At 34.1% G+C, this 144179-nt stretch overlaps 7 protein-coding genes and 1 long non-coding RNA gene across 13 annotated transcripts; 4 read left to right on the top strand and 4 right to left on the bottom strand.

Annotated features, from left to right (window-relative positions):
- Nucleotides 1-3690: 3690 nt before the first annotated feature.
- Nucleotides 3691-12703, bottom strand: LOC145585588 (putative plastid-lipid-associated protein 11, chloroplastic). Its single transcript, XM_081642290.1, has 3 exons — nucleotides 12165-12703; nucleotides 11623-11736; nucleotides 3691-4036 (listed from the first exon to the last, which is right to left on the bottom strand). The coding sequence occupies exons 1-3, from the start codon at nucleotides 12671-12673 to the stop codon at nucleotides 3937-3939; spliced, it is 723 nt and encodes a 240-aa protein (XP_081498416.1). The 5' UTR covers nucleotides 12674-12703; the 3' UTR covers nucleotides 3691-3936.
- Nucleotides 12704-13321: 618 nt separating this feature from the next.
- On the bottom strand, nucleotides 13322-19078 carry LOC145585589 (RGS1-HXK1-interacting protein 1-like). The gene is made up of 9 exons (XM_081642291.1): nucleotides 18734-19078; nucleotides 18587-18653; nucleotides 18385-18462; nucleotides 15139-15191; nucleotides 14546-14629; nucleotides 14005-14057; nucleotides 13851-13915; nucleotides 13709-13767; nucleotides 13322-13611 (listed from the first exon to the last, which is right to left on the bottom strand). Exons 1-9 carry the CDS (start codon nucleotides 18992-18994, stop codon nucleotides 13522-13524), a joined length of 810 nt encoding a protein of 269 aa, XP_081498417.1. The 5' UTR covers nucleotides 18995-19078; the 3' UTR covers nucleotides 13322-13521.
- A 5250-nt stretch (nucleotides 19079-24328) lies between these two features.
- Nucleotides 24329-46639, top strand: LOC145586709 (uncharacterized). Of its 4 annotated transcripts, none has more exons than XM_081643609.1 (51): nucleotides 24329-24726; nucleotides 25604-25901; nucleotides 26001-26229; nucleotides 26314-26662; nucleotides 28385-28498; nucleotides 28594-28722; nucleotides 28803-28994; nucleotides 29395-29589; nucleotides 30013-30150; nucleotides 30275-30397; nucleotides 30523-30773; nucleotides 31757-31860; nucleotides 31947-32041; nucleotides 32137-32352; nucleotides 33097-33288; nucleotides 33366-33444; nucleotides 33566-33633; nucleotides 34312-34457; nucleotides 34563-34671; nucleotides 34758-34904; nucleotides 35070-35117; nucleotides 35197-35325; nucleotides 35436-35645; nucleotides 35750-35863; nucleotides 36180-36265; nucleotides 36359-36464; nucleotides 36554-36649; nucleotides 36810-36962; nucleotides 37502-37684; nucleotides 37844-38082; nucleotides 39035-39170; nucleotides 39270-39389; nucleotides 39793-39837; nucleotides 39945-40022; nucleotides 40117-40233; nucleotides 40402-40528; nucleotides 40611-40711; nucleotides 40796-40936; nucleotides 41030-41110; nucleotides 42175-42321; nucleotides 42408-42515; nucleotides 42592-42639; nucleotides 42752-42898; nucleotides 43050-43111; nucleotides 44037-44190; nucleotides 44276-44467; nucleotides 44539-44643; nucleotides 44729-44863; nucleotides 45457-45684; nucleotides 46081-46182; nucleotides 46272-46639. In XM_081643609.1, exons 1-51 carry the CDS (start codon nucleotides 24628-24630, stop codon nucleotides 46422-46424), a joined length of 7164 nt encoding a protein of 2387 aa, XP_081499735.1. In that variant the 5' UTR covers nucleotides 24329-24627; the 3' UTR covers nucleotides 46425-46639. The 4 variants fall into 4 exon arrangements, with proteins under 4 accessions (XP_081499735.1, XP_081499737.1, XP_081499736.1 ...); XM_081643611.1 differs by having other exon boundaries at nucleotides 26323-26662; XM_081643610.1 differs by having other exon boundaries at nucleotides 24330-24726; nucleotides 40799-40936.
- Nucleotides 46640-50548: 3909 nt separating this feature from the next.
- On the bottom strand, nucleotides 50549-52654 carry LOC145585590 (protein transport protein Sec61 subunit beta-like). The gene is made up of 2 exons (XM_081642292.1): nucleotides 52509-52654; nucleotides 50549-50969 (listed from the first exon to the last, which is right to left on the bottom strand). The coding sequence occupies exon 2, from the start codon at nucleotides 50965-50967 to the stop codon at nucleotides 50722-50724; it is 246 nt and encodes an 81-aa protein (XP_081498418.1). The 5' UTR covers nucleotides 50968-50969; nucleotides 52509-52654; the 3' UTR covers nucleotides 50549-50721.
- Nucleotides 52655-54557: 1903 nt separating this feature from the next.
- LOC145586710 (F-box protein At5g51380-like) lies at nucleotides 54558-59600 on the bottom strand. 3 transcript variants are annotated; one of them, XR_014101009.1, is made up of 3 exons: nucleotides 58318-59600; nucleotides 56366-56908; nucleotides 54558-56257 (listed from the first exon to the last, which is right to left on the bottom strand). XR_014101009.1 is itself a non-coding variant. In XM_081643613.1 (3 exons), the coding sequence occupies exons 1-3, from the start codon at nucleotides 59493-59495 to the stop codon at nucleotides 56228-56230; spliced, it is 1470 nt and encodes a 489-aa protein (XP_081499739.1). In that variant the 5' UTR covers nucleotides 59496-59600; the 3' UTR covers nucleotides 54560-56227. The 3 variants fall into 3 exon arrangements, 1 of the variants encoding a protein (XP_081499739.1); XR_014101008.1 differs by having other exon boundaries at nucleotides 54560-56257; nucleotides 56562-56908; XM_081643613.1 differs by having other exon boundaries at nucleotides 54560-56257; nucleotides 56647-56908.
- Nucleotides 59601-97201: 37601 nt separating this feature from the next.
- Nucleotides 97202-105163, top strand: LOC145585591 (transcription factor UNE10-like). The gene is made up of 6 exons (XM_081642293.1): nucleotides 97202-97482; nucleotides 98082-98658; nucleotides 101276-101380; nucleotides 101789-101854; nucleotides 104235-104648; nucleotides 104753-105163. Exons 1-6 carry the CDS (start codon nucleotides 97313-97315, stop codon nucleotides 104867-104869), a joined length of 1449 nt encoding a protein of 482 aa, XP_081498419.1. The 5' UTR covers nucleotides 97202-97312; the 3' UTR covers nucleotides 104870-105163.
- Nucleotides 105164-115742: 10579 nt separating this feature from the next.
- LOC145585592 (uncharacterized) lies at nucleotides 115743-116903 on the top strand. Its single transcript, XR_014100688.1, has 2 exons — nucleotides 115743-116047; nucleotides 116641-116903. It is a non-coding gene; the product is annotated as an uncharacterized LOC145585592 (long non-coding RNA).
- Nucleotides 116904-129358: 12455 nt separating this feature from the next.
- Nucleotides 129359-130331, top strand: LOC145585593 (cyclin-U2-1-like). Its single transcript, XM_081642295.1, has 2 exons — nucleotides 129359-129833; nucleotides 129956-130331. The coding sequence occupies exons 1-2, from the start codon at nucleotides 129442-129444 to the stop codon at nucleotides 130218-130220; spliced, it is 657 nt and encodes a 218-aa protein (XP_081498421.1). The 5' UTR covers nucleotides 129359-129441; the 3' UTR covers nucleotides 130221-130331.
- The last annotated feature ends 13848 nt before the right edge of the window (nucleotides 130332-144179 follow it).

The raw sequence follows: 144179 nt of genomic DNA on the forward strand, positions 1-144179 counted from the left end.
TATGTCAAATCGTTGTAAATAATATGAAACGGAGGTAGTATATGACTTTACAAACACCTATTATAAGCATTATTACTTAACTTATATTGTGTCAATTACAGATTAATTTTGGCCGGTTTATATTGTTCAAGGCTAAGGTCATGTTCTTTTGAGATTCTGAGCAAAACACAACAACTTATTTATACTAAACAGAGTAGGGCTTAGCAGAGCATAGCAGACCACAACGACTTAAAAAGTCATAATAACAGGGCCTAACTTGCTTTTGGTCAAGTAAAATCATTCACTCTTGAGATTTACTACTATTTGGAATCATCTAAATTATAATTAGTTTTTAGCACGTATGTACAATGAGCTGAGCAAACTCAAGACGACCAAAGCAAAGTCTTAATCAACGATTGTACCCTTGATGAAGCGACGACATAATAGTACCCTTTACTACTATACTCTAAAGGTTGGATTCCTAAGAAGAGGCTACAACAAAAGACACAACCTTTTAAATCTAAGAGATTTGTGTATCCATAACTATGTACATGTCGAACAAAACAAGCAAATTGTCTCCTCAGTTTTCACCAATTCTGCTAAAAATTAATTAACATGCTTAATTGTACATGACATAAACACATAGATATACTATATAGTTTGTATATGTGATAAATATAAGTCAGAGACAGAACAACATGATGCTATGGATCTCTGCAGCATGATTATAGGAATCTGTATCTCATATTCCTATCAAATTAAACATATGTTGTGGAAGTAAACTAATAACGCAACAATTAAATCATGCTATTATGATGATTCCAGATCTGAGTTTACAATTAAAGATGCATCGTTATTTGAACATTAATTAAGTCAACAATCATATGGTAATGATGCAAACTGTTCTTAGATCAGGAAGTTTTTCTGACAAATTAATTAAGTTTAGAAATACACTGAGAATCTTTAGTTGTTATTTTGATAAGTTAAGGTACAGAAGTTGTTCTTTCATTTGGAAGATGATTATAATAATTTGATAGTGTTAATCAATAAACTAATCTTAGTATAGTAAACATCAGATGAATGAAAAAAGACGGGTGAATTCTGTTAAAAATGTATTCTTAAGCCACAAATCAAGAACTTAAAATAGATCTAGATCAGACAATAGTAACAAGATTCAAATAAATGAACTAAAATGTGCCTAAACTCTGTGACAAGCATATCCAAATAATTTCCTAGACTCCATTTGACTAACAATGGTCAGATTCCATGATAAACCAATTTATTATTTACTTAAATATGAGAATATGACTAATTTTAAGTCATTTTTTATCCGACTTAAACTAAATGACTTATCATCCAAACACAACCGCAGTTAAAGCAGAATCTTATTTGAATAATTCGCTTAGCTCGCTCTCTCCCCAATAGACACAATGGTCGCGAGTGGAGAAAGAGGAGGATCTATGTAGGCCAAAGTCTATGACAAAAGCATTAAGACAGTAAGACACCCCCACTAAGATTAATCAATCTAGTAGTAGAACACGACTAATAGTAGTACAACTTTGTCATGCATAGTCAAACCCACTTAAAAATATGGTTGGAGCAGATCATATATAATTAGTACGATTGAAATTATGAATGATGATTTCATTTCATAATAAGCAGTAAAAATACTACCTCCGTTACATATTATTTATAATGATTAGACATTTTTCCTCTCTACTTTATGTTAAATCGTTGCAAATAATGTGTAACATATGTAATAAGAATATTAAAAAGTCTATGATCATATAAATGCAAAATTTAATGACCTCACATCATCATCGCAAAGAAAAAACAGTACCCTATCACTATACACTATACTAGTAATAGTTACACGACAACATGTATCATTTCTTGGTGAATTGACATCTGTCATTTTATGCATTCATAGTTGTTCTTCTTTATGTTTCTTAGCTTTTTTTTAATTATTATTTGTCAACTTTATTCTTTCTTGCTTTTTTTTTTTTTTTTTTTTTTTTTTTTTTTTTTTTTTGTTGACCCATCATAGAAGGAAAAAAAAAATTAAATAAATAAAAAAAAAATCAAGAATTAATGATGTGCTTGGAGATTTTAACTAAAACTCAAGCCACCTAAGCTTGGATCAACTAAAACTACTTCCTTTGTTCTTTTACAACCGTATCCTAAAATAAAGTTTATCTTTTTGGTAAAATGTTCTCACATAAGGTTGTAAACTTGTAATTTACGAGTATAATGAAGTAAATTTCAAGAAACACCAAAGAGGGACGAAGGTTTTGTAGTATTTATTACTCTTTCATCACATAGTCTAATGGGTAGTAATTCATTAGACCGGTAGATGATACTCGTCAAACAAAACACCATAAAAAAAAAAATTAAATAGGTAAATGTAAATGTAAATTTTATAAATAAGTCAAGCAAAATTTTTTGTAGTTAAAACTTAAAATGTTACACAAAGATAAAAGTTGAGCAAAATATGTTAAAAGATAACTCATGCGAATAGCTAGTATTTCTCTTGATTATCTACCTATATATGCTATGAAGATTGTATTTTTATACAAGGCTTGATTAGAAGCTTGGTGCTGGAGGCCTGGAGCCGAGGTTGCCACTTAAGCTTGAGTGAACCAAACAAAAGTTCTACCTTAATCTTTCTATCGAGTTTTGATAGACTTTTGGTTGGCTTTTCTCATTTTAGCAAATAATCGATATTATCTAATACTTCGCTTATAAATGAGATCTAATAAATTCATACTTGTTGAAAAATAAACACATTACATAAATGTTCTTTAAATCCGCTATATTTAGATATTATATATACATTATTACTCGCCACTTGTAAATACCAATGCAATAGTGCAGTACACGTACCTACAAACAAACATAACCTTAAAAGGACAGTAAACAAACCAAACAAGATTGACAACCACGTAAGATCCCTGGCCCCAAATGCCCGGTCAATCAGCATGACTCCCACAGCACATGCACACTAAAACATAGGCATTAAGCAACTCCCCAATAGCTTTGGGAGTGGTGGGGAAATGATTTATACTGCAGGCCATATTACACCAGAAAAAAAAAAAAAAAAAAAAAAAAAAAAAAAAAAAAAAAAAAAAAATTAAGAATGCTTCTTCTTGTTGTTGTCTGGGTCCTTATTTCCCCACACCTTTTTCATGCAAATATGACTAACCACCAAAGCATATACTAACTATACAAATAATGTCACCATAACCATGACATTGTAGATTGTCTGAATAGCGTTATACTGTAGAGGTTCTATCAGGATGCTGACAGTAACTCGAGGAGGGACCGTAGAATCAGATCTGACAAGCGATATCTCAGGAAAATTCACTTATAACCTGTATAAATTGCACATTTGGCTACCGACGGACTAGGGTTCCACCACAACCTGATTAGAACTTTTTTCTCAAGTCTAAGTGTCCACAAATTTAACACAAACATCCATCTTATGGTCCCCTCTTCCCCACCCCACCAGAATTCGAGAGCTAAGTGAGGTCGATTTTTATGTTAAAGGATGCCTTATCCGATCCCATTCTGTTTACCATCATCATCATCATTACATTTCAAAGAGTATGAGCATAATGAAGCCGTCATAATGCGTTATCAGTACTTGAATATTTTAACTAGCCAACATGACCAAAGGAAAAGAATTGAGATATGATGGTAAACAGAATGGAATTAAAGGATCTCTGCTAGACCTGTGACACCTCAGTTGAAAGTGAAATCTAGCTCAAGTGAAGCTCCAGCTGATATGCTGACCATTTCATCAGTACTTGAAATAATTAAATTTACATTATTTACAGAATTCCTTTCCTAGAAGAATTACAAACTTACAGTAAAGCAGAGTACGTAGTAAGGATTACAAGAAGTCATGCAGCATGGAATGAAACCACGCCAAGTCGACAATTTAGTGTTTTTGGACCTCTATTCTTTCCACTCATAAGGAGCTCGATCAACAACTAAGTAATCTCCTCGTATATCCTTGGCAACTCGGATGTCATCATCCAAATAAACGGATTCAAACCTGGAAGACATATTGATACAAGTGTAAAACCAATTATGACTTTATACTCCAAAAGGTAAAACAAAAATTCTCTGATAGTAGTTCTTGTAAATTAAACATACCTTTAGGACTTTATCTTTAATTTGCATTAAAACATACAGTGAAGGCTTAAAGAGTTAAAGATAAAATAACATGTAAGAAGGAAAATTGGTAAAAGTCACTTCAAAAAGTCCTAGAAGATAAAAGATACTCTGTAGCTTATAAACTAAGACAAAATTGTCTGGTTGGAGAATCAACAGACCAGGTTATCCATCTTTCTAAGAGCATATTAGTCACTTTAAAACTATTTAATATATGTTTAGATGAGGGAATCTTAATGAAGGCTTAAAGATACCATAAGACGTAAGAAGGAAAAATTGGTGAAGTCGCTCCAAAATGTCCTAGAAGATAAAAGGTACTTTGTGACTTACTAACCTAAGACAATATTGTCTGGTTGGACAATCTACAGACCTAGTTATCCATCTTTCTAAGAAAATTTTAGTCACTTCAAATAACTATATTCAGATGAGGAATCTGAACAAAAGAACATTAAAACACCCATTTTTCCCTTGTTTGGAAGTTAGGTCAGGAAAAGGGAGTGGAGGGAAGGGAATGGAACAATATAACATTTCCTTTCCTTCTAATGAAATAAACCAAAACCTTCCAAAGTCGAAAAGATTTGGACAGAAGGTACATTCCTACCCTTCATGTTAATCATCTTTTGTGTCTTTTAAGTAGAAGAGTAAAATCTTCTCTTCCTTCTGCAACACACCCCATATTATTCTCCCTTTCCTCCCCCTTCTCTTTCATCTATAATTGTAATCTAAACATAGTCTCAGTATTCAACTGACTTCTGAAATCTGTGTCGTCTTGTTTTCTTAAAGATCATTCAAAGTGTTTAAGAGCTTTCAGCAAAATCATCTCAGAACTACAAATTAGCTTCAGGCTGTCAGTGAAGCACTTACACATCACTAGTTGTATAACAGAATCTACTGCCAGCAGAAAAGAAATGATCTCGAGATACAGTAATTTCCAGTATTCCTTATTTTAATAAAAAAAAAAAAATCTGACCTTTCTCACTATGATAAGATTCCTCGTTACAGTTTATACACCCACTTGAAGAAGTCTATATGAGTATACTTTCCCTATTCCTAGTTCAAAAAAAAAACACTGTAGAAATCCTACGTAGGTGTTATTCATGAGTAAAGAAAATGCAATATCTTAGAGAAAAGGAACCAAAAAAAAAAAAAAAATGCAAACAGATAGACAAATTTCCTCCTCAAAATCTGTTGTCAACAGATCCAATTAATCAACCGTACATCCATCAACCTATCTCTCTCTCCCCCACTCTGTATGAAAAAAGGGTGATGAGGAAGCCTGCCAATACAAATCTTGAAGCGCTCTAAACAGTAGTACGGAGTACATCACTAAGGCAATTAACAGTGGGATGCCAGAGAACAAAAAAACAAGAAGAATTTATAGGTGGGAACAGAACCTCACTAAATTAAAGCCACTTTGCAGATACTTTTCCCGATTAATTTAGGACCTTACAAAGTTACCAAACAGTGCCATCGCAACTCATCGATCACATTTGTTGTAATCCTAAAGGGTGAAGCCTATTTCAATTTAAATAAAGCGGCACTGGTATAGTGATATTTGAAGACACATAAGTATATCTGATCTATAGCTTTAATTCATTCAGAAATCATACAAGATGTAAGAATAGAAACTGGTATATCATTGGCCAAGACATCAAAATGGAGGACAACTTTTGTAACTTGTTTAAATAGGATGAACAAGGGCAATGTGTTGCCTGAAAAGAGTGAAAACAAAAGGCTTCTTGGTTGAGAAATGCAGCCATTGAGCCATACAATAGTATCAGAAAGTAATTGTAAATAATCTAGGTAATGAAGAAAGTAGCTTGAATCAACAACTCTAGACAGACTCAACTATAGATGATTGATGACAGCCTCGAATCCCAATATAATTTCCTTCAAACAGTTGAAATCCAACACTCAACAAAATCTTACTGTATTACAAAAGGTATGACTGTATGAGCATCATGCACATACAATGGAATGCTACAATTCATATCATAAAAATTCTAATAAGCATCCCCTGAAAATGTGAATGCTCAACAGCTATATATAAGTTCATCATGTGCAAAAGTTACACTTACCATCCCTGCCCAAATGGTGGTAAAGGATGTTAGAAAAATAATACTACTAATCTAATACAAATGAAAGAAATCAATTGAAACTAGAAAAGGACGAGATTATCTCTGTCCTTATGATAATATTAGCCCCCACTGTAATTGGGATTAAGGAACTAATTTACCCCCAGGATCCATCCTAATCTCATTGAATGTATTTTTGTTTTTCTAGAAGTTTATTTTTGTTAAGGGAAGAAGAAAACAGAATTTTTCTTTTTATCAATTGAACGTTTTCTGCCTCTTTGGAACTTATAAATAATAGTTCCCCTAAGATAACTGTCAATTGATATTATCCAAATTAAAATAAAAATAATAATAATAATAAAAATATAATAATAAAATAATAATAATAATTTGTACAAACTTATCTTCTTCTTTCCTTGGCAGTGGTACTGTCCACTCACAAACTTCACCATTGAAGACTATATTTAACAATCCCCCACTTAGTCTTCAATCAAACAGAATTGTGTATACATGAAAGTATCTTTCGATTTGAACTCTCACTTAGTGTAAGCTCTTCAAGATCCTAACGAAATTTTATGGCAGTTTATAAACTTTTGAGCCAAAATTCCATATGCTAGAATCGGAAAAACACACGCACAAAACGTTTACATACATTCATAACAAGGTAGCACTATTATGGCCATGTGCTCTACCTAGATTCATAGACATTTACAAAAGTTTGTCCCAAACTTATGTTAGAAGCGGCACCACCTCTTATGCCTATATAAGTGAAATTCTTTATTCACAAAAATTTCATTAAGAGTATTTTACTCATCCTAAAAACATACACTAGTATAATCTCAACACTAGCTAGTATGACCTAGTCAGTTATCAACAACTTGTTATTACCACATTGAACCTTTTAATTATGGGTATTCATAAAGAAAAGGTTGGGTTTCCATTGTTGCTGACTAATCAAACGGGTCTCAATCCCATTTCTTGGCTTGTTCCATAAACCATTTCCCTTGGAAGACCTTTGGTAAAAGGATCTGCCAAGTTGTTACAAGACCTTATATAAGTTACAGCTATAATCCCGTCGGATATTAATTGTCTCACATATGCATGTCTTAAACTTATATGTCTAGATTTACCATTGTAAATTTTATTATAAGCTCTAGACAAGGTTGCCTCACTATCACAGTGCAAAGAGATGGCTGGCATCGGTTGTGGCCACAACTTTATATCTAGCAACATATTTCTCAGCCATTCTGCTTCTTTGCCTGCGGCACTCAAAGCTAAAAATTCAGTTTCCATAGTGGAATGTGTAATACATGTCTGTTTCTTTGAAGCCCAAGAAACAGCACCACCACCGAGCATAAAAATCCAACCACTTGTGGATTTATTATCTCCATCACTAGTTATCCAACTAGCATCCGTGTATCCCTCAAGTACAGCAGGGAAATTACTATAATGTAAAGCGTAGTTTTTAGTTCTTTTCAAATACCCAAAAACTCTTCCAATTGCTTCCCAATGCTTTGTACTAGGATTACTAGTAAACCTTGCAAGTTTGCTAACCGCAAATGCAATGTCAGGCCTAGTACAATAAGTAGCATACATCAAACTACCTATTGCACTAGCATACTCTAGTTGAGCAACAGCTCTCCCATCATTCTTACTAAGTTTACACGATGTATCATATGGAGTGTTAACTTCTTTGATCTTCAAATGCTCAAATTTCTTAAGTATCTTCTCAATATAATGTGATTGACTCAAAGAAAAACCCCCATTGTTTCTTTTAACTTTGATACCCAAAATAGTATCAACCTCATTTAAGTCTTTCATATTGAAACATGAACTCAAATAAGCCTTGGTTTCATTTATGCCTTTCATGTTTGTCCCAATGATTAACATATCATCAACATAAAGACATAAAATGACACCATAATCCTTTGTAAACTTAGTATATATACATTTATCTGATGAATTATGGACAAATCCATTCGATAGAATAGCATAGTCAAACTTTTCATGCCATTGTTTAGGAGCTTGCTTTAAACCATATAATGATTTAAGAAGCTTACACACCTTCTGCTCTTGACCAGGAAGTACAAAGCCCTCAGGTTGCTTCATGTACACTTCTTCATCTAAATCACCATTTAGAAAAGCAGTCTTTACATCCATTTGATGTACATGAAAATCATAGATGGAAGCCAAAGCCAACAATACTCTAATAGATGTAATTCTTGCAACTGGAGCATATGTGTCAAAATAATCTATTCCCTCTCTTTGGCTAAATCCTTGTCCTACAAGTCTAGCTTTGAAAATCAGTACTGATCCATCATCAACATTACGTTTTACTCTAAAAATCCATTTACATCCAATTGCCTTGGAACCAGGAGACAAATCCGACAAGACCCAAGTCTTATTAGCCATTAAAGACTCCATCTCGTCATTTATTGCTTCTTTCCAAAAAGCAGAATTTCTAGAAGCCATAGCTTCTTGATATGTCTTTGGATCATCTTCAGTTTCAACATTGAAGATTATAGGAATTTTATGAGTAACACTTTCTCTATTTCCTTCAACAAGAAAAGAAATTGCTTGAGAATTAATAAAATCTGGACCAAAGTTCTTTTCCTTTCTAGCTCTTACACTTCTTCTTGGTTCACTAGTTGTACTAGGACTTGTTCTTATGTTGCTAGAAGAAGGATTAGAAACTGATACTTTTTGTGGTTCTTGCAATGGTGACTTATAAATAATATTGGAATCACTTCGAAAATTATTTTCAAAAAATTCTACATCTCGTGATTCCACAATAACATTTGAATCTAAATCCAAAAGTTTATAAGCCTTTGAATTTTCTGCATATCCCACGAAAACACTTTTCAAAGCTCGTACTCCTAACTTAGTCTTCTTAGGGTCTGGCACCTTGTAAAATGCTAAACAACCCCAAACTCTAAAATAACTAATGTTAGGTTTTCTTCCTCTCCAAATTTCATATGGAGATATTTTTAACTTCTTTGAGGGAACTCTATTATGTACATGACAAGCTGTTAACAAGGCCTCACCCCATAAATTCATGGGTAAATTAGAGTTTACTATCATGGCATTGACCATATCACCTAAGACTCCATTTTTTCTTTCTGCCACCCCATTTTGTTGGGGTCTATAAGGAGCACTAACTTGATGTACAATGCCATTATCCTCACAAAATGATGTGAATTCAGTAGGAAAGTATTCCCCACCTCTATCACTTCGCAAGATTTTTATTTTCTTGCCCTTTTGTGTTTCTACTAAGGCTTTGTAAACTTTAAAAATATTGAATGCCTGATCTTTAGATCTCATTAAGTAAACATAGGTAAATTTAAAACAATCATCAATGAATGTTATAAAGTACCTATTTCACCTCTAGTTAAAACACCATTTAACTCACAAATATCAGAATGCACAAGTTCTAAAATTTCAGAAACTCTATCAACCTTTGGAAAAGGTTTTCTTTTCATTTTCGCTTGCACACAAACCACACATTTATCTTTATGTTCATTGCTGTAAGAAATAATGCCATTTTTACTCATTAGTTTCATGGTTTGATAATTAACATGTCCCAAGCGATTATGCCAAAGATTAAAAGAAGAGCATTCTATATTAAAACTGAAATCAAAAGAAGACAAACAATAGTAAGCAGAATTTTCATTTTTATTAATACTTAGTTTGAACATGCCATCAGTTACATATCCTTTGCCTACAAAGGAACCAGCCTTAGACAATATAACCTTGTCAGACTCAATCACAGCTTTGAGTCCCTTTTTACATAACACAACACCAGAGACTAAATTCTTCCTTACTTGAGGAACATAAAGTACATTAGTTAATACAATTTTCTTTCCAAAAGAGAATTGGAGTTCCACACTTCCAGTACCAAGAACCTTATTAGTGTGATGATCTCCCAGGAGAATTTCATGGCCTTCTTCAGCCTCCTTATAATCCTTGAAGAGTGAGCGATTGTTGCATACATGAGTGGTTGCTCCCGAATCATACCACCAATCATCACTTAAAGTTACAGCAGCCATGTGCATCTCTTGGATCATACCAATGTGCAAATCAAAAATCATGGCAATAATTTCATTTTCCTTTTCTTCAACAACATTAGCGCTCACTTCATCATCATTCTTCTGATTTTTCTTCTGGTTCTGGTTCTGATTGTTATGTCCCTTTTTTGGGTTCCTGCAAAACCGCTTGATATGGCCTTTCATGCCACATTTGTAGCACAAAACATCAGAAAAATCTTTCTTACCCTTTTTGGCAGAATTATCATTGTTAGAGTCATTAGCCTTTCTTTTCTTGCCCTTTTGTTTCTTCTGACTAACATAATTCACTTTAGAACTAGAAGCAACATTCAAATCCTTTTCAAGATTTCGAGTTTCCTCTTCAATACGTAAGTGTTTCTGAATCTGTTCTAAAGTTAATTCCTCAGAAGTATGCAATAATTTCTTTCTATAATCATTCCATGATGGTGGCAATTTGGCTATTATTCCTCCAACAATTAACTTTTCTGGAATTGCTATTTTCAAATCTTTGAACTTGGAAATTATAATCAGAAATTCATGCACTTGATCTAGTATAGAAGTGCCATCAATCATTGTGAATTCAAAGAATTTAAAAGTAACAAACTTATCTGCCCCTTGACGTTCTGCATCGTATTTGTACTCAAAGGATTTCCACATCTCTTTTGCTGATTGTATAGGGGTGTAAAGATCATACAGACGATCGGATAAAGAATTCAGTATGTAGCCTCTGCATAATGTTTCATCTTCAGTGCGCTTCTTGCGTTCTGCAATTATTTCTTCAGTGTCTTTGTCTGAAGGTTCTGGAATAGCCTCCAATTTAGGATCCAGGATGTAGAATATCTTCAGTGCAGTGAGTAAAAACGACATCTTTTCCTTCCAACGCAAAAAGTTGGTTCCGTCAAAGCGATCTAGTTTCACAGTATCCTGACTAAACATCTTCATAGTGTTTTGAACAGACTCCATAATATTATCCTAAGATTGTTAGAAAAATAATACTACTAATCTAATACAAATGAAAGAAATCAATTGAAACTAGAAAAGGACGAGATTATCTCTGTCCTTATGATAATATTAGCCCCCACTGTAATTGGGATTAAGGAACTAATTTACCCCCAGGATCCATCCTAATCTCATTGAATGTATTTTTGTTTTTCTAGAAGTTTATTTTTGTTAAGGGAAGAAGAAAACAGAATTTTTCTTTTTATCAATTGAACGTTTTCTGCCTCTTTGGAACTTATAAATAATAGTTCCCCTAAGATAACTGTCAATTGATATTATCCAAATTAAAATAAAAATAATAATAATAATAAAAATATAATAATAAAATAATAATAATAATTTGTACAAACTTATCTTCTTCTTTCCTTGGCAGTGGTACTGTCCACTCACAAACTTCACCATTGAAGACTATATTTAACAAAGGAAACTCCCAATCCTTTCCTCGCAATACTGCACTTGTAAATCTGAGAAAAACCCATGTCACACAAACATTACAAAAGTGTATAATTTCTATAATGTATATTGCACAGTACTGGTTAGGAATACAAAATTAACAAGAAAGACTACTCATAGATCTCCCCCCCCCCCCCCCCCCCCCCTCCTTCTCAATTCAGGATGGGAAGATAGTTAAGGCCGACTAATTTAGTTGATTAAAGTCTTACGGGTTCATATCGTACATCAGTGCTCTTTGCGGCTCCCTTTATAAATTTTAATATTTTATGACTCCTACAGTCCTACTAATATCCTTCTTTTTCTTTCTTTTAAACTGTAGTCATCTTTTAAAAAACAATTACAAAACATGAAACAGCTAACAAACTAAAGTAAGGGAAATGTGCTTTAAAGCAATATTAGAAAACCCAAACAAAATTAGGAGGTAAGACCATGAAATTACCTAAAATTAGCTCTTTGAGTGGAAGCAACCTCCATACTCGATCGAACAAAGAAAACCCCAGATGGGGGAAAAGTAATTACATTATTGAGCTTAAGATTATCAACATCAATAACTTGAAGAACATCCCCAACTTGGGTACCAAAAAAACTGGCATTTTTTATGATAAAAAGTTGTTCTTTTTCTGTAGTCCAAAGCATTCGCCAAGTCCCAGAAAGGGAATCATCAGTTGTGATCAAATCTTTACCCAGAATAGCGAGGGAATCGATAGCGGCAATAATTTGGGATCGGAGATTAGGGTTTTGCTGGGTTTTGAGACCGCGATCTTGATCGGAAATTAGGTTGAGAAGGTGGGTTTTGGCGGAGAGAGATTGTGATGAGGAGAGAGAGAATTTAGGGGATTTGAAGGGAATTGAGGAATTCGATTGATTAGGGTTTAAGAAGGGTTTTAGGGAGGAAGAAGGGTGAAAATTGGCGGGAAAATGGAGTATTGTGGCCATTGTTGAGGCCATAAGATGATAAGAGGGATAACTGAACGGAGGGAAGAGAAGTTATGGCCGTTAAAACTTGTGGTTGAGCACTTTGAGCTTAAGCCCCGCGAATGTACTCACTCCGTTCCAAATAACACGGAGCACCAATGTTAGTGTTCAGTAATTGCGCGGGATAAACTGATAAATGATACGAATTACAAAATATTAAACTCTCTCTGTTACAAATAATACAGAGTGTACAAATAATACGAATTACAAAATACTAAACGATTAATGCTATAAGTGATTATACTCTTGAATTAACTAAAGTATAAAAATATTGGCACTCATGGTCAAATAGTGGGGTTTTTTAGGTTATTTGCTTAGTTATAGAATTCAACGATAATTTTTTTAGGAACTTTGCTACCCATTACAGAGTAGCAATATTCTTCTTCAATTTTAGTAAATATTGATGTGGGATCATTAGTGAAAGAAAAACTTGCCTTTTGATAATTTTATAAGGTGTTAGAAAACATGTTATCTAAATAGCTTAGTCTTCAAAGAAGTTTGGAAACTTATATGCACCATGTAAGCACACAGGAATTTCTGGCAGGAACAAAATGTCAATGCATAATCTTTTGAATGCACATTATCGAGGAGAACAAAAGAATATATCTGATGTAAGAAATATTTCTAAGCAAATCCTGATCTTCAGATGTACGATTGGTACAATATTCTGTGAGACAAAATTTCGGTAATCAACTGAGTTTACTTTCCAAGTATAGGGCGAAAGAAGCAGGAAACTGGAGGTTTTAATCTCTCTCTGTCACTCGAATCCTGCCATCAAATTATTCACAAGCAGTCAGATACACAGCCCAAGAAGGGCTCTTTCATATTGAGATCCCGTAATTGCTTATCTTTGTCACTTCCTTCGTGAGTACTTTTCGCTCCTGTTTTGCCTCAGCAACTAGGTTTTTGATCTGCAAAATTTACACAGTTGAACGACCGAATAAGTGATATACTTAGATTTATGATTACACCAACTATTGCTGATGTGTTTGAAATTATAAAACAAACCTGTGAATTAAATCGAGATGATTCCCTGCCAGGAAGGTCTGCAAGGATATCCTTCAAGCCTGGTAGAGCCATACAAAAATATATCAGACTCGAAAAAAAGCTGATAAAAATATTCAGGTGAGACGGAAATATTCTCCCATACCGCGTGCTTGTTTCTCGATCTTATCAGCAGAATTAACAGCTTTTCTAATCTGATTTCCTGCATTTCTGTCATAAGGTTTGCAATTACAATTTACAATATATAATAAGGTGATCACGCAAAACCACATCACTCAAGTAGCAACACAATAACAAACCTCAGTTTAGTTCTTCCTCTTTTCATCTCCTCCTCTGCCTGTGATGCTCTTTTCTGAAAATACACACGCTATACTGAGAAACTTAACAAAAAAATAAACATTGAACGGAGATAAGCAATGCTTTTCCCATGTCAGTTTTCGTCAAAGAAGGTAGTCACAGATTTGACACCTTTAATATCCAGTTTTCTAAAACACATAATCTGCCCCAATATACACATGCGTAAATGGTTCAGACTATCAGAGTGACCTGCACAGCAAACCCCCAAAGGAAAATTTTCTTACAAATGAAAAAGTTTGTGATGCACCCATTCTTGGAAGGCAAGAAAGATAAAGCTTCAACTCAACTTAACAACCCAGAATTTTAACTATCAGTGGAAAGAGTTTCGGGAGGTCTACAGGTGTGCAATTTCACCCCTAACTAGTCATATAAAAAGCATCTTCAGCTTGGTTGTTGTTTATAACACCTTCAGCTTTCCCAAAGTTAGTTTCTTTTACGAGACCACAACCCAAACAAAAAATAAAAGAAAACACAAAATGTTACCTCTAGCTTTTCAGTTGCAGCTTTCAAGCGTTCAAATGATTGCTTCAGCTCTTTCACTTTTTCATCAGCACGAGATATCAAGGCCTGCACACAATTACAGTGTGCAAATGCATCAAGAGTCCTTCCCTCTCGCAGGACAAAATAATCTAAGGATGCTAAAGTGCTTATAAAGCTTCCTAGAGTGCCTACCCCATGAGTAGCCAACACCCAGCACCCAGCAAACAAATGTACAAATAAAACAAAAGATATGCCACTTGAATTTTAGCCGTGACATTTAATTACGCCACTAGTTTTAATGTTCATTAAGAACTAAAATTTTGGTTTATACAATTAACAAAGCCATGGAAAGAAACATAATGATGCAAGCACTTTTTGGGAGCTATAATCCCTCCATGTGAAGAAATCAATGTTTGCACAAAGTAACATTGGGCAAACATTGTTCATCAGGGAATGAAGTAAAAGTCTGCAGTGACTACCTGAGCAAAAAATTCACCTGAGCAACATTAATAAAATTGATGAACATAGAACCTATGCAAACTATGAAGTAGTAGTAAAATTTCAGTAAACAAATCCTACTTTATACAAACGCTCACCTCTTCAGTAGAAAATAGCCGCAAGGTTTTATAGTACAAAAAACGCCTTGGAGCTGCAAGAAGCATGCTCAAAGTTATATTGGCCAGAAATAAACAAGAAGAAAACCCTTTATCTGAAAACATATCTAAATATGTAATGTAGCTTAGGTACAAGCAGCCATATGTATAGACGTAGCAAATTATGGGAATACATTGCAACTACCTGGACCTCAGAACATGTGTAGTTCACTAGTTAGATTACTTAGATACATTGTATTATGGAACACTACCAGTCCAGGTCTTGCTATTATTTGATTCAAGCAATGTATGAATTAATACAAAAAAATTCAGTCAGGACTAAATCATGCCATATATAATGTGAAAGAATTCACAAAAAGTTTATAAAATCATTAATGCTTGAAAAACATACAAGTGTACATCATATACAATTTTATTTGGATCAAAAGAATAAATTTCACATAAGTTCACTTCTAGTAGTTATAAATTCTATCTCAAGAGGAACTATTATGTTAATTAGACTATCTTCATCAGCTTAACAGTCAGAACTAACATAACAAAAACTTTGCAGTAAAGGATCAAGTGGTTCCTTCTCCCCAAGAATCTCAAAGTACTAATTCACTCTAAAAGCATCAAACCAGCTCCTAAAGGCTTGTTCAATATCGTTTTGAGTACTGAATGTTCAGATATTTGACTAGAAGAAAGTTTTATACATTAGTAAACATAGATTTTGTTGTCAACTTTCAAAATTAACATAACTAGTTCAGGTACCAAAGATGGTAGTCCAAACTCAAAATTTTGCAGTGATGCCAAGCAGTCCCTAAGCTGCCAATAATCAAGCCTAAAAACAAGTAGCATATTGCAAATCTTTACCCACCTAATCAATCTAGCCACAAGACCTTGTCACTTCCCAAGATTCCCAAGTGTTTCAAATTTAAATTTTAAACAATGCCCTAATGCCTCTTTTTTTTTCATCAGCGTTAACACCTCATTACATGCTATAAAAATCAAGCAAGATCAGTATCCTTTCCACCAAGTACTTCGAACAGTTCTGATTAAAAAATAAATAGTATCCAGAGTTTATTGTCTTATCCATCATTTCAGTTTAACATTAATTAATCCCTGAGAACATACCATAGACTAACCATCAGCTTAATAGTATATATATCATTATATCCCACTCTAAGGATAACATCTCAAATACCCTCTTCAAGTACAATCAGCATTCTTCTCCATGTATGGATAATGGGTAAATATAAGAACAGGTATCACAGTATCATACTAACATTTATCATCTTGCTACCTCACAATGACCTCTTATCCTCCATTGCCATAATTCTTTTTAGTTTTCCTTTCAATGGGCAATTGGGCATTACCTAGTGAATTTGACGATGTTTTGGTGATAGATATATCTGGACTAGCCTTCTATCTTGAAAGTCACTGGGTAATGCCCATGGGAAGTAAAACAAGTCCATCTAAACCCAAAGATGACTGCCACCCAATTAGCTCCTCTTTTACTATTTTGCTCACACAACCTAAAATCACATATTGGCATTACCCCTCCATCAAGAACTCACTAAAAAACCTTTGCACTCTCTGCCCTGAATTACCCGATGAATTTGAAAACAGAAGTGCCTTGCTAGGTAATGTCTGGAATTCATGGTCATTATATCAATTTGCTATTAAATCACATAATGCCATAACCTCTCCATCAAGCACTCACTCAAACACTTGGGCACTCTGCTATGAAATAATGTCTGTAATTCTTGATTATAGTCTTGAGGGATTACAACCAATGTCAAACTGCTGGCCATGACATTCACCGCTGTAAATTCTATCTTCTGCATAATTTCATAAAATTCATCATGCAGCCACCTCTATCCCCCACCAAAAATAATAGGTAAAACATTAAAGCCATTAAAATTCAAGCCAATATATATCCCTCTTCTCACAAGTCACAACCACCATATATGGACTCCCAATAGACTGAACCTGCCTTCACCTATATGTCAACCATTTATCTTCTGTGGAATCGGGAGGGGAGCTCTAACCACTTGAGCTATCTAGGGGTGTAAATGAGCCGAGCCAAGTATCACCTTATTCATGTTCAAGTTCATTTAACTTAGGCGAGTTCGAGCACCATCCCGAGCTTTCAAGCAAGCTCAAATTTCTGTTCAAGCTCGGCTCATTTAGTACACTATATGTTCACGAACGGTTCGTGAACAACTCGTTTATTTAACGAGTCTTTCATGAACAAACTTAATAATAATTGAGCTTCTCCTATAAATGAGCTTTGTACTTTTGATATTTGAAAATTTCAAAATAAGCATAATAATTGAATCTAATTATAAATTTAATAACTAAATTAACAATTGTAAATAAATCAATAATTCATGAACATATAAATAAATGAGTAGTTCATGAACATAAATAAACGAGTTGTTCATGAACTTATCTGAACGAGCATATTAATGTTCGTGTTCAATCTCATTTATTAAACGAGCTTTAAAATTTGTTGAAACTCGGCTCATTTATTAAATAAACGTACATGAACGAGCTTCAACCGAGCCCGAACACGAATAGTTTATTGATCGGCTTGGTTCATTTACACCCCTAGAGCTATCCCTCACTCTCCTTAAACCTAAGAAGATAAAGACACAAAGTGAACAATAAGAGGGCTAAGTCCTCTACAATACAAGCAGACCACATGTTTAAAATTCCCCAGAACCTCAAATTCTAACATAGAAACAAATTCATAAAATAGTCTCCCCTATGAAACTATTAAGAAATAAAGCTAAAAGCATAATACTTCGTATTCGCCACTGATTAATGCTAGTCCATCTGAAAATCCTATATTGTCTTCTTTGTTTTACTCGTATTCCACATATGTCAAAGAAGTTTGATGCAATTTATATTATAGTGTAATATCAGAACACTAGAGCATCTCTGATTCACAACATTGGTTCAGGAAAGGAGTAAGTAAAGCATCCTTTATCGGCATTTGCATTTTGACCACGTAATAACTATCATATCAACAGTCATAATAACATAGCCATCAGACAAAACATAAAATCTGTCCCATGATTCAATATCCTAGCCATGAAAACAACTGAAAGAGTACCAAACATAACAATCACATTCCAAATCCAAACGAGCTTACAAAAAACCACGGCAATACAAACAATGGTCCGTCAAAACACCAATAATCACACATAGAACTCGATTATCCAGCATCAAACTTTGGCATACCTGGCAGTGCCAACAAACCTAGCCCAGTAACAGCTCCAGTAGCAATAAATGGATGTGAAGCCGCAACCAATGCACCCTCTGCATTCAAACCCATAAAACAAACAAATTAAGCAACTAAAAATTGAACTAAACAACCAAAACTTTATTAACCCTAAGCACAAATTAAACCCATCAACAAAACTTCAATTACAAAAACTCAAACCTTTGACTTTGCCAAATAATTTAGCTTCATAAGCATCATATTCCGCCTTCAAATCCTTAACTGACTCCTGCATTCAAACCCTAATCTCATTACAAAACCTAATCACAAAATTACACATAAATTTAAAATTCGAGAGATAAGACTAACCAGAGTTTGATGGAAATGAGCAGATGAGGTAGAACGGATTTGAGAGAGACGAGAACGAGTAGCAGCAATGGTGGAATCGAAGGACTGTTCGACGGTCTCCTGAAGAAGAAAAGCTTGTTGAATAGCTTGTTGAATCCATGGATTGCTTTGCTCCAAGCTTTTCAATGCTTTCTCTACTGAATAAATCTCAGTGCTCGTTAATGGCGGATTTTCAATTGGTAGTGATGAAGAAGATGAAGATGATCCTTCTTCCGATTCCATTTTCGCTGATTTCAGTTTAATCTTGCTTTCGCATTTGTTTACCACTTCTTCATTAGTCTTTTTCTTTTCTTTTCTTTTTTTTTTTTTTTTTTTTTAATACGAAGTTAAAAAAAAAAACTACCCTATACTATGAGACTATGTGAGAGGCATGAACAGTAGAGTAACTATAGCCCACTACCAGGTATATGGGCTATAGCTGTCCATACCACAATATAAAATTATTTTTTAGCCTTTTTTTTTTTTCTTAAACCTTTTTCCCCACCTCTATGGATAGCTTTCATTGTCGGCTGAAAATCAATTATTAGAGTAGAATCAGCAGAATTTAGCAAACACCCACAAAAATTAAACCAAAAAGAAAGGAACCCAACTCAAAAAAAATTAGCATAAAAGCAAAGCAAGCAACAAAGTTCATAGCACAAATTCAATATAAAGATTAAATTCTTTTCTTCAAATTTTTACAGGCAGAGTAGAATATCAAGAAACCTAAAAGATTCTGGAGAGAAAAAGCAGAGAAGAGAATATAGATTGAATGAGAGAGAAAGAGGGGTCGATGCTCAGTTATTATTAATTTGCATACTGTTATTCTTGATTTGTATATTGTTATTCTTAATTTGTTTACTGTTATTAAGTGGAGAGAGACTAGTTTTTTACAATCATGATAAGTAATACGCAAAATTACATTTTTGCCTCCGGTATGGGACCAACGAGCCCATACTTGGTGGTGGCCTATCACTACTCGTGAACAACATATGTCATGGAAGTAACATATTTTTCAACTTCATAATTGAAATTATTTTTGCTGAATTTAGATTACTTTTACAAGTTGAAATTAATTTTATAAATGGTTATTATTTCTCTATTGTGTTAAACTTATTGATTTTATTTGATTAAAAAGTATTTTTACTAAACTGAAATAATTTTAATTAAAATGAAATTATTGAGCATGCCCCATTTAATATATTTATAAACGTTTTTCGTTTATTATGTGGTTCTTTTGTAAATAAGTCAAAACATTATTAATTGCCAACTCATGAGTATGCTGTCATTTATTGTTTGCGTGGCAAGGTATATCATTTAACCGAGCCAACAATGAAATAACTTTGTGATAAAGCTTGATTCATTCATCAATGGAGGCCACAAAACCACCACCACCCGAGCCAAACATGAATCGCTCCGCGAAGACCATCTCAACCCCACCCACCGACAACATCACCATTATCAGCGGCGAAATTAAACAAAAACCTATGAATAAAGGGTTAAAATAAGGGCATGGTCAATCCCAAAGGGTAGGGGTTACCATGTCCTCCACAGAAACGGTTTTCTTTGCTTGATTTCTGGTGATGCTGTTGAAAATCGTGGAAATTGGGGAAAAATTGTAAGGAAGAGGAAGGAGGAAGAAGTACTTTAATGGAGCAAACAAATGTTATGTTGTAACTCTGTTTGGTAGGTAAGCATTAAGTGAAATTCATGACATGGCACTGTATCCATGTCTGTCATGGGAAAAGTACAATCTTACCCCCTTCATAGTGGAAAAATTGTCCAAAATACCCCTTGATATGTTTTTTTTGTTGATCAAATTGATCAACTTGTATTTTCTCGAAATTATTTTCATTGAATATAATCTTTTTATGGTGAAGATAACATATATAATATATATTATGACAGGTTAAAGTCGTATTACCTAATCAAAAGTAATTCCTAAAACCACTAACTAAAATATATAGGGAAGTAGAGTCGAATCAACAGGGAAACAATGTTCTTTTATTCCTAATAAATTATTATAATCTAAATTATTAAGAAAAAGGGGGAATTGTGGGAATTATAGTACGACAATAATTAAACTAAGGGAATAAGCAATAATAAGAAGATCTAGGGTCACAGGTTCACCAATAATTAATATTCCGGGATAAAACACAACAATCAATTATCAATGAATAATTAACCAGATTATAAAGGGCTTTCGTTATGTATTATAATCACAGAATTAATCTATCGGTATTAAATCGCATCTCTCAAATCTTGACTTAACCATTTATAAATTAGTTCTACCTATTGAAATTAAGCCATAATATTAACTCTCATCTCTCGAATCTCGAATCAATATTGCGTAACTCATACAATTAAACCAGCGCTAATCTAATTGCATAGAATTATAACAATCAATAAGAAATTAATCCAACACATTAACAATCAACAATAATAAATCATCCCTTCATATTAATCATGGATCCCCACAACCCTAGAATTAAACTAGTAGTACATAATTAAATCTAAACTAATCAAAACAATTAAATAAAGCATAATTAAGACAATAATATGATATTAAAGAAAACAATTAAATAAAAACTAAGAAAAAGCAATAACCATTGAAAACGTAAAAATTGTAATTATGTAAACACGAACAAGCAACCGTAAAAGAATTAAAAGGAAGTCTTAATTTCTAACTAAAGAATAAAACCAAAAAGCAAACTAAAAGAAAACGTATATCAAATAAAGCTTAACAAAACTAATACCAATGTTAAAGAAAGTTGACACTAAACACAAAACTAGGAAAACAAAGAACGAAAAAGCTGCGGGAAAAAACTAAACTAAAACTAAAGTCTAAGGACTTGTTTGGCATTGTTTTTTGTTTTCAGTTTTCAGTTTTTTTGAAAACAAAAAACCAAAAACAGGAAACAAGAAAAAGGTGTTTCCACTTTTTTGTTGTCAGTTTTCATAATTATCATGGTTTTAATAAGTTTGACTAATTTTTTATTCATTATGTCACATATATCATATGATTTTAAAAAACAAAAAACTAAAAAACAGAAAACCACAGTGATGCCAAACGAACCCTAAATAATTAATCTAACTAACCTCCTCCAATCCTACGAACTACTTCTCCTATTTATAAGAAAAAGCCCACAAATCCCACTAACTATAAAACTCTCAATCAAAGCCGACATAACACCTTGCAGCTTACTCATCCAATCGGGCATTGGGCCGTCCGATTGGGCCCGGTCAAAAATCAAGCCCAGCAGCTCCATTTTCTTGTGCGGGTTTTGAACATCTTCACTTGGGCTTTGCACCTCCTTGTATTTGGACCTTTTTTAATGAGTTCAATTTCCCAATAGTAGTTTGGTCGTATTTCTTGCAAGAACTTTGAACCCTTCTCTTCTTTAATCGAGCCTTTAATCACTAAACCAAATTTAATTAGCTTGACCTTGGGTTTTAAATATACGGTCATAAAATATGATCAAACTCCAATGTCTTTGAAGTGGTTTAATAAGCTCGTGAATTATCTTATTTCTGCACATTCCTACAAAATAATACCAACTCTACAAAAACACTAAAAAAACATATATTATTAATAAAAATAGCTACGCATAGCTCAAATAAGCACAAATATGACCATGGGACGGGGAATAAAAATATATATAAAATAGACTCATTATATTACCAATGACAACTATTAATCTTCGGTCTTAGATTTTTGCATACACTTATATATACCTATAAGACTATACATCAATAAATGTGTAACATTTCAAGTCAATCCACCACGTGTTAGTGATAGTACCTCTTATCATACACTACATGATAAAAATTATATTACCAAATACGGAGTGGAACATTAAAGTGACCTTTTATACCATCATCAAATGAAAATAATAAAAATATACAGATTAACGTCCAAGCAAACAACTAATCTAACAATTAAAAATTATAAATTTATTGAAATATTTATAAATCATAGGATAGGAAGAAACAAATCTACGGAGTATTCTATCAAATGATTTGTTACATAATAAATTTACAAGTATCAGACAGTATACCCTAATTTTCTTGAGCAATTTAGATAATCTTGGCCCCAAATCGTAAATGTAAATCTACTCTGTAAAAAAATACATTCAAATTTTGGACAAATAAAGATTAAATTTAGCAATCTATGCAGTATATGTAAACTTGCAGAGTGCCTGTCCAAAAAAAAAAAAAGTTTGAATTTGTACTCCATTCTGTTTCTTTTTTCTTCTTCTTCTTTTTTTTTTTTTTAAAAAAAATATTTGTACTCCATTCTTCTTACTCTAATACGAAGTAATTGATAAAAAAAAATTACAAAACATCGGATAGATTTTAAGTTCAACTAAATCAATTTTTCATCGGATTTCATATAAAAAGTAACACGAATATAACAATCGTAATATTTTTAAATTAAAAGAATGGAAAAATTTTAAAGCAAAAGATTATGATACATGCCCTCGTTGGGTTTTCTTAAAAAAAAAAAAACTTCATAAATTTAAACTCAATTATTTTCAAAGGTATACCTTTTTTTCATAAAAAAAAAAAAACAATTACTTAGTAAAAAGGATTAAATTTATTTGATTACTGTGGCAATATAATTTAATTAGAAAAGCATCTTAATCGACGAGTATGCTACAGTGGCGATAAAGATTGCATTCTCTACCTTGCATTTGCATTACATTTGTAATTAAAATAGCCGGTAATTTTTTATTATTGTGGGAGGGTTTGCTTAATGATGGAATTAAATAAGGGAATAGTTAATGGGTTCTTAAAAAAAAAAGTAGAAGTTAAGGGAAAATTTAAAAATTTTGAGTGGGAGCAGTTGTGGTATGAAACCGGTAAATAATATAAATGTAATTTTTTAAGTAAAAAAAAAAAAAAAAAGAAAACTAAATGTACTTCTGCAATTTAAGAAGGGTAGTTTTTTTTTTTGAGGGAATTTAAGAAGGTAGTTTATTTTTTCTAAAATAATTTTTTTTTAAAAAAAACTAAGAAAAGTAATTTTTGTAAATTGAGAAGGGCATTTTGGAAAAAGACAAATTTATCAACCAAAATGTCCTTTCTGTTTATATATTATTATAGATAGATGTTACCTTTGACTTAATTTTTTTTTACTACTATATAATTTATAAATATGGTCATGTAATATAAGGGGTTTTTTAACTCTACCCTACCCCGTAAAATCCCATACCTACCTGCCAAAAAAAAAAAAAAAATATAAAAAATCCCTTACCTACTTCACCCCCTTATATTCACCTTCCATCTCATTAGTGAGGTCTAGAAACCATTACAACAATAAACCAAACAATTTCAAACTAATACTACATATTAAATTTTGATTTCATATTTGTTTGGTATAAGATTCCACACTAATTCATTCTAATTTAGTGATCTAGACACCTCTTGAAATCAAATTTTCATTCCCAAATGTATAAACCGAAGTCAAATTCATTAAATTCTCACCAAAATAAAAATCGAGTTTCCAAGTATAAACTTATAAAAACCCGCGACCGCGGGGCCAGCAAGACGATAAAAAGCGGAATGACATGACCATCGCCAAATCGCCATCCCTAAAATACTCCATTAAACCCACTCTCGAGCCCTCTTTAAAACCACCCCACAATCCTTCCCTCAAACCTTATACACCTTCATTCATACATTCATTCATTCATTCATTCATACTCTCTCTTCTTTAGCGTTGTTGATCCAACAAAAACTGAAGAAAACACCCCAGCACTCGAAACTCGAGACTCTCCCTCAGTTCTGCTTTCTCTCTCCCGCAATTCCACCCCCCAATCTCTCTCCTCCCGAAACCCTAGAACTCCGCTTGATTTCTCCTTCAATCTACTGCGATGCAGGAATTTTCGGCCACGGTTGCCAGCCATGTCCGATTCCTTCTGCAAAGCTTGAATGGATCCAACTCTGATTCTGTGCTTCAAGAGCTTTGTCAGGTCTTTTTTTACTCTATCTTTGTAAATTCGCTGTTTTTTAATTTTGGGTTTGTTTTTTTTTTTTTTTTTTTTTTTTTTTTTTTTTTTTGTGTGCTGATTGATACCGAGAAAACCCTAGATGGTTTAATTTGATTGACTTTGATGCTTGTCTTTGAATTTATTAACTCTTGATGATAGATTTGAGTTTGTTACTGTGGTTTCTGCATTTAGGGATTGTGTACATTTTTGGGTTTTAGTTTTTTGCGATGAATTGAGCTTCAGTGGGAGTTTGGGTTTATCTGAATTAGTGGAGTATATATATATTTTTCATTTAATTTTTTTTGTATGTAGATTGAAAATTGTCAAGATGGCGGTTGAATTCTGTAGTTATATAGAAAAGTAAGTTGGTTTATGGTTCAGCTCAACTTTTATCTATTGAGGTTAGAGCTAGACATTTCAGAGTAGTTTTTGCGGTAAATTAGTATTGACTTTTGGGCATTGGTTATTAAAGTCGATTAAAGATGATTCATGGTTTTTAGGGATGTTTTTTCTCTTTGCGCTTTCATACTAGAATTCTACATCGAAATTCATGTTGATAGTGTTGCCGCCCTCTGTGTGAGGGTGGAGGACTGGAGGGTGATGGGGACAACATTATTCAAAGATCCAATGTTACAACTATTGTGAGATTGGTTCATTAAACCCGTGAGTGATATATTGCCCTCAAAACTATTGGGTTGTTTCTCTATATTTTTATTATTTCCCCACACATTTACCAACATCATGGTTCATTGTTAGGTTAAATAGCTGAAGGCAAGTTAGTGTATTTGGATGTTTTTTGCTGATATTGTATCTCGTACTTTTTGAACTGAAATGCAATTTTTTTTTTTTGGGGGGACAGTTCACCGAACAAGGCTTAGAAGGAAGCCTATTGATTCTGCAGAGCTTGTTAGAATTTATGAATATACGTGGGACAGATGCAAAGAAAGTTCATCTGCACCCAGTTATTTCCTCAGTTTTTAGATTTATTTTGGATAAACCAAATTTCAGTACTGTTCTCTGTCAGTCTCTCCGAATGTTTACAATCAGAGATGGATTCCTCGATGATTTATCAAATGCTTTAGGTCTCTCACTTTCTGAAAAAATCGCAATTGGTCTTGCATTCTCGGAGTCCGAAAATCCTGATGCCAGATTGATTGGTATGCTGTCATTTTCTGTTGATAAATTTAGTTGTTTCATTTTTTTTTTTTTTGGTTATATTATTTTCAAATGCTTAAAGCAACTATTGTTGCATGCAGGGACAAATTTCTGCATGACTCAGATTGAGGGATTGTTTGCCAATCCCAGCACCATTGAATCAACTGAAAAAATTCAGAATATTTTCATGTTCCTTCATCGATGTGAGGGCCTCTCAAAGCATGTAGATACTTTTACGCAGATGTTAAGCCTAATGCAGCTGAAAGAGGGTGTACCATTTATTTTGGCTCCCCTGGTCCCAGATGACCTGAACGATACCAAGTTCCTCAGGTCATTATCTTAAATTATTTTCGTCTTGATTTTTTCATATGTATCTACTTGGAGGGCAATTTATGAATTTCTTTATGGTGATAGTGACTGCAGGAGCATGGATTTGTTCTATGATTCTAATGTAGATGACTTTGATACCATTGTTGCTGAAATGGAGAAGGAGATTAGTATGGCAGATGTCATGAAAGAATTAGGTTATGGATGCACGATCAGTGCCTCAAAATGCAAGGAAATATTGTCTCTTTTTATGCCCCTAACTGAAGCTAGCATTGCTAGGATACTGGGCATCGTTGTCCGTTCTCATGCTGGTCTTGAGGATAACACAACTACATTTTCATCATTCCTATCGGCAATTGGCAGCAATCCTTTGTCTGATCTCCCATATCTCAGTTCCTGGGATGTCAATATCCTTGTCGAGACAATTAAACAGCTTGTGAGTTATTCATAATGCCTTCATATCTTTTTTTGATTCATGCATGACCTTTGATGAAATTTCATTCATATAATATTTTGTTTACTTATATTTTGTGGGTCATAGTTTATTGCTTATGTAAATGTATAGTTTGCTTAATCATAGGATCCATTTCCAGGATGCATTTTGTAGTCTTTGTTTTAACTTTTAAGACTCCCGTTATCATGAAGATTGGCGTAGGGAGAATTATTTGAAAAATTTCCATTAAGGGCTTGGTTAAAAAGATTGCTTGGAAAAGTGCTTTATTATAATTATAACAAAACAGAGAGCCTGCCAACAGTCGTATGGATGCTGTATAGAATAAATTTGAATATCATACACTCCCTTCAGATGTGGATTGAGCATACTGAAAAAGTATTTTCACTGTCCAATTTGGAGAAAGATTCTGGTCTGCTGTTTTGGCTATTTGGCGAGTTTATTTTCTGTTCTAAGGAGTATGAGGGCACTCTAGGTCGAGTATAATGGTTCTACTGCTTATGCGGAAATTATGTATGAATTTGGTTGTGGTACTTTACTTTGGCCTTTTACCAAATATCAAAATTAGTGCAGACTGTGCACTGAATGAGATTCAAGCCACAATCCCCTTTTCATTAATCTATAAGATATCTATTCCTTCTATAGAAATAAAATACAACAAGATTTTTTGCAAACATAATGATCTATGACTAAATTATAAGTATCCCTCACTAATAAAAGGCATATAAATTCATGTGGTGCTGTTGCTGGTATATATATATATTAAAAACCGAGTAATATGCATTGTGATAACTGAATGTTTCATGCAGTAACACTAGCTTGCAAAAAAATTCTTTGTTGTTTGGCGGTGGGGTTACAGGTTATCACATCGTTCCTTGGGTCTAAGGCTATTACTTACTTTACATCTGATTAGGTAAGCAATAATAATGTGAACTAAATTTAACCTATTGAAAATATCATTGTAATACAATCAAATTGTATTGAAAATATTATTGTATTACAATCAAACTGTCTAACGTATTGAAAATATTATTGTAATACAATCAAATTGTATATTGAACTTTTACTAGAAAGGAGGGGTGGGGATTGTAAATTTCTCAATTCTAGTGAAAAGGGTTGTGTTATCTGACCTATCACAGATATTTCAATATTCTTATGAAATCTTGTCACTCAAGTTATACTTTTCTGTAATGTTTGGAATTGTGATGTTGGGAATCAAGTTTTGACCGACTACTTTTTGCATGGTCTTTGGGAAAATCATTCACGTTTTTAATTCCATTGGAAGGGGCAAATATGGGAGTTATGATTATTATGAAAGCATATTAATGAATAGCAAAGCTTCCATGTCCAATGACAAATAGCTTCTTGAATATAGCAAACCTGCAGTTCATTTTTATTCAGCTTCTCTTTCCAAACTACCAGAACATACTTAACTATATTGGGTTGAATTTAGCAAACCTGTGGTCCTATATATATGATGAGGTGCGGATAAATGGTTTGATGCTCGTATCCCAGACTCATGATGCAGGTCTGAGGTCTTAACCCCCTCCCCCCCACTTGAGTTCTCATCTTGTCGATTCCAACTGCATAGATCCGTAAAAGGAGGGCCCGGTCTAGGAAGTCTATGTTATCATGAAATTTTTGTGGTACAAAATTGCCCATCATGTTCTAATGCGACTCTTGTATTGCATGTATGTTATTGTACAGGCACCTGAAACCAACTGGGCTGGTGTTATGGAGAATCTAGACCATGAAGAATTCTATATTCCTAATGAGAACGCCTTCACATTTTTCATGACCATTTACAAGCATGCTTGTCAGGTAAGTCATGTTATGGAGAGGAAGTTCGTGAAATTGGCTTGAGTATATAACCTTCACGGCTAGTGGTGTTATAACTCATAGATATTATTTTTCAGGATTCTTTCCCTCTCCATGCTATTTGCGGATCAGTTTGGAAGAATTCGGAGGGGCAACTTTCCTTTCTTAAGTATGCAGTATCTGCGCCACCTGAAGTATTTACCTTTGCACATTCTATTCGGCAACTGGTGAGATAAACTGTGCTACACTGGAAATTATTGCTTTATGCAGGTCATTCTGCAGTTTTTGACATGGTACTCTCTTGTAGGTGTATGTTGATTCAGTCCACGGTCTACAATCTCAACCTGGACAGTCCAATTATGCGTGGTTGTGTCTTGATCTTGTGGATGTATTGTGCCAATTGGCTGAGAGGGGTCATGCTGCTACAATTCAAGCAATGCTTGAATACCCTCTGAAACACTGCCCTGAAGTACTACTTCTTGGGGTAGCACAAATCCATGTAATGCCCTCTTCTTTTCTACATGTATGCTTTAACTATTAGTGCTCATCTATTTAAAGATTTAATGATTAACTTTGCTTTAAAAGCTATATCATCAGTCATGAGTCATGACAAGACATCTTTTGACCAAAGATACTGCCTTTGAGTGTGATAGACATTTAGTTCTAAGTTTCAGATTTCTTTTTGATAGGATCTATTGAATTGCTGCTAAGATTGTTTGTATTCGTGTTCCTGATTTTGTGAGTCTGATAGCCTCTATGCTATTGTGATGCTGAATTTGGCTTGTTTCCAACTATTTTCTTGTGTTATTGGTGGCAGATTTAGATGTCTGAACTCTGAAGCCTCCTACGGATACCTTTGCATGTCCTTATCTTAGTTTTTTTATTCTCTTATATTGCAGACAACTTATAACCTTCTTCAGCATGAAGTTGCTTCTACTGTTTTACCGATGATAATTGCTAATGCTGGCAGAAAAGGAGTTATCCTTCACCTCTGGCACATCAACCATTATTTGGTTTTGCGTGGATTTGTTCATGTTCTAGCTAGTGAATCAGACGGCATTCACAGGGTTTTAGATGTTTTCCAGGAAACCAAGGTATACTCGTGAAAAGATTTTATCTAGCATTTCATAACTTTTAAAGGTGCTTGAGAATTCTGAACATTTGAATATTGTTTTTATTTTTTTATTATTGTTTTTTTTTATATCCTTGTGTTCTCTTTGTATTGTGTGTTATTCACATCCACTGGATGCTGATTTTATGTTGCAGAAAGAAGTCTACGAGTATGTTAAATTTAATAAACTTCACTTTCTCCTTCAACATGGTACTGGATAATCATGTCAGTGAATTGAGAAGGATCAAAGCTGAGCAATATTGTATTTTCTTTGGAGAAATAATATAGCAAAGTGATATTTCCATCAATTCCTTTCATGGATTTCAGAGTGTGGTTGTTATCGAGAGGCCTGTACGGGAATTTTTAGGTTGTCTATTGCTCATTTATCTTTTTGTTGCTTTTATAGATTCTCAGCCAAGTCTTGGAGCGGATTCCGTTTTCTTTTGCTATCAAACTTGCGGCAGTTGCTTCTCAAAAAGAGCTTTTGGATCTTGAGAGATGGTTGAATGATAACTTAATGACAAGTAAAGACACTTTTTTTAAGGTACTTCATGCTTAATTCTTTTTATTTAATGATTCTAATGTGAGATTAGCCTTATGTTACTGTTCTCGAATTAGTTCAAGATGTTCAAATACTCTTGAGTTATATTTACAATGGTGCCTTGCAGGAGTGCTTCAAGTATGTTAAAGAGGTTCAGAGCCAAACAATATCTGAAGAGAATGCTGACAAGCTGCATGAAACTGTTTTGTCTGCTAACCCTGGCTCCCGTAGTGCTCTGGTTATCCTGAAGGTTATGCTTGGTTAATTTTTTTAATTAGTCTACTGTTATATGGTCTTTGCTTGTGTTTGTGTTTGTGTTTGTTTTTGTGTGTGTGTGTCAATAGTAGTGAAAGACTAAAAGTGGTCATTTTGCAGGTCCTTCAAGCCAATGCCCACGTAGTGACCTCCAAAAGTCTGTGTGATGAAATTGAAAAAATGCATGTATCTCTGATGAATGGCAGTTTGGCTCCACAGAATGAAGGAGTTGCTGATTCACCCTCCTCAAATACGCCTTCTGACATTGACGCAGAGGCAAATTCCTATTTCCAGCACATGTTTTCTGAAAAGATATCTGTTGGTGATATGGTCATAATGCTTACACGTTTCAAAGAATCCTCTGACAAAAGGTACTACCTAGATGTATCTTAATATGCATCTTTTTCTTTATATGATTAGTGCATTCTTTATGTGAAATTGGTAAGGGATTTTATTTGTTTGTATTTCGTCATCTTTTCTTTGTTGTTGTCCTTTGTTTTTTCATGAGGGTTTGTTTTTCTTGGTATTACCTGTGAGCATTTTCCTTGTTTATAATTGCTTCCTGGTTTTCCTTGATCGTACAATGCTTGATATCTGGAGTTAGGTTTGTTTGGGTCTAGATATATTTACCTTCTCTCATCGATTGGTAATTTTATGTAGTTAATGATTTGGAGAAATATTGGTTACACACTTGTGAGAGTTATCCTTCGAGGCAATTTTCTGGTTTTTAGAAATCTTTAATAGCATTCGCGGGTCTAGTTATTTTTCTGATTTTTAAACTTGCTCTTTTGCAAACTTTGTAATTGGAAATTGGCTTTTTTTTTTGTTTTGTTTTGTTTTTTTTGTTGTATTCAGATTTTTTAAAAAAGACATGATTTTTGTAGATTAGATTTCTAATTTGTTTCCCTTTTCTACTTTGTATGTTTCTGCTTTATTTTGTTACTCTTATAATCTCTTAATGTAAATTGGAGTATATGCTGAGAAGGAAACACTTCTATTGGGTATTTTGGAGTTTACACTTTATTGGAGTTGAAGTCTGCTTTTGTCTTTGCAACTATCTTATCCCTCATTTGTCCAGAGGAGGTGATACTTCTGAGGATAACACTAGCATCTTGTATCCCCCACCTCCACCCCCCCCCCCCCCCCCTCCTTTTTCTTGCATACATCTCGCGTGTTGGATCTAACTTTTCTTGTTTCTTTGCTTATGAAGCTATTTTTGGTTTTTGAAAGATATTTATATACTGTAGAGTGTAAGGTTGCTTATAAGTGTAATGATGATGTGGTTAGTCTTGCTACCTACCGATTATAGATGCTCGACCATAATCTTTAACAAACATCATGTATGGAGTTGCAGGGAACTGTCTATTTTCGAATGCATGATTGCCAATCTGTTTGAAGAGTATAGATTTTTCCCAAAATACCCCGAGAGACAGCTTGGAATTGCTGCTGTATTATTTGGTAAGACTTTATCCATGGTATGGGCTTCTAATTTTTAATTTTTACTCAATTGGTTTGAAGATACTGATGCAGTGGCTTTGTTGTAGGCTCTATCATCAAGCATCAGCTAGTAACACATCTGACACTTGGTATTGCACTCCGTTGTGTTTTGGATGCTTTACGAAAACCTGCAGATTCAAAGGTTTTTTTTTTTTTTTAAATTTTCTTTTTAGGCCAGTCTTTCCTATGCTTCCCTGTGCTGGTGTCGGAAATTTTAAGTCTGATTTTGTGCAACAGATGTTTACGTTTGGTGCAAAAGCATTGGAGCAGTTTGTCAATCGTTTGGATGAGTGGCCCCAATATTGCAATCATATCTTGCAGATATCCCATCTTCGTGGTACTAATCAAGACCTAGTTGTATTTATTGAAGGAATTCTTTCCCGGCAATCTCATGGTGGAAATGGTCCTGTTGACCAACTTAATATTACTTCTCTGGGAACGACAGGCAACGAGGTAATAGTGAACCGAGTCATGTTGTGGTTTGTGTCATCCTTTGTTGGCTTTTTCAATTTGTATGAGAATTTACTTCAAATTCAATGGTGGTAGCTGATTAGGAGTTGACTGCACTTGATTTATATGGTGGGCTATTTAAAACATTGAATGTCATAGTTAATAAGTTATTATGCATTGACACTAACCCTAAATATTTGGCTCTACAGTGAGTGCATCTAAGGTTTAGTGTTATGAAGCTGATTTAAAAAGTGCATTGTAATTTTAATGACTATATTTAGTTACCGATGTAAGATAATATTGCCTTTTGAGTGTGCGTGCTTTAATTTTTTTCCCTCCGGCTTTCTTCCAATGAAGATATTAAAAATTTAAATGCTATTATAGTCTTCCTCGACAGAGGGGAATCTCTTAGTTTCAGTTTTACACCTTCCAAGTAGTATTGTTATGGTTAATTTAGCTGGATTTGAGCATCTCAATTCTTAAATTTTTTTTGGTCAACAACTGCACCCATTGTTATTCTTGCTGAGGCAGGGTCTGGGGCTGGCCCCACTGCAGCTGCTTTACCCATACCAGTCCAAAATTGTTAAATAGGATATTTTCAAAACACTCATGTGACCTTTTTTTGGGTACTAAAGAAAGTCATATTCTGTAAAGTAGTCAAACTTATGTTTCTTATTACGGGATGAAGCTCGATTAGATTTTCCTTTTTGCTTGAAAAGCACAGTAATAATCATGGTCAATTTGCAGATTACTGGATTGACTACTACACAGCTGGGGCAGCCACTTTCCTCTCCTCCACACATCCAACCTAGGCCCCCAGTGCAGTTAGATGATGGAAATAAAGCTTCCTTAAGTATGAATAGCTTCACAAAGCCATTAGTAGCTGCTTCAGCTCAGTCTACTGCAATGACTTTAGCGGATGCAGTAAGCATTCCAAAGGTACATATGTTTCAGATAATAGTAGTGAATATGTTATCAAGATAAGACATAGTTTAATTTTTTTCTTACTTTTACAGATTCCGAGTCCACTGACTACACCTGGAATGCTGTCATCCTCTCAAGGCTATGCTCGTACCCGAGGAGTTACTAATGCCAGTAATGTCATTTTATCAAATATATATTTTATAGTGATGTGTGTGGATAATCTTGCATATGTTGTTTTATTCGTGGAAAAAATTGCTATATCTGTTTATTTTGCTAATTTTCTTATATTCAGGGTTTGGTTCGGCATTAAATATAGAGACCCTCCTTGCTGCTTCAGAACGAAGAGAAACACCAATAGAGGTACTGAAATTATATCTGTGCTCTTCGGGAGTTGTGGCTGGCCTGGTTGGTTGGTTTAGGACTTTGTATATCTGACCCTGCAGACGGTTGTTGAAAAAAAAGAATGTTTCTTAGAAAAGAGCTGCTTTCTTCGTGTCCTTGTTCTGGTCTTTATAAGTAGCTGAACAATGGGCTATTTGGCTTATGCTCTTTCCTCAAGTTTTCCTTCTAATCTAGGTTGCACCTTCCTTGCTGCATAGTTTTCTCTGTCGTGCTGCATTATTGTGGGCTATATTTCTCAAAAGGAAAACCTCCACACCGCACCCCCCCCCCCCCCTTTTGGGTGTTTGAGTTATTCACTGTATCAGTTAATCAATTAGATGTTTACTGGATTTTCTTGGTGGTGCTATTTATACGGGGAAGCTATCTCTGACCGTCCTTGGTAAAATTCCTTTAGTTGAGCTTATTTTCTTGCCTTTGTTTTCATCAGGAACACTTCGTCCAACTATCACTGTGATTTCCAATTAATCTTAAGAATTCAGCTGGTGATGGAAAGGGAAAATGTGCTTAATTAGTTCATTTTCATGCTATTTCTTTTTGCACCACCTACACACCTCATTACATGCTTTTTATTATTTTATTGTAATTATTATTATATTAGAAAGTATTGTTTCATCTGATTATTGTATATTCAATCAGGCTCCATCATCTGAGGCTCAGGACAAAATTTCATTCATTTTCAACAATATTTCTGCTTCTACTATGGATGCAAAGGCCAAAGAATTTTCAGAAATTCTGAAGGAGGAATGCTATCCCTGGTTTGCACAATATATGGTTATGAAAAGGTTGCAAATCTTCTTCCTTGTACGTCTGGGTGCTTATTCATTTTAATTTTTTATAATGCAGATCCTCTAGAATTATATTTTTATTTTTGTGTTATGATTTTGCAGAGCTAGCATTGAACCGAACTTTCATGAAATGTATCTGAAGTTTCTGGACAAGATTAATTCAAAAGCTCTGTATAAGGAAATTGTTCAGGAAACATATGAGAATTGCAAGGTTAACAGTTGGAGTTAATGTTTGATTGGTATTACTCGAGTGCATCTTATGAAAATAAAATTGAAGTTTCCTGTTTGTTCTTTCAGGTTCTTTTAGGCTCTGAGCTTATAAAATCAAGTTCTGAAGAGCGCTCTTTGCTAAAAAATTTGGGAAGCTGGCTTGGGAAACTTACAATTGGTCGAAATCAAGTTCTTAGGGCTCGTGATATAGATCCTAAATCTTTGATTATAGAGGTAAGTTGGCTTTATAAGAATTATAACTTACATATACTGTCTTTCTGTTGGATGGGTATCGGTAGATCTTGTTGGCTTTCAATCATCCATGGTTTCTCTCTTTGTAAACTTCCGTATTGTATTTGGCTTTTGATATTTGTTGGGATGTGATTTTTTTTATTCCAGGCGTATGAGAAAGGATTGATGATTGCTGTGATTCCTTTTACGTCTAAGGTATATTATCTCCCTAGTTCTGTTTGATTATTTTTGTCTGTAAATTTACTGAATGATTGAATCCAATCAATTGTATTAGATTTTGGAACCATGTCAAAGCAGTCTAGCTTATCAACCTCCAAATCCTTGGACAATGGGTATTCTTGCCTTGCTTGCTGAGATCTATGCGATGCCAAACCTAAAGATGAATCTTAAATTTGACATTGAGGTTCAAGCCTGCTCTCTGCTCTCATTTGTTATTATAAAGCTATTGCTATTCTAATGCAATTATGCAGTTACTGATGTGTTTATCTTGTTGGCTGCTGCTGTCATTTTTAGGTGCTGTTTAAAAATCTTGGTGTTCAGATAAAAGAAGTGACCCCTACTTCTCTTTTAAGAGATCGTGTGCGAGTAGTTGAAGGAAATCCTGATTTTTCAAACAAAGAGTTTGTAGCACCACAACAGCCAATATCTTCTGAAGATCAAGTGGCAATACCAGAGCCCATGGAACCGCCTCCTAAACCTCAGCTTCCTGTTCCAATTTCTCCGGTCTGTGCATGAATACTTTTAACTTCTTTTTTTCCCTCTCTCTCACAATTTGTTCATGCTGATAGTCTGTTTGTCAGTCTAATATTTTGTGTACCATGACTCAGTATGTTCCTGCTGAGGATGATAAGGGTGGTAGTATGGGATTTTCTGACCAGCTTCCTTCAGCTCAAGGATTGCTCCAATCTACTGGTTCTCAATCTCAATATAGCATGACTCAGGTTTGGAGACACTTTATTGCTTTCAACATTACTAATGATATTTGGACTCACTGATATTAGTTTGGCTTATGCAATCTATGTAATTCAATAAGAATTGCGTCTAACAGAAATGAACCTCAAAGTCGGTCTGGCTGTCTGGCTTGAGTTCCAATCTCTTTAAATGATAAATAGGTTAGGGAATGGGCTGGAAATATCTAAATTTTTTTGGAGAAAAATTACAACCTAACTACAATTTGTTAGCAACTGAAATGTGCAACATCTTACCTTTTTTTCACATAGCTGCGTGCTATTAACTGTGTCTTGTTTGATGTTACAGTTACCCCCTTCAATTCCTAGCCTTGGAGCACATGTCGTCGTGAATTCAAAGCTGAATAATATGGGCTTACATGTGCACTTCCAGAGGTCTGGTTTCCCTTCTCTCAGGCTTTTGTCATTTCTAGAACTACCTTGTTTTATTTGATACTGACTTACTGAGGTGATTTGACTTCACTGCAGAGTTCTTCCACTTGCTATGGATAGAGCTATCAAAGAAATTGTGCCTGGTATAGTGCAGCGTAGTGTTTCCATCGCTACTCAAACTACTAAGGAGCTTGTTATTAAGGTTCTGTATACTACCTAGTTGATATTTGTCACTAAGGTCTATTTGGTAAACTGTTCTTTACTAATTAATTTAGACAAATGTTATTTCAGGATTATGCTTTGGAGTCAGATGAGAGTCGCATATATAATGCTGCGCATCTGATGGTTGCTAGTCTTTCTGGAAGTCTAGCTCATGTGACTTGCAAGGTGAGATGTCCTGTTATGCTCTTTGTAATTTGTGTGAATATGGTGTCAAGCTTATTAATGTAGCTTGTTTGAGAGATCTTCATCATTAGCTATATATATATATATATATATATATATGCTGTGAAGAACCTGATTTCCAAGAGTTTGGTCACTGCTGCAGGAACCTCTGCGTGGCTCGATAACTAGTCAGCTGCGTAATATGCTTCAAGGAGTAAATGTTGGAAGTGAAGTTTTAGAACAGTATGTGCAGCTCGTGACCAATGACAACCTTGATTTGGGTTGTGCAATGATTGAACAAGCAGCACAAGAGAAGGTTAAGATTTTAGCTTCTTGAATGTGATTTCTCTCCTTTATTGGATAATAATGTTGAATGGTGGAGAACTTGTTGATTAACATTAACCTTTATGTTTGAGGGTTTCCTGTAATACTTTCTTTGATTACTTTGTTCGTCGCTATCCAGAGTGACAATTTGTTGTGAGATGGAGTATCCAGCAGTAGTGAAGTTTAGGATTTTTTTTTTAATTTTGCTGATAAGAGGCCCCCCAATAGTCTTTTGTTATCAGTGATGCTCTAATTTATATCCTGCCACATTTTTTTTATCCCTCTTGACTGGGGATGATTACATCTGGAAAAGGCAAGTTTGGTTTTTCTTTTTTCTTTTCTTTTTTTTTTTTTGTTGGGGGATTTTGGGGGGGGGGGGGGGGGGGGGGGGGGCTGTCTTGGGGGATGATTTGGTGATCGGATCTGGAATTTGAGCTTTCCTCATATTCATGGGAATTTTATTTGCTTTATATGGATTTGGTCTTTAGAACATTGTGCATCTTACCAAGGTGTCTGCATTTGTTGCTATAGGCTGTACAAACAATTGATGCAGAAATCTCACAACAACTTTCCTTGAGAAGGAAGCACAGAGAAAGTCTTGGCTCCTCAATATATGATGCTAATATATATGCACAAGGTGCAATGGGTATCTTGCCAGAAACTCTTCGTCCTACCCCTGGGCGCTTGTCTGTTTCCCAGCAACGTGTTTATGAGGTAAGGCACTGAGTTTGATCACTCTTCACATTCTACTGTGATAAGTTTGTATCAGCTGCTGCTGGTATTTGGATATGTTTGTACTTTTTGTTTATAAACTTTATATGACATTTAAGTGTATTGTGGATAGGTTTTTAACTGGCTCTCTATTTTTGGCAGGATTTTGTGCGGCTTCCCTGGCAGAACCAACAGTCGAGTCAAAGCGCTAATGCTACGCTTGCTGCTCATTCCCCTTCTCCTTCCCCTGCTGGCGGAAGCTTCCCGCGCACATTCAGTGCATCTTCAGGACAGCTTAGTTCAAATATCTATTCTGGACTCGGGAATACTAGTTTTGGTGTGGGTGCTCAGCCTATTGATCTTGTTTCTGATGAGATGGAACCATCTTCACAGATACTTAGGTATTTTATCTATATTCTTGTTCAAATGCAGGACATGAGCATGCTTAAGATCATTGCAAGTTATACTGCTTGTCTCGGTACTTGTTTAAAGCTTTTCAAGATGTGAAAATGTATATGTGCGTTGCAATTTAGAGTCCAGGAGGTAGTGGGATGTTTAAATTGTGTGTGTGTGTGTGTGTGGGTTTTTTTTTTTTTTTTTGGGTCATGCTTCATATTGTGATGAATCTCTGTTTGGATATCAGCTTTTCAAAAGGCAAACAAATCTCGATCTCTGTTAAAATGAAGGGAATTGTTGTGGACAATAATATGAAGCTACCTTTGCTTCCTTTTATGAGAAAATATGCATGGGTTGGGAAAGATGGGAAGTCGGGAGCCAAATGAGCTAGAAATGGATTTCTGAATCATACGTTAGGTTGTTGAATATTGTGGAAATTTAGGAAATTAATTTAAATAGGTATGTAGCAGTTGTGATGGTGGTGCTGGAATTAAGGAGTGGGCAGTTGGTGGTTACAATAATTAGTCTGTCTGGAAGAGTTTGTGAGCTGGGTAGTGGGTGTGCTTATTTCGTCATTGCCTTTCCATGTCATTCCTCCTTAATTTGCGTGCGGAATTAAAGTGTCATCTAATTTGGAACGGAGGAAGTACATACTATTGCTTGCTAGGCGAATATTTGTTTAATTTCTTTGGGTTCTAATTTCTGAAGGTGGTGATTAATACTTCTATGTCATCTATGATTGTGTATAAAATAACATTTTGAGCCCTAAATTTTAGTCCATGATTTTATTTACTAAATATCTAAGATAAGCTCTTGACACGGCCAAATTGATGATGGCTAATAGACCAGCTGTTAATTTCGTAGCATCTGCTATTGTTGACCTGCAATTTTTTACATTGTTTCTGCCTCTTGTAGCTATGCTTGATATTCATTTATGCTTCTTTCCTTGCATGGCAGTACTGCTGCTCCTAGCCAGATAAGAACTTCTGAAAGTGTTGGCTCTCAGCGCCCTGAGAATGATTCAACCCCAGTGTCTTCTTCTGGTGTGTCAGCCGTGGAACCACTACCAGTTGAATCAGCAGCAAGTATGAAGGTTGGTGATGCTAATTTTTTTTAATTTTTTGTAAAATTTTCTTGGTTTTTGTGCTGTTGTGAGAACAATATTCTCGACTGACCATTTTTGTGCTATCAGGAGCCTGGAGTAACCTCTCAATCACAACCACAAGGATCTGTGCCTATAGGAACTGGTCTCTTAGAACCTTCATTGACTATTGGAGATGTGCTGGACAAATACCAGTTAGTTGCATTAAAGGTCATATTTATTACCCATGCAGTAGTCAATCTTATCTAATTCCTGTTATATCTATTTTTATATAGCTCATGGGAGGATGATGTTCGTGTGATCTTTATGTGCGTATGTGCATTCATTACTTAAGGCATAGCTTACATGGCTCTAGTTTGTAAAGTCTAAAGACCGAGTGTTACATACATCTGATTATAAATTGCGTTTACTGTTTTTTGTTGGTCTTGATGTGCAATTGGGCAGAAGTAAAGGCATGGTTTGTCGGACTTTGCTTTCCATGCTGATCTATTGGTCTTGGTCTTGGTCTTGATTGTGCCTTCACTAGTACTCTGTTTGATGCTTTTTATAATAACTTTGCCGCATTGAACTTGCATCTGAGGTGCTCTTTTCAATTTCTCATTTTTGAATACAGTTGGAAACTGCCCTTGCTAGTGATGGTAGAGAAGCAGAAATTCAGGTATTTATGCCATATGTGTACATTTAACTTTATTGAACTTTAAGTCATGCTTTTTTACTTGCATGACACTCATCTTTGATTTTCTTTTTCCCATCAATTTCTTCCAGCCTATTGTTTCAGAGATTCCACAGATCATACTAAGATGTGGCAACCGAGATGAAGCTGCTTTAGCTGTTGCACAAAAGGTGGTCTATGATGGCATATCTATCTTCCTTTCTTTGTTGTTTATGTTTGTATTGCACATTGATTTTTTTATTATATATATATGTTCTGGTGCAGGTTTTCAAATCTTTGTATGAGAATTCAGGCAATGGTTTGCACATTGCCGCTCATCTTGCAATTTTAGCTGCAATTCGTGATGTGTGCAAACTTGTGGTGAAGGAGCTTACTAGCTGGGTATGTTTATATAACTGTAATATGATTCTGATTTTCATGCAAATTATCAAAAATTCTTATTGTGATTCTTTTTCATAGGTCAAGCAGTTTAATTGCTCTCTTATTTTAGTTTTCTTTGAATTGGAGGGTGCTTTTAATTTGATTTTGGATTTGCTATCTTCTTTGCAGTTGATTTATTCAGATGAGGAAAGGAAGTTCAATAAGGATATTACCGTTGGCCTGATAAGAAGGGAGTTGTTGAACTTGGCCGAATATAATATTCATATGGCAAAGCTTCTTGATGCAGGAAGAAACAGTAAGTATTTGATATACTCCTATTTTTCATGGCTGAAGATCTATATCTCATAATGTTTTTTTTTTAATTTTTTATTATACAGAAATTGCAACTGAGTTTGCTGTTTCTCTTCTCCAAACATTGGTGAAAGAAGAACCTAAGGTCATTTCAGAGCTTCAGAATTTAGTTGAAAACTTGGCAAAGGTTAGTGTCTAGGCCTTTATCATTAGTAAGATTACTTGACTTAGATGATCAGATGTGCATTTAATTATGTTTTCATTGTAATAGCAGCTTGCTGCGAGGCCGGGGTCGCCTGAGTTGTTGCAGCAGTTAGTTGAAACGGTGAAAAATCCAGCTGCTACTGTTGGTGGCCTCACCAGTCCTAGTACAGGGAAGGATGATAAGAACAGACAAACTAGAGACCAAAAGGTTTGGGTGAACCTATGACCCTCATTTTAGGTGGCTTGTGATTTTTTTTTTTCCCTTTTTATGTCAGATAAAGCTAACTTTTATTTTGCACAGGTTTCTCAATCTGTGGCAAGTAAGGGTGAGTACAACAGTGTAGAAGTAATGGAGCCAGATGCCTCTAGTTTCCAGAAGCAGGTGCTTGAATTTCCGTATTCTAGGCTAATGAGTGTTGCAATAATTAGTTTAATTTTAGTCGCTGTCCTAGCTTGTTGTAGATTTCTTGTCGCCTATCGGCCACGGTACAATGGTCACCAGCTTGTGCAAAGAAAGTGGTTACTGATAGCAGAGAGCCAGTTTAAAACCACTCATAATAAGGTTTTTTTTTTTTTTTTTTTTTTTTTTTTTTTTTTTTTTTTTTTGTTGGGGGGGGGGGGGTTACTGGAAGAAGTGGGTGTGTGGGTAACACTAATGAAAGAGATAATTTATTGGCTGACCAATAGCCAAGTCAAATGGTTGAATTTAACCTGAGTGGCATTTTTATACGAGGCTAAGCATCATATACTTTTGCTTCAAAGCTGGTTGTTTTTTAGCTGACCATTAATTTTCATTAAAACCACTTTAGGAGGAAGATATGTTATGTGGATGGCTGAGGAAGCTTGCGTAGATGATTGCTGGATCTAAGTGCATCTTCTATCAATAGTTACTCTATTTATTCATTCTGAGCCAGATGAATGGAGATGCTTGTTTAGTTGTTCAGTGCCACTGAGTCTTTAGTTTTCTTTGTTATTTGTGTATACTGTATTGGCATATTATAATTTATGGTATTCTGTGAGGTTGTGCTGAGTAGACCTGGTTATTGGGCGGGTTGGGTCTGATCCATGCGGGTCTGTAGCAGGTTAGGTCATATGTGGCTTGCCATGTAATGGCTCAAAATAGGTTAGGCTGAAGCGGGTCACAAATCAGTTGTGGGTTGATGTTGGCGAGCCAATAAACAAGCAAAGAAAAAGGCAAAAGAAGTCTAGAAGAGAAAACTAAGCACATGTGAATACTAAAATATACATATAATCTTTTTTATTGCAACTGTTTTCTTTTACAAAATTATCGGGCAATGAAGAAGCCACAGTTGACCCTGACCACGAGGCCCAATCCAATAAAAGCCCTATTAACTTGAACCTAAACATTTACCCATTTGTTTACCCTGTCGAATGACCTGGTCTAGTGCTGAGATGTTTCATAATCAGTAATTTTCTGTTGTGCAGGTTTCTCTACTATTTGCAGAATGGTACCGGTTATCTGAACTTCCTTCTGGAACTGATGCTCCATGCATAAGATTTGTTATACAGCTACATCAAAATGGTTTACTTAGAGGAGATGACATAACAGAGAGCTTCTTCCGGGTTCTTTTGGTGATTGTTTTCCCAATCTTGATTGTATTTTTTTTTTTTTTTTAGTGATATTCAATCCCATATCTATAAATGATCTTTTGTTCCAGGAAATATCTGTATCACATTTTGGTGAGGTGATGCAGTCATCTCAACAAGTGCAGTCTTCTTTTCTGGCAATTGACATTTATGCTAAATTAGTATATTCAATCTTAAAGGTAATTTCATTCTAATCTCCATTCTTTTCTTATTGTATAGCATTGGTTCTAACTTAAGATTTTTCTATATTTGTAGCATTGCCCGGTGGATCAGGGATCAAGCAAACTCTTTCTTTTACCAAAGGTTGGATTCTAACTTTTAAGTTTTAGGTTTGCTGTTATCTTGTATTTCTTCACCCTAATTTTGGATTGTTATCTTGTTATGAATTGTTATATTGCATCATTTTTCTCTGTAGATTTTAGCTGTAACTGTAAGATCAATTCAAAAAGATGCTGATGAAAAGAAAGAAGACTTTAATCCAAGGCCATATTATAGGCTCTTCATTAATTGGCTGTTAGACTTTGGTTCGTTAGACCCTGTGCACGATGGTATTAATTTCCAGGTATAACATGGTTGCCATTGTATTCATCCCCCCCCCCCCCCTCTTCTTCCTAAACTAGATGTAATTGGATGGTTTTTGTAATAATAATAATATTGTTATTATTATTATTTATCTATCTTTTGTTGTTACTAATAGTGGTTACTTTACCCAGGTTTTGTCAGCTTTTGCGAATGCATTCCATGCTTTGCAGCCCCTTAAAGTACCTGCTTTCAGGTTAGAAAAGGCTTAACTTTTGGTTATTAGGAAACCTTGTTTGTCTTTTTGTCCTTTTATTGCTATAGTATTTAATCGTTTGAGAATTAGATCTATAAGATTACTTAAATGCGAAATCTTTTCATTCTTGCTGCCTTTATGGCAATCTATGACGTCATTGTGTTCAATTTATTTCTTGACATCGGCTGATTAAGGCTAGCTATGCATAACTGTTTTGAACCTAATTTTAGTCTAAATTAATTTTCAGAGTTACATAATCTATGTAGAATATGCTTGTCTGCCTGTGAAGTTTTTATTAGGGGTTTGATCAATGTAAGGTTTTGATTTCCTTGAAAGGAGAGTTCCACCTCCCTCTCTTTCCCCTTATTGTCCCATTGGGATATAGATTTTTGATTGGGGAAAGTTGAGGAGAGAAAATTAGCGGGACACCAAACATAATGAATGTGAAAGTAAAGTGATGGACCTATATTATTACTTATAGTATGGGACAAACTCAAAGGGACTATTTAAAAAAGAATTTTGGGTAATTTTAAGAACAGAGGGAGTACAATGTTTAACTTCATGAAATGGGTTTGAAATCTGAAACAATTTTCTGTTGCTAAATTTTCTGACTGTAAACATAAATGCTTAGAACATTGTTGACTTGTAGGTAATAGGTAGTGGAGTCTTTCCTTGCACATGATGATTGGATTATGATTGTGATGAAGATTTAGCATAGCTTAGTACTGAATGTGGTTGGGTGTTGACTCCCATGAAAATCTGGACCTTTTCTTTTATTTTTTTTTTAAATATATTCTTTACCCTTTGGACCAATACATATTTCTATATGCAAGTCATCTAGAATTTTTTTTTGTGGTTGACTATTGAAGTTCTGACTACTTATTCATCATATTTTGCTGTCTCACACTTTCATAAATTTCTTCAGCTTTGCATGGCTAGAACTAGTTAGTCACAGAACTTTCATGCCTAAGTTGCTTGCCGGCAACTCTCAGAAGGGGTGGCCCTTTCTTCATCGCTTGTTGGTTGACTTATTTCAGTTCATGGAGCCTTTCTTGAGGAATGCAGAAATGGGAGAATTGGTTTGCTTCTTTTACATCCCTTAATAGTTCTTTTTTATTTTTGTCTCAGCATCATTTTAATTAAAATTCCATGTTTTGTTTGAAGATACGCTTTCTGTACCAAGGAACTCTGAGAGTGCTGTTGGTGCTGCTGCATGATTTTCCAGAATTCTTGTGCGACTTTCATTTTAGTTTTTGTGATGTCATCCCTCCCAGCTGCATACAGATGCGAAATATAATCCTCAGTGCTTTTCCTCGCAACATGAGACTTCCAGATCCTTCAACTCCAAATTTGAAGGTTTGTCTTCCACCACTTCAATTTTTTCTTGAACAATAATTTGTTACAACTTCTAAAAATCTTTTTTTTAGATTGATTTGCTAGATGAGATGAGCCAAGCACCTCGTATATTGTCCGAAGTTGATGCAGCTTTGAAGGCAAAGCAGATGAAAGCTGACGTTGATGAGTTTCTCAGGGTAATTTTTTTTTTTTTTCTTTCATTAAATTGATTTTCTGATGTGCAGTAATCTAATTTTTGTTCTATTTCTTTTTTCATTGCAGACAAGGCAACAATCATCCCCATTTCTGAGTGATCTGAAGCAGAGATTACTACTTCCACCTAGTGAGGCTTCCCATGCTGGGACCTGTTACAATGTACCTCTGATCAATTCACTTGTGTTGTATGTTGGAATGCAGGTAAATATTGTATGCTATGTTTATTTTATAGTTATGGTACAAAATGATAGGTAATGCCGGGACCTGTTACAACTTACCTTTAAAATTTTGCGATATTTTTGTAGTTAATCTCACATTCTGGCAAGTATGCGAATTCTTTTTTGTTCCTAATTACAGTGCTTTTCATTTGATAAATTAGGAGTTTTTTGACACATTGGTAAATTTTAAAGAGATGCTATTTCTTTGGATATAGAGGGGCCTGTTTGTTCCAGCTAAGTTGTTTTTAAAAATCTTCAATGTAACAAGTCGCAAGTTTCTAATTTTATGACTGAAAGACTCCGGAGTCTATTTAACTGAAACCCAACAAATTGGTAGTTTTCTTCTGGCGTGAGACCTCAACAATTCAGCTGTCTAGATATGCATCATTAGAAGACTATTTTAAAACAGTGTAATGTGGATTGTCAAGAATCTCTTTCAAGTCTTTGAATGTAGTTTGCATGCAACTTGTCATTGTAGAATTCTGCTTATGGTAGGGTCAAAGTCCTGTGACGTAATTATTGTTATATGTAGTGGTGTTGTGGTGCTACTTAAGGTTACCTCTGATTTTGCTACAGGCAATTCAGCTGCTTCAGGCTCGGAACCGGTCACAACCTCAGTCAGTCAGCAGTGATCCATTGGCAGCTAAAGCAGCATTGGATATATTCCAAACTTTAATGAGGGATTTGGATACTGAAGGCCGCTATCTATTTCTAAATGCAATTGCTAATCAGTTGCGTTATCCAAACACTCACACACATTACTTCTCCGTCATCCTTCTGTACTTATTTTCTGATGCGCACCAGGTATTATTTTTACTAACCTTTAAAATGTTGCTCTGTAATTGATCTAATTTGCATTTGTTTGGTACCCCATATTATTTATTAAGAGTACCGAGAAGAATTGAGTTGTTTTTTGCCAGAAAATTTGAAAAGTCCTAAGCCTAAGTTGGACCCATATCCAATGTACTTTTGGATGTCAAAACAATATGTTCTGTCATAAATTCCACATTCATGTCTTATTTGTTCTCTAAACTCATCTTTGCTGATGTGTAACTGGTTGAATGATATGTATTTTTGTTGGTCTGTGAATTCTAATAGGACAATGTTATGCTATTTGAATTGTCCTACACTTGCAAAATAACTGATAAAATTAGCTCCCTGTTTATTTCCTGATGATGGCACATGTACCAACTTCTGCAGGAGATCATTCAGGAACAAATTACCAGAGTACTGTTAGAAAGGCTAATTGTTAACAGGCCACATCCGTGGGGACTATTGATTACATTTATTGAACTAATCAAGGTGAATATGGAGTATTACTTTTTAGTATGAATATGCCATAAATGTGATATTTACTTGGCTAATTAATATGTGTTTTGCTTTTTATACAGAATCCTGATTATAATTTCTGGAACCGTACCTTCACTCGGTGTGCACCTGAAATTGAAAAATTGTTCGAGTCCGTTTCGACCTCGTGTGGGGGGCCAAAGCCTGTTAGTGAAAGCATGGTTTGCTCAGGAGGATTGTCAGATAACGCTCATTGAAGTAATCTTTCTTTGTAAATGTGTAGAAGTAGATTAGTCTTCTAACATTGCTAGAAGACTGTAAATGTACCAATACTGTGAATATGCATATTCTAAATACATTCAAATACCAATGTTAGTAGTAACATTTTTCTAATGCTAGTTTAGGCAGGCTTAATCCTTTCTGTACACAAAGTTTTTTGCTTCAATTGTCACTTACAAATGATTTGTTTCTACATTGACCTTGGAATTCTAAAAATGAAAAGCTAAATTTCCAGGAGGAAATTATTGTGCTAATTCTGTTGTTTTCCTGAAGCAAATCCTTCAGAATTCGGGTGGTAAAGCCTTGTTAATGTCAATTTACTTGTGAACAATGTTTGGCCATTTTCTTCAATGCCGACCTCCTTGCTTTCGCTTTTTTCTGCTGAGCTTCTAGCTGTGTCTCTGCAAGTTTTTTCTGCACCTTTCGCACTGCTTCTATCCGTTTCTGCTCCAGCTTCCTCTGTTTAACCCCAGAAACACACCCATTAGCAGTAGTATATTTGAATGTGCCATGTAAACAGGAAAAACCTGTTGTTAGACTGAGCTTAAGAAAAACACACTTAACCTTTTTTGACACAAACGAAGGTTAGCATTTTATTAAGTAATCAATTAGCAAGATCATTACATATAGCCTCTTGAATTTCAAGAGAATACTCTTCTAACCAAATACGACATTCATTAAACTTGCTGCTAATATTTGCTAAGCTATGGGCTAACTTTAATCAACCAAGAGTATGCAAAACAATAAAATCTGTATCTAATACAGGCCACATTTGATTCATGGGGATACAACTTTCCATGCTGTGGTATTTCAAAATATAGTCACCAGTTTCATTAGAGGTAAAGTGACTAAAGTCGAAATATGAGCTTAAAAATGTAAACTAGGGATGGTCTCAACTCTCAAATAAAGACATGACTACTAATTTGGGACAAAGAAAGTATATTGCTATATTTTACACGAAGAATTTTCTTATTTTAAGTTGTATGTTATGTTTCAGTTTCCAATATAATTAGCTAAAACTCTGATTATGGTTTAATTGAGATCTGGTTCAAGGTTATACCTGAAGCTTTTCTAGCTGTAACTCTGCTTTCTTCCTACGATTCGACTCCCACTCATCAATGGCTTCTTCCTTCTTTGTCAACCTGACCAATCATTTACATACTTTCAGTGTTCATACTGCATACCATACAACAGTAAACAGAAGAAAGAGAGTGACAGACTGACTTTCTGAGAAGATAAGTATATGAAGCCTTCCTCATTGCATCAATTTCAGCCTTCTGCTTGTGGCTCCGAGTTTCATCCAAGAAATCCTGATAGGACTTAGGCCGGTAGCTCTGCCTACGCTCCCCTCGTACCTCATCAACCACCGGTATCGCCTCTCCGAACTCCTCAGGGTTTGCAGAACCAGTTCCCCTCTTGTGTAGATAACTAGAACACTCTTCAGAAACAGTGGGAGGAACAGAGAATATTACTTGACAATTATCATCATTAACACCAACTGAAGATTCATAGTCAAATGAGTTATCAGCTTCATTTCCTTCAACAAATCCAATGTTTTTTGCTGATTCAAATTGCTTCTTCAGATTTGTGAAACTGTTGGAACTTATCATGCCCTAAATTCACAATTTAATACCATCATTTTTTATTTTGATAATCAGAAATTAACGAATTAAAACATAATTGCAGAATCAATCGAAAACTCAAGAACCCAGATGAAGAACATACTAATTTCCTTACAAATAAACATATAATTCAATTATTTGTATATAAATTCTTGAGAAAACTGAACCAAAATTGAACTAAAAGAAAAACCCAGATGAAAAATTCACCAAAAAAAAAAATTATATTATCATCATTTTAATTTGTGCTTTCTACTGATTTTCAATAGGGAAAAGAAAAAAGAGGAAAAAATAAATTAGTACAATAATTATAAAAAACCCGCATAAATTGATGATCATAAATCATCTAATGAATAAAAAGCAACATCAAATAAAAAACAAAAAACCCAGAGCACAGAAGTTGGTAAATATATTCAGAATATTATGAAAATCGGTGAATTCTACAAATTTACAAACGAAAAACAGAGTAAATTGGGAGTATAGTTAATATAGGGAAACAAAAACAGACCTGAAATCTTGAAGGAGAGTAAAAGACAGTAGAAGGACGACAAGAATCGCAAGGAATTGTAGGTGAATCGGCATTAAAGGAGGAAGGAGAAGGGGGGAGTTCCGCCATTAAAGAAGCCATACTCCAACCTTTGTTGCTTAAACTTGAAGATTTGTTCATCATTTTGAGAGCTGAAATATCATCTCCATCAACTTGAGATTGATGGGTATTTCTGGGTTGATGATTGATCTTATTCTTGGATGCAGAAATCAGTTCCTCTGTTTTAGGTTTCAACTTCATCTTCTTGTTTTCCATGGATTTCTGAGAATTTCAGAGTTTTTTTCTTGAAACAGAGTTTTTTGGTGTGATTTTTTATTGTGGTTGATTCAAGTGATGTGTAACAGAATTCTTCGCGGGAATTTATACACTTTTTTGAGAAGAGAAAAGGAGGTGTTTTTTTTTTGTTTTGTTTTTTTTTTTTTTTTTTTTTTGAAGAAAGGAGGTTCTAACACTTTTAGTCTTAAAATGTAATTTTAAAAAATGTATTCTTAAGTAAATTTTGGTACGAAGTTTTAGAAAAACAATAGTAAAACTGTTTTTTTTTTTTTTTTTTTCTTTTGAAAAATATACAAGAAATTATAATTCATTTAGCAAAGAAGAATTAATGGTTTACTGTCATTTTCTTTTACATTTATATATGATTCAGTTAGAGAAAATACAAGTTTACACCTTGATAAATAAATTTATCAAATGACAAAATTATAAATAAAAAATCAACAAGTTTTGATGTCAAGTATTACCAAAATCTTATGATTGAATTATAAGCTTGATTTCTTTTGGTAATCAAGGAGTCATAAAGGGCAATAATTCAAACCAATTTTTATCTCTAATTTTTTGAAGAAATGACAAATGTAATAATTGTTTAAATTAGTATCTTTGATGTTTTATCTAAGCTTTGAATTGTGGTATATTTAGGCCTTGTTCTATTTCACCTTATTTTCACTTATTTCAGAAAAAATAACTTTAGATAAATTCATATTTAAATAAAGGTTAATAAGTTCAAATAAGATAAGTTTAGGAAAAATAAGTTGTGATAAGGGTTGCCAAGTTCATTTTATAACTAAAATATGTTCTATAGGGCTAATAAGTTCAAATAAGTAAAAAAAAACAAATATTCCCGCTAACGGCAATTAGGTCACAATCACAAACAAAACACAATGCATTAGGCCCTGTTCTGTTAACCTTATTTCCACTTATTTCAGAGCTAATAAATTCAGATAAGATAAGTTCAAGAAAAATAAGTTCAAATAAGTTGTGATAAATAAGTTCTAATAAGGGTTAATAAGTTCATATAAGTAAAAATCAGGTGAATAGAACGCATCTCATGGGTAATCTAAAATTTGGTCTTGTTTTTATTTTTATTTTTTTTGGAATGATGGTGCAATGGTGCTAATGCTCTTAGTTTTAGATTGTATGGACTAACGTGAAAGCCTAGTGTCCCCTGCATTATGGATCGGTACCACCATGTTGAGCCGTGTTTATATGTATTTGAACTAGATATGTGACAAGCTAATCTGCACACGATGAGCGTTTATATGCATTTAAACTAGATACATGACAATCTAACCAACACCATATGGCCTTTACCAGTGGGAAAGTAGTATCAAAAAGCTCACGCAAAATTACATAATTACATGCAAGACTAATTTTCAAATAACAGAATAAGTACATTGTTGAGTGATTAATAAATACTTAAAAGATAATATTGAACAATCTAAAATCAAACGTCGTTTCAAACACCAATAGATTGATATTACTATCATTAAACAGTCATAAGATGGACGGATATCAGGCTGCTGATACGGATATTGTGAATTCTGCAAACATGTATCAAATGAAGTTCAATCCGAGCGATTCGTTATAGAAATTTCTGAAAGACGCAACTATAAATTTGAAAGGTTGGGATTTAAACAGACAAGGCAAAAAGATTAACAGGTTTCAAATGCCGAGATATTAAACACTAATCTCTGTTTCGTAATAGTAGAACATCATTGCTCATAAATTTTAGCACCATAGTACTAATATGGTTGTCGAAGCTGATTACAAAACAAAAAAACTGCAAAGGTGCCTAAGTACGAGCGAACCAACACTTTTCTAGTAAGGCTTGCTTCACTCTTTCCTCACCAACCAGAGCTTGCCCACAACATGAAGCATAGCAACGAAGGCAATGAAACCAATGCTCATCATAAGTACAACATTTGGGGAGATTTTCAAACCCGGAGCATCATCAGTGTAAAATTGCAGCATAGTTCCCGAAGCCCCTCCTGCAGCATTTCCACCACTAGTAGTCCTCCTTCGGCGAAGGCTAGCAGTGGCAGCTGCACTTCCTCTTGGGGGAGCTGTTCCAGTTGCCATATCTGCAAAGAACATATCGCACATTAGAACTCAGTTGCATAATATTTAGACATACAGCAAGGGAGAATTACACTTGATTAACATTTAACAGTAACAGGAATACAGGATGAACAGACCATACAATCATGAATCTGTGATGCACACAGTTGAAAAAGATTCTATTGGACACATTGTTAAGTCAATTCCTTTCTGAACAGGCTGAAAGATTAAAAGCAATTAGTGTTATATCGATGAGCATTGAGCAAGCTGATGAATTCAGCACTACAAATCTTTGAACAGATAAACACACTTGCATAATTCAAGCATAATGAATATTAGTGTGAAGTGGGTATCCCCTACTCCCCTAGTACCCCTTCCTAAGACCGTAAACCTCTGACAGCTATTGAAATAAAGAAAGAGAAAAAGGAAATTTTTGCAATGCCATTTACAGCCACCAATCTTATTGATGCATGGTCTTGTCTCAAAGGTAAAACAAGATTAAGGGAAAAACAATGCAACACCAACATGAAAATAAAAATAAAAAACAGATTCGTTGTCAACACAGACAAAAATACAATGCAACTTCACCAAGATCAATACAATTCGCAGGAAGAAAGAATCAACCGAAACAAAAGATATATGATACTTTATTTACGACGGAGGAAGTACAAGATTCATCCTAATCATATCCTACCTAATTCCCCGGATACATATACACTAGAAACTTCATACCAAGGCCTAATCACACCACCAAATACAAAACCCACCCATTCAATGAAAATAACCCAAATATACAACTCATATACAAGCTTCAAAGCCTCCAGATCCTACGAAAAAGCGATAAGTGTTGGCATCACCGCAGCATTACTGCAGTGATTTAAGTATAATCCAATTCAAGCTTCAAATTCCCTAACTCAACGATAAAACAGCAAGTTTTGGCAATAACCACGGCTTAAGTATAATCTCTTTCATTATGGATCGAAAATCCCAACAAAAGTAATAACAATCAATTCCACCTTGTAATTACCCTATCTTATCTTCTCCTAAATAACCCATCAACAAGTAATACCCATCTCATCAAGAATTACCAATCCCATCTTCTAATCAACCCATCAATAATTCACCTCAATTTTACCCCCCAATTGTCCAAAACTAAATACCCTAATAAACACAATTCAATATTTTACACAATTTAAGATCGAGGGTGCATCAAATCCAAGCAATTAACAGCTAAAACCCTAAATCAAACAACAATAAAATACCTAATTTTGATGGGTCCACCACTCAACATCTATGATTCAACAAGAAATTCACGAACTTTGAAAAACAAATCAAGGTTTAGTGCCAGAGATAGATCAAATTCAACAATAATCACAGAATTAACAGTGCATGTCACATAGATCTAAATCGTAAATCCCAAAATACTAAATTTGAAGAACAATGAATTGGGTTTTCAGATAACAAGTTTCTAGATCAAATACAAGAAAATTCTCAATCAGATCTGATTCATGCAATTGATTTTAAATACAAAAAACAATTGAAAAAGAGAGAGAAAAACCAACCTGATTCTGATTTTTTTGTGTGAAGAAATTTAGAACAAGGGCGGAGAAATTTTAGATGCAAAGAGAGAAAAGCTTCGACTTTTTTTTCACAAAATTATGAAAATTCTGGGTTTATTTTGTTATTTATATAAGGAAGTTGTAAAGGAGTATTGGAGTAACCGAGTTCTAATTGACTTTGGAAAGCTTCCACATAGACACAACCAATAGTTTAGTGCCACATAGCAAGGCTGCAAGGTAGAGTCATTATGTACAAAATTCATTTGGGAAGGAGTAATATTCTCCTATGAATGCATGATTATCAAACGGTTGTACATAGAGTGTTTTTTTCCATGTTTTTTTCCAAAACATAAAAAAAATAAAAATAAAAATAAAAAATAAGAGTGGTTTTTATTTGAATACTCTCTTTGTATTTTTTTTTGAGTGAAATGTTTCTTCTATGAACGTATGTCGATGTAAAATTTTAACTAATAATAATTTAATTACCAATAAGTAAAAAATTATAAAAATTAAATATTAATAATTTATTCAATGAGACGATTTCAACAAATACCTACAAGATTATATTTTTGCTTATACTACATATTAGTCACTAAATTGAATATTAATAATCTATTTATTGAAACAATTCCAATAAATACATACAAAAAAAATTACGGAATACTTTTATTATGAAATACATACAAAAAATATTATGAAATACTCCCTCTGTTTTTTTTTTTATTTGCATCAGTTTGACCAGTACATTTGCCGAGATACAACTTTGACCATTATTATTTTTAATTATTAATTAGTAAAATTTATAACAAAATTATATTTTAAAACTAGACATTATGACGAATCTAATGATATATTATATAATAACATTTATTTATTTTATAGAGGTAAAAAAAATTAAGTCAACCATGGTATGTGAATAGTGCAAAAATCAAAGTGATGCATTTTAAAAAAAGGAGGGAGTATTATTATTTATATTTTAATCACTAATAATAGTCAAAGTGGGTAATGTGAATAGTGCAAAAGGTCAAAATGTTTCAATTTAAAATGTACGAAGAAATAAAATCTATACGAATTACTAGTGTCATTTTTTTTTTTTTTTTTGAAACCGATTTTGATTATTTTAAAACAATTGATATGAACATTATTCAGTTTTATTTTGAGCATATGTGTTTTTTTTTTTCTATTGATTATATTTTGCATGTATAAAATCATTATTGAAATTACATCAAGCTCGAATTTAAATGCTTTGTTGCTATCCCGGCCCTAATTGAAATCAACCCGACTCATAAATCGAACCATTATTAAAAACTCAAGAACTATTTCCTTATAAGGACAATTCATAACATTATTGTATCAGATTTATGCAATTTAAAACATAAATGTAGTATTTATATACTTTGTTTTAGAAAAAGATTTAAACCTAATTAGATAATGATTCAATGCAAGAATTTACAAGGGCTCGTAAATCATTCATACTTTGTACTTATTATCTTGGCCTTCGAGTCTCAAGAGACCATTTTTGAATAGAAGGGAGTCACTCGGGTATTAAAAATGCTACTCCGTATTGTAGATTATTTCTATCGAATACTTCATATGGGTTTAAAGTCTTCCTTGGTACTTTATGCATCATTTCTAACAAGTTCATCATTATTATAGAGAATAATTTTGAATAATTTCTAACCAGAACATGATACGTGTCATTACTAGTGTGTTTTTTAATATATTGTTATATTTAGTATATTGTTATTGATTGATGGCTCAACATGAAAAAAAGAAAGATATTAAGAACAAGACAACCATGTTTAGAGCTGAGATATTACTTAATTACGTATATCTATTCAGTTCACCGGTTCAAATCTTAATTTGGTCCAATCCGATTTCATAATTTGACTAAAGGTTTACCTTATTTAAACATAGACTCGGTAAATCATTTGATGAGAGAGCGAGAGAAGAGAGATGAAAAGGTGTGATTGAGCGTAGGTTGCACTCTCTTTAACTTATTAGATACAGTATAGATACAACAAAATTAAGTTAAATTCAGCAACAACGTATAATTTGGTTTGCTTGACTAAGCTTTGCTTCACATCAACTATGCTGTTACATGATCACGTTTAAATGTCTTTTATTCATGCTGCCAAGCAGCAACTCGTTTTCAATTATGAGACATGAACTAATTGCAAGAGCTTCAACTGAAGATATCTGGTAAAACCTATTCCTCCATATAAAAACGGCGACTTTTCATGCAGTGCACGTAGCCTGAACTATGAGATTATCCCATGGACCGTCGCTGTTTACATTAGGATAAAGTACTTCATGCCTGTGGAACAGTTGTGCCAGCAGAAAGAAGAGCAGAACAAAATCTGTTACAAGAAGTGCTGAACCATCAGAAACCATCTCCATGGACCACCCAAAACTTAACAATATATGGACTAAAAGCTTTCTTTCAACCTTACTCGTGCTTTTCTACAAGAGTCCACAAACTGCAAATCTACTAGAACTGGTCCATCATTCTGTGCACTACTATGTTTCTTCCTCTAAATAGTTGATAAAGTTAACAATGCAGTCATAAAAGTCCAACAGTGTGAGAAATGCAAGGTTACTTATAACAGAACACAATGCCAATCCTAATGGTTAAACTTCATCTTTTTTCCTACAAAGTTTCATACTGATGAACGGAAATTTCAGTTTGAAGTTTTGAACTATGATACAGCTGAATTCCCATCTCATGAACAAACAGCCACATAGAATGAATCAAGTCGGAATTTCTACAAATGCAAAGCGATGAAAGTTCCAAATTTGCTTTCAAACAAGTACTACTGCAACAATCAAGTCAGTAATAAAGATAGTAGAACACACATTGCTCGATAATCAAATAGTAGCAGACACACATCAAGCTATCAGCCCCAATAAGCAATTCTCCACAAGTTTAAAAATACCTTCTCAATCTGCAACAAACAGAATATTGCAAAGTAAGTTTGAAAGAAGAAAACATTCAACTGTAGAAGTGTACACTTACCTGACAGGCATATCTGATTCATCAGCCCAAGAAATGTCAGTTATCCTTGAATAGAAGTTACAAAACACACATCTGTCTGAATATAATAGCATGCTTCTGAGGAAGCTTGTATGAAAATAGATGAGTACATATACATTCGGACATCTTGATATGAGACAGGAGACAACCGTTTCAGGGAGGACTCCTCTACGCATTGATAAAATATCACACAAGTAAAGGCTCCAAAATACCTGCAATCCTAGCTACAACTATCTTCCACACTCTGTCTGTGTCCTAAGCACCTCAATTGTAGATTCATAAACACATGGTTGACATGCATCCGGACAAATTGAAGAACCTCTTGGTTTTGGTTCAAAAGAAGCACAATAACAGAAAATTACCTCAGCGAGGGGAAGAAGTGGGTTCAGTGGTAACTGAGCCAATTTTTAAGCAATTATGTCAAGTATGCAACTTTGCAAATTCTCAGAGTTGTGATATAATAATGTGGGGATGAGTTTTCGGGTGAGCACCTCCCGTCAATTGGTTCAACTACTCAATGTAAACATGAAGTATACAAGTTTTCTACATTTCTAAGTAAAATACAAGAACAGAATTGTTCTTACTAAAACTTCTAATAAATTGGAACCCCACATACATTTGGGGTCATGAAGAACAGTATATTGACAGATGTTGCCAATGGCTCCCTGGGCAGCTTCCAGAAAGCCAATTACTTTCTCTTGTCCACCATGTTAACCATCTGAAATAACAAAAAAAAACTAGTTAGCAAATATTCATTATGAGATTAACACTATGTTTGGATAGAAAGAATTGGAAAAAAAGAGAGGGAAGGGAAAGTGAGGGTTACATTTTCCTGAGTCACATAAGACAAGGGGAAGGGAAGAATTTCTTTCCCTTTTCAGAAATTAAATCCTTCCATTGCTGGATAGCATTGGAAGGAAAATGGAAGATCGTTCTTTCCCTCCCCTAAGCTCTCCCTCTCTTTCCTTCCACAATGCTACCAAACAAAGTGAAAACGTGCATATTCAGCACCAAGGGTGAACCTTTATGATGGCTGTCTGAGACAGCCACAGATACAACAATTGAAGTTCAGACTTGCACCACCATGTTATAAGTTCAGCCTCATACCCTTTTGAAAAATCTACCACCCTTCTTTCCCACTCCAGTGCCAGCAAGACTTGAAGCTAGTAGAGATCTGGAATCTGGCCTCCACTTCAATTCTTTCAGGACAGAAAACAAAGTTGCCAGCTCAGCAGTGATTTCGGAATCTTTTATACTATTACATGACACCACTTTCAGTGTCTGGAGCTCTGTCCATTTATGAACCACTGAATCCAAGCCTTCCGTTGTCAGCAAAGAACATCCTTCTAAAGATAGAGACTTCACCCTCCTGCAAACAATGATACCAACCATCATATAGATGTTGTGATTCAGACAGTCTCACCTAAAGTAGTAAATGCCACTAACAACAGCAACATCAATATAACGCTAGCACCTTTAAATAGGCACCCACTTCAAGTAAGATGAAGAATAGTTGGGTGACTGTAACACTTCTGTTTCCCAAACAATACCCACAAAACAGTGAAAAAGGAAAACCCAATCATAATAAAGAATGGACAAAACATGATCAAGCAGAATCAGCTTTTATATTCTGACTTATGAGAGACAAATCAAAACCTGAGCACACTGATCACAAGAAACCACACTTCAATGGAAAACAAGGATAAACTGTTGCTAGAAAGCAACAAATTTAGCCCTGATTACACACATAAAGTACTTGATCTAGACCCCTGATTACACTCTCTCTCACGGCAAGTGATGAATTAATGGTCTTCCATTAAATTTCAATCTCCATCGTTGAACTCAAATATTAGTGAATAGCACCCATAAGAGACTTTTCCTACAACTGTAAATCCCAACCTAAGTAAGAGTCAACCTAATCTTTCCGACATTCCCCAGGTAATTACAAGAGTTCAGTTACTGTTGAAAGAATCTTTCCTAATTGATTCTACAAACATCAAAAAATCGTCAATATCTGCAACAACCAATGATGAATGTCCAACAGATCCTGGGGATTGCATATCACCCTTCAAGAAACATAAAGATAGCTCTCTCCACTCTCCACACCTTGCTTTGTCTGAAGTATGTGAACATGCCCAAAGATCATTTCTTTACCAAAAAAAAAAATGGCAACGAAGCTTCAATAATTCAATACAAGCATGTTCAGCCAAAAGAGCTTAACGGTATATAACAACAAATTCAGATGCCACAGGATCATTAGCAGCTTATACGCTTTGCAGGTCAAGAACATGACATTCCCACTGAGGCATACCTTCCACATACCCCCCCCCCCCCCCCCAAATGCTTAGGGTGACAGACTAAAAGCAACAGACAGTATAACCTAAAGCAAACTGATTTAAATATTGCCATGAATTGGTAGCTACCGCAATTTACTTCTGAAATGCCACTGCCATGGTCATTGCTCAGCTGATGTAATTCCATCAATGTTCAAGTGTAGTGAGTGACAAGGTGTATTGTGTACTGTGACAACACCAATATTCATATTTCCTATTTATGAACAAGTAAACAGTAGTTTCCCAATCTCTACATTATTGATATGCTGATATTGTCTCTAGAACTTCAGGCAGGTCAACCATTTACATCTACAACTATAAGAACTAGCATACCAGTCCGAGAATAAAGCTATACAGGAGGGGTAATGACGTCTTATCCTGCCATAAAGAGACATTAAACAGTACACGGAACAAACAAACATAAAGCAGTAAACCAATTTCATACCTACAATTAACAGCATAACGAAATATATCATCCTCTAACCCCCAACAATCCTGCAACGAAATCTCTCTGATGGATTCACACACCAAGAACAGAGCTTTTGTACTCTCTTTATCCCGAACTTGGCATCGCTCCAAGTGCAGCTCCTCAAGTGTCGGACATGAGCCCAAATGCTCATCAGGACCAGCGCAGCTATCTATACTCTGGCAAGATTGGAGCTTCAATGTCTTCAAATTGCTACAAAACGAAAGCGCCGACAGCCACCCACCATCCATCTTATGACCACAAAGGGTCAACTCTTCCAGCATTTGACAACATTGCCCAATGGCCTTAATCCCATCATAGCTACCCTCACACCCACTAAGCTCAAGCTTCACTAACCTCCTACAACCCTGAGCTACCATTGTCAACCCGATATCGGTTACTACAGAATCATACAAACCATCGACACAACCCACCAATTTGAGTATCTGCAAGTTCTTAAACCCAGAAATCGCTGTCAACGACATATCCTCACAACAATGTATCTCCAACTCCTGCAAAATCAAACATTTCTCAGCCAGATAACCTAACCCCTTCTCACTAGCATTAACCAACGCTAATTTGCTCAAATTAGGACACCCATCAGCAAGCACTTTGAGCCCTCTATCAATCAACCTAGACCCCAAAACCCCTTCACTTCCAACCAAACTATCACTTACAATCTCCGAATCGAGATGAATCGAAACCAATCTATGAGACATCAAAATCCCAGAGCTCCAACAACTCCTAAAACAAGCTGGAGCAAGATTAATCTCACTCAAATTAGGAAACCGACAAGTTAATCTCCCAGATTCAAGAAAATCCCAATCAAACAGTGTAATTGAACGAATTAACTGCCCTTGAATGACATACCACCTCTTACAAACCAATGAATTCGAAAAATGCTGCGAAATCGGCACCTTAGAAAGAATAAAACTAAGCGATTCATCAGATAAGAGAGAGAAAGGATCACCACCTAAAATCAAATTCTTGGAATTTGAATTGGAATTACTGTGAGCTTGTTGAAGCTGCTGCATTCTGAAGATTGCATGCTTCAATTGCTGATCCTTAAACCAGAGCTCCGGTAAGCTTGGTCTTCTCTTCCTCGGAGTTTCGCTAGGGTTAGGGTTTTTGGGATTATTATCTTCAATTGCTGCCATTTTCAATCAATTTGGGGATTTTTCTGGGGTTGTAATTGAAATGGAATTTGAGGGTAATGAAAAAACAAAAAGAAATTAGGGTTTGTTGAATTCAAGTTTGTACAATCTTTGAAGTTTCTCTCTCTCCTGTTAGCGTCGCTATTTCCAACGGATCATTTTTTTGATTAGATTTGTGGGGTGTATAAAATTTTTATTACCTGATTATTTGTATTTTCAATTTACTTTTTGTTTTTTTCTTCAGGAGGATTTATCTAGTGTAGTCGTGTATTCGTGTAGACGATCATACCATGTTGTACTCGAATCAGTTTTTTTTTTTTTTTTTTCATTTTTATAAAGATATGCTTCCTCCGTACTCATTTAATTAATTGTCGTGCTTTTCGAACACAGAGTTGCGTAATATAACATAAATTATGATTTTTATTAAATTCGTTTTCATTATTGTTAATTGTCAATTGTAGATGTCGTATGACTTTATTTAATGAAATTTAGGCCTATTTTTTTGAGTTTCTGGGCAGAGCAGAGCAGATCTTATTATTATTATTATTATTATTATTATTATTATTATTATTATTATCTCAAAAACAAAAGCCATACAACCTACAATAAATTAGTGGGAAGCCGAGATACAATCTGGGCCCCCACTCCTCTAGCTATTGCAAATCCTACCCTAGTGAAGATATGAGCTGCAGCACGAGCCCCAATGTCTTGCGTCGTCGAGAACCTTTGAATCCGCTTCAGTAACGCAACAGCCTCTTTCTCTAATTCCCCAAGAGAAGAAAAGGAGAAGGGAATGAAACCATATCCAATCGCCTGACATCGAGCTTCATACTTAACCCGCTTCCGATGAGCTGCATCAGCCACAACCCGCCCAGGAATGAAGTCAGATAGCCCTGACTGAGTCAAAGGAGAAGACCCTGTCAAATCAACACAGACATCGCGACCACGATCCCATGAATAAAGTAACACATCCGCGGGTCTGAGGGCCTCGTCGTTCCCTCCGGCCAACCCAATGTCAACCTCTTTTCTCGCTGAAATCCCAGAACGAAAGCAAACATCAACAAGGGTATCCCGAACAACATTATGCCGATGTTTAATACCCACAATACCAGCACAAGACACTGCGTGATCACCGAAAATATCTCCAGCAAAAACCCTCGAACAAGCAGAGCACAACGTCGAGATAGAGAACAATGGTACACCCAACCGATAGGACAACACACAGCGATAAGTCTTGGCGTTCATCGTCTGACCCAACCCTGAAATAGGAACCGCTCGAAGCCAATCAGAGGCGTGATCACCTTGCTGTGATTTCCATAATGCTGATTGTCGAGGAGTTAAAGAATAAGCAGATTCTGCAGAAGCGGTAACCTTTGTGAAATATATATCTGCCAATTTCTTCATGAGTTTAGGGGCAGCGACCTCACTAGGATTACTCAAAATGTCAGACTCCACTGTTCCATTAAACAGACTCAACGCATCCTCAAAGGCTCGTCCAAGACCAACAATGCCAGCATGCCGAAGAAGTTGTGTCTGCAACCCAGCAGACTGTAACCGAGAAGCAAGAAAAGCATAGTGACGAACATCACCTGCAGAATAAACACCAAGCCCTCCAAACGCAAATGGTAAGGTGGCAAGTCGCCACTGCCAATCACCAAACCCCGGCCCCGAAGCAGTAACAATACGCTCCATGGAAGATCGAAGAGCTGCATCAAAAGTGCGCTGAGCCACCTCAAAAGTACTAGGAGGACAAGTACGCAATGCAAAGTAGAGTTTTGAAACTCCAGTACATGCCCTAAGTAACAACAGCTCACACTGAGGATCATCGAGCATAGCGACCTTATCCATAAGGGCAATGGTCTTGGTCACCCTCTGCATCACAAGCTCACCACTAAAACCAGAATCGGAACTAGCGGGGCCTCCAAGCAACCTAACACCACGCAAAGGTCGAGCAATATTAGGTGGAAAGACACCCACCAGCCTGCTTCGAGGGTCTTCTGTAGGCCAGAAAACTTCAGTTTTTTCCACATTAAGACATAACCCAGAACGAGGTCCTTCCTCCATAATCAACTGCAGAACTTGCCCTACCACCAGAGTGTCACCAATAATCGTGCCGTCATCTAAATACCAAGCCTGAAGACATACATCAAAAGTCTCTCTGATTTTACACACCAGGGGTTGTAAAACCAAAGAAAAAAGCAAAGGACCAAGGGGATCACCCTGCTGCACCCCTTGAGATGACCATAAGGTTTGGTCCCCATAGTACAACCTGGCTGGATTAGAATAGCAGAATTCTACCCATCGCGAAATGCCCGGACAACGACGACGTACCTCACGAAACATGACCGAACGATCAACCAGATTGAAGGCATTTTGAAAATCCACCAACAACATAGATAAACCAACATCAGAACCACGGTCCTCAATCAACCGATTCACCGCATGAAGAATTGCCTCACCACCTGAAGAAACCCCAACACCAAATTGAAGGCCATCAAAGTAACTCCCTAAAGACTGACCAACCATAACAGCACCCACCTTCGAAACGAGACGCCGCCAAACCGTACCCACAGCAATAGGACGGATACCACCACCGGGCTTGACAAGTGGCGTAAGAGGAGCACTAGCAATGTACTCTCCTAATTCCATAGGACATCTCCCAGCTAGAAAGAGATTAACCACCCCAGTAATAGAGTCAACCAACTCATCTGATACTGCCACAGCCGCACCACTCAAGCAATCCATAAGATGTTGAGCACGCAAACAATCCCTACCACATGATGTGCCACGAGGGAAACTCCTAATCCGATCCAAAACAACAGCAGAAGTCGTAACGAGATGAAGGTGATCAATAGGTATATCAGGCAAGGATGGAGCTGGAGATGAAGGGTGCTTTGACTGTAAATCTGCAAGAGTGGCGTCATTATAAGGTGCAACGCCTGCTGAAGAAAGAACCCGAACCGCAGCAGTGTAATGGCCATCGCAAATCTTCCTACGACACTGCTTAATATTACGCTCTTCCAAATCAATGTCCTCATCATCAACCATCGACAAAGTAGGAGAATCCTCTGCCAAAATTTCCCTCACAAGCTGCAAATTACCACCCGCTACACTCCAAGAACAAATAGCACGGGAAATACTCTCTTCTTGATGCCGACGTCGTACCGAAGACCGAGACTCACGACTACTCCGCGGGCGAAAGATTTTAAGGATGCAAAGAGGTAACACCAACAAAGAGACCCAATTAGAAATGTCATTAGGCTTAGAGATCACCTTATCAAGAGCACCTTTCAGAACCCGAGAAAACCCCAAACGACACTTGGGAGGGATAGACTTAACAGAGCGAAACCCCTTAGAGAATAAACAATCAAGGAGGGCCACATCAAAACCACCGTTATGATCTTGCACCAATCCATCCATACGATCAACTCGAGCAGGAGAAGAAGAAGATTGCGGCCTGGTGAAATTATGAAGCACAAAACGAACAACACCATCTCCTTCATCAGGGGGTGACACATCCTCATCCCCACGATGACGACACTTAATACGTACCGTGTGCGTTTTATAGCAAACTCCACATAACCAAATCCCCATACGCCTAAAAGTAACTTCTGCCTCATTATAAACAGCCAAATTAGAAGTAAGAGAATGTCGGGTGATATCTCGTGCACCGATACAACAATGACGATCACTAAGATGTTTGATTAGAGAACGTCGAGTAAGGCCATTTCCACTCCCATCTTGACAACCACTAAGACCCACAAAGGGACAATGAAACTTCACAACGGCAGCCGACATAGCTAACTTGCACCACCCAAAACTGAAATACGCCCGAAAGAGCACCAGAAACTGCCGCAAAACAGCTCCAAAACAGCACCCAAGAGCTGCCAAAACTGGACCAAAAACTGCACCAGAAACTGCACCCAAAACTGCTCCAAAACAGCACCCAAAACTGCTCCAAAACAGCACCCAAAACTGCTCCAAAACAGCACCCAAAAACTGCTCCAAAACAGCCCCAAAACCGAAAATCGCTGGAAATATTGATCACCGAAACCCAAAATAGAAACCAACAAAGAACCTCCTCTAACTGACCAAAAACAACACCAATATTCGCGAGAAAAGCTGCCCTCAAAATGACCCAATAACAGCTTGAAATTGCACCCAAAACGCACCCAAAAACAGAGCAAAACCACGCTTGAAAACACAGCGGAAACGCACCCAAAACCGCAGCTTGAAAACTGACCAAAACAGCCCAAAAAATACCAAAAATAAACGCACCCTAAAGACGCTTGAAGCAGGCCGAAAACCCGAGGAAAACAGCGTGATAATTCGCCAGAGAATTGATCAAGAAACCACCCACAAAAGCCGCCTGAAATCCGCCCAAAAGCTGCCTGAAAACCACCCGAGAAACCACCTGAAATCCACCCAAAAGCCGCCTGAAATACCCCTGACTGAAAACCGCCCACCTGATCACACCTTACGCCAGAGATGATGCCAGAAAAAGGACTCGAAACTGCACCCAAACAGCCTGGAAAATCGCCCCTTTAACGCCTGAATTTCTGCCTGAAACCGCCTGAAAACAGAGCCACCACCGAGAATCTTCGCCGGACCTGCTAGGAAGAGGAAACCACCGCCACAAGATGCCTGAATTGCTGCCGGAAACCCGCTGGAAAATGAACGAGGAACCCCCCTAATCGCCCTAACCTAGAGAATTTATTATTATTATTATTATTATTATTATTATTATTATTATTATTATTATTATTATAGTATTAGTAGTAGTAATAATAATAATAATATTTAATGATAATAATAATAATGCGATAATATTATTATTATTATTATTGTTAAATATTATTTAACTATTAAATTTATTATTATTATTAAAAATTAATAATTTTTATTTTTATTATTATTATTAAAAATTAATAATTAGTATTATCTTTAAATATTAGTTATTATTTTTTAATATTAATTTTTTTTATAAAAAATCAATTATTATTATTATTATTATTATTAATAAGTATTATTATTACTATTATTATCATTATTATTATTACTATTATTATTATTATTAAATATTAATTATTATTAATATTATAATTATTAAATATTAATTATTTATTATTATTATTAAATATATATTATTATAATAATAATATTAATTATTATTATTACATATTAATTATTTATTATTATTATTGTAAAATATTAATTTTTAATAATATTATTATTATTAAATATTAATTATTTATTATTATTATTAAATATTAATTTTTAATAATATTATTATTATTAAATATTAATTATTTATTATTATTATTATTATTAAATATTAATTATTATTATTATTATAATAATTCAATATTAAGTATTATTTTTAAGCATGGCAGAGTAGAGCAGAGCAGATTTCTGTAGAGTAGAGCAGCTTTAAAGAACGGGGCCTTAGTGTCCTTTGGAACTTGTTTCAAAAAATAAATTGTGATTGAAATGGAGTTGGATGGAGAATATAAAAATTTGGAAAAAACAAGTGCGCGTATAAGATTAGGGGATCATTAGTAGAAGGAAAATAATTAAATATTGTTAAAAGTTTTCAAAAAAAAGAAAATAGAGCAATAATTTAACTACGGTCACAAAAAGAAATCACATGATTAATTAAATACAGAGAGATCAGAAGTATTTCTCAATAAATTTTACATTGTCACTTTTAACACTATATTTTTATACAATTAAAGTTTTACGAGTAGTGATTTTAATTTGATGATTCGATAATTTTTTCTTCCTTCAAAAAAAAAACAAAGGGTGTATGTTAAATTTTATTACGGAGTGCGGGTTATCGCTTGAGAGTAGATGGGAGGAGGTAAGAAGATCCCCATACTTCCAAGCATTTTGTAGTTAGTGGGATTCGAACTTGTAATCTCAAAATCACTAGATGAATTCCCCACCAAGCTTTGCTTACATAAACAAGCACAAAAAAAAAATAGAAATACTTGGAGGGTCCGGGAAAGTAGAAACGTACGTATAATTGTTAAGACGGGGTAGTGTGATAGGGGAGTGCATGGATGGTAGTATAGGCTTGCGAAACAGGTGATTAGAGCAAGAGATAATAATTAGACTAATAATTGGAAAATGGGGTAGAGTTAAATTTGGATGTAGGTGAGGTGAGGGAAACAGGAAAGAGAAAGTAGTGCGGATACCACTATTTATGGTGTTGTTGTCACCTACCTACGTCTTTTTTTCAAATTTTGCACGCCCGTGTGTTTCCATTTTTTTATTTTAATCAATTTTATATCGTTATTAGTTGTTGTGGTGCTCACTTTATATTTCTACAAAGTAATTAACTCAACTAAAATTTTGTATCAGTCAAAGTGAATTAGAAACTACTACGACTTTATTATTTTGAGCTGTTCTACTCTACTCTATTTTGTTCTACTTTGCTCTGTTAAAATTTATTTTGTCCTACGGTGTTTGAGAACAAATAAAGTACTACTCATGTATTATTTGCAACTTTGACGCATTTATTATTCATGTAGTCTCATTTTAACTATATTTTATGATTTATATACTACCTCTATTTCATATTATTTGCAACAATTAGATATTTTCCTCTCTATTTTACTTTAAATCGTTACAAATAATATGAAATAGAGGTAGTAATAGAAATAAATTAGCATGTAGGTTTTTATTAGCTTATTTTTATTGTATAAATTTTACAAATATCAACTTTTATATTTTTTTTAATTATATAAAATCGAATATATATATGTCAAAGATGTCTATTGATGACCGTATAAATATTAACTGAGTCAGACTTTTATAAATGGAGGGAAAAAGTAATTTAGAAAGAGATTACGGTGCTACGAGCACCACAAAGTGGATGGTTCATATGGACTAGGCCAAAATACGGCTCAAAGGTCGACCCATCTTGATAAGATGACTCGAATTGATATTTTGAGGTGTGTGTGGTGTGGCCCAATAAGTATGAAAATCTCATGCTTTTTAATTAACGGTCCAATGGATATAGGCCAGGCCACCCGCTACCATGCTTAGGTTGAGTTTTTTTTGTGGATGAAGCTTTAGCTCAATTGATTAACTTTAATTTGCTGTGGCTGGAAAACGTCAAAAATTGAAGACTTAAATCACACGGATTACGATTATTCGATTGCAGTCTTGCAGAAGTATTAAATAGACAGATGCAAGATGGGTTACATAGCTATGATGCAACACTGAAAAAACTTTAGGAAAGATGAAATTTAGGAGAGTTGGAAAAGGTAAGAAAATCTCATCCTTTAAATTGTTACTAGTGGGAATTGAATTTTTAACCTCATGGTTAGAAGGTTCTCTCTTTTTCGCTAGATCGAACTTAGTTTGATACTTAGCTTGGTGATATTAGATACGGTATTATTAGTCATATATTAATATGTACATTGTATGTGATCTCGTCAATAGAAATCCAAATGAGTATCAAATTATCAACTACGAGTAGTTTTGTTAGTCAAAGGTATTCAAAGTTTGAGATTGAATGCCGTCTGCATTATTAGCTATTTGGCTTATTGTCTTACAACTCTCTTTACCAAAAAAAACTATACATAATCTATACTTAGTATTTAAAAACTATAACCAAGAAAATAAGAAAACACATGTCCCCATCCATCCTATTACACTTCTCTAACCATAGTGCCACATGTCATCTTACACTATTAATTTTTTATTACACCATTTTTCTTTAATTCTTTCATTAAACTTATAATTCATCTTTCATACACACTTCATCTCTCCCCTTTAATTCAACCTTTTTCTATTCTCTCTTTAATTTTAACCCTTCCACCTTCTATTTAAGCCTCTTTTTCGATTAAAGTTCCAAAATATTAATTTCTTTAATCATGTTTCCGATTACATATTATACCCTATAATGACTTACTGAAATTTCCTCACTTATCTATCAATACAATTTTATATGAATAACCCGTGCATCGCACGGGACAGAAGGCTAGTTATCTATAATTAAGTAAACATCTCTTTTATTTGTGTTAAACAGATGTAAAAATTAAACTAATCAATCTACTATTATTAATTAAGCCCATAATTAATGGTTACATTACCCAAACGTGAAGTATGTATTTTGGACTTGAGATTTGATGTTATAGAATATGAATAAAATATAATCTAAAAAATAAAATAAAATAAAATAAAAAATTAAAAAAATCTAAAAGTAATAATAATGTTCCGGGTGAGCTCCGGTACTGTGAGTCTTGGGATCCATAAAGGCTTACCGTCCAATTAGGCACCTGCACAGTCGGCACAAATTAGCTAATCCGGGGGATTATTCAGGGATAACCGCTCCGATGCTAAAATCAGCAATTTGATGAAAAGAATAAGAAAGAAGATAAGAGAATGGTTAAGAGAAAGAGAGAAAAACATTGTAGCTTAATAGTGAATTATGCTTGGGTATATATAGGAAGATAACCAAGTTGGTGCTACCTATTGACATAAGTGATAAGTTGACTTTATAGGTAGCAAGTGCCTACGTAGTCAAAAGCAGCTCTCTGCGTAATAGTGATCAAAGCCGTTATGGAGAATAAGCCGAAATGATTAATAATGGACAATTAATCAACTAAACACATTTTACTGGATAAATCCTGTCGGTGTCGGTAATATCCCGTTCAAATAAGACCTTGTGATCCAATAATTAATCAAGTGAACATTTAGGTTTAACTTGTAAGAACTGAGAAGATATAGAATCAACAATGGGAATGAGTCTCTTTGTCAAAAATAAAAAATAAAAAAAAAGAAAAGAAAAAGGAATGACTGAATGAATCTAACCAATGCCTGGTATTCATTTGAAGGTGTATATGCCAATTAACTTAATCTGTGAAAATTAACATAATATGTAAAACTCTGGGTATCCAGTAATACTCCGTACATTACATCCAAAATTTAATACTCCTTTCGTCACACAATACAAAGTATCTACGTAGTATTCATTTTTGGGTAAATTAAAAAACAAAGCCTAATTCTAATTAAAAATAGTACTCCCTCCGTTTTTAAATACTTGCTCCATTTTTCTTTTTCGACCGTTTTTAAATACTTGCTCCATTTCTTTATTTAAAAAACTTTTACAATCAATAGTTATATACCAAAAGACACACCAGCCACGACACATGACACATGTCATCTCCTGGTGTGTCCTTAGTATTATTTTTTTTAAAAAAAAAATTATTTAAAGGAGATATTTTGCATATATCTAAATAATAAATATAAATCTTATTGTAATCAAAAAAATTATATGAAAAAAATACAATATATTTAAATAATCACCAAATAAATCTTACCATGATTGTCCTAACATATATATTACGGTTGATATGCAATCTTCCCTTATAAAAAAATCCTAGCTACTCATATTATTACGGTTGATATGCAATCTTTCCTTAAAAAAAAAAATCCTAACTACTCATATTATTATGGTTGATATGCAATCTTCTGTTTAAAAAAACAAATCTAGCTAATCATATTATTACTATTGATATGCAATCTTCCCTTAAAAAAAAAATCTTAGCTAATCATATTATTTTAATATATATTACCATCTTTGATATGCAATCTTCCCTCAAAAAAAAAAAAAAAAAAAAAAAAAAAAAAAAACTTAGCTAATCATATTATTACGGCTGATATGCAAACTTCCCTTAAAAAATCTTAGCTAATCATATTATTTTGATACATATTACCATAGCTTTAAAGTAAGTTTAACAAAAAAAAATAAAAAAATAAAAATAAAAATAAATAATAATAATAATAATAATAATAATAATAATAATAATAAAGAAAGAAAGTCATTTATGATACAAGTTTGGTTATATACTTACAGTATAATGTTTACATTTGATTTTAATAAAGATACTGACTATATCTTTACTATAATATATATTACGGTTGATATTCATTCCTTATATGATTAAATCATGCAATATTCTTTTTACCTTTTATTTTTATCCCAATTTTTCCAAAAATATCTTATCTAACCATTATAAAAAAGCATTAATCTAAATTTTTGAATCACAACCACTAAATAACTTTAAATGTTATTTTTTTCTAATGGCACAAAATTTAAAGCTTTATACAAAATATCAATCCGTCGACTGAAAATATTACTATACAAGCTAGGATTATCTGCTTATGGACTATTCCATGTTTTAATAATGCAAACGATGTACATTCTCTAGAGATGGTTCTACTAGACGAACGGGTATGTAATCTAATGTTTGTCATCATTTTTTATATATGTGTTTAAGTTGTGCTAGCATTTTATGGAGTTTCAATATTTATGTTTTTTTTTTAATTTATTATTTTTTTATATATAAATTAGGGAGGAAAGATCCAAGCTTTCGTAAAGAAGTCCTTGCTTGTGATATTTCAAACTAAACTAGCGGAGGGACAAGTTTATAACATTTCAAATTTTGAAGTTGGATTTAATAATGGATCGTATAAACTCACGGGACATGCATACAAAATTCTTTTTAAAACACTTAACTACAGTTAATCAAGTGGAAGGAACAAGCATTCCCATTCATGGTTTTGATTTGAAACCTTACGATTCAATAGTTTCAAACGAGCTGGACACCAACATTTTAGTTGGTATGATGAATTAAGTTTTTAACATATGTTTGTCTTAAATTAAGTTTTTAATATATGATGAATTAAGTCAGTGGCTTGGTATTCTCCCTCAGATTACTCAGATTCATGATTTATTTCGCTTTCTTAAAGTCACTTCATCTAGATTCCTTCCTAAAATAGCTATCTTGTTTTGGGGTATTTGGAAACATCGTAATGCAGTCATTTTTAAGAATTCTTCTGCTAATATTCATAGTGCTTTTATACCAGCTTTCTCTTTATTTAAGGAATGGGAATCTCGCTCACTTCTTGATGCCATCCATATTCCTACTATTGCATCATCTCAGCCACCTCCTCCTACCCCCCCTCCCATCATTTCTTGGGCTCCTCCTCCATTAGGATTTTGTAAACTTAATTTTGATGGCTCGGCTAATCAGAATTCTGCTACTGCAGGCGTGGTCATTCGAGACAACTTGGGTAATCATATGACAAGTCTCACTTACAATTTAGGCTCTTGTCCGGCTTTCCTTGCAGAAGCCATTGCCCTTCGCAATGGACTCCTTCTTGCTAAAGATTATAATATTTCCGATATTTATATTGAAGGTGATAATCTAACAGTTATTAATATTTTGCAGGGTCATTTCAGCTGTCCATGGAAACTACATCTTCTTATGGCAGATATCAAGACTCTTTTGGATTCTTTTTCGAGCTTTCAGGCAAGACATATCTATCGGGAAGAAAATCGGGCAGCAGATTATGTTGCCTCTCTCGGCTATTCTACTCCGACTCATCAAGATATAGATCCGTTTCTAGATAGTAAATTTTCTTATTTTTTACTCCTTGATAGATTAGGTCATGGTCTTGCGAGAAGACGTACCTAATCTCCTTCATGTATCTTACTTTTCAAAATATATATATATATATATATATATATATATATATATATATATATATATATATATATATATATATATATATATATATATATATATATGATGAATTAAGTTTTGATTTGAAATCTTTATGTAAATTTAAAGTTTACTCTATTTATTTGTTAAATTTACTTCCTTACTTATTTCTTGGTCAACTTAAATATGGAAAAATTATTATACAATAATATCATGGAGATATTTTTACTATGATTTTATAATATAACATAATTATATTATTTTTTTTGAAAGAATTATATATCATAATTATCTTTAACAAGGAATCCTAATTTATCTCTTAATATATATATATATATATATATATATATATATATATATATATATATATATATATATATATAATTGACTCACTTTTTAGTAATTTGCAGTGCAATTAAGCGTATTGGGTAATGCATATATTATTGATTGATTTTGTATCTTTTGAAGTTTTAAAGTGTTTATGTCTCACTAATTTAGAATATTGAATATTTATTCCATTGATACATATATGATATATGTATATTTTATTTTTATTATCTAAAGCATTTGAACAGTTCTATAGAGACACCAAAAAAATTGATCAATTACTTACAAAAAATGCAAGAATACATATATTCTATATAATCTTGACATATCATTTTTTAATAAACTTCTCAACCGTACATTTTATCATTATTTTATCATGTAATTTTACATAAGATATACCGATCCTTACCCTTTTTATGCAGTGATCGTATTTAGAAGGACGACTTCATTCAATTGTTATCTTCCTCGATTAAATAATAATTGTTCAAATTTCTAGAACAACTACCGGAGATGAAAGAAATAAAAGGCAACGTAAATGATAATACATGTGCAATTCAACATTATTCTTTCTCACTATTTTTTTGTATTTTAATTTATTTCTTTAATGATTTTTTTCTTGACAAATACTTTATTATTAACAATAATAAAATGGTCATTGCAACATTACATTACGTCAATTGTTTGTTTGTTCACGCTTTATATTATGTGTATGTTTTGTCAATTTTTAAAAAAATTTTAAATAGACCGTGCATCGCACGGATTCTAAACTAGTATTTAATTAATTTCTCTCACCAAGTGGACCCAGTAATATTAATTTCATAATCTCTCTCCTTCAATTCTCTCTACTACTTTTGATTTTTTACAATTTTTTATTCTTCCACCAACCCTACTATTTCCATATTTTATTACTTTCTCCAATTTATCCTAAAACTCCGCACATGGAGAAATGGAACAAGTATTTAAAAACAGATAAAGTACTTTTTAAAAATATTACTCTGTTTTTGATGAGTTGTCATTTTTTTTTTCTTTTTCCTTTTCTATTTTACTAATGGTGTCTTTTGGTATCAATTCTTCAATAATTCACAATTACTTTTTTCTTTCTCTTATTTCTTTTTAATTTCATATGCATTGAGGAACCCTTTTCTTTCTTAATTCCTGTATTATATATATATATCGTGTAAATATAGTCCATAACATCAGCAACGTAAATTTGTACTTCCTGTGTAAAAAAAAAAAAAAAAAAAAAAAGTAAATTTGTACTTCCATAGAATATACAGTAATTAAGTATTTGGCAATCGATGAATGATGAGTCACTGCTTTAGATAAGAATGGAAGACAAAGTTGACCGTATCTAAAGATTCTAAACGACTAATGAAGCAAAAAAAGACGATATTTAAAGACAATGTTTGTTTTTGTTTTCTGTTTTGTTTTTGGAAAAATGGAAATAAATAATCCCATCTCCGTGAGTCGGAGAATAATAATCCCACCTTTTGATTATTACGAGGCAATCCCACTTTGGTATATCATTTTCTTTTAATAGACCTTTTTACCTATAACCTATTAAACATGTTTAAATGTTTTTATTTTTTTTAAGCCACATGTCACTCATTAATTGGTTAAAATAATAAAAGTTAAACTAAAAAAAAAAAATAACAGGTAAAACAAAATTAAAAAAAAAAAAAAAAAAACCACCCCCAGCCACCGTGAAACCCCTTATCCATACCCTAGGCTCACCTAAAACCCGCCGGCCGCCACCCTAAACCTCCTAAAATGCCGGCCGAACCTCCCAATACCATAAGCCACCCCCGAAATCACCCCCTTACCCAAATCCCAGCTCCGAAACCACCATAACCACGACATCCACCACCCAGCCGTCGAAAACCTCCATCCTAGCCCCGAAAACCTCTATCCCAGCCCCTATAAACCCCTATAATCGTTGAAAAACCACCGAAAATGCCCGGCCATAATCCCCTGACTCAAATCTCACCCCCGAAACCACCACAGCCACCACCGAAATCACCCCCGACCCAAACCTCACCCCAAAACCACCATAACCACCATCGAAATCACCCCTAAACCAAACCCCACCCCGAAACCTCTATAACCACCACAAACATCACCCTCAAAACCCCACTCAGCCACCGATAACTCACGTCGAAAACCTCCATAACCACCACAGCCATCACCGCCGAAAACTCCATCCAACCTCCTTAACTACCCCGAAAATCTCCATCTCAGCCCCAAAAACCCCCCTCAAACACCCTATAAACACAACCTTGGTGCCGGCCTGTAATCCCCCACATTTTAATTTAATTACAATTTAATTATATGTTATTCTTGTAATTATATTTATGGTAATTTTATTAAATAAATTATTTTATGGAAGTTCTTAAAATAAAGTAGTGTTTTTTTTTATTATTGATTTACAAATAATCCTAGTCTATTTAGGAATACCACTCCTAATTTAATTAGGAAATTAACAGCCCAAAATAAAAACCCTTATACCTCTCCTCCCTCAATTCTCACGTAAAAAAAAAAAAAAAAAAAAACCAAACAAACTTTCACTCTCCTTTTTCCTCCTACTGCTTTCACGAAGAAAAAAAAAAAAAAAAACTGAACTGCTCGCTGCTGCCCCTGCTGCCGCCAGCCACCACTGCTGCCGCCGTCCACCACCCTGCTGCCACCCCCTGCAGTTTGCTTCCTCCTCCCTTTCTCCTTCCCTTATTTCTCCTTCTCTTATTCTTGTTATTTTTAATTAAAGTTTTGATCTTTATTAAAATTTTGTTTATAAATTCTTATTATTATGGTTTGATATTATACTTGGGTTATTAAAGTTTATAAATTTATGAGTTTCATCATGTTTAATTTATTTAATGAATTTTCAGATTTGGTTTAATTATAAATTTAGGGTTTAAATGTTGATTTTTCATGGTTTTAGGGTTTAAAACGTACTAATTAAATTATCTAATTATATTATATGTAAATTATGTTTAAGTTCAATTATTTTGATTATTAATGAATTTTCAGATTTTGTATCTTCTATTTTGAAGCCTCTAATTGCGTTGAATTGATGTATTTTTGGGTTTTTAACACTCTAAATTGCTATATGATGGCTTTTTCAAATAATTATGCTTATGGGATTATTTTATATGCTTAAACCAAATTTTCAGATTTATTTTACCACTTTAAAGTTGCTGTAATTTATTATTAAACACTATATTTTCATGATTTTAACACCTAAACTTGTAGTTGGGATGTTGTACTATTAGTTTTGGCTAATTGGATTAATTTAAGGACTTTATTTTAATGGTTTGAGAGGTTTTTAAATACTTTAGTATTGCTGTAATTTTAATTGCTTTGGTATTGATTTATTCTTTATTATTTGGTTTAGGAGAGGACTTTGTAGAAGGTGATTTCTAGTCTTTAAAGTGGCCAATCGAATTGTTTACTCAAGGTACGTACAAGTTACAAAACCTTGCTTTTAGGTGCATGTTTAAGGATGGATCGAGAACTTAGTATCATGTCTAGGGATGACTGGGTGAAATTGTTTGGTTATACATTGTGAATTTCATTTGATGTGCACTATTTCTTATTGCAATTATTGGTTATGTACTAATTATGCAAGGTGTGCTTAGAGGCAAAGGTATGTGATTGGTGAAATGATTTAATTATTACTCATTCATGATTTAATGAAATAGGATGAGTAAAGGAATGGTTCATGTCTTATAAGACAAGGTTAAGAGTTTGGGGTGCCTTATGCACTCAAGGTGTTTATACACCGAGGTAGTAAAGGAATAAATAATAAATGTTGCTTGCCACTAATAAATCAAGAATTGAAAGTGAAAAGTTGTTTTACTTGATTTAATTGATATTGGATTGATTGAATTGTTATGCATGTGAGTCATCACCAAGTCTAAACATGTAAATCACGTAAAGTGCAAGATGGATGAGCAATAAAACTCTGGATTGGTGCACTTCTGGAGTAATGACAATCAGGGGTTGGGGTACATGGGGTATTAGCCGTGTACTTTTCTCGAGGCCGTCTGATCTACGAGTCTCTTATTTCAAATACTTTTTTTCAAAACTAGGAGTTAGGTGAGATCTCATACTAACTACGGTCACGGAGTCGCGCCCGTGGTCGTTGGATGTTTATTGATGTTTCCGAAAGGAGGCATGGGGTTTTCTTTATTGATGTTCCAAATGGGACATGGGTTGGACAACCTTGTCTATTGCTAAATCCAATGAATAAATTGAAATGAGTTAGCTACTATTAGCTAGTGGAGTCTTAATAAATTAAATAATCGAGTCGTGTGTTGAGTTTGTGATTTAATGATGCGTATGATTGATTATTAGTAGCATGTTAAGTACTTCCTTATTTTACTTTGCAGCTTGTATGTACTCAGCTTTGCTGATTGCGTGCTTTTGTGTGTGTGTCCTTCTTTGGTCATGGCCTTCGCCTTCAAATGACCCTGTGACGATCCAATTTTTACACTTGTAATATTGGGGAGCAAAATAACCACAGGTTCTCTCACATGCAGCATTCATCAGGGTTGTGGGATCTTGAGTGGAGAGTTGGTTGCTTATTTTTCGCGTTCCTTGCAAGTTTGATTTTATTTAACTCGATTTTATTTGACACTATTTCTCTTGGTTTAAGTTTGTCTTAACACTGAATTTTAATTACTTACTTTTACTTTTGGGTTTTGAATAAGGGCCTTAAAGGTTCCAACTTGTAATACTTATTTTGATTTAAATACTTTGCTTTGAGGTTTATTTAAAACTGTTTTGGTTTTCCGCTGCTAACTTCTGAGATAGCCTTAACGTTTGAACACGTGGCGGTAGCACACCAGTAATTCTCTTGGATTTGTTCAGGTTATTTACAGGTTTCTCACAGGTTTTTAAGAGAGAATTATTGGGGTGTTACAAAGTGGTATCTGGGAGCTTAGGTTTAGATTTAATTACCACTAAAGCCAATTAGCTAAATATGTCTTAGGCGCCTAACTAATTAACATTGAGGATTTAAGTTCAAAGGCTAAAGTGATTTTTCGAAACTTAGTATGTTTGAAACGTTTTATCTAAAACGATTTTGAAGCTTATTTCGTCCACTTGGTGAGCTTTGGGTAGACTTAAGAAGGGAATGCATGCATATTCCATACATATCTTTACATTTTATTGTCACTTGAAGTGTCATTTTTCTTATTTATCTAACATGTAGTAATTAATGTCTTAATTGATGTGTTTTGTGATGTGTTTTGTGATGTGCTTGTGTTATGCTTTTGTATGTTCGTTGCGTTGGGATGACGTAGAAAGGAGATGAGTGACTCAGTAAGCACGTCTGGAAGCACGAATAATGCTATTAGGAACAACCCTGTTGTTGTGTCTGAGGATGAGAATGATGCGCGAAGTGAAGATACCTTAGAGAGGTACGAAAGGATTATGACGCTAGATAATCCTGATGAAGAAGACTACCAATATATACATGAGTTTAAAACTGCGAAGAATAAGAAGCATAAGATTAAAACTTATACAAGAATGTTCCATGACTATACCCTTATTGACTTTCCGGATGAGGATGACCTTGAATGGCTACAACCACCACTGGAAGATCCAAATGCGGGAAAAAGAGCTACTAGGAATCCTAATCCGCTTCACAAGTATATAACTATTGAAGATTCTGATGATGAAAAGGATCCCGATTTTGATGTCAATAGCTATGATGAAAAGAAAGATAGGAACAGCAATGTGATACCTTGAGATTTTTTTTTTTTTTTTTTTTAGGGTAGAGTTAGCATGAATAAGGCAACTTGCCATTAATAATAGTTATTAGAACCTTATTATAGTATGCTTTAGATGATTAATTTAAATAAGTAGCTAAAGCTATAGAGTTATTGTTCTTTGGGATTCATACTTTTATTTAAGTTATAATAAAGTCATTATTTTATATTAGAAGTTTCATTTTACTAATATTTGTGAGCCAAAGAAAGTTAAAGTTGGTGAAATAAAGATTTTAAGATATTTCCTTTGGTTATGATTAAGCTAGTAAGAGTGACGTGGTATGGGGATTATTTTTCTTAACTTTACTTGAATTTGGGTGTGAATTGTGTTTGTATTTGTATGATTCTACTTGGGACAAAGGGGTGCAAAGCAAGGTGCCCTTTTGAACCAATATATGTGATATTTATTATGATGATTCTGTGAGTATATGCGTATGGTATTTGAACTAGAGTATGATGTCCTTATATTTTCAGGCGTAAAACTACCATGGCCAATAACGCCACCCTTGCTGAAGCCATCCGAATGTTGGCAGAGAATCTGAACCAAAACCGAGGGGATCAGCTTGACCCCCAGGCAGAAATGTTCAAGAAGCTAGCACAAGTGAGACCCCCAGTGTTCAAGGGAGGTGCGGACCTCACCTTCTTAGAGAACTGGATACGCGAGTTTGACAAATTGTTCGTGGCACTGAACTGCCCTGATAATCTGAAGGTGGATCAGGCAGCCATGTATCTTAAGGACGAAGCTGACATTTGGTGGAGAGATAACTGTGAGCTAGTGAAAGCCAAGCCTAACTTTGGGTGGGAGGTATTCAAAACCGCTTTAAGAGACAAATTCTACCCTCCTTTCCTAAAGAAACAAAAAGCCCAAGAGTTCATAAACCTGGAAATAGGGCAGATGACAATCTCCGAGTATTATAATAAGTTTATGGCACTTGCTAGGTTTGCCCCTGAAGTAGTACCCACTGAGGAGCTGAAGGCTCAGAGGTTTGAGCAAGGATTAACTAACCAACTGCAAAAAGACCTAGCGGGGAAGGTATTTAAAACTCTAGACAAGGTATATGAAAGAGCTGCCCACATGTACCACCTAAATTCTAAGAGTGTGGGAGAGACTGCCAAGGCCGGGGAGAAGAGAAAGGACTTTGGGAGACCAGAGCACCAAAGTAGCTATAAGAGGCCTAGGAATGGGAACTCATTTGATAGAGGTGACCAAACTGCTAGCAACTCTTCTACTGTTAACAATGGAGAGAGAACCTACCATTGTAAGAGGTGTAGGAGAAACCACCCTGGGAGAGATTGTGATGGGAATTTAGTGACTTGTCGGTTCTGTAACAAGAAGGGGCACAGGGAATATGAGTGTTACACCAAACAGAAACAACAGGGAAATGGTGGAAATGGTGGGAATGGTGGGAACACCCAACAGAGACCTAACAATTTCAACAACCAGGGGAACAGGGGAAATGGTCAGAATGGGAAGTTTGGAAATGGTCAGAATGGGAAGTTTGGCAATGGTAGCAGCAACAACAACAGATCTGGCAACATCAGCAACAACTCAGGCAACAACAACAATGGTTACCAGGCAAGAAACAACACTCCCGGACGCTTGACTGTGATGAGCAAGGGAGAAGCTGAGAGGTCCTCAGATGTAGTTAGTGGTACTTTTTCTATTCATTCTGCCTCTGTCAACACTTTGTTCGACTCTGGAGCAGCTTACTCTTTCATTTCTACTTCTGTTGTGCGCAAATTAAACTTAACTGAGTCCAATCATGTTGATGTGTCGGTTAGTCTGCCTACTGGCAAACTTGTCCATTGTAATAGAATATTCAAAGGCTTGCCTTTGAAAATAGGAGAAGCTATCTTTCCTTCGAATCTTATTGAGTTTAATCTAGGGGATTTGGATGTAATTCTGGGGATGGATTGGCTGAGTTCATACAAGGCCAAGATAGACTGTGAGATGCAGAGGGTGCAGTTGAGAGATCCTTTGGGTAAGACGGTGTCATATAGACGTTTAGGGAAGCCTAAGGGTTTTGGGATTATTTCTGCTTTGAAGGTCAAGAAGCTAGTGAGTAAGGGATGTCCATTGTACTTTTGCTGTGTCCAAGATTTGAGTATGAGTGAGAGTAGGCGGATGGAGGATGTACCCATTGTGAATGAGTTTTTAGATGTTTTTCCAGAAGAGATTTCAGGAATGCCACCTAAGAGGGAACTTGAGTTTACCATTGATTTAGTCCCAGGAGCTGCACCTATCTCAAAAGCACCTTATAGGATGGCACCAGCTGAGATGAGTGAGCTAAAGGCTCAATTACAGGAGTTGTTAGACAAGGGGTTCATTAGGCCTAGTGCATCACCTTGGGGAGCACCTGTGTTATTTGTGAAAAAGAAGGATGGAAGCTTGAGGCTATGTATTGATTACAGAGAGCTGAATAATGTGACTGTGAAGAATAAGTACCCTTTACCTAGGATAGATGACTTGTTTGACCAGCTAAAGGGGGCAAGTGTGTTTTCGAAGATTGATTTGAAGTCGGGGTATCATCAGTTGAAGGTTGCAGATAAAGACATTCCAAAGACAGCCTTTAGAACTCGATATGGGCATTATGAGTTTACTGTCATGCCTTTTGGGTTAACCAATGCACCAGCCATATTCATGGACTTGATGAACCGAGTGTTTCATGAGTATTTGGATAAGTTTGTAGTTGTATTCATTGATGACATTTTGGTGTATTCGAAGAATGAGGAAGAGCATGCTGAGCACTTGAGAACTACCCTTGAAACCCTTAGAAAGAACAAGTTGTATGCTAAGTTTTCTAAGTGTGATTTTTGGTTGGAGAAAGTTGCATTTTTGGGGCATTACATTTCGAAAGAGGGTGTATCTGTGGATCCTGCGAAGGTTAAGGCAGTAAGTGAGTGGCCCACACCTAAGAATGTGACTGATGTTCGTAGTTTATTGGGATTAGCTGGGTATTATAGAAGGTTTGTTAAGGATTTTTCGAAGATAGCTAGACCCATGACTACCCTTATGAAGAAGCAGAGTAAGTTTGAGTGGAATGAGAGTTGTGAGTCAGCTTTTCAAACCCTCAAAGAGCGATTGACTACTGCACCAGTGCTAGTATTACCTGATGGGAGAGAAGGATTCGAAGTGTATAGTGATGCTTCGAAGCATGGTTTGGGATGTGTCCTACAGCAGAATGGAAAGGTGATCGCATATGCATCGAGGCAACTGAAGAAACATGAGGTCAATTACCCTACCCATGACTTGGAGCTTGCAGCTGTTGTGTTTGCCTTGAAGATTTGGAGGCACTACCTTTATGGTGTTTCTTGTAAGATCTTCACAGACCATAAGAGCCTAAAGTACATCTTCACCCAAGATCATTTGAATATGCGGCAACGTAGATGGCTAGAGTACCTCACAGACTACCATGTCCACATTCAGTATCATGAGGGAAAGGCAAATGTAGTTGCTGATGCCCTTAGCAGAAAGTCGAGTCATAATGTCAATGCTTTAATTGTGGCTAATGAGTTGTGTGAAGATATGAGGAGATTGAACCTTGAGGTTATCAATCAAGGAGAGTTAGAGGGATTACTGAGTGCTTTAACCATCCAACCTACCATATTTGAGGAGATTAGAGAAAGACAACTGGAGGATGAGTCGTTTCAAAAGATTAGGGATCGGGTGACTAGTGGTGCGGAGACTGAATTCAAGATTCATGAGGATGGGAGTTTGAGATATAAAGAGAGATGGTGTATACCACAGAAGTGTGAGGATATTAAAAGAAAAATCATGGAGGAGTGCCATAATACACCTTATTCAGTTCACCCCGGGGGAGATAAGTTGTATAAGGACTTGAAAGAGTTCTATTGGTGGCCGAATATGAAGAGAGAGGTAGCTGAGTTTGTATCCAAGTGTCTGACGTGCCAGAAGGTGAAGATAGATCACAAGAGACCCATGGGAAAAGTACAACCCTTGGAGATACCGGAATGGAAGTGGGATTCTATATCCATGGACTTTGTGACAGGCCTACCCAAGACTCGTTCTGGGAATGACACGATTTGGGTGATTGTGGACAGACTTACTAAGTCAGCGATGTTCATTCCTATCAAACAGACCTGGAAAAAGAAGCAGCTAGCAAGTGTCTATGTGAAGAATGTAGTTCGGTTGCATGGAGTTCCTAAGGACGTAGTGTCAGATAGAGATTCGAGGTTTCTATCAAAGTTTTGGCAAAAAGTGCAGGAGAACCTTGGGACAACATTGAAGATGAGTACTGCTTTTCACCCTGCAACAGATGGTCAGACTGAGAGAACAAACCAAACTATGGAGGATATGTTACGAGCTTGTGCTTTAGATTTCCAAGGAAATTGGGAGGATCACCTACCTTTGATAGAATTCTCCTACAATAACAGTTACCATGCAAGCATCAAGATGGCACCTTTTGAAGCACTATATGGAAGGAAGTGCAGAAGTCCAGTTTGCTGGAATGACTACAGTGAACGGGTTACTTTGGGTACAGATTTCATTGAGGATATGGTGGGAAAGGTGAGACTAATCCAGTCGCGTATCAAGGCAGCACAAGATAGACAGAAAAGTTATGCTGACTTAAAGAGAAGAGATGATGAGTTTAATGTTGGGGACAAGGTCTTTCTGAAAGTTTCTCCAACAAAAGGTGTGATGCGATTTGGCAAGAAAGGGAAACTTAGTGCTAAGTATGTAGGGCCATATGAAATCCTCCAACGTGTGGGAAAGGTGGCTTACAGATTGGCTTTGCCAATGGAGTTTGAGAAAATGCATGATGTGTTCCACATTTCCCAGCTAAAGAAGTATGTGCCTAGTGAAACCTATGTTTTGCAACCGGAGACTATTCAATTAGATGAGTCTCTAACTTATGAAGAAAGACCAGTAAAGATACTAGATCACAAAGTGCGCAGTACTAGAAACAAAGATGTGAAGATAGTGAAGGTCCTTTGGTCTAATCAGGAATATGAAGAAGCCACTTGGGAGGCCGAGGAAGAAATGAGGAACAAGTATCCCGAGTTATTTGACGAGGTGAGTTACGAGGGCGTAACTCTTTTCTTTTGAGGGGGGAAGAATGCGATGTAATTTCGCGCTTTTACCTTTATTGCTTGATTTTGCACGTTTTTGCATGTTCTTGGTTATCATTATGCATTATTATTGCGTTTACATACAATAAAAGTATGTACACTTAAGCCAAATATGAGTTCATTGAGTACAAAGTCCGATTTGTTAAGTATGTTTGTTAAGAAGCAAGCAATTTACAGCAATACAAAACACAAAAAGTTTGAACGATTTTGAAAAATTATGGTTTTTGGGTTAAGTTTCGAGGGCGAAACTTCTTTTAAGAGGGGTAGATTGTAATCCCCCACATTTTAATTTAATTACAATTTAATTATATGTTATTCTTGTAATTATATTTATGGTAATTTTATTAAATAAATTATTTTATGGAAGTTTTTAAAATAAAGTAGTGTTTTTTTTTATTATTGATTTACAAATAATCCTAGTCTATTTAGGAATACCACTCCTAATTTAATTAGGAAATTAAAAGCCCAAAATAAAAACCCTTATACCTCTCCTCCCTCAATTCTCACGTAAAAAAAAAAAAAAAAAAAACAAACAAACTTTCACTCTCCTTTTTCCTCCTACTGCTTTCACGAAGAAAAAAAAAAAAAAAAAACTGAACTGCTCGCTGCTGCCCCTGCTGCCGCCAGCCACCACTGCTGCCGCCGTCCACCACCCTGCTGCCACCCCCTGCAGTTTGCTTCCTCCTCCCTTTCTCCTTCCCTTATTTCTCCTTCTCTTATTCTTGTTATTTTTAATTAAAGTTTTGATCTTTATTAAAATTTTGTTTATAAATTCTTATTATTATGGTTTGATATTATACTTGGGTTATTAAAGTTTATAAATTTATGAGTTTCATCATGTTTAATTTATTTAATGAATTTTCAGATTTGGTTTAATTATAAATTTAGGGTTTAAATGTTGATTTTTCATGGTTTTAGGGTTTAAAACGTACTAATTAAATTATCTAATTATATTATATGTAAATTATGTTTAAGTTCAATTATTTTGATTATTAATGAATTTTCAGATTTTGTATCTTCTATTTTGAAGCCTCTAATTGCGTTGAATTGATGTATTTTTGGGTTTTTAACACTCTAAATTGCTATATGATGGCTTTTTCAAATAATTATGCTTATGGGATTATTTTATATGCTTAAACCAAATTTTCAGATTTATTTTACCACTTTAAAGTTGCTGTAATTTATTATTAAACACTATATTTTCATGATTTTAACACCTAAACTTGTAGTTGGGATGTTGTACTATTAGTTTTGGCTAATTGGATTAATTTAAGGACTTTATTTTAATGGTTTGAGAGGTTTTTAAATACTTTAGTATTGCTGTAATTTTAATTGCTTTGGTATTGATTTATTCTTTATTATTTGGTTTAGGAGAGGACTTTGTAGAAGGTGATTTCTAGTCTTTAAAGTGGCCAATCGAATTGTTTACTCAAGGTACGTACAAGTTACAAAACCTTGCTTTTAGGTGCATGTTTAAGGATGGATCGAGAACTTAGTATCATGTCTAGGGATGACTGGGTGAAATTGTTTGGTTATACATTGTGAATTTCATTTGATGTGCACTATTTCTTATTGCAATTATTGGTTATGTACTAATTATGCAAGGTGTGCTTAGAGGCAAAGGTATGTGATTGATGAAATGATTTAATTATTACTCATTCATGATTTAATGAAATAGGATGAGTAAAGGAATGGTTCATGTCTTATAAGACAAGGTTAAGAGTTTGGGGTGCCTTATGCACTCAAGGTGTTTATACACCGAGGTAGTAAAGGAATAAATAATAAATGTTGCTTGCCACTAATAAATCAAGAATTGAAAGTGAAAAGTTGTTTTACTTGATTTAATTGATATTGGATTGATTGAATTGTTATGCATGTGAGTCATCACCAAGTCTAAACATGTAAATCATGTAAAGTGCAAGATGGATGAGCAATAAAACTCTGGATTGGTGCACTTCTGGAGTACTGACAATCAGGGGTTGGGGTACATGGGGTATTAGCCGTGTACTTTTCTCGAGGCCGTCTGATCTACGAGTCTCTTATTTCAAATACTTTTTTTCAAAACTAGGAGTTAGGTGAGATCTCATACTAACTACGGTCACGGAGTCGCGCTCGTGGTCGTTGGATGTTTATTGATGTTTCCGAAAGGAGGCATGGGGTTTTCTTTATTGATGTTCCAAATGGGACATGGGTTGGAAAACCTTGTCTATTGCTAAATCCAATGAATAAATTGAAATGAGTTAGCTACTATTAGCTAGTGGAGTCTTAATAAATTAAATAATCGAGTCGTGTGTTGAGTTTGTGATTTAATGATGCGTATGATTGATTATTAGTAGCATGTTAAGTACTTCCTTATTTTACTTTGCAGCTTGTATGTACTCAGCTTTGCTGATTGCGTGCTTTTGTGTGTGTGTCCTTCTTTGGTCATGGCCTTCGCCTTCAAATGACCCTGTGACGATCCAATTTTTACACTTGTAATATTGGGGAGCAAAATAACCACAGGTTCTCTCACATGCAGCATTCATCAGGGTTGTGGGATCTTGAGTGGAGAGTTGGTTGCTTATTTTTCGCGTTCCTTGCAAGTTTGATTTTATTTAACTCGATTTTATTTGACACTATTTCTCTTGGTTTAAGTTTGTCTTAACACTGAATTTTAATTACTTACTTTTACTTTTGGGTTTTGAATAAGGGCCTTAAAGGTTCCAACTTGTAATACTTATTTTGATTTAAATACTTTGCTTTGAGGTTTATTTAAAACTGTTTTGGTTTTCCGCTGCTAACTTCTGAGATAGCCTTAACGTTTGAACACGTGGCGGTAGCACACCAGTAATTCTCTTGGATTTGTTCAGGTTATTTACAGGTTTCTCACAGGTTTTTAAGAGAGAATTATTGGGGTGTTACAAAGTGGTATCTGGGAGCTTAGGTTTAGATTTAATTACCACTAAAGCCAATTAGCTAAATATGTCTTAGGCGCCTAACTAATTAACATTGAGGATTTAAGTTCAAAGGCTAAAGTGATTTTTCGAAACTTAGTATGTTTGAAACGTTTTATCTAAAACGATTTTGAAGCTTATTTCGTCCACTTGGTGAGCTTTGGGTAGACTTAAGAAGGGAATGCATGCATATTCCATACATATCTTTACATTTTATTGTCACTTGAAGTGTCATTTTTCTTATTTATCTAACATGTAGTAATTAATGTCTTAATTGATGTGTTTTGTGATGTGTTTTGTGATGTGCTTGTGTTATGCTTTTGTATGTTCGTTGCGTTGGGATGACGTAGAAAGGAGATGAGTGACTCAGTAAGCACGTCTGGAAGCACGAATAATGCTATTAGGAACAACCCTGTTGTTGTGTCTGAGGATGAGAATGATGCGCGAAGTGAAGATACCTTAGAGAGGTACGAAAGGATTATGACGCTAGATAATCCTGATGAAGAAGACTACCAATATATACATGAGTTTAAAACTGCGAAGAATAAGAAGCATAAGATTAAAACTTATACAAGAATGTTCCATGACTATACCCTTATTGACTTTCCGGATGAGGATGACCTTGAATGGCTACAACCACCACTGGAAGATCCAAATGCGGGAAAAAGAGCTACTAGGAATCCTAATCCGCTTCACAAGTATATAACTATTGAAGATTCTGATGATGAAAAGGATCCCGATTTTGATGTCAATAGCTATGATGAAAAGAAAGATAGGAACAGCAATGTGATACCTTGAGATTTTTTTTTTTTTTTTTTTAGGGTAGAGTTAGCATGAATAAGGCAACTTGCCATTAATAATAGTTATTAGAACCTTATTATAGTATGCTTTAGATGATTAATTTAAATAAGTAGCTAAAGCTATAGAGTTATTGTTCTTTGGGATTCATACTTTTATTTAAGTTATAATAAAGTCATTATTTTATATTAGAAGTTTCATTTTACTAATATTTGTGAGCCAAAGAAAGTTAAAGTTGGTGAAATAAAGATTTTAAGATATTTCCTTTGGTTATGATTAAGCTAGTAAGAGTGACGTGGTATGGGGATTATTTTTCTTAACTTTACTTGAATTTGGGTGTGAATTGTGTTTGTATTTGTATGATTCTACTTGGGACAAAGGGGTGCAAAGCAAGGTGCCCTTTTGAACCAATATATGTGATATTTATTATGATGATTCTGTGAGTATATGCGTATGGTATTTGAACTAGAGTATGATGTCCTTATATTTTCAGGCGTAAAACTACCATGGCCAATAACGCCACCCTTGCTGAAGCCATCCGAATGTTGGCAGAGAATCTGAACCAAAACCGAGGGGATCAGCTTGACCCCCAGGCAGAAATGTTCAAGAAGCTAGCACAAGTGAGACCCCCAGTGTTCAAGGGAGGTGCGGACCTCACCTTCTTAGAGAACTGGATACGCGAGTTTGACAAATTGTTCGTGGCACTGAACTGCCCTGATAATCTGAAGGTGGATCAGGCAGCCATGTATCTTAAGGACGAAGCTGACATTTGGTGGAGAGATAACTGTGAGCTAGTGAAAGCCAAGCCTAACTTTGGGTGGGAGGTATTCAAAACCGCTTTAAGAGACAAATTCTACCCTCCTTTCCTAAAGAAACAAAAAGCCCAAGAGTTCATAAACCTGGAAATAGGGCAGATGACAATCTCCGAGTATTATAATAAGTTTATGGCACTTGCTAGGTTTGCCCCTGAAGTAGTACCCACTGAGGAGCTGAAGGCTCAGAGGTTTGAGCAAGGATTAACTAACCAACTGCAAAAAGACCTAGCGGGGAAGGTATTTAAAACTCTAGACAAGGTATATGAAAGAGCTGCCCACATGTACCACCTAAATTCTAAGAGTGTGGGAGAGACTGCCAAGGCCGGGGAGAAGAGAAAGGACTTTGGGAGACCAGAGCACCAAAGTAGCTATAAGAGGCCTAGGAATGGGAACTCATTTGATAGAGGTGACCAAACTGCTAGCAACTCTTCTACTGTTAACAATGGAGAGAGAACCTACCATTGTAAGAGGTGTAGGAGAAACCACCCTGGGAGAGATTGTGATGGGAATTTAGTGACTTGTCGGTTCTGTAACAAGAAGGGGCACAGGGAATATGAGTGTTACACCAAACAGAAACAACAGGGAAATGGTGGAAATGGTGGGAATGGTGGGAACACCCAACAGAGACCTAACAATTTCAACAACCAGGGGAACAGGGGAAATGGTCAGAATGGGAAGTTTGGAAATGGTCAGAATGGGAAGTTTGGCAATGGTAGCAGCAACAACAACAGATCTGGCAACATCAGCAACAACTCAGGCAACAACAACAATGGTTACCAGGCAAGAAACAACACTCCCGGACGCTTGACTGTGATGAGCAAGGGAGAAGCTGAGAGGTCCTCAGATGTAGTTAGTGGTACTTTTTCTATTCATTCTGCCTCTGTCAACACTTTGTTCGACTCTGGAGCAGCTTACTCTTTCATTTCTACTTCTGTTGTGCGCAAATTAAACTTAACTGAGTCCAATCATGTTGATGTGTCGGTTAGTCTGCCTACTGGCAAACTTGTCCATTGTAATAGAATATTCAAAGGCTTGCCTTTGAAAATAGGAGAAGCTATCTTTCCTTCGAATCTTATTGAGTTTAATCTAGGGGATTTGGATGTAATTCTGGGGATGGATTGGCTGAGTTCATACAAGGCCAAGATAGACTGTGAGATGCAGAGGGTGCAGTTGAGAGATCCTTTGGGTAAGACGGTGTCATATAGACGTTTAGGGAAGCCTAAGGGTTTTGGGATTATTTCTGCTTTGAAGGTCAAGAAGCTAGTGAGTAAGGGATGTCCATTGTACTTTTGCTGTGTCCAAGATTTGAGTATGAGTGAGAGTAGGCGGATGGAGGATGTACCCATTGTGAATGAGTTTTTAGATGTTTTTCCAGAAGAGATTTCAGGAATGCCACCTAAGAGGGAACTTGAGTTTACCATTGATTTAGTCCCAGGAGCTGCACCTATCTCAAAAGCACCTTATAGGATGGCACCAGCTGAGATGAGTGAGCTAAAGGCTCAATTACAGGAGTTGTTAGACAAGGGGTTCATTAGGCCTAGTGCATCACCTTGGGGAGCACCTGTGTTATTTGTGAAAAAGAAGGATGGAAGCTTGAGGCTATGTATTGATTACAGAGAGCTGAATAATGTGACTGTGAAGAATAAGTACCCTTTACCTAGGATAGATGACTTGTTTGACCAGCTAAAGGGGGCAAGTGTGTTTTCGAAGATTGATTTGAAGTCGGGGTATCATCAGTTGAAGGTTGCAGATAAAGACATTCCAAAGACAGCCTTTAGAACTCGATATGGGCATTATGAGTTTACTGTCATGCCTTTTGGGTTAACCAATGCACCAGCCATATTCATGGACTTGATGAACCGAGTGTTTCATGAGTATTTGGATAAGTTTGTAGTTGTATTCATTGATGACATTTTGGTGTATTCGAAGAATGAGGAAGAGCATGCTGAGCACTTGAGAACTACCCTTGAAACCCTTAGAAAGAACAAGTTGTATGCTAAGTTTTCTAAGTGTGATTTTTGGTTGGAGAAAGTTGCATTTTTGGGGCATTACATTTCGAAAGAGGGTGTATCTGTGGATCCTGCGAAGGTTAAGGCAGTAAGTGAGTGGCCCACACCTAAGAATGTGACTGATGTTCGTAGTTTATTGGGATTAGCTGGGTATTATAGAAGGTTTGTTAAGGATTTTTCGAAGATAGCTAGACCCATGACTACCCTTATGAAGAAGCAGAGTAAGTTTGAGTGGAATGAGAGTTGTGAGTCAGCTTTTCAAACCCTCAAAGAGCGATTGACTACTGCACCAGTGCTAGTATTACCTGATGGGAGAGAAGGATTCGAAGTGTATAGTGATGCTTCGAAGCATGGTTTGGGATGTGTCCTACAGCAGAATGGAAAGGTGATCGCATATGCATCGAGGCAACTGAAGAAACATGAGGTCAATTACCCTACCCATGACTTGGAGCTTGCAGCTGTTGTGTTTGCCTTGAAGATTTGGAGGCACTACCTTTATGGTGTTTCTTGTAAGATCTTCACAGACCATAAGAGCCTAAAGTACATCTTCACCCAAGATCATTTGAATATGCGGCAACGTAGATGGCTAGAGTACCTCACAGACTACCATGTCCACATTCAGTATCATGAGGGAAAGGCAAATGTAGTTGCTGATGCCCTTAGCAGAAAGTCGAGTCATAATGTCAATGCTTTAATTGTGGCTAATGAGTTGTGTGAAGATATGAGGAGATTGAACCTTGAGGTTATCAATCAAGGAGAGTTAGAGGGATTACTGAGTGCTTTAACCATCCAACCTACCATATTTGAGGAGATTAGAGAAAGACAACTGGAGGATGAGTCGTTTCAAAAGATTAGGGATCGGGTGACTAGTGGTGCGGAGACTGAATTCAAGATTCATGAGGATGGGAGTTTGAGATATAAAGAGAGATGGTGTATACCACAGAAGTGTGAGGATATTAAAAGAAAAATCATGGAGGAGTGCCATAATACACCTTATTCAGTTCACCCCGGGGGAGATAAGTTGTATAAGGACTTGAAAGAGTTCTATTGGTGGCCGAATATGAAGAGAGAGGTAGCTGAGTTTGTATCCAAGTGTCTGACGTGCCAGAAGGTGAAGATAGATCACAAGAGACCCATGGGAAAAGTACAACCCTTGGAGATACCGGAATGGAAGTGGGATTCTATATCCATGGACTTTGTGACAGGCCTACCCAAGACTCGTTCTGGGAATGACACGATTTGGGTGATTGTGGACAGACTTACTAAGTCAGCGATGTTCATTCCTATCAAACAGACCTGGAAAAAGAAGCAGCTAGCAAGTGTCTATGTGAAGAATGTAGTTCGGTTGCATGGAGTTCCTAAGGACGTAGTGTCAGATAGAGATTCGAGGTTTCTATCAAAGTTTTGGCAAAAAGTGCAGGAGAACCTTGGGACAACATTGAAGATGAGTACTGCTTTTCACCCTGCAACAGATGGTCAGACTGAGAGAACAAACCAAACTATGGAGGATATGTTACGAGCTTGTGCTTTAGATTTCCAAGGAAATTGGGAGGATCACCTACCTTTGATAGAATTCTCCTACAATAACAGTTACCATGCAAGCATCAAGATGGCACCTTTTGAAGCACTATATGGAAGGAAGTGCAGAAGTCCAGTTTGCTGGAATGACTACAGTGAACGGGTTACTTTGGGTACAGATTTCATTGAGGATATGGTGGGAAAGGTGAGACTAATCCAGTCGCGTATCAAGGCAGCACAAGATAGACAGAAAAGTTATGCTGACTTAAAGAGAAGAGATGATGAGTTTAATGTTGGGGACAAGGTCTTTCTGAAAGTTTCTCCAACAAAAGGTGTGATGCGATTTGGCAAGAAAGGGAAACTTAGTGCTAAGTATGTAGGGCCATATGAAATCCTCCAACGTGTGGGAAAGGTGGCTTACAGATTGGCTTTGCCAATGGAGTTTGAGAAAATGCATGATGTGTTCCACATTTCCCAGCTAAAGAAGTATGTGCCTAGTGAAACCTATGTTTTGCAACCGGAGACTATTCAATTAGATGAGTCTCTAACTTATGAAGAAAGACCAGTAAAGATACTAGATCACAAAGTGCGCAGTACTAGAAACAAAGATGTGAAGATAGTGAAGGTCCTTTGGTCTAATCAGGAATATGAAGAAGCCACTTGGGAGGCCGAGGAAGAAATGAGGAACAAGTATCCCGAGTTATTTGACGAGGTGAGTTACGAGGGCGTAACTCTTTTCTTTTGAGGGGGGAAGAATGCGATGTAATTTCGCGCTTTTACCTTTATTGCTTGATTTTGCACGTTTTTGCATGTTCTTGGTTATCATTATGCATTATTATTGCGTTTACATACAATAAAAGTATGTACACTTAAGCCAAATATGAGTTCATTGAGTACAAAGTCCGATTTGTTAAGTATGTTTGTTAAGAAGCAAGCAATTTACAGCAATACAAAACACAAAAAGTTTGAACGATTTTGAAAAATTATGGTTTTTGGGTTAAGTTTCGAGGGCGAAACTTCTTTTAAGAGGGGTAGATTGTAATCCCCCACATTTTAATTTAATTACAATTTAATTATATGTTATTCTTGTAATTATATTTATGGTAATTTTATTAAATAAATTATTTTATGGAAGTTTTTAAAATAAAGTAGTGTTTTTTTTTATTATTGATTTACAAATAATCCTAGTCTATTTAGGAATACCACTCCTAATTTAATTAGGAAATTAAAAGCCCAAAATAAAAACCCTTATACCTCTCCTCCCTCAATTCTCACGTAAAAAAAAAAAAAAAAAACAAACAAACTTTCACTCTCCTTTTTCCTCCTACTGCTTTCACGAAGAAAAAAAAAAAAAAAAACTGAACTGCTCGCTGCTGCCCCTGCTGCCGCCAGCCACCACTGCTGCCGCCGTCCACCACCCTGTCGCCGCCCAGCCGCCACCTGCTGCCACCCCCTGCAGTTTGCTTCCTCCTCCCTTTCTCCTTCCCTTATTTCTCCTTCTCTTATTCTTGTTATTTTTAATTAAAGTTTTGATCTTTATTAAAATTTTGTTTATAAATTCTTATTATTATGGTTTGATATTATACTTGGGTTATTAAAGTTTATAAATTTATGAGTTTCATCATGTTTAATTTATTTAATGAATTTTCAGATTTGGTTTAATTATAAATTTAGGGTTTAAATGTTGATTTTTCATGGTTTTAGGGTTTAAAACGTACTAATTAAATTATCTAATTATATTATATGTAAATTATGTTTAAGTTCAATTATTTTGATTATTAATGAATTTTCAGATTTTGTATCTTCTATTTTGAAGCCTCTAATTGCGTTGAATTGATGTATTTTTGGGTTTTTAACACTCTAAATTGCTATATGATGGCTTTTTCAAATAATTATGCTTATGGGATTATTTTATATGCTTAAACCAAATTTTCAGATTTATTTTACCACTTTAAAGTTGCTGTAATTTATTATTAAACACTATATTTTCATGATTTTAACACCTAAACTTGTAGTTGGGATGTTGTACTATTAGTTTTGGCTAATTGGATTAATTTAAGGACTTTATTTTAATGGTTTGAGAGGTTTTTAAATACTTTAGTATTGCTGTAATTTTAATTGCTTTGGTATTGATTTATTCTTTATTATTTGGTTTAGGAGAGGACTTTGTAGAAGGTGATTTCTAGTCTTTAAAGTGGCCAATCGAATTGTTTACTCAAGGTACGTACAAGTTACAAAACCTTGCTTTTAGGTGCATGTTTAAGGATGGATCGAGAACTTAGTATCATGTCTAGGGATGACTGGGTGAAATTGTTTGGTTATACATTGTGAATTTCATTTGATGTGCACTATTTCTTATTGCAATTATTGGTTATGTACTAATTATGAAAGGTGTGCTTAGAGGCAAAGGTATGTGATTGATGAAATGATTTAATTATTACTCATTCATGATTTAATGAAATAGGATGAGTAAAGGAATGGTTCATGTCTTATAAGACAAGGTTAAGAGTTTGGGGTGCCTTATGCACTCAAGGTGTTTATACACCGAGGTAGTAAAGGAATAAATAATAAATGTTGCTTGCCACTAATAAATCAAGAATTGAAAGTGAAAAGTTGTTTTACTTGATTTAATTGATATTGGATTGATTGAATTGTTATGCATGTGAGTCATCACCAAGTCTAAACATGTAAATCACGTAAAGTGCAAGATGGATGAGCAATAAAACTCTGGATTGGTGCACTTCTGGAGTAATGACAATCAGGGGTTGGGGTACATGGGGTATTAGCCGTGTACTTTTTTCGAGGCCGTCTGATCTACGAGTCTCTTATTTCAAATACTTTTTTCAAAACTAGGAGTTAGGTGAGATCTCATACTAACTACGGTCACGGAGTCGCGCCCGTGGTCGTTGGATGTTTATTGATGTTTCCGAAAGGAGGCATGGGGTTTTCTTTATTGATGTTCCAAATGGGACATGGGTTGGACAACCTTGTCTATTGCTAAATCCAATGAATAAATTGAAATGAGTTAGCTACTATTAGCTAGTGGAGTCTTAATAAATTAAATAATCGAGTCGTGTGTTGAGTTTGTGATTTAATGATGCGTATGATTGATTATTAGTAGCATGTTAAGTACTTCCTTATTTTACTTTGCAGCTTGTATGTACTCAGCTTTGCTGATTGCGTGCTTTTGTGTGTGTGTCCTTCTTTGGTCATGGCCTTCGCCTTCAAATGACCCTGTGACGATCCAATTTTTACACTTGTAATATTGGGGAGCAAAATAACCACAGGTTCTCTCACATGCAGCATTCATCAGGGTTGTGGGATCTTGAGTGGAGAGTTGGTTGCTTATTTTTCGCGTTCCTTGCAAGTTTGATTTTATTTAACTCGATTTTATTTGACACTATTTCTCTTGGTTTAAGTTTGTCTTAACACTGAATTTTAATTACTTACTTTTACTTTTGGGTTTTGAATAAGGGCCTTAAAGGTTCCAACTTGTAATACTTATTTTGATTTAAATACTTTGCTTTGAGGTTTATTTAAAACTGTTTTGGTTTTCCGCTGCTAACTTCTGAGATAGCCTTAACTAGCACTGTCAAAACGGTTTGACAATTCGGTTTCGGTTCGGTTTGAAATCGGTTCGGTATTCAATCGGGTCGGTTTGGAATCGGTTTAATTGTCTCACGGGTCGGTTTTGGTTCGGTTTAAATAGTTATCGGTTCGATTCGGTTTCGGTTTATTCTTAAGCGGTTTTAATTCGGTTCGGGTTGTAAACAGTCCGGATAGTAAACGGTTCGGTGCAGACGGGTTGCGGTTTGTTAACGGTGCGGTGCAAACGGTTTTTATCCCGATTCAAACAATTTCGGTTGGAAACGGTTTCGGGTTAAAAACAGTTCGGTTCTTTTTTGGTTCAGTTTATAACTGGTTCGGTTCTTTTTCGGTTAAGTTTTTAACTGGTTCGGTTCTTTTTCGGTTCAGTTTATAACTGGTTCGGTTTTTCGATGGTTTAACCACTTTAACGTTATTCATATCGGTTCCATTTCAAGTTTACTAAATTACGGTTCGGGTCGGTTTTCGGTTTCAAAAAATAAAATGTTTATCGAGTTGTTTGGATTCAGGCAGTTAAATGGTTTTGGTTTGAAATTTGATAGTACTTGCTAACCTTTTGCGTTCACAAGTTTTATATAAAGTCGCGAATCATTTCATATTTACTATTTAGGCATCATATTATAAACAAATTCTCATTGATTTTATAAATACATATTATGTTCTGTTTCAAGTTTAGTCATACTGATCTTACTAGTTTATTACGAAGTAGATTATAAGAGTTAGTGTATTAATGTATTACTGTGTTTACAATTAGGTTATTATATGCTTCTTATTTAATCATTTATATACATGACTAGAGGCAGTAGTGTTGCTAATAGTTTGAGGCAGGGCCTGAGCCTGCTTGTTTTGCTCTTGTTTGTGAACACTGATTATCCTTAATGAATGATTTGCCTTGTTATTTTAAAAAAAATATTCTAAGATTTCTAATATTTAATCCATTTAATTATATTCCCGTAAAAAAAAAATCCATTTAATTATATAAAAAAGTTCGTAAACGGTTCGATTTAGAAGCGGTTTGAATCATAAACGGTTCGGTTTATAACTAGTTCGATTTACAAACAGTTCGGTTTTTAAATGGTTCGGTGCAAACGGGTAGCAGTTTGCTAACGGTTCGGTGTAAGCGGTTTTTTTGCCAGTTTAAACGGTTTCGGGTTGGAACCGGTTTCGGGTTAGATACGGTTCGGTTCTTTTTCGGTTCGGTTTTCTTTCAGTTCGGTTTATATTTGGTTCGGTTTGTTAACGGGTTGGTTCTTATACGGTTTAACATTATTCGGGTCGATTCGGTTTCGGGTTTACTAAAATACGGTTCGGGTCGGTTTTCGGTTTCAAAAAAATCGGTTTTTAATCGGTTCGTTTCTCATTTGGGTCGGTCGATTTCGGGCAGTTAAACGGTTTCGGTTTGAAATTTGACAGCACTAGCCTTAACGTTTGAACACGTGGCGGTAGCACACCAGTAATTCTCTTGGATTTGTTCAGGTTATTTACAGGTTTCTCACAGGTTTTTAAGAGAGAATTATTGGGGTGTTACACGGCCGGCCGATTTTGAAGGTTAAGGAGGGTGGCCAGCCGATTTTTGGTGGTGGTTGAGGTAGGGGCTAGGGTTTGGGGGTTGGTGGCTGGTTTTTTTTTTTTTCTCTTTTTTTGTTTTTTTTAATTATTTTTTTCTCTTTTTTTGTTTTTATTTTATTTTATTTTTTTGCTTTTTTTATAATTATAAAAAATGAAATGAACCTATAAAAATTTGACACGTGGCATACAACCTACAAAAATAGGTCACCAACAAGTCAAGGTTCATTAAAAGAAGATGACATACCAAGGTGGGATTGTCTCGTCATAATCAAAATGTGGGATTGTTATTGTCAGACCACTCAAAGGTTAAATTATTTATTTTCATTTTTCCTTTGTTTTTTGCCTTTTCTTTATTTCCTCTTTATTTCCGATCTTGCCCTCTCTTGCACCAAAAAAAAAAAAAAAAAAAAAAAAAAAAAAAATGAAGCAAAAAATGGCCAAGCATAATTGGAGTTTGTGCTTTTATAGTACTCCTTCTATTTTTAAGTACTTACTCCATTTTCACTTTAATTTTTTTATTATTTATTTATCGTACTTTGATTAATACGGAGTATTTGTTTGTGATTTATATATAAGAAAAAATATAGTTTCGTGGATACTTATAGGACTTGTCTCAATGAATACATTATTAATTTTCAATTGTTAAAATTTATACTTATTGATAATTAAAGATATTATTGATCAAAAATTAACACCGACATACATATTCAAGAAAAATGGAACAAGTGTTTAAAAATGAAGGGAGTAGTATTAGAATGAATTTCAACCACATAAACTGTAAACAATATAGGTGACAGTAGGAAAATGGCCAAATATTTGCAATTTGCATTGAATTCATAAACACAACGAAACAAAACATAACACAATTCATGAAAGCACAGAATTTCATGAATGGGCTTTGCTTAGATACTTGGTGATGCAACTTTTGTGTAATGATATTGATATTAATCATATTATTTCAAGTACGGGGTATAATATAATGTGAACTACACCGTATGAAGTGGAGTAATATACAGGACTCTAGTGGAGGAATAAAAGTTAAATAGAAATTACTACTAAAGCAATAAAGTATAGGCAGAGAGAGCGAGGGATATTTCAACTGGTTAGATCTTCTCTCGTGATTTCAGGTGATATTGGGATTGATTTTCATCATTTATTCTTGTGGCTCTTTAAACACAAAACACCCTCAAAACCACTGCTTTCAACCCTAAAATCAACACAATCCTTAAATCAATACACCCTGCTTGAATTTGCCTTTACCAAGTCGAAACCACCTTTAAGACTCCAATCCAAAACGGGGGATTTCGAGGGTGTTTTATGGTGGTGAACAATGGAAATCTGACTAAATATAGTTTTTTTTACAACGTTTTACCTTTTATTAGGTTATTTCTTACAATGTTTTTAATATTAAATTTTGGATTTTATTAGATAGTTTGGACAAAATATCCAATTTGCAAATTAAAGTAAAAAAAAAAAAAAAAGAACAACTCCAGTACATAAAACTCATGATTAAAAGCCCAACTTCTACTAGAAAAATCTTCCGACTTATGACAGGTTCGATTGTTCGAATAAATAGAAGCCCATTTAAGAGCCAATTATAAGGCTTTCCATAAAAAAACCAAAACATCATAATATAAAAAATACAAGTATAAAAGCGAAGTAACGTAAAAATAAAGCCCATTATAGAATAGGCCTTTGCCGTTTATATGTTAGTATGTCGTGGACTACAATTGTACACGCTGTCAGATATTTGACACTGAAATATATTAGAGGGGGCAATCTTACCTCTTTGCTTAGGTTATAAAACCCAAAATAAAGATAGTACTTGTACTTTGTATTATTATCTAAATAAGCAAAAAAAATCATGAACCAAAATCATTGTGTTCCTATTCGGAATAATTTAGAAGATGGTGGTAATTCTATCCAATTACATCCGCCGCCGCCACTACCACCGCCCCCGCAATTGCCGCTTTCAAAAGCTCTTACTTCACAATCTCTATCCGCCTCCCTCTCCGCTGGTCCTGATACCTCCATGTATGCACTCTTCCCCTCCAACTACCTACAGAGTAGTTTTTATTATACGTTGTTTATTATTATTATTATTATTATTATTATTAGTCATTACATCTCAATTTACTTGTCCGATTTAATTTACAAGATATGATCATATGGAGCAAAAGTACTAGGAGGGAGTACTATTATTATTATTATTATTATTATTATTATTATTATTATTATTATCATCATCGATACTAATCTATATCCGTCTCACTAAAATTATTAGTTCCAATCATGTGTTATAGACTTTGATGCACGATGATAGACATTTTAATTTAATGAGAGTAGTTAGATAACTTAAAAAGTCAAACGATAATTTACATAAATTTAGTTGGGGATTGCATACGAATAAAAAAAAATAAAATTCCTTGGTAGTCATTAATCATTGAATTAATTAATTTTGAGTAACTCACAAGATTTATTTAAAGTCAATATATATTATTCTTTATATCTTCCATTTCACATTTTATTTTGTAGAATAAAGTCAGTTAAAGTGGGGAGAACAATTTAAAATGAAGGAACAGATTATTTTGACTAATCTGATATAGATTGAATGCCAAAATAATTGTTAACAGGCTAGATTACGAAATGGCGGAGCTAACGTGGGAAAATGGGCAACTCACTATGCATGGCTTAGGCTTACCGCGCGTACCAAGCAAATCCAACCTAGCCGAAGCCGCGGCGTGGTCTGAAAAAACCTCCACACGCGCCAACGGCATGCTCGAGTCCGTAGTAAACCAAGCCTATCACAACCCAAAATCGACACCCTCTCAAGGGTGCCAAGGCACGTGTGAGCAAGACGAAGACGACATCGTTCCGTGGTATGGACCACTAACACCAGCTCCTGTTTCCGTGACACTCGACGCGCTCGTTCCGAATACGAACGTGATGGGTTGTTCCACGCGCGTGGGGTCGTGCAGTGCAGCGGCGCGTGTGCCAATGGGTTCTGATTGGAGCGTGAGTAAGAGCGCGTCGGAGAGTACTAGGAGGAAAAGACATGCGGAGGACACGTGTGAGCAGTTGAGAAGTATGAATAATAATAATAATAATAATAACGGTCTTACGTCCACGTCATTTGGACCGCCTTCGCCGGAAAACACCATGACTATTACCGTTGACGACCATGACTCGGTTAGTCATAGTAGGTCTCAGGTAATTTTCTAATCCCATCATTTTAATCTCACAATAATTTTTTTAATAGGAAACATTAAGCGAGCATTTTATTACTCCTTAAAATCAAATCAAAGTAATTAATTAATCTCTATTAAAATGGCAAACCTTTAATTAAGAGAACGGGAAACCAATGAAACATACAAATCCCGCCTTATTTACATCCTATTTTGGGTGTATCAATTTTGCTCGTCCTCAAAAATGGAATGTTTGTTTTTTTAAAAAATTTAATTATTTAATCACTTGCAAATTATTTAATCTTAGAAATTATTTAATTAATACTCTGTAATGTTTATTCATGAAGTATAATCAGGCCAAAGAAACAAAAAAAATAAAAAATAAAAAATAAAAATAAAACGCCATTAATATTTTGAAGGTGTACGTGTATTAAACGAAGTAGCTTACAAGTCACAGATAAAGATGAATAGATAATAATTGCATATTGGCAATATGAGGTTATCATTACATGATAGCGATATAACTATGTATATATGATGGTGTTACCAATCTTACCATTTTTTGTTTGTATATATGTCCGATAAAATACCCTTTTCAATTGGAAATTATAGGCTACTAGAATTGGGATTAAATGTGAATTTTTTCATGTGAATTATTGATAACAACAATATTGAGATTATAAAATAATTATTTGATGATAGCCAATCAATTAAGAAAGATTGAGAAATTTTGGTGTTTGATTAACATTTGCTGCACAAGGAATGGAATAAAGTAAATGCCTACTTCTTAGATAGCAAGATTCAATTGTGAATGTCAAGAAAAAGGTAAACTCCGTATCAACCTTATTGATAAAGTCATATGCTAAAATCCCAACGTCCTCATTATGTTTACTGGTATGGAGTTGATATTAATGATAGTTCGTACGTTTAAAAAGTAGATTTTGATGGTTAAATTCATTAAGAGAAAAGTATTCTTGCTAAACTTTATTCTTGTATCCTATTTCAAATTGATCCCTTATCACCTTATTATATGGTTTGGTACTCAATCCATGTTAGGGGGTAAGCTTTCAAGCCAAAATCAATCGCGAATCTTTGGAAAAAAGAAGTGGTATTCTCACAATCATTTCAAGTGTTGCTATTAGGGCACAATTTCAATTCCATTGTCTCTATCTAATCTTTGGAAAAAAGAAGTGGCATGGTATTCTCACAATCTATTTCATATGTTGATATTAGGTCACAATTCCAAATCCATTATCTCCTATATGTTCATTGTATCGAGTCTATATAAGGGGCAATCATTAGTAAGCAAGAATAATCCACTATAGCTAAATTTTAAAAAAAATGTATTCTACATTTGCGTGTTAAAAATTAGGTCATGGTTTATATCTCGATCTTGCTATTTGTTGATGTGATCAGTCCATGTTGAGGGCATTCTTAGCTTTTAAAAAACAAAACTCATCAACAACCAATACAATGAGAAAAAGGTATTATGTGAATTTATTAGGTCATCATGGTTAATCCACAATGACCTCCTAGTTAGTTGTCCATGGACATGTTAATACTTAATACTACTTAATAAAGATAAAATGTTGTAAAACACTATCTAACAAAAGGTAAAATGTTGTAAGATACTACTTATACCGGATTTCCATAGTTGACCGACCTTAAAATACTCTTAAAACCCCCGCTTTCACTCCCAAAATCAGCACAACTTGCTTGAAATCGCCTCCACCATGCCTAAACCCCCTTCCAACCCCAAACCCACCACCTCTGACCCCAAAACCACCATCTCGAAGCACTAAGCTACCTTCACCAACTTGGAATATCCTCCAACCACCCCAAAAATAACCTTACCATCTTGAAAACCAACCCTCGCGATGGTTCATGGGTGTGTTGAGGTGGATCAACGCCGTGAAATTAAGTTAACGCTGGGAATTCGCTCAAAGGTAGTATCTTACAACATTTTACATTTTAGTCGGTAGTTTCTTACAACATTATTTTATTAGGTAGTTTCTCGTAAAATTTAGATTTTCTTAGGTAGTTTTCACAAAAAGTCATTGAAAAAAAATATTATTTTTGTGTTGCATATTAGGACACAATTCCAAAATCCTTATCGCTTTTGTCAATTGTTTTTCATCCACAAAAATTAAAAATATAAAAGCATTTAAACTCTCACATCATGTTTAGTAGATGGTGATATAGAAAAGGGGCTCATGGTAATAACTTATAAGCAATATGTAATTTCACACACAAAAAACTCAAAATTAGAAATACGTATTACAAATAATACATATTTTCTTAACAAATTTTCATTGCCATTTTATCATACCACTTCTTAAGTTCTAATGAAAAATTACAAAATTTGGGGATTGACAAGTATTGCCATGACATTTTTTTTTTTTTCCCACTAAAATAGATATACATTCAAAGATTTATAACCACTAAAGTGAACCTACTAAATTAAGCTGTTAATTTTCCATCTAAATGAGTTTAATAAAATAACCACCTATCAAACAAGCTGTTAACTTCAGTTACATACCTTTATTGAATCTTGGATTGTATTTCGTTAAAAAAAAAAAAAATAAATAAATAAAAAAAACAATATCTGTTTGTTAATTAGTTTCATAATTTTTTTTTAACAGAGGGAAAGAGGTGAAGAAGAGGAAAATCAAAAGCAAGGTACAGCAAAATCAGGTGTATCAACAAAAAGGAGCAGGGCTGCTGCTGTTCATAATCAATCTGAAAGAGTATGTCCTCCATTTGTCTGCTCTTTGTTTCTTCACATATATAAACCTCATTAACTTTTGTAAGCATTTTTAGTTGACATGTCAGCATCAATATTATGTCAATGCTATTTATTTTTATTTTATTTTAAAGGAACATCACTATCAACCTTTATAAGGTAATGATTGGAGGATTATTCCTATAATTAGTTGTTTTCTAATTACAGTTTTAATTAAAGATTAAATGTGACTTAAAAGTGGTTTTGTAATCATATTCTATCATTCTGGCCTTTGACACTAATTGGTGATTTATTTTATATTGATATTTTTATCTTTCTATTTGTTGGATTTGCTTGACATCATCATCATGTCATCATATTTGTCATCTCCTAATTTCATAAATAATTAATCACATGGTAAACATGTTTTCAGAAAAGAAGAGACAAGATCAATCAAAAGATGAAGACATTGCAAAAGTTGGTTCCTAATTCAAATAAGGTATGTATTTCCTACTCTCTTACAACAATTAACTTCTTTTTGTACAAAAACGAAAATGAAAATACGGGCGAGTATAAGAAAAAAGAATAAAGTAGAAAGACATATAAGTTTGAGAAAAAAGAAGATAACGTAAAAAAAAAATAAAAAAATAAATAAAGATTGAAATGTATATGGTAAAGGATGTTTATTGACAATAAAATTAAGTAGAAAGTGCCTAAAAGCATAAATTTGGTAGAATAATAAAAATGGTAGGGAGTATAATTGAATTGAAATGCCTAGCGTCGAAAATGATGCTCTCACGACCTCAAGTGCATACATGACAAGTGTCTGGGGTAAAAGGGAAGGTGTTCTCCCTCATTTATTTATTTCACGATGTCAAGTGCATAACAATTGTGTTTAGCAGAAAGAAAAGTGTCATTCACTCACTAATGAAACCACATCCTAAGTACTTTCAAGTGCATAACAAGTGTGTTCTCTAAAAGGGCAAGTGTCATCCACTCGCTGCGCTAATGGTAGCACTATCCTTTGTATTTGGAGTGCACACAATAGTAATTTATTGTTTAATCTAAATTAAGAGTGTGTGGTAAAATTACCAAAATTAAATAGGATTCAATGATAATAAAAGTATTTAAATTCATGATGTTGATAGGCCAAGTGGATTTAACAAGTAATGAGCATCGCAGCCACTTAAGACCTGGCAAATTGATGGAAAATGTCTCCTTCAAATCTTCATTTATATTTATACAGGGAATCGAAATGACACCTTTACATTATCTTCTCAACATTATGGTTCTTGATGCCTCTAGCTAGTAAGTAGCCATTGTGAATAGGAGAATAAGCATTTAAATCTTTTCTAGTGTTGTCAACTACATTGTGTTAGGTAAGTCCTCAATTCATGGTCCAAGATCACTATACTTTAATTTGTATAAATTATCAGAAAATTCGAATAAAATCGAATAAAATAAAAGTATCATATGTAATTTGCCACACCATTATTAGACAGTATGGTGTGATTGGTGTTCACACATACATACTTTATGTTATGTCATGATGTGTAATTTTTTTTTTTTTTTTTTTTTTTTTGAAAAGTGAATCCATAATTTTATAAAATATTAACTTTGACAAGAAAAATGTAATGATGATTGAATTATAATTTAGTGGTAACACAAATGATGTGACGCTGATATATTATATAAAGGTAAAACTCGAAAAAGATATATATAAAAAAAAAATAATTAAAAAAATCGGAATTTATCAAAGCTAAAGGGGTTAAGAAAAGGCAATTAAAATGGGAATCTATGTAAAATGCAACATCTTTTACCTTTGAGCATAAGGAACCTAGAAGTCTAAAATGGGAGGGGCCATGAAAGACAAGTAATCTAGTGGTTTTGGATTTTTTGGGGCATCCATTTATCTTCTCCACATAGTTTAACAATTTGGAAACATATGTGATATAGTGATCACATTCTACGTATATTTGATGGTAGCCACATATAATTTTTTTTTTCCTTTTTTTTTTTTTGGAAAACATATACTCCGTAATACCAAGTATAAGATACGGAGCACAATATTGTTAAAAAAATAAATAAATAAATTGAATAGAGACACAAAATGTAAATATTTTGACCAGTCTTTAATAATCATAGTAGTCCAATATTTTTATACATAAATTTTTCTATAAAAAAAAAAATAATAAATTGTTGGAGGGGCCTACGTGTTTCTTCATATCTATTGGGATTTGTTTTTTGGCTTTTAATTTGGTGGCTACAATTTCGGAAAAAATGCTCCCCTTTTCAATTTCATAAATAGAGAACATTGTTAATTGAGGTCCACCATTTTGACTATTTGAAGCAACTTGGGGTAAGAATGATTCTAACAAGAATAACTACTTCCTATATGATTAAAAAAAAAAAAAAAAAAAAAAGGTTGATATCCTTTTTTGGATGCAAAGAATTCGATAGAGATCAGGTACTTATTGCATAGTAAAATTAAATTATGTAAGGATTATTGTAAATAGACGTGTAATTTCTCTTAATCAGTCACCTTATTTGTGTGTCATTTAAAGTGTTAATCAAGTGTTGTTTGTACTATAGACTTTCAGAGTAATAGCGCACTTTAATATTAAAATTTCAAACCCTTCATCTTTGGTAAGTGTCCCAATCTAGTTTAAATTATTTAGTAGTCCATTGTGTCATAATGATTTTTCTTGACAAGCTAGAATGGGATGATTGTCCTAGGAGTCAAAGCTTTAATTTTGTGACCAAGGTTTACCAACTTTTTTCTCTTAGCAACTAATTATGTTATTTGCACTTCATTATACATCATTTAATTATGGAAGTAAGGCATGTTTATAACCTTTGATTATCTATTTTTTTGGCAGACAGACAAGGCTTCAATGCTTGATGAAGTAATTGAGTACCTAAAGAATTTACAAGCACAAATTCAAATGCTAAGTCGAATGAGCTTGCCGCCCATGATGATGCCACTCGCGATCCAACATCAACTACAAATGTCGATGATGGCTCCGATGGGGATGGGAATGGGAATGGGGATGGGGATGGGAATGGGAATGGATCACATGAACATGAATATGATGAACCCCATGGCACGACCGCCTAATGTGGCCGGTGTCCCTCCCTCTTTCATGAATATGGCTGCTGCTTATAACATGCCATTAGCGCCGCCAACATGTGATGGTGCCGGTAACCCTGCTGGTGGTAGTGAATGCATGTTGCCTCAAGGAGCCATGGTCCCGGCTGATCCCTTATCAGCGTATCTTGCATGCCAATCACATGTAAGCACGTCAATTTATATTACTATTGGTATCGATCAATTTAATTGTTAGGTACAAGTGTGTACATATAGTACGTTACTAATGTAACAATGTTTAATTTGCAGCCGATGACAATGGACGCATACAGTAAGATGGCTGCCATATATCAGCAACTACAGCAACAAACACATCATCAACAACAACAACAAATAAACCATCATCAACAAAATGCACAAAGATAGTTCCAATATAGGCTAAACCACTAAATGTGAAGTACGTTCTAGCCAGGGTTACATATATACATAGATTATGTTTTTATACTACGAACGTGTCTACGTATATGAAGCTCGCGATTAATGAACTGTATATTTGTATTTATTTGAAGTTTGAAAGTTATTAAATACGGAGTACTACATGTAACATTTACTTGTACTTGTTTTATTTGAAGGTTGATCTGAAATAAGTTTTGGTATTTATTCGCATGCCCCTTTGTTTTTTTGTTAATTAATTAATAAAAGTATGATTTTGACTTGTGAGCTACTTTGTACAATGTATTTATTTATAAACATTGACTTAATTTTTTTTTTCATTAATTTTAATTTTATTGATATACAATAATGATAGGCGGTCGCACACCTAACAAAAATAACCCCTAACTAAACCTCCTAATATGTAGTAGGGTAAGTCAGGGTCGATCCCACAGAGAAGGTAGTGTCAATATTGGATTACTATGAATTAAAACTAGTCGAGTCAATTAAAATAGGGTTGAAAATATTATACTACTTAAGCAGGAAAATCAAATAATAAAAACATGTAGAATTAAGTATCACCACTAGCATAATCAATACAAGACAAATTCTTACCCCAACAATTAATTATATGTTCACAAGGAAAAGTAATCCCTAGATAATACCAAAGGTCTCTTTCGAGTTATCAATGGCTTCTCTAATCACAATCAAGCTTATTTTCATGGAATCATGCAAATTAGAGACATTAAGCACATTACTCTAACTTCCTAATCATCCAAACAACTATTTTCATGATGAACTTCAAACCCTTAATCGATCTATTCAAATCCGTTAAAACCCAACTCTCGTTGCGATTAAAACAAAGGAATAATAACAATACCAATTATCTCTAACCTAGTATTGGCATAAGTACAATCAATTAAGCATGAACAATATAACAATTAATTGAGAATTTAAAAGAATAAATCAAGTATTAATCATGGCTAGGGTTCAACCTCACCCTAGAAAATAAGACAAGAAATACATAATACGAAAAGTGAATTAAGCAAAGAAGAAAATTATTAAAGAACAACTAACTAGTTGCTGCTCTTAGTTATGCATCATGCGGCTCCTCCTCTTATTATCCCTAATAACCAGCTGTATATAAGCAATGAGCCAAAGATAATATTGGAGTAGTTGAATACAATTAAAACTCCCGTTAAATCAAGCCCATATAAGCCCAATTTCGTGTACAAAGTACCAATCACGAGCAGGCCACAACCTGGTTGTGGCGCACCTCTACTGGCCACAGGCGGGCTGTGGAGTGGGCTGCCACACCACTCTTCTTCTTTTTATAATGTGCTTCCGCGGGTAGGCTGTGGAGAAAGTCATATGCCACACCTCGATTGTGGAGTAGGTTGTCCTTGTGTAATTTCCTTTTCTTTGTCATATTTAAACATCTCCAATACATAGCTCAACTCACACAATAACTTATTCCTACAAAACAAAGAAAAAAGATCCGAGGAGAGCAATAATCGAAATATATATAAATTAACGCTTAAATAATTAAATGTAGAAAGAACTCACGACAAATATCATATAAATATGGCATATAAAAGGTGTATTTTATCGTGTTATCAAAAATAAATTTTTCTCCTAATGATTTGTTGTATTAATATTCACAATGTCTATTTTAAAATTCAAACTTTTTGAAGTTCTTAAGAATTAATACTAAGTACTCCCATAACAAAAAAAAATATCAATGGTATAAGTTTAGGCATTGGAGCAGTGGCGGATTCAGAATTTGGGTAATGGGGGTGCAAAATTAAGTTTAATAAAAAAAATTTACAAAATACAAAGTAATATATGGAGCGTAATAATTTTTTCTTAACTAAATTTTGAGTTAATAAACCAATTAACTATTATATTAGTATTTGCGTGTATTATACATCCTATCTTTCGACAACAAGACTTATAATTGAGTACAAAATATCTATTAAAAAGAGATTGTCTAAGCAACCTGTTATGGTAACAGTAGATCTCTTTGATCAAAAGTACAGATTGGAAAAATAAACAATATCACCTAAGAGACCTGTTGTTGTAACAACAGGTCTCTTTGTTCAAAAGCACTACTGTGGAATATATATCATCTAAGAGACCGCCTGAGAGTAGTTTTAAAAAAGGCGGGCTCTTAGAATTTAATTGTACAAAAAAGGCGCGCTGATTAGGTTGTTGTGGCGGACTACAGTACCTAAGAGAACTCCTATTAGATACAGGCGGTCTCTTTCTGTATTATTTTTTTTGTTTTTTTTTTCTCGGAATGAGGGTACAGTTGTAACTCTATGTACCCCTTAGATCCGCCACTGCTTTGGAGCTGAGTTATAGAAAAGTTAATTAAAAAAAAAAAAACTATTACTAGTTTGAACTTTATAAGCACAAACTCAAAAGAAAATGTGTTAGTCCTAAGCTAATTCCTACTACTTTGTCGGAATTAGTTTTGTATTACTTCCTCCATTTAATTATCACATCACCATTTGGAGTTTTATACTTAGCATTAATTATAATTATATTAGTACATAATAATAAGACTTGTAAATCATAAAATTAAAGTCAATATATAACTTAATATATTGTACAACGTAACTTTTTATCATCATGTTATTACTTTGGGTTGGGGGGGGGGGGGGAAGAAATGTGATTATTGTAGTTCTTGTTATATATATTGTATTATTATTTCAAAGTTTATAGTAACAAACCTTTTAATTTTTTTAATTATCAAAAGTTTTTATTTTTTATTTAATAATTTAAGAGATAATTACCAATTGAAAGCAATATCCAATCTTCATATTTACGTTCAAGAATACTATAACAAACTTTTTTTTTTAGAAGATAACAAACAAAAAAATTTAAAAAAAAATTGTAAAAAAAAAAATAACATACTTTGGGCGGGAAAATTTTTGTTGAGAAAGTGACACGTGTATTAGGGGATAATTAATACCGGAGATGACTTTAGTATAGTAGTATAGATACTTCGTATATCAATAGCAAAATTGCAAAAGAATGATATTTTTAGAAATATATATAACGTTGAGACTCATCCAACACTATGATCAAAGTCAGCTTGACCTGATTTTGGGTAGGTTTTGGTCTGAGTTTTCCGGTCCAAAATCGGGATGTGCCCAGCCTGGCCCTTTTTTTTTTTTTTTGTCGGTCTTGGGAAATTGTTTTTATGCCATTGTAGTTGATTTTTTTGGTCTGGCCTAAAAAGCCCGCATGGCCCCGATCATTTTGGACGGGTTTGGGCACACAATTTCCTTCTCAAAGCGTGGCCCAACCCATTAAGTGGGCTGACCTTTTGGCCTCACCCCACCCCACCAATGATTACCTCTAATTATACCAAATGGTGTTTACCATTAGTTTATAAAATGAATGGTTATGGTTAAAGACTGAATAATGTTGTGCAAAATACTAATTAATGATGATACAGTAAAAATAAATTTTTACGGTACTTTTTGGTGCCAAAATAATTTTATTTTTTTAATTAAAGGGTGGTGTAGAAATTATAATTAAAATCCTAATTTTATTTTTCAATTTTATCATGTTTGATGTTTCCAATTCTAAAATTGACTCATATATATATAGATATAATTAGTGAATAGTGATTAGGTTTTTTATGGACAATATTTAGTGACGGACTTGGCATAAATTGTAGAATAATAATGACTTGAAAAGGCAGAAGTTTGTGGAATGATAAAGAACCTAATAAGTTGAGAAAGAAATGAAGACGTATATGTACTCTGATGCCATGCACAGTAGGAATAGTAACAATAACTCACCCTGTATGAAAGTCTAACAGTCGTATGTATCTTCCTACTTTCCAAATTTCAATAACTACACTTCCATAATCCATTTTATATTTAAATGATTTATTTTATACTCTATAATTACTTTATTCCATTTTTAGTAATGATCTTATATATAATGAGAGATATGATTTAGATATTAGAGCTATATAAGTAGTAGAGCTAGTAGTGATGGAGAAGAATCCCACTAACATAATAACATGTAATGGTTGGTAAAGGTTGAAGATAGAAATGATTAGAAGAAAGCAACATTTCTGGTAATCGCACATACAACTCTACAAGTGCAGCCTAGCTTGTCTATCAAATGTCATTTCATGTAACTATATTGATTGACACTATATAAAATAAGTACCCACATTTTCTATTTATGCATTTATGTTTTCAGACTACTTTTTTTTTTTTTTTTTTTTTTTTTTTTTGAAGAAAGACTACTTTTCCACTCTTATCACAATGCTATTGAAATTGCTAAGTCATATATGCTCCGTATGATATATGTACACGTACAGAATATCATCCTTTTGTATAGTAAATTAATTAGGTCTGATTAAGACTTTTATTTTTTGGGAGAAATTTGTGAAATTGTACTTATTTGATTCGCAAATAACGCTGTGTTCTAAGAGGTGGACGGGTTGAAATTACGATTTAATTAAGCTACTCTAATTGGTTAATAAACATACCTTTTTTTTTTTACTTAACACAAATGAGGTTTGCCCACGTACATCATATTAACGATTTTTAATTAGCAAAATTATAACTTTTTATTTATTTATTTTATGTCATGACCTAATAAAGCACGTCATAGTCGGCGTAAAACACTCTTAATTATACATTTGAGATCAGATTTTTCTGTGCTAGGTTAATAATTATTGAAATTACCAAAAAAAATCTACAAATAAGGTTTAAAAACCTATATATGAACTATGTTAGTACTTTTTTCATGTAAATGTACACCCAAACCAAGTCAAGCTAGATCAATATTGGAGGACCAACTCAACCTAGGCCATGATATTGGTTTTTTTATTTTACGTAGTTCATACTCTTTCACTATGTTTAAACGCCCATTTAAAAAACGCATTTGCCCCTAGCAAGCCTTCAATTCATATCTAAGTTGAGCAACTTTCAATGAAAGCAATATACTTCCTCAATTTCACATTAAATAGATCAAATTATCAACAAATATAATTTTCGTATTTAAGTAAATTTTGTATTTAGCTACATACTTTTAAGAATTACGGAGTATTACATATAAAGTATTCAAAAATGATAATCCATATCGTAAACTAAATCAAACATTAATAACAGTAACCAACTTGTGATTTTGTCAATACAATTTGTGTGAATATATATATATTAGATACTCTCTAGTGATAGAAGTGCTTAGCTAGACGACTAGTGGCCACTATCTACGCGACTGCAAGTAAGGCTAGAGTTGGGGCCGGGGTGACGGGGTCACAGCAGCTCTATATATCTCAAGTGTTTAGTAGAATACAGCTCAAGTCGCAAAAAAAGACATGATCAACTATATGTGCTAAAAGAAATGGAGATTTAAGGCAACGCTTGGATAGTTAACCAGCCACACAATCTATTGCTTAGAATCTCAGGTGCCTTTGTCGTCTTTTATTTTATTTAACTAGCATCTAGCAACATTTGTGGGGAAGTTCAAGTGAAAATAATGCAACAACATTTTGGACACGTCTATATGTAACAACATTTATATGTTTCGATGCAACGACAAGATGCTATACGATTAGAGTGTTCGACATAGATTTGTGTATGGATCGAGTGTTTGTTCTAATCAAGTGAAGGCTTGATGCTCCATTATTTGATATGGTGTTGAATGTTTAATAGTTATTGTCTGCCTCAAATTGAGGTTTTAAAGCATCATAATAGCTAGGGCTGTTCATAACCGGGTACCCGGCTTTTCGGGTACCCGAAGATTCGGGTACCCGGCTTTGCGGGTAGTTAAAACGGCGGCCCATGTCCCGACCCGCGAAAGCCGGGTACCCGGTTAGCGGGTACCCGTTTATCCCGGGTCGGGTCACGGGTACCCGAATATATAGCTTTTCAATTTAATTAAATAAAACCTTAATTCAAATTATAGTCAAATTCACAATGAAAATGAGTATTTGAATGCTAATCATAACATTGAAACTTACAATTCAACTATTCAATTAATTATCTCACAAAAATATCAATTATATTGTTAATTAATCAAAATCACGTATTTTCTACAAAAATATAAAATAAATAAAAAAAAAAAAAAAAAACTAGAAATTTGGGATTAAATTGGGTAGTACAAAAACTTGTATTGCTTTGGTTGGGCATCATCAAACTCAACCTTGGCTTCAAATTTGGGATCCACAAGTCCACAACCCCAAATTAGGAAGATTAAAGATTTTCTAATGCTGGAGATCTGAAACATTAAGAGGACGAAAGTACAAAACTCAAGAATTGAAGCATCCGGATGACATTTAAGCTTGCAAGAGTTTATTCATAACCATACTTCTACTGTTGAAATTGGTCTTAGAAATTAGAAGGACATAGCCTTAGGAGGAGAGAGAAAGAAAAATGAATGGTATGAGAAAGTTATGAAGAGATGATTGAAGAGGGAGGAGGAGAGAGATTATTTGAAGAAGGTGGAGGAGAGAGATTGAACATGGAGGCTGGGAACTTGGGATGTAGATTGTACAGGCGTGATATACTGATATGTAACCTAGGTAAAAGGTAAGGTACTGGGCTAAAAGTCTAAAAGGCCCAAATTGTAATTTTTTTTTAAAAAAAGTTACTTAACGGGTCAGCGGGTACCCGTCATATTCTCACATCCGGCCCATGACCCGACCCGCCAACTTTCGGGTCGGGTACCCGACCCGCAATTTATGAAAAAAATTGAAAAAAACCCGACAAAATTGTTTCGGGTCAGCGGGTCAACGGGTCGGGTCAACCGGGTCGGGTACTTTTGAACACCCCTAAGATTAATAGCAATGCTTTGACTTGTCATATACTGTAGTAGGAAATTAATTCAGAATTAGGGCAGTTATGTCATTCATTATATGGCCCATTTTTTAATAAATATCTGCCCGCATTCAAGAACACTTCGTGGTTAATCCAAATCTTATTTAGTTTAATTTGTAAAGATTTCCGTCAAAAAAATTTTGTAAAGTTGTTAAAAAAAACTGGAGTATAATTTTAAATCGAAAATAATCATACAGCAATTAATAAGCCTTTAGGTCAAGGTTTGAGAAGTAGAAGGCTAGAAAAGGTAAAGGAACCCCGGTGGGCTCAAACTTTTGATCTCAAAGTCACAAGCTAAGGCGAGTTTCCCACCAAATCTCATGTAATTATTGGCTAATAATATGTAGTATTACACTTGGTATATTTTAACTGTTCTGGCTATTTTAGATCGAGGTTCTAGTACGGAAGGCATACAACATAAAGTCTAGCGAAGTTCTTTCTTTCAAGAATTACATTTAAGCAATAGTACACACTAAGGGAGATGTATTACTAGGGTAATAAAAATTAAACTAAGCAAAATGAAAGTGAGTATAGGAAAGAATGAGATAGTGATGGTGTGATTGCAAGGAGAATTATATAGTGATGATGTGGTATGAGGTGAAGAAAGAGAAACTAATACCCTTATTTTAGGGGTAATAGTTACACTGTGGGGAGGGTGGGTAACTATTACCCTTCATCTCTCTCTTTTCCTTATGGCACAACTACTTTATTTCATTTGTAAACATCTCGTCTCTTAGAACAACCCCTCTAATTACTTATGTTTTTTCAAGTTTGACTTTTATTACCCTCCTAATATATTACCCCCAATCCAAACATGACCTTAGTTTTAATTTGTACTTTGTATTATTTTACACTCGTACATAGTTTAATTATACTTGTAGTTCGTCTTATTATTGTCATTTGATATTGTATATTGCAAATAAAAAATTAAAAATTAATATTGATTAGAAATAAATAAATTTTCATTGTTTTAGCTAATTAGTGATTTTCATTATTTTTTTTTTAAACTATCGGGATTTTAGTTTTGATATTCATATCTTTTTCACAAGTCAAACAAAATAATTTTGGATTGTATCAAAAATAAAATAGTTTTGGTCTTTTGGACAATCAGATATTCAGATGTCCTTAAACCAAACCTTCTACTGTCAGTTTTGCGGCCAATTTTAGATGGGGGGCCTTGAATTTGATCCAGAAGCCGTCTCTCACACTCAGGATTTATTGGGCTGATATTAACGGCTAGACTTGGCTAGGGCCCTTAAAAATTGACACAATACGAATCATATACGAAATAAGCGGGTTTAGGCCAAGAATTCTCAACCTGTTTAAATAATTGGGTCAACAAATACCCGACAAGAAATTAAATGGGTTAGGTTTGCGTTGAAATCAACACGCATAACCTGGTTATGTTAATGGGTTGAACACTTGAACGTCAACTCGTTAAACTGAATCTGACAGGCTTAACTTGTCTATTAAAATAGTCAAAAAAATTCAATTTTTTTATGCCAATCTTGCTAACCCTCCAAACTACTTAACTTGGTAGTATAAATATTTTAGTAAAAACTTTTAGCGGGCAAAATTTTTGGTTTGGGCAGACAAAATTCACTACTAATTCACTTTAAAGTCTTCTATAGTCTTGAAGTAAGTGGGTAAAAGGTTACCTATGTAATCCGTTTAACAAGTGGGTTAGGTTTGGATCAAGGGTTTTCAACCCGTTTAAAAAATGGATTAGGTTTGGGTTAAGAATTTATCAACTCGTTTAATATTGACACGAACACAAACCCGACCCGTTTGACAGCCTACACTTGGAATATATTGTTTCAATCACTTAGTTTAAATTTTTAAAATATTATTATTAGTACATTTCAAAAAAGAAAAGAAAAAAAGATACTTGTATAGCTTATACGGAGTATTGTATTATTTTGATGAAAAGCAAGTCAAACAACAATAGTTGACTGTTTCTTCAAGTTGCAGGTGGGTTAAATCGAATTTGGGATATGATTGTATGTTTGCAATAACTTGTAAAAGTGATCTTAAAAATATAAGACGATATTATATAGATGTTTCTCATGTCAAACAAGTTAGGGGTCATTTAGTTGGGGGTAATTAACAAAGGGAAAGGGAATCAACTACCATAAATCTCTTTGTTTAAGTTTGATTGGCAAATTCCATCATTCCCTTTATTCCTCCCATTACCCCATTTTCCTCTATTTTCATTTAATAATACGATAATATACACGTTTTATATGCCATATTTATATGATATTTGTCGTGCTTTCTTCCTACATTTGCTTATTTGAACATTATTTTATTATATATTTCGATATTGCTCTCCTCGGGATATTTTTGTTTGTTTTGTAAGAATAAGCTATTGTGTGAGTTGAGCTATATATTGAAGATGTTTTTATACGACAAAGAGAAGGAAATTTATTGAAAAACATTCAAGAAAAGCTTGTCCCGCAACCAAGATGTGGCTTACTACACTCCTCCACAACCTACCCGTGGCTAGCACGTCAAAAGGAAGAAGAAGAGGCCGCCTGTGGCCGGCAGAGGTGCGCCACAACCAGGATGTGGCCTGCTCGTATTTGGTACTTTGTACACGAAATTGGGCTTGTATGGGCTGATTTCTCGGGAGTTTTAATTGTATTCAACTACTCCAATATTACGTTTGGCTCTTGCTAATATATAGCTAGTTATTAGGGATAATATTGGGGGGAAGCCGCTTGATGTATAGCTAGGAGCAGCAACCCCATATAGGAGGCTAGTGAGTTGTTCTTTTAATAATTTTCTTCTTTGCTTAATTCTCTTTTATTATATTATTCTAGTCTTATTTTCTAGGGTTAGGTTGAACCCTAGCCATGAATAATACTTGATTTATTCTTTTAAATTCTCAATTAATTATTTATATTGTTCATGCTTAATTGATTGTGCTTATGCCAATACTAGATTAGGTATAATTGGTATTGTTATTATTCCATTGTCTTGATTGCAACGGGAGTTGGGTTTTTGTAACAACCCAAATCTCCGTCTACGGAAATACTAGTATAATACGTATAATTATATCGTAGAGATAGACTTAGGCGTATTACCGCCGCGTGATTACGCAAGGTTACTCAAACTTACTAAACAAAAACAATACTTTGCAGATGAAACTTCAAAACTCTTCTTTATTAACAATAACTATAAATAAAAACCAATGTCATGAGTATTCAAATTAAATACCAAAACTCCTAATTTAGATGAAACCAAATCTCGGGACTCCAATGCATCAATTTATTGACTCCACCTGAAATTCGTCAACACTGCTTACCATTAAGGTAAACAGGGCGAACTCAAACAAAATAAGAACTACGGATTAGCAAAATATGCTAAGTACGATAAGTGCAAGATAATTAAACTCAATTTATTTGCAAACATGCTTTTGAAAATCAATTCCAATAATTAATCCAATAATTCCAACTCATGATTCAAAACCGATTCTCAATATTCCAATATCAATATTCAATAAAACCAATACCAATTATTTTAAAACCAATTCCTCATATTAAAACCAATTCCTCCATAATAAACCAATTCCTCTTCCAAGTGTGCACACCCCCCAAGCTAGTCTCCTTATGTAACAAGGCTATTCTTGAGGAAAGACCCGGTCATACAAAGTCCAAGGCCTTATCAATAAACCAAATCCGCATAGTCGGATTACCAACATGCTTATAAAGCATAAATAATTATAAATCAATGATTCAATAAATTCTCTTTTAAATCCAATAATTCAACCTTTAATCACTAGTAGAAAAATTCAAAGAAGCACCGCTCTATGGCCACCGGTTTTCGTAAACCGGTGGCTTAAAAAATGGGCGGGATATGCTAATTTAAATTGCCACCGGTTCAAACCGAACCCGTGGCAAAAATGGTAAAGGCCACCGGTTTGAACCCGTGGCAATAATCAATTAAAAAAAAAAACCGCCCCCCTTTTAAACCCCAAACCCTACTCTCAATCCTCACATCAGCCGCTCATCTTTCTCTCTCCTGCTCTCCCCTCTCCTCTTTCTCTTTCAATTCGTCCTCCTTTCTCGTTCAATTCGTCCTCAGCTCCGTCCTTCGTCCTCCTTTCTCCCGTCCTTCGAGCTCCTTCTTCTACCTCCTCCTTCTTCTATCTCCTCCTTCTCTTTCTCTTTCTCATCTCCTTCTTCGATCTCCTCCTTCTCTTGCTCGAAATCTTGAGAAAAAGAGTCTGAAAATCACCACCACCGCATCAACGAACTGATGTTTCTCGCTCATCTCGACCACCACCGCAACAATACACCACGAAGACATGCACGAGGTTTGTGTTTAATTATTCGATTTTTTGGGTTAATTAATCGGATTTTGTTGGGTTTAATTGATTGATTTTTAATTTCTGGGTTTGATTAATCATTATTGGAATTGTTTGAGTTTCTTAATCGATTTTAATTAGATTTTAAATCGATTATAATCAATTTTAGTTCTGGGTTTTTGGGATTTTGTTTTTTTTTTTTTTCTGGGTTTTTTCTGAGTTATTTTTCTGGGTTTTGATTTAATATTTGGGTTTTGTTTTAATTTTTGATTATTTTTTTCTGGGTTTAAAATCGATTTTAATCGATTTGTTTAAATCTATTTTGGGATTTTCTGGGATGGTTTTAATCGATTTACAGTCGAATTTTTTTATTTTAATCGATTTGATTTCGATTTAAAATCTGGTTTTTTTTATCAGTTTTTGGTCTTCAATTTCTGTTTTTTTTTCTGGGTTTTTAACTAATATGTGGGTTTGATTTTATTGGATTAAAGGGTAGATGCAAATCATTCTTGTTTTTTTTTTGTTTTTGTTTTTTTTGGTTTTTATTTTTTTTGCAGTTTATTAATTTTAATAGATTTATTTGTTTGTTGTCATAAACGCAGGTATATTGATTTAATTTAAATCGAAGAATCAAGCCGATTTGTCAAAAAAAAAAAAGAATCAAGCTGATGAATCAAGATGCAAGAAGTTTGATTTTGATGTTGTAAATTTTTTTTTTTTTTATATTGTAAATTTTTTGACTAACATGTTGTAATTATTCGATTTTTTTTGGTAGGAAATACTTTTGATTTCATTGATCTGTATATTGTAATTTTGTTTTATTATATATTACAAATTTTCAATCATATTTATCGTTATTGTTTTATTTGGATTTTGATGTTCTAATTTTTTTTTTTGATTTAATTATTCTATTATTATATTTCTTTTTGAAAAAGGCAAAAAAAAAAAAAAAAAAAACAGGTACATTGCCACCGGTTAACCGGTGGCATTTATCTTTAATACAAAAAAAAAAATTAAAGCGCCAACTGTTTTTGCCACCGGTTAACCGGTGGCAATACTTAATTTTGCCACCGGTTTTGAACCGGTGGCCTTTTGTTCTAGGATTTGCCACCCCCCCACTGGCCACCGTTTTAAAACCGGTGGCAAAGGGGGGTTTTGAACCGGTGGCCAATTAGGTTTTTCGCCTAGTGAATAATAATAATCCAAACCCTTTTTTTTTTATAAATCCAACATGCTTTCAAAACCAATCTTTTTTAAACATGAATAATAAATTAATTAATCAAAACATGTTATAAAAATCAACACTCCAATTTAATTATTAAAACCAATATTTTAAACATACTTTTATTTCATAAACCACAATTCAAGTCAATTTAATTCAATCACCATAAAATCATTCAAACATGTTCATTCAAATCAATCTTTTTTTTTCAAGGTATCTAACTACCTAACGTACCTTAATCCTCGTTTAGCCAAAAACACTTCAAAAGAACTCTCAAGTAGCTTGATCAAAAACACCCTACAAATAAATATAACCTTAATTAATATAAGGTTAACAAATAATCACAACAATGAAATTAAAAACCCCCCAACTATATGTACATGAACCTTTTAAATTAATTTTCATAAACATCATTAAAAATCTAATTTTATATAATTAAAACTACTCATAATAATTTTTATAAATCCCCCATAATAATAATAATAATAATAATTGAATAAGAGAAGAGAAGAGAAGAAAAAAAGATAAAAAACCAAGGAAAAGAGAAGAATTGGATTTTCGTTGGAAAGAATAGGCAGAACTTGCAGAGGCTATAACTCCTTTGATATAACTTCGAATTGGGTGATTCTTGAGCCTAACCTCAAGGATTTTTCTAGAGGAACAATCTTCTGTGAAACAACAGTACCCCAAAAATTGACCAGAAGTGCCCGAAAATTGGCTTCAAAGATAAACGGGATGATTTGTGTAAAAAGAGGAGATGAGAATTGGTGTGAAGAATGTGAGAGGTATGGAGGGGTATTTATAGGCTAGCTCATGCAAGAATTATAGCAAGAGAATGTGGGAAGAATTATGGCAAGTAGGGTTTAAGGGATTACTTGGAGAAGTGAATAAAAGAATTAAGGAAAGTTTTGATATTAAAGAGATTGTGTATAATTGAATATGGAAGGTATGTATGTCATGAAAAATATTAAGGAAATTGGAATTACTTGGGGAATAATTAAGAAGAATGAATGGCAAGAAAATATGATGATTGGATATTAAAAAGATGGATAATTAGAATTATAAAAAATAGGAGATTTTGGAAGATAATTAAAAATATAATTTTACCAATTAAATTCCCCCAAAATATTTCATGAGGGCCGAAAATATAGAGCTTACCATAGCTCTAATTTTCGGATTCCTCTAGATATATTTAGGAATATTTTGCTCGGTTTTTAAGGAATAAAATAATTGTATAATTAATATAGAATAATAATTAAATAATTAATTAATTAAATACCAATTATTTACCAATAAATAACCAAGAAAAATCAGATTTTCCATACATGGAAAATCCGAAAATCCTAGCTAGTTATTAGGTAATTTCGGCCATAATAATTAATTAATTAAAAAAATTATTTTGCTTTAATTAAAATATCCGAAATATGTAAATAATCCGGTTTTTAAAATAGGATAAATGTATAATAAATCTTATCCAAAATAATAATTTGTTTTTAAAATACTTTTGGCGCCAAAATTCAAATATCATTTTGGCTCCAAGATTTAAATAGCAAGTTGAATTACTAAAATACCCTTTTTAGAAAATAATAATTAATTAATTAATTAGGAAAATACGTATAAAAATACGGTGTATTACAGTTTTGATGGATTTGAATAGATTAATTAAGGGTATGAAATTATCCACGGAAGTAGGTAGAACGGATTATTGGGAAGTTAGGGTGCCGGACTTAATGTCTTTAATTTGCATGATTCACGAAAGTAGGTTTGATTGTTAATTAGGGAAGTCATTGACAACTCGGGAGAGATCTTTGGTATTTTATAGGGCGTACCTTTCCTTGTGAACATATAATTGATTGATTGGGGTAAGAATTTGTCTTGTATTGATTATGCTAGTGGTGATACTTAGTTCTAGATATTTTTATTATTGATTTTCTTGCTTTAGTAGTATAATAATTTTGACCCTGTTTTGATTGACTCGACTAGTTATTATTCATAGCAACCCAATATCGATACTACCTTCTCTATGGGATCAACCCTGACTTATCTTACTACATATTAGGAGGTTTAGTTAGGTATTATTTTTGTTAGGTGTGCGACCGCCTATCACCATTCCTCACCTCCCCCCCCCCCTAAGGGACTCACCCTACCTCCAAACTTTTCTTCATCCAATTACCTTGACTAACTTTTTAACTACCTTGACCACCTTTGAAACACCAACTGCCCATTGACACCACCGCCCAATCCCAACCACCACCAGAACCACCGACACACTAACGCCACCGCACAGCCACCACCGAAATTACCCAAAACCACCCAACCACCACCGAAACCACCCAAATGCACCGAAAAACAAACCATCTTCCCCCAATCTACCCAAATCCACTCGAAACAACCCTCACCCACCACGTTCACCATCCAGTACCCACGAAATCACCACAACCACCAAGAAAACCACCAAAAAAACCCTAACAATCTCAAAAAAAAAAAAAAAAAAAAAAAAAAAAAACAACACATAACACTCTATTAACAAACAACCTACTAGATCTACAAAAAGATTTTACTTAAAAAAGAAAGAGAAGAGGGAGGACATTGACATATAACAACGGAGTCGATGCGATGGTAGACGAGGGAGGGGCGGTGTCATACCCGAGATTTTAAAACTTGATTTATTATACTCTAATTTTATTTTATTAGCCTAATTAAAGTTTAATTTATATTTTACCCAGTATGACTATTTTATTCTTAATCTTATTTTATGATTATATTATTTCAGAACCTAATTATACGAAGCAAAGTAATTATTTTAAAATGCATTTCGGGTTAATAAGTCATATTTTTATGTTTTGTCAAATATTGAAAGTTTGCATCGGATCTTTATTTTTACCCGAGATAGTGAAATGACCATTATGTCCTTGCTCGCAAAAGACAAAGCTTGCCTCTTCATTTTACTTCCATTCTTCACGGCTAAGCAATGAACTAGCTTAGTCTAGTTTTGCTTTCTTGCTATTTGTTGCTTAAAAACTTATGATTATCTTTAGCAAACTTGGTCATTATCCTTTCTTTCTTCCTAGCAGCAAGTATAAGAATAGCCAAAAAGTTCGACGGCTAAATTAAGAAATATCACTAATAGCTTTATCACAACCACCGCCACCCCTTACGTACTTGTTCAAGGCGGTGCCACCCCTCCCTTGCCGTTGACAAGTCACCCCGACGCGGCCTCTGATTGTAGCCCACTCTTCTTCTTTCTCCATGTTCGTGATATATATGTTCTGTTCTTACCGAGACACAAGTGGTCTTTTAAAACCAAGTTCTTGAATTGAACCTACTTCTTTTCAATATCACCAAAGTAAGTTTACTTTGTTACTTTTAATTTTAGATATGACTCTTATGAGAATGATTTCATACTTTGGATTTCACTATTATTTTTCCTTGATAATAATAACAGGAGTAGTACCTATGTTATGCTATTTTATACTTGTTTATTATCTAAAATAATCACTTGACATAAGAAATTATTTTACTGTATTTCGTATGATAAATTCTCTAAAATGAGTCTTGTTATTGCTTTCATACTTAAATTATTAAAGAGATTTGAGTTTTGAATCCTTTTACTCTACTAATATGAATAGTAGTAGTATATATGATTTTAATCTATTTCTCTACTAGTAATATGAATAGTAGTAGACTAGTAGTACCTATTTTCATAGTAGTGTTTGTTTTACTCTAGTAATGTAATACTTGTTTTATTCTATAAAGATAAGTTTATATTGGTTCTGTCAAAGGTTTTGAATTGAGAGGTTACTAATGAATATTTATTATTACTGGGTATGATCGAATGAGTCATAGCAATGAGAATCTAATGATGGAGGTTAAGAGCTCGGATAAAAATTATGGGAGAATAAGCTAAGTGAGATGATTAAAGATGATCAAATGAGGTAATCATTATGTCTAGCAATTATGTCTAGCCCTGTGTGTGTAACCATTATGTTTTGCAATTGTGTTCAGTTCCGTATCTGTAATTATTATGTTTAGCTACTGCATGTGTTTAGACCTGTATGTGTGACAATTATATCTAGTTATTATGAGTGCACGTGTGTAATTTTAATGACATGTTATTGTATCATACGTATGCATGTATGGTATGTTTGGCATGTTATGATTTAAAAGCGTGGTATGTGCAAATGACATGACATGATCTTTTATATTCTGGTATAAATGACTTGCGAGATGATCAACATGTTCATTGATGTATTTTAGTCTTATGATTTATATGAATGATTTTATATGTATACAATGTTTTCTCAATTTGTGGAACTCTCAAAAGTATGTTAATAAACTACGAATAACTTATTAAAAGATACAGAACTTAATAAATGAAAGTGAAAGACCTAGTCCGTCTGGCAGTATATGTTATGTTTCGGTCATGCAATGCATGTACCCATGGGGCACCTGCCCAACTATGTCGAGCACCAGCTCTATGTTATGGGCACCGGCCCATCGCGGAAGACGTTCCGCCATGTCATACTGTCCAGCGACTAGCATGTCCACCAAAAAGATTACGAATATCTGAATTTTGTTAAAGGACTTATGAGAACTCACAAGGATACTCTATTAATGAGTTTTACGATATACTGATATGTACGATCGTTCATAAAGCTGTCTTACCATCATACAAGGTGATAAGAATGCTATGAATAACAGGTATTTCTAGTTATTTTATTAATCTATAAGATATGTGGACGTGATCTGTTATGTTATGCCCCTGTTAAATGTTTAACGCTAGTGATTATTTTATTCAATTAAGTGTTACGAATGAATGATTATGAATTGTGCTTATGTGCTATGAATTTATATATTATATGAGGTATAAAGTTGTTCAGAAATGATTTAATATGATACGAGGTTACATTTGTCGACGATGGAAAATGAACTGAACATAGAAAATAAGTGAGTTATAGGTGGAGGAAAGTATGTTAATGAAATGGGGAATTAATCCCACACGAATGAAAGTTATGTTATGTCCAAAACCTGTGCTTACCTATGATCTTATGTAAAAGGAATGATCCTTGCCGATTCAACTTTTAAAAATAATGATGTTAGATTATTTCTGAACAACTATGTATGTATGATATATGCTCAAATGATTTTGAAAGAAAAACGATTTTACAAGCTAGAGTAATGTTACTGAGTTTTCCACTCATTTTTAGATTTTTTTTCCTGTGTTTTCTATGTTTTCTATTTTTATGGATAATTACAGGGATAATGATGACGAAGCTAATATCAAAGGCAAAAGGATTAAAGGAGTTTACATAGTTGAGGGATTACGGAATCAGAGCTTATGAATTATGAATCATCGAGAGCTGAGACAGATCTGTTATTTTATTGCTGTAAGGAAGATTGGAGTTGTATTAATTATTGAGTTTTCTAATTAAGGAGTATGTTTATTTGTGGGCCATAACCCACAGGTGATTATGAGATTATCTATATGATTGATTCCGCTGTGTATGATGAGTAAAGAATGGTTTAGCTATGACTAATTAATTTTCGCTGCGAATGACGGATTAAGTACGGTCCGGTAACGCCAGTTAAAAGTCGGGGCGTTACAGGCGGCGTTGTTGCAGAAGAAGGGGAGTAGGTCGCCGGCAAGGAGGGGTACAATGGAGGCCGATGAAGGGGAGTAGGGGAGCTCGGCACCGCTGGAGGTAAGGGGGGATGGTGTTGGCTATTAGCTGTATATATAGGTGGTACTTCAAAATTGATTCCATTCTTTTGAAATAAAACAAATAACCTATGATAAATGAGAGAGTTGTATTCCATTCTCCCTCTTTCCCTTTCTTCTAGTCATTCTCTTTCCCCTTTGCGAACCAAACGGCCCCTTAGTGAATTGAAAACTAAGGGAGCACTAGTCTATAATTTAAGCCCCAGGTTTTAAAAAAAAATGGGCTGGATGTACAACTATGGACCTGTTCTCTTTAGATTATTTTCAGTTCGGTTCAGTTCTTAGTTTCGTTCTCTCATAAAATATTTAGTTCAGTTCTTAATTTCCTTCGCGCATAAAATATTCAGTTCAGTTGATCAGTTCAGTTCAACTCAATACAGTCAATCAGAGCAGGCCCTAACCCACTTCAAGTTTTGAGAGAAGGACCATACAGATACAATACTTTGAACCCAGTCTTAGTAAAGAAAATTCACAAGTTAAAAAATAATGATTTTTAGGCGAAACACTTTTATTTTATTTTTGTCAATGTATAACTATAGTAATTAGTTTTTTATTTTTTATTTTTTTTTAAAAAATAATTATTAAAAACTATAAATTGTTGATGTTCTAAAATCATAAATCAAGACCAAAAATGGTTTTTTTAGGTAGAATGGAGAAAGTTTGTATTAATTTTTTTAAAAAAAGAAAACTGGAGGAACTATATCATATTATACATGCATCAAACAAAATTTAGTATAGCGGTAAATTTTGTCATCTCATAACCAAGAGATTATGGGATCAAATCCAATTAAAGCTCTTTGGGTGTGGGATATCCTTATCCTTTTTTATTTTTTCCTTTCTAAAGGACCTAGGCTGCTAGCCTGTGAAACGTTCTAACCCGATAGATGCCTTCTCCATGCCCCCCCCCCCCCCAAAAAAAAAAAAAAAAAAACAAATTATACCACACGCTTATATAGTACGGCGTTCTAGACACAAAATTGCTAAGGTGCTAAAGATATTTAATACCGACACCGACACGAAGCTCGTACTTAGAACATTCGGATGTACAAAATTTGAAGATAATTTTTCAAGCAACAAAATCAAAATATAAATGCTATGGAGGTCCTTGGGGACAGTACTTCTCAACCAATAAATCTGTTTTCCCGGAATAAGATCTATACATTTCTCAAAGTTTTAATTTCTGAAAATATATCATAATGAATAAAGAATAGACCAATAAGTCACCTCCGATTATGAAAGTTCGACTAACTTACATTACTGATAATAAAATAGGTTGATTGTATCATTTGAAGTCTTATCGGATATGACTCAATGTAAAGTTTAATTTAACACTTTAACTTTCTAATTTCACAAATTTGTACCATAATGTACTTGAACGTTTTAATAGTTCAAGATGCGCATTAAAAATCATTTTATAGCCAACTAAGGGCCTGTTCACTTCAGCTTAATTTTAGTTCAGTTCAGCTCCAATCAATTCAATTTAGCTCCTAATTTCCTTCTCTCATAAAATATTCATTTCAGCTCAGCTCAGTTCAGTTCAGCTCCAATCAGTTCAGTTCAATTTAGCTCATTTCAATAAATGTGAACACACCTTAAGTCAAGTTCAGTAAATTGAGTACTCTGTATATAGCACTATAATATTTCATGTTTTCATGTATGATGTGGATGAATTGATGATCTTATACTTTAATTTGTATTCGTACATTACATTATTTTAAGTACATTTGCAAATTGTTGGTTGAGTAATAAGTATGGTGGGGTTGATATAAATCAAATTGGATCAAACATAATTTACAGTTGTACTGGAGCCTTACTGTACGGATGAACAAAGTATGTGAGTCTTCTGATATGATATGTACCTGTGTTATATACTCTGGTAACTCCCTATGCAATGCAAGATGTTCTCATTTAATTAGATGGCCCATTATTGTATAATTATCGGGTTGTGTGTCATATGATCAAATAGTATTTGTATATTTATTTATGATTGTAATTTGTACCTTATGTTTTGACCTTTCACATGCATTAAGGGTTATGCATGCTAACATAATCATGCAATGCAATTCGATTCCTCAGTTAAAATCGATTAGATTAATTATGGTTAAATGATATAGTATTGTATAGTAAGATCACATCATTAGGTAAGGATGTTATGGCTTATATCGAATTGGACAAACCAATTTACAAATAATAATATAATACCAACAGTAAACATAAACGCAAGGATTAACCAAAGTTATCCAAGTTCAAATTAGTTAAAGAATAAGTTCTGATAAGATTTAGTGAGTTTCGATAAGTTTGATAAGTTTGGGTAATTAAGATTAGATACATTTAAATCTGAAAATTAGGTGAATAGAACACACCATAAACCAGTATTTTATTTTTAATTAGAATCAAATGCATCTAAGCTTGACAGTATTACTATGTTAGAAACTTGAACCTTACAACACCAAGGTGAGTGATTATCGACAATGTCAAGTACATTATATTTTTCAAGCACTACTATAGCACCTCAACCTCACTTCGTCCGTGCATGGGGTTTACCCAGACACTCATACAATATAAAAAGTCATCAAAGTCATATGATATACGAGTATTACAATACACTTTAAGCGAATAAAAATATGACCATAATCTCTTGCCACCTGTTAGTGGATCAATTCAACCAAAAGCTGAAACTGATGGTTGAGGCCTAAGAATATGTTTTATACTCTATCACTCTCCCTCACATGAAAAGCTCTTTGGGCTTGAAATGTGGATGCAACACAGGCCCACCCATACCTGTTGCGAATTAATTCCACTTTAAAGGAGGGGCGGATGAGATTCGAACCCGTGACCTTTGTGTCACGCTGGCTCTGATACCATGTTAGTGGACCAAGTTAACCAAAAGCTTAAAGTGATGGTTGAAGTGCAGGAATATGTTTTATAATCTATCACCATCCCTCCCTCTTCGATACATAAATACAACATATGGGCTCCCATGCAAAGGAAATTCACGAAACAGCTAATAATGGGGCTACTGGTAAAAATGTGCCCTTGCTACGAAGAAGTCAGAGAATTCTAACCAAGTTTTGCAACTTTACATTCTTTGCATTCCATTTTTCTGAATTTCTGACTAATTTGTTGGGATCATAACAATTATTCAATTTTTTTTTAATTTTTTTTTTATAATTTTTTTATGTCATCTTTTTTTATCATTAACTCATACGTTGTATGTATATTGTAGGTTCATTATACTCCCTTTCTTTTCTTTTATTTGCATCAGTTTGACCAATATATTTATCGAGACACAACTTTAACCATTAATATCTTTAATTGTTAATTAGTAAAAATTATAACAAAATTATACTCCATTATGAAACTAAACATTATGACGATTCTAATGATATATTATATAATAACATTTATTTTATAGAGTTGAAAAAATCAAGTCAACCATGGTATGTGAATAGTGCACAAATCAAAGTGATGCATTTAAAAAAAAAATGAAGGAGTACTTCATCTTCATAAATCATAAATTCATACCTCCCTCCGTTTTTAAATACCTGCTCTACTTTTCTTTTTCAACCATTTTTAAATACTTGCTCCATTTCCTTATTTAGAAAGCTTTTGCAATATTTAATTAATTTCTCTCACCTAGTGGACTCATCATTAATCATATTTTATTAATTTTATGTTCTCTCTCTTCCAATTCTCTCAACTACTCTTGATTTTTACAATTTTTTATTCTTCCAACAACCCCACTATTTTCCATATTTTATTACTTTATCTTATTTCTCCTAAAACTCCGCGCATAGAAAAATGGAGCAAGTATTTAAAAAAAGAGGGAATAATACTTATTATTTCACAGCTAGCTGAATTGTTCTTAATTTTGCAACTTGTATGTTAGAATCTTGGTTGTTTTTTGCTTTGGGTTTTGCAATATTTGCATGTTCTCTTATAATTACATACTACTATAATGAAAATACCTAATATAATTGTATATGTGACACTATTATGGAGTGATAATTATGATGTTATTAAATCAGATAAAATCTTTTGCATATGGTTCGATTTCTGTGATTAATCATCAAAGATATAATGTTACTAGGTATTAGATCTATTATCAGGTGAAAGGATTATTTTGATGTTAATTAATACAAGTATATTATTTCTCAAATCAACATGAAACTGATCTGATTCAGGCATGATTTTCATGACTTTTCACATTAATTATTGAGTTTTATAATAATTGATGAATTATATACAGTATTTATAGATTTTAACACAATTGATCTGATTTATATTACTCTGCAGTTTGTGCTTAATTATATTCATGCTTTTTTATAGGCAAAAATCTAATTATGCTAATTTTGCATTTGTTTAAGCCAGGGTGATCATATGCTTGAAGCTTGGCATTGTGATTTTGCAAATTTGTCCAGTTAAATCACAAGATACAACATGATCTTCTTGTGATTTTAAACGTTACAACATATCTCTATTTTGCAATATAAACTCGTTTATCACATAAAATGCATGTAATGGACGAATAGATCTGTATATCAAAGATTAACTCCACGGCCCATTCACACCTAATTATATTTCTATCACTGGTTATCAGGCATTTGTATACATAAATTATATATGATATGCATTTGTGTTGTCATCGACACGTTTATTTAGTATTTACGGGTTTGTTGTATGAAGATACGATGATTGACATTCACACACTCATCGGCTGAGAGTCCTGAGACTGAGTATCATCTAATTCATTTTAATTGAACACTCTTACCTTTGGAATAACGTAAATTAAAACATACATCAAAAAATCTCTTATAGACATATAGCTACATAGCTAAGCATCAATTTATGCATTAAAAATTCCCAATTGGCACACATATAGGTCAAAACAGTTGTTGAAACACTTGAAATAGATGATACTAGGAAACTCATCACAATTACAACTTATGTAATTGTAATTAAGAGTGACTGTCATGTTAATTAATGAAATGAAGGAATCCTCATAGGAAGGTCATGAATTCAATACTTTTTAATGAAAACTTGACTGAAAATTTTCAGATCTTTGCTCCCCTTCAATACTAATTGCACGTGTAGCAAGTTGTACACTAAGATGCACGTGTAACTCTTCACTCACTAGTCACCTTCACTCACTCCTTCACCCATCAATTTTTTTTTTTAGTAAGTGTGTATCCATTTATGTGCACTCTTATGGAGTATTTAATACAACTAGCTTAAATTACGTGCACTTTCATTTTATTTAATTATTGTTCCAAAAATCAACAAATAAATTTATATAATATTGAGTTCTTGACAAAGAAAAGTTACAATATAAGCAAATAATGATGATGATATACCTAATACCTTGTTCGATCTTGTTGAGCCCATGAGAAAACTCACATGTGAGTGGTGTGTTGTCCCACATTAATTGGGTGCATAAGTGAGAGTTTGTATTGAGATGTGTATTTTACATTGAAGAAATAAGATAAATGTGTCCACTTTATAAGGCTAAGGGGCTACTCCCTTCATTGCCATGAGGTTTCGAGGTGGAACCTCCTTGATCGTGTAAAGTGGACAGTTATGACGGATGTGGCCCAGACCCGTTTATCAGATCTCTTTAGAACAAGTAAAAGTCGTTCTTTATACTAAATAAAATTTAGTCAACTAGACAAGGATCTATCCTTTTACCTTAGCTATTCACACATTAAAAACAAAAGAAAGTTGTATTTTTTGGTCAAAAGATGAGATATTTATTATACACATATTCTCAATCTTAATCGCTAGACTAAAACCTCATTAACTAATGTAAAAACTAAACTTGTAAATGATGAATACTACTAGAAGTCTAGAAGTTCTAGTAAAAATTACGGCAGAAATTATTTTTTGTTACGGAGTACTAAAGAATAAAAAAAATGTGAGACAGAAATCTCTAGGCAGAATCCTTCTTTAAATGCAGTCAACTAGTTTTGGACCTATTCACCATCTTCAGAAGTATAGGCCTAACACATATACGGCCTTAAGCACACTGTCGGCGAGTCCATTTTCACCCCTCATTAAAACTTTATATTATACGATTTTATTGGCCCCTACTTAAGATTTTATATGGATTTTCGTGCTTAGGACTTGTATTTTTCATTAAAAAACAATACTCTTGTCTGTACTATGCCTTTTGTATAGGGTGGCATTTTATCATTTTTTTTTTATCAAAATTCTACCTATTTTTTCTAGTTTCTACCCACCTTCTCATATCATTTGGACCTTATTGTATAAAATATAGAATTAAGATAATTAATTCGTACATTACCAAATAATGGTCCTTTCCCACTATATAATACCTTCACCTCTCCCTTTCAATTTCATTCCAAGCATAACAAACCTCTCTAAAAATATTTTAAATTTTATTTTATTTTTCGCCGTCGCTCCAATTTTTGTAACAAAAAAGAAAGTCGTCCCAATAACACTACAATGTTGAATATATCTCCAAGGAAATTAAGGTCGGATCTTTATTCACACCACGATGAACCCGATATGCCCTTAGTGGTATCGGTCTTAGCGGCCTTGATAGAGCGACACATGGCAAGGAACGAGAGGGTATCCCGTAATTCTAGACGGGTACTAGTGTCAAAAGACGCTAGAACCCGTGTGTTCGATGCCCTTGAAGCACCCGATATGACAATTCAATCGTTCTTGGAACGGATATTCCGTTACACTAAGGCCGGACCCTCCGTTTACGTGGTGGCCTACGTGTACATTGATAGATTATGTCAAAATTACCCCGGTTTCAAAATTAGTCCTAGCAATGTACATAGACTTCTCATTACAACCATCATGGTATCATCCAAATACGTCGAGGACATGTAAGTAATTTCACTAAATCAAATTCCTCTGTTTAATTTTTTTTCTTCCATAATCAAATTTTTTTAATGGGTAGGACTAAAATTCAAAATTTTGACATGGGTTATTGTTAATTTTGTTACAGGAATTACAGAAATTCATATTTTGCAAGAGTAGGAGGATTGACAACCAAAGAAATGAACAAATTAGAGGTTGACTTTCTATTTTTAATGGGGTTTAAATTACATGTAAATGTGAGTGTTTTTGAGAGTTATTGCTGTCATTTGGAAAGAGAAGTTAGCATTGGAGGAGGATATCACATTGAAAGAGCATTAAGATGTGCTGAAGAAATCAAGTTGAACCAATGTGTTGATAAAAGATATGGTCAAATTGCTCGTATAACTTTATAACCCAAAATCATAAATGTTATGAAATGTATAGTTTTTGTATATTCTTGGTAAGTTGTCTGAATATAGTAGTGTATTATTTTTTACATTTGATTGAAGAATTGGATGCTAAGATCACTCCTAGTAAAACATATGGAGTACAATGGAACAGGGCTCAATGATGTTACGCGATCGATTTACCCTTTTTAAATTGATGGTAAGATGTGGGTGGATTCTTCACAGGTCAACTCAATCCGAATTTAATGGTGAAAGCTTTGAAGGAGAGGGGATTAGAATAAAGAAATTTCACACCCTCGAGAACCTTTTAATACAAGGGTTGTCTTGATTGGATAATTTGTACTTTTTTACGAGGCATAAAGTAGTAAGTTTTGAAAGTCATGAGTCAATTCAACTCAACTTTTACTTGTACACCTTTGAGAAATGGGGTAGGTTAAGGAAAACTTCACCCCGTTATTAACCTTTTCATACAATGATTGTACTGAATGTCTTGTAAACATTTTTTTATAAGACAAAAATTACTCCGTATTAATTAGTGACTTTGAAATTATGATACTCTCAACTTTTTTTTTTTTTTTTTTTTGTCATTTTATATGTTAAAATTTTTATTGGTTAATTTTTCACGCAAAAAACCATAATATATTTTTATAAAAATATCATGAACAACTACATTTGAATGCAAATTAAACTAGCAAGCCAATACATCATGTCACTTTATGTAAAGAAAAATTGTGGCTAAAGTTTGTGATAATATAAAGTGAAAGTGATTGTTATATAAGAAATTAAGAATGGATGGAGGTGGCGTGGTAGGATAGGACAATTTATGAGTCAATTGTAATTGTATAAGAAACAATTAAATCATGTCATTCAGTTTTTGGCGTGTGGGCACATTTGTAGGTCATAACATTTATTACAAATTAGTTACAAGTAGCATATGATGTGATGAATTCTCGTAAAAATAGTGAGTTTTACAAGTACTTGATAGGAAAAAATAATGAGAAAATTTTAGAAAAGTAAATTAATCGATTATCTTTTTTTATGTACTTGATAGTACGTAGCGGTAGATGTACCTAAAAGATTAAAAGTATTTTTTTTTTCTTGTCCAATAATATATTATTAAAAAATGCATACAGATTTTACAAATAAAACAAAAAATTTTAAAAATGAAAAATATTAAAAAAAGGGGAAAAAAAAAACAAAAAACATTGGTTTATGATAAAAGTTGCAAATGAGTACAACAAAATTTCATCTACATGTAAATTGTCACTTATTTATTGACGCAATATAAAATCTGACTTATCATTTTTTTAGTTCTTTTATTGCAATCTCTACTATGGAGTATCTTCAAAATATCTTTGGGTGCACTTGAGTATATAAGCATATTTGGATGCGTGTATTTGTACTCTGTAGAATTTAGTCTCAAATGTCATCAGATTCAACAAACGTGCAACATCAATAAGGACAATTAACTATGGACCTAGTACATCATCAAGTTTATTTATAGCAATAATGTTGATTGAGTGTTTTTGGAAACGTCCCCAAGTTAAAAATCGCCTTATTTGGGGACTTGTAGTCTTCTACTCATATATAAGTATACACACTAGGAAGTTGATGCCTTGAATTATTGATGGCCTTTGCAAATAGTATGGACCGCTCAAATCAATGAGCTACTTCGTATTAACACTTCTTTTGTACTAGAAATCAAATTGTGGTTATATGGTTCAATTTAATTTAGATTTTGAGAAGGTTTTGCGTGAGTCCGTTTCACGTGAGTCCGGTTTATAATGCATACTCCCATCCCCTCCACTGTCACTGTCTAGCCTCTGCTGGCGGCCGACGACCCTCCCCCACCCATACTCCGGCGCCGGCGACCCTCCCCCACCCGTACTCCGGCGCCGGCGACCCTGCCTCTGTTAAACCGGATTATACAGCAAACAAATTTCCTCACAGATTTACTTAAGTTCCAGTACTAGAACTGCAAAGCTTCATCAGTAACAAATGCACGTTGCAGCTTGTTGGGATAATTATGGGAATATTGTGAGAATATATACTTGATATATTTGCTATTATCTTAGTTAGGCATATTTCTATCTTTTGCATATCCTGGCCGTAGGTTTAGGAGTTAATTTATGGCCTACAACTTGTATAAATATACGGTTGCATACATGAATGAATTCAAGCTTTGACAGTCTATCTTTACATATCTTTACAGAGCTGACAATTATAATATAATATCTGATATTTATAATTTAATATCTGACCATTATATTCTAATTTCTGATAAGTAAGACTTAATATCTGACAATTATAGTTTAATACCTGATATTTATAATCTAATATCTGACTATTATATTTTAATTTCTGACAATTAAGACCTAATATCTGACAATTATAGTCTAATACCTTATAAGTATAATTTAATATCTGACCATTATTATCTAATTTCTGACACTTATAATCAATATCTGATACTTATAATCTAATATATGACCTCAAAAAAAAAAAAAAAAAATTACTTGTTTCTGTTTGTATGATCGGACTCACGTGAGTCTGTTCTACACGATAGTTTTACTTAGATTTTTGTATGTGAAGTCAAGTATCTAGAAGATATTACGGAGTATTATAAATGAGTAAACGATAAAAATTTGTGGGTCAAGTTAGGTTAATCATTTTTCTCGAAATGTAATTTAATTCATCCTAGGTTATAGGCAATATAAGGCAAACAAATATCATTATGGTTGTATGTTTGACACTAAAACATAATGTTTAGCTAGCAACTTTGTATACTCTATATATGTTATGTTCTATATCGCTGAATTAATCTATATTTATTTTTTACAAATAAGATGAATAAAACATATAATATTAATTCCACATATTTAAATTAAAATCAGTAAAGATCATTTATTTCATACCACTATTACTAATCAAATCATTCCCACCGATGATGTAGTGCATATTACATACTTTTCCTCCTTTTAATGGAAAAGTTCAATCACTCACTATTGTGGTTGTGGCTATATTAATTATTGTAGAACATCTATCTTAATAATACAATCTTGTGATACCTTCTTTTATATTCTTAAGAATAAACATTATAAAATGAGATTGTACATACATATTTTTGATGGTATTAACACTAATTAAATGCACCTAACATATCAATAATGACATGTAACACTAAAAAAGATAATGAAAAAAAATGCAAAAGATGGTGGGAGGAAAAGAGCAAAGTACGGCGTTGATGCCACTTGCTAAAATGGGACCATAATATAAGATTATGTACCAACCATAAATAACCTATGCTAAAGCCACTCGTGTTGTTGGAACGACGTACTCACAGCTAGCTAAGCTATGTAACAACTTACAACTCTCTAAAATAGTCAACCAAGTGTTATATGCTAGATGCTACTATACATAGATGTAAAGAATCTCGTGAGTTGTGATATCTTCAAGCCATTTGTTTGAGGGTTGGGACTTGGGAGTATGGTCTAACACTTTTCCTTTCAATTATGAAATGAGATAGATAGGTCGTTGATATTATAAGAAATTCTTGTCTCGGTTCCGCTCCAAAAACTTGTATGTGGATTAGAGCGATGAGAGATTGAGAATCGATTAATATAGTATCAGAGTTGAGGTTGGGTCATTATAATTTTGAGCGTCTGTAACTGCAAGTACGTAGGTGCACTTATAACTTTAAAATTTTAATGGAATTGAAACAAAATAATCATGGGTTAAGAAAATTTTAGGGTAGTATTATTGATAGATACACCAAAAGTAGGAGCGTTCAGACCCTATGCGATAAAACTCTAAGTTGTCTAGCTTTGGAGAAGGCGAGTGAAATTAACTTATTAGCTTAAAAATCTAGCTATTACCATCAATTAGGTTTGTAATGGAATGTTGTCATGTTTTTAAAGTGAACAACTCTCCTCATTCTTAAAGGGTGCATCTCTATTCCATTTACAAAGGCTATATGTACAGATTGAGAATATCTTTCATAGTATAGAGAAATAAAATGTCTACAAGAGTACATGTAAGAAAAAAAAATTGTCAGTATTCAATAAAATAGAAGTAGACAAAACTAAATAAACATCTCATAACAGAAAGTGAGTAGAACATAAAAGAAATCGGGGAGGAATATATTTTTATAAGGATATATGGAATGGAAAACGATGTTGCACGGCTACTTCCAAATCTTAATTAATGTTAATTATCTGAATTAACACAATAATGACAAAATGCATAGTTATTTGTCTTGTAGTGCGTGTGCGAGAAAATTGACTCTTATCCTTTCTTTCTTTACAGACAATGTTGTTGAGTTACGTGGAGATAATTGGACTTCCCAAACTCTTAACATTTTTTATTTCTATTACAACTCACTTTGCTTCCTTGCAACCCATCTTTCATTAGCAATCCACAAGTAAACTATTGTTTCTAATGATATGATCCTACCTTTATAAATTACCGCTAGTAAATATATAATATAATAACATAAAGAACTGATTTAAATTTTAGGGTAAAAAGTCATAAAAGATAACTGATATAGGTAGAATATGATTGCATATTTAAAGTACATACCACTTCAAAAAATTTAACCTATTAAGGTAACTTGCGTTGAATTGAATAATATTGTTTGATATCGGGTAAGGACGTTGAGCTATCACATCGTCTCAACTACAAAGTTCTTTGAGCTTTGTCATTCAATCTATTATGGGTTTAACACTAGACCATGCAATAAGAAGCCAACAGCCACCAAGTTACAATTATATTATATTGTTTATATCTCTAGATTATTATGGACTCAAATTATAATTGTATGAAATCATTTCTTTGGAATTGTATATGTAACAGAGATGGATTAGCCAAAAAAAAAAAAAAAAAAAAAACATAGAACAACATAACCCCAAAAAAGACAAAAGTAGTCATAACATGATTAGTCTTATGTTAAACAATGATTAGATTAAAAATCAGATTCATATGAATCGTATTAGAATATACAAGTATCTCCAAAATGATTGTTGCCACAACATTATGTCTACCATGCTTTTGATCAAACAAAATAGTTTATACACATTTCTCAGACATTCACCTAACTTAGATATTATTGTGTAATTATATAATTGATTAGGCAATATATTGTCATAATTAATTAATTAATTATATGAACCCCTAAGCACATTTTTAAGTAATTAGAACTAATATGGTTAAAGATAACATGATTAGGAGACCATAAGACATTATTATATTGACTAATTAAGACGGTCTAAAATGTAGTAAATATACATTGAATAGTAATGATCAAAAGTTGGTTGATATCCGAAAAAAAAAAAAACAAAAGTGTATATTCTTCAATATATACGTTAATTTGAAGGCAAAGAGAATGAATCTAGCAGATTGTAGGAACTAGGAAGGTAGCTCGTACTTCCCAAACAGCTTCTTATGTACTTTGTTTCTATATTTATACCTTAAAATGATTGTAAGTATCAAGCAATAATCTTTAACGACTTTAAGTATGTTTCTATAATTAGCAAAGGTTTTTTTGTTCAAAGTACCGAGAATATTTAACAATAATTCACCTAGTATTATGTAACTATGAGTTTTATGAACGTAGAGTAAAATACATTCTAATGTTTGGTTGGGCATTTTATTTCATGAAACCTCATATCATTGGTTAATTACTCTATTACCCCTACAGTTTCATATCCACTTATGACATACCTCCCTAAGATTATAAATCCGTTCTACCCAAGATACAAATCAAATTAAGTACAAATTTGTTCTAGTTTTAAATCAAACAAAGTTAGCAAGGTGTGAGGTTCAATCCTCATTCTTCATTTCTTCATTTAAGTCCAATATACTTAACCAAATAATCCCATGATTAAATACAACAATAAGATTGAAACAATATATGTCAAGGAGTGAATTGTTAAATTAAAATTTAGCAGAATGATTTCCAAAATTTGAAATCAAAACTCTTAAACATCATTGTCTTTGTAAAACGGTAAATATATGTTTATTTGCCAAATAAACGAATTTTTGTTAATCTGGTGGCAAATCTGTAAATATATTGAAGAAGCGTGGTCATTTATTCAGTATTTTTGGTGAATTGTCCAATTACTGTTTGCAACTTGCATTTACTGTTTGGTGAAAAAATTACACATGTACCCCTTAACTAGTACATGAAAAGACGCATTTACCCCTCCACTGATACTTGAAAAGACAATTATACACCTACATAAACAAAATTTGTTTATTTGGGGAATTAATTGGGCACAGCTCTTTGTAAAAATAAAATAAACCCATGTTTAAAGTCCAACAACGCATAGCAAGCCCACAAACTAAGCCGCCACGAGCCCATGCAGATCATGGCCTAATTTAGAACCCACAAAGCCCATAATAAAGATCCAATTTATTATTGTTATTATTATGCGGCCCAAATTTTAAAATCCCGATTATAAATCGTTGTTAGTTGTCATTCTTGTTAAGCTTACCCCTCCACGTACTCCCCAAGTCCATAGACTCCAATACTACATTTTCTTCCGTTCAATTTTCGTTGCAATATTTGTAAATTTTTATTTATACTTGCTAATTTGACTATTTTTGTTTATTTATATGTTGAGCAAAATATAGTCAAGTGAGAATGGGTGCTTAGGGATGCTCGACTCGACTCGAAAACTTTTTACATGTGCTCAACTCGTGTTCGCTAAAGTTTCGAGCAAATAAAAACTGCTCAACTTGTGCTCAAAGTTTCGAGTCGAGTAGCTCATGATCTGCTTGTTAAAGTTTTGGTCCTTTTATAATTATATGCCTTTATTTTTTTTTTGTTCACTTTATATATATATAAACATGGTAAACTTTGTTTGTAAATTCTATATTGATAAAATATATTATCGAGTTGCTCAAGAGCTTATCGAGTCGAGTTAGAGCTTTCTCAACTCGTGCTCGTTAACATCTCGACTCGAGTTTTGACCGAGCGTTGACCAAATCGAGTTCGAGTTGCTCGCGAGTTGCTTAACTCAATTAGCACCCCTAAGTGAGATCATGTTAGATGTGCTTCAATCAAAATTTTCACAATACTAAATTTTTATATTTATTAGTTATTACTCATAATTAAATATACAAATGATTAAGTTGTGTATTGATAAGTATAAAAATCATAATATTGCAAGAGAATAGAAGAAGTACAATGTTATCGACTTATCGTATATCAATTGCAACATTATTTACCAATTAAGCTAAACTTGGTTTAGTGGTAAGATTGTCACATTCCAACCTTGAGGTTGGGGTTTAATACCCTTCCCCCTCATTGAGGTATGGTCAAGGTCTTTCTCTTTACCTTCAAAATAAAAATAAAAAAAACACACACATGCTTATTTGTTTGTAATTATCTACAAATAGCATCTAAATCAAATCACTCCATGTTGACTTCATTCACATAATTCAAGCTATTGTATTGCCAATAAAACTTTCAAGATTTTGAAAATTTACACAGTCTATTCCATGGATTATTAAACTAATAAAGATCTTTGTTATAAATAATTTAGGTAATTTTTATTTAAAAAAATTTGCAAATTGAAATACAATTTAATGTATAACTCTAAATTGGCAGCAAAAAAATTTCGAAATGCATACACCAACTTATCAAGTATGCCATATACAATAGATTTAGCCATCTTATATCACTAAAATCAACATCACCAATATTTGGATGGACTAACCTTGCCAATACAATACAAATCCGAATACAATTCTCAATTATGGATGAAAACCTGCTAATTTGTAATTTAGGCATAAAACAATCTTGGTCCTACTATAAGCCATGGTTAATTAAGTCATCAATATTTATCAATGAATATGGAAGACTATGACTATTTGTATCTAGTGTTGAAATGAGTCACATTATTCAGTAGACCAACTACCACAATATATGAAAAGATCAAGTTGGAAAAAAAAATGAAATAAGTGTCACTTTTATCAACCGTCAATAACCACCATTAACGGCAATTTCACCGGAGATTATTTTCTATCGTATCACTTTATTTAAATTAAATGGCTTTTTCAGAAGAAAAAATAAAAAATAGTACGTACCACGTACTTGACTCAAGCACTCAACTCAAGTCACCCATTTAAGGGGTCAATTATATTAATTGGACAATTAATTAGTCGTGTGATAATCAAAGGCCCACAAACATCATTTCGTAATTTAAGTAAGGAAATTTTGCATTAAGAAGTCAATTTAAATATTTGATGCCCAAGTTATTTATTACCACAGTAACGCATGCATATGATGTTACAGTAAATGTTTCACTATTTCAACAGTTCAAAAATGTGTTTAAAGTTTATTACTCCGTAACAATTAAAGAAACAAAATAATTGGCTATGTAACTATGTTGTTCAAGCAATCAAGTTCATTATATTATTGTGTTTACAATGCAACTATTGTACTTGTAATAACTTAATTATAAACTCCGACATTTTAATGGCTTAGCTTGTTGTATTGTTGTACAAGGGCCTCTAATATTCATAAAACGAGTTATTGTTTATTCTAGCTTTTATGTACTATTTACTCATTTAGTCGGATAGTTTTCATATTACTATAGAATAGGTTAATTTATTTGCAACATTCGGAGGATAGAGAGAAAATATAAGTGGGTGTGGACTGTGGAGGATAGAATTTACTACTTGTAGCATTTTTAATTAGTCGTCGGTGCAACACATACACGTACATCTAGGCTAGCTTAGCTATAGAAGTATTATTTATACTACTATGAGAAATTGAATTTAAGATTGCTGTTATGAAATATATAGAAATTAGAGGATTAAGAGAAGAAGGTAATAAGAGAAGTATTACTACTTTTATGTATTACTCTTGGTAATATTTTTGTGTATCATACAAGTGAAATTACATGGCTATTTATAGTAGTAAGAACCACTATTACATTGTGGGCTATAACCTTAGAGGGTGGCAATTAGAGTTGGCTACTACATTAAATGCAATGAAGAAATTGGAGTGTGGACATTCACACCTTGACTAAATTAATTAACTCTTAACACTCCCCCTTGAATGTCCATACAGAATAGGGTATATGTTGCCTCGTTAAAACCTTGCTAGGTAAAACCCTTTAGGATAAAAGCCATAGTTAAGGGAAAAGAGTACAACAATATATTACTATATGCTTTAGTGTACTGCCTCATTAAAAACCTTGTCAGGAAAAACCCATTGGGATAAAAACCTGATCGAAGGGAAAAAGAGTGCAGTGCATATAATGCTCCCCCTGATTTTAACATAGTTTATGAAGACGACGCATCCCAATCTTGTGGACCAACCGCTCAACACTCTTCGAAGGTAGGGACTTAGTAAACAAGTCTGCAAGATTATCAGATGATTGGATCTGTTGGACATTTATCTTCTCTTCCTTCTGCAAATCGTGTGTAAAGAACAGTTTTGGGGATATATGTTTAGTCCTATCACCTTTAATATATCCTTCAGTTACTTGTGCGATACATGCAGTATTGTCTTCGTAAATGATGGTTGGACTTTTAGTTACTTCTTTCATCCCACATTCTTCTTGGATATTGCCGATCATTGACCTTAGCCATACACACTCACGTCCTGCTTCATAAAGGGCAATCAACTCAGCATGATTTGATGATGTCGCAGTTAAGGTTTGCTTTGTTGATTTCCAAGAAATTGCAGTTCCACCATAGGTGAACAGATATCCAGTTTGTGACTTGGCGTTTTGTGGGTCTGATAGATATCCAGCATCTGCATATCCGATGAGGGTGGCATCTTGCCTTGATTGATAAAACAAACCAAGATCTTTTGTTCCTCGTAGATATCGTAGTAAGTGTCTTACTCCTTTCCAGTGTCTCTTCGTTGGTGCGTTGCTAAACCTGGCTAACAAATTCACAGAAAAAGCTATGTCTGGTCTAGTATTGTTAGCTAGATACATTAGAGCCCCAATTGCACTTAGATATGGTACTTCAGGACCAAGGACATCCTCGTTTTCCTCTCGAGGTCTAAATGGATCATATTTCATAGTCAAAGACCGAACAATCATCGGGGTGTTTGTTGGGGTCGCTTTGTCCATGAAAAAACGTTTTAACACTCTTTCGGTGTAGTTAGACTGATGGACGAAAATACCATTATTTAAGTGCTCAATTTGCAATCCAAGGCAAAATTTAGTTTGTCCAAGGTCTTTCATCTCAAATTCTTTCATCAAGTATTTTGCAGTTCTTTCAAGTTCATTTGGGGTTCCAATGATATTCAAGTCATCAACATAAACTGCAACAATTGCAAACCCTGATTGTGATCTCTTAATGAAAACACAAGGACTGATTTGATTATTCTTGAACCCTTCTTTCATAAGGTATTCACTAAGACGATTATACCACATCCTCCCAGACTGTTTTAATCCATAAAGTGACCTTTTTAATTTTATGGAAAGTAAATGTCTAGGCTTGTGGTTTACTGGTAATTTTAGTCCATCTGGGACTTTCATATAAATATCTGTATCGAGTGACCCATATAAATATGCGGTCACTACATCCATCAATCGCATCTTTAGTCCTTCTGAGACTGTCAAGCTTACCAGAAATCTTAACGTAGTTGCATCAACTACGGGAGAATATGTCTCCTCATAATCAATCCCTGGAATTTGAGAAAAACCTTGGGCTACAAGTCTTGCCTTGTATCTAACAATTTCATTTTTCTCATTTCGTTTTCTCACAAATACCCACTTGTATCCAACTGGCTTTACACCTTCTGGTGTAAGGGTTATTTTTCCAAACACTTCTCGTTTTTCGAGTGACTTTAACTCTGTCTGCATTGCCTCTTTCCATTTTGGCCAATCATGCCTGCAACGACATTCTTCCACTGTTCTTGGTTCACTATCATTTTCGTCAGATGCCATTTCAATTGCAATGGAATATGCAAATATTTCATTTACGATAACATCATTTCTATTCCAATAATTCCTGGTAGAAACAAAGTTTATTGAAGTTTCATTGTTATCGATGTCATGGTCATCTTGTTCATCCCCTTTCGGATTATCATCTTTTTCTCTATTCTCATCTGTACTTTGTCTTTCTTGACCTTCCGTAAGGGGAATGTTGTTGATCTCATCAGGTCTTTTTAATTTTCTTGGTTTAGAGTCTTTTGAACCAAGTGGTCTTCCACGCTTTCGGCGTGCTAGAGATTCATTTTCAGTGATCTTATCACCAGATGGAATTTCAATTCGTGCAGGGGCATTTTCAGCTGGTATATGTGATTTTGTCACTTTCTTTGCATCTATAAATGCATCAGGCAGCTGATTTGCAATGCTTTGTAAATGAACAATTTTCTGAACTTCTTGTTCACACATATTTGTTCGTGGATCAAACATTGACAATTGTGTTGCATTCCAAATGATTTCTATTTCTTTTTTCCGTGGGTGCACTTTCTCTCCCCCTAAGGCTGGGAATACTGTCTCATTGAAATGACAGTCGGCAAATCTGGCCGTAAATAAATCACCGGTCATTGGTTCAAGATATTTAATTATGGAGGGTGATTCAAACCCAACATAAATTCCCAGCCTTCTTTGTGGACCCATCTTTGTTCGTTGGGGTGGAGCAATAGGAACATACACCGCACAACCAAAATTTTTTAGATGTGAGACATTAGGTTCTCGACCAAAAACTAACTGTAGTGGTGAGAACTTATGATAAGCAGTTGGTCTCAACCTAATTAGAGTTGCCGCATGTATTATGGCATGACCCCAAGCAGATGAAGGCAATTTTGATCTCATCAATAATGGCCTTGCAATCAATTGTAGTCTCTTAATTAATGACTCAGCAAGTCCATTTTGTGTATGAACATGAGCTACTGGATGTTCTACAACAATTCCAATCGACATACAATAATCATTAAAAGTTTGGGATGTAAATTCCCCTGCATTGTCAAGCCTTATTCTTTTTATTGTATGGTCTGGAAATTGTGCTCTTAGTTTAATAATTTGAGCAAGGAGTTTTGCGAAAGCAACATTTCTACTGGATAAGAGACTTACATGTGACCATCGAGTTGAGGCATCAATTAATACCATAAAATATCGGAATGGTCCACATGCAGGATTAATTGGTCCACAAATGTCTCCTTGAATCCTCTCTAAAAATGTTGGAGATTCAGTAGCAATTTTGTTCATAGATGGCCTTATTATTAATTTTCCAAGTGAACATGCAGAGCATGTTAATTCATCTGATCGAGGGATTTTAACATTCCTAATTGAATGTCCTACTGAATTTGCTATAATCTTGTGCATCATTCCTGTACCAGGATGACCCAAACGATCATGCCATAAATTTAGCAGATTCTTATTATCTAACTTCTGGTTAGATATCGAATTTATTTCAACTGGTCGTATATCTATATGATATAACCCTGAAGAATATGCTGGCAATTTCTCATACACATGTTTCTTGCCATGTTTTTCTGCCGTGAGGCATAAATATTCCTTTTGATCCACTATCATTGTTTCTAAATGAAAACCATTTTGACGCACATCTTTAAAACTTATAAGATTTCTTCGAGATTTACTCGAATATAAAGCGTCATTAATGATTAATTTTGTTCCATTTGGGAGTATTATGCAAGCTTTTCCAGAACCTTCTATTAGCTTGGCTGACCCAGAAATGGTATTAACATTTGCTTGAAATAATTTTAACTTTAAAAAATATTTTCTATCCTTCAGAATAGTGTGTGTTGTTCCACTGTCCAAAAGGCATTGAAATTTGGAACCAACTTCGGGCAGATCCATATCTTCATAAAATAATAAGTATAAGATTAGTTTAAGATAATTAAACTGGACTTACTTTATTAATGATGAAAAATTAAAAGTACATAACTTGAACATGAAAAAAAAAAACATACAAGAAAAGTACATAATGAAAACATAATACATATCATAGTAATTGATGAATTATCTAAACATGATTATTCTCTCCAAAGATATATTCACCACCAGCTTCACCATTGTCTATGTGGAAATCAGACACATCAAGGCTAATTCCAGGGACATTTTCTTCATTAACATAATTTGTTTCGGCATGTTTTTCTTTCCCTTTAATGGAAGCCTGGTATAGTTCTACCAGATGTTTGGCCGTACGACAAGTACGTCCCCAATGTCCAGTCATGCCACATCTATAACATGTGTCTTTTCCTTTTGTGGTGGCTTGATTTTTGTTTCCTTGTTGATGCCCCCTTTGAGTGTTGTTTCTAGGGGGAAATTGGCCTCTACCACGGCCATAACCACGTCCACGGCCACGTCCACGGAAATTTCCACGACCTCTGCCACGGTTATTATATTTTCCACGTCCACCTCTATGAGCAACATTTGTCTCAGGTGGATTTGAGCTTTCTACAGCATTTGTTTCATTGAATGCTTGAGACCCAGTTGGTCTTAGGTTGTGATTCTTCAACAGAAGATCATTATTCTTTTCAGCAACCAATAATGTAGAAATAAGCTCAGAATATTTTGCAAAGCCTCTTTCACGGTATTGCTGTTGCAATACAATGTTGTTAGCATGGAATGTAGAGAGTGTTTTCTCTATCATTTGCACTTCAGTGACTGGTTGATCACAATATCTCAATATTGATACGATTTTATATAGTGATGAATTATAATCACTGACAGATTTAAAGTCCTGAAATCTCAGGTTTGTCCATTCAAACTGTGCTGAAGGAAGGAGTACCCTTTTGTGGTGGTCATACCTTCCTTTCAGGCTATCCCATAGTTCTTTGGGATTTTCCACCATTAAATACTCAGTTTTTAAACTGTTATGTAAATGATGCCTTAAGAGAACTATAGCTTTTGCTTTCTCTTGATCAGTTGGAACTTTAACTTGAGCAGGGGCATCTTTTTCGTTTCCTGGGATGGTAATTTCTTTGATTGTATGTTCCAATCCCTGAGCCTTTAAATTCATTTGGGCATC

Source organism: Chenopodium album, chromosome 16, assembly GCF_948465745.1.
Source record: "Chenopodium album chromosome 16, dcCheAlbu1.1, whole genome shotgun sequence".
Lineage (NCBI taxonomy): Eukaryota > Viridiplantae > Streptophyta > Magnoliopsida > Caryophyllales > Amaranthaceae > Chenopodium > Chenopodium album.

Coding starts and splice junctions, on each gene's coding strand:
- LOC145586709 (XM_081643609.1), top strand. CDS start 24,628: ATGCAGGAATTTTCGGCCACGGTTGCCAGCCATGTCCGATTCCTTCTG. Junction 36,465..36,553: donor CTAAGGAGCTTGTTATTAAG/GTTCTGTATACT, acceptor ATGTTATTTCAG/GATTATGCTTTGGAGTCAGA. Junction 40,937..41,029: donor GACAAACTAGAGACCAAAAG/GTTTGGGTGAAC, acceptor TATTTTGCACAG/GTTTCTCAATCTGTGGCAAG.
- LOC145585588 (XM_081642290.1), bottom strand. CDS start 12,673: ATGGCCTCAACAATGGCCACAATACTCCATTTTCCCGCCAATTTTCAC. Junction 11,737..12,164: donor ACTCAAAGAGCTAATTTTAG/GTAATTTCATGG, acceptor GGTTTTTCTCAG/ATTTACAAGTGCAGTATTGC. Junction 4,037..11,622: donor CCAAGGAAAGAAGAAGATAA/GTTTGTACAAAT, acceptor TATGTCTTCCAG/GTTTGAATCCGTTTATTTGG.
- LOC145585593 (XM_081642295.1), top strand. CDS start 129,442: ATGTTGAATATATCTCCAAGGAAATTAAGGTCGGATCTTTATTCACAC. Junction 129,834..129,955: donor TCCAAATACGTCGAGGACAT/GTAAGTAATTTC, acceptor ATTTTGTTACAG/GAATTACAGAAATTCATATT.
- LOC145585589 (XM_081642291.1), bottom strand. CDS start 18,994: ATGGAATCGGAAGAAGGATCATCTTCATCTTCTTCATCACTACCAATT. Junction 14,058..14,545: donor CTGCAACTGAAAAGCTAGAG/GTAACATTTTGT, acceptor GTGTATTTTCAG/AAAAGAGCATCACAGGCAGA. Junction 13,916..14,004: donor AGAGGAAGAACTAAACTGAG/GTTTGTTATTGT, acceptor ACCTTATGACAG/AAATGCAGGAAATCAGATTA.
- LOC145585590 (XM_081642292.1), bottom strand. CDS start 50,967: ATGGCAACTGGAACAGCTCCCCCAAGAGGAAGTGCAGCTGCCACTGCT.
- LOC145585591 (XM_081642293.1), top strand. CDS start 97,313: ATGAACCAAAATCATTGTGTTCCTATTCGGAATAATTTAGAAGATGGT. Junction 101,855..104,234: donor TGGTTCCTAATTCAAATAAG/GTATGTATTTCC, acceptor TTTTTTTGGCAG/ACAGACAAGGCTTCAATGCT. Junction 104,649..104,752: donor ATCTTGCATGCCAATCACAT/GTAAGCACGTCA, acceptor TTTAATTTGCAG/CCGATGACAATGGACGCATA.
- LOC145586710 (XM_081643613.1), bottom strand. CDS start 59,495: ATGGCAGCAATTGAAGATAATAATCCCAAAAACCCTAACCCTAGCGAA. Junction 56,909..58,317: donor CGTTATGCTGTTAATTGTAG/GTATGAAATTGG, acceptor CATTGTTTGCAG/GAGGGTGAAGTCTCTATCTT. Junction 56,258..56,646: donor GTGGTAGATTTTTCAAAAGG/GTATGAGGCTGA, acceptor TTGTTATTTCAG/ATGGTTAACATGGTGGACAA.